Raw genomic sequence first — 144179 nt, forward strand, 5'->3', positions numbered from 1 at the left:
ATATTACTTAAATAAGACAGAAAAAGCGAATACCTGATTGTTCATCGGAAAAGATTTATGAATTTTATTATGTTAATAATATTTAACCTCAGCATAAAAAGGTATCTTAGACAAAGATAAAAGGTGACCTCTGCACATACAATCAGCCACAAATTAGTATCAAAATTTACATGTAACATTCAGCAATTCCACAAGTAAAAAAAAAACCAAGGTGGAAATTGGCAAAGTATATGTATGGGTAGTTCAAAGAAGAAGAAATATAAATGGCTAATAAGCATATGAAAAAATATTCAAACTCACTAGTAACAGGGAAATGAAGCTAAAAATAATGAAATATTATTTCATACTCATTAGCTGGCCAAAATTTAAAACCAAGCATTGGGTGGGGGTTGTAGAGGAATGAGAACTCAGGGAGCATGGAGAATCAAAACAACCACTTTGGGAAGCCATTTGTCAACAGCTAGCAAATCCCTAAATGCTGTGTTTAGGTGCCCTTGTAAAGCTCTTGTATTATGTACACATAGAGTGGCATACAAGTTCAGTGGATGTCCATTGCAGCATTTGGTAATAGTGAAAAGCTGGAAACAACCTAATATTCATCATCATCAGGGCAATAAACAAACATTAAATGTGAAGATCCATGTGGCAGAGGTGTTTGTCTCAAGCCCTTTCCTGAGGCTCAGCACCTAGAACAATGCCTGGTTCTTAGTAGACGCCTGAAACGTACCTGCTACGTATAATGACTCAATGAATGTTCACATCATGTTATATCATACAGCAGATAAAATAATCTACATGCATTGACACTGATCAACCTCAAAGAAAAATGACCCGCAAAAGAATTTGTGGAGTATAAATTTGTATGTGTGCATATTTTCAAAGCACACAAAACAATGTCATGTATTACTGATGGAGATGTAGGCACTTTACAGAAATTCAAAATCCACCTGGAATTCACGCAGTGCTACCCACGTCCACGCTAACTAGCAGGGCCAAACTATCACCAGCCCTGCGCTGAATTATTATTGCTTCACCCTCTTAACTGGTCTCCCTGCTCTGCCCACGTCCTGCCTGGAATCTATTCTCCAAACAATAGCCAGAATGGTTCTGTTAAACATTTGTCTGCTCAAAACCCTCAAATAGCTCCTATCTCAAAAATTCCTTACGATGGACTGCAAGTGTTCACCTCGTCCCCAGCTCTTGGCCCCTGACCTTGCTTGTTCCTCCAGAGCTGCCCCAGCCTGCTCCTTGAACCTAGGCTCCCTTGGCCTAGAATGTCTATGATCCTCATGTCTGTGTGCTTTGCTTCTCTTCTTTCTTCAGATCTTCCTAAAATGTTACCCTGTCACTTGAGTGGTTCCCTGGCAACCTTATCCAAAATTGAACAGCCCCCCACCCCTCCCTGTTTTCTTTTCCTGCTTTATTTTTTTCTTAGCACACCTTCTCATCTAATACACTATTTATTTTACTTACTTTTTGCTCACTGTCTATCCCTACACTCTTTCAAATGTCAGCCCCAGGAGTGCAGGGACATTTGTCTATTTGATTTGCTGCCAAATCTCCAGGAACTAGAACATTTCCTGGTGCAGAGTAGGCTCAGAATGAAACATAAAAACATAGTGGTCAGGATGCAGACTTCTTTCAGAATAGTGATCGCCTTTGGGGACCAAGAAATGTGGGTAGAATGGGGGGATGGTTCCAAATATATTGTATTGTCTTATATTCTAATCAACAAAAAATGAAGCAAGTATGGCAAATGTTAGCATCAAAAGAATCTAAGTAATATATATTGTTGTGTATTATATTATTTTTCATACTTTTAAATTGATGAATAATATCTATATAACAAAGTACACTAATCTGAAGTGTATAACTTTTTTTAAAGATTTTATTTATTTATTCGTCAGAGAGAGAGCACGAGCAGGGGGAGGGGCAGAGGCAGAAGCAGGCTTCCCACTGAGCAAGGAGCCTAATGTGGGGCTCAATCCCAGGACACCGGGATCATGACCTGAGCCGAAAGCAGAGCCTTCACCGACTGAGCCACTCAGGCATCCCTTAAGTATATAACTTAAAAATTTGTTTTTATTCTTTTAGAGAGAGAGAGAGAGAGAATATGTGAATGGGGGAAGGGGCAGGGGGAAAAGAGAATCCCAAGCAGGCTCCATGCTCAGTGCAGAGCCAGACGTGGGGCTCAATCTCACCACCATGAGATCATGACCTGAGCTGAAACCAAGAGTCTGAGGCCTGACTGACTGAGCCACCCAGGTGCCCCAAGTGTACAACTTTTTATGTATGTGTACACCCATGTGACCACCAGCTAAATTAAAATCCAGAAAATGTTTAGCATTCTATAAATGTTGCTTGTGCTCCTTCCCAGTTTACACCACTCCTGCCCCAGATAATCACTATTCTGACTTCAATTCTTAGTTATATTTGCCTGTTCTTGAAATTCATACAAATGGATTTATACAAATATACTCTTCTGTGTCTGGCTTCTTTTACTCAATATAATGTCATTGAGATTTATCCATGTTGTTGTATGAACCAGTAGATCACTTTTTAAAACTTATAGTATTCCACTATATGAATATACACAATTATTTATCTAGTTTCCCATTGTGGGCATTTGATTTTTTTCTCAGGTTTTGGCCCTTATGCATAAAGCATCTATAAATTTCTCAAACATATTTGTTTATAAACATATGCCCTCGTTTCTCTTGTTTGTATTCTAGAACCGGACTATCTGACTCTTAGGTTGGGTATATGCTTAGATTTAGTAAAAATTGCCAAATAGTTTTCTAAAGTGGTTGCTAGGACCAGCAATGTCTGAAATGCAGTTGCTCCCATCCTCGTCAACACTTGTTATTAACAGTCTTTTTAATTTGTAGCCATTCTGGCGGGTGTGTGGCGGTATCTCATTTCAGATTTTAATTTGCATTTTCCTTATGAGCAATAATGTAAAACTCCTTTATTCACTTGTTGGCCATTTGGATATCCTCTTTTGTGAGGTGCCCACTTTAAAACTTAAGTTGTTTGTCTTTGCTTATCTTTTGTAAAAATTCACCTGTTCTGGAGAAGTTTTCTTCAGATACACCTATTGTGAATCTATGGCTTGCTTTCGTTTCCTTAATGAAGTTTTTTGATTAGGAGAAATGTAAAAGCTTCATGAGATCCACCTTCATGCTTTTTGATATTTAAAATACTGTGTAATTAAAAATTTTTGGTTAAAAAAAGAGAAAGAGAGAAGACGGTCTTTCCCCTTCCCTCGTGGTTAGAACATTATATGGTCGGAAGGATCCTTTCTTTTTTCTTCTTTCCTTCTCTCCTTCCTTTTCCTCCTTTCCTTTTTTTTTCTTTCTTTATTCTTTTCTTTCTCTTTCTTTCCTTTTTGCTGTATATTGTATTAACTTACCTAACACTAAGGTCAACGTGGGGGTTAATTTTTAAACAGACAGGACCTGCTCCCTAGCCCCTCCAGTTCTCTTCCTCCCACCGGCTGTGCCCTGTCCGGTGCACACCTTCCCCGCAGCGCCACCCTGCGGCCAAAGGCGGCCTTCCCGCCCCTGTGGCTGGCGACCGGTGGCGCGCAGGCGTGAAGGGGCGCGGGGTGAAGGGCCTGGCCGCCGCGGGGGAAGGTAGAAGGGAAGGGGAGCCTCGCCGGCGCAGCCAGGTGGCAGGTGCTGCTGGAGCAGAACAGTGAGCTGCACGGAGCAGGCGGCAAAGATTTGTGGGGCTCCTGCTTCATCAGGTTTCTGGAAAATACACCTGGCCAGTGCTGTGATAAACGTGCTGTAGCGGCAGGGCGGGCCCAGACTCACTCACGTTCTAGGATAAATAGTTCAGATTCCGCTTGAGACTAATTAAGTCAACTCTGCTTCATCAGCTTCAGGAAGAACGAAGGAGTGAAATGAGATTCTCCTGTTTGATCAGTGTCCTGAGAAGCCTGCCGCTCACACAGAAGGAATAGGGCGGAAATGAGCCTTTCGGTGCATGAATTTCATGGGCTTCGCGTTCGGCCAGACAACACTCAGGAGCTAGAGATTGCACTCGTATTTCATGAATGCAGGGAAAACGTCTTCTAAGATGAAAACAACATCTCCAGCCCCTTGGAATAGCCACCACTGGGTAGACCGCTAAGCTGCGGCATTTCAATTTGGGATCGGAACCCTTCCTTATTCCACGCTGAGCCTTCATTCCGTGCTTTCTTCCAGCTCCCTATGTTTGCTCAGGATTGTCTGGGCACACATCTGTCTCTGTCACCGGACAGGAGTTTCCTTAGGGTCAGGGCTGTGTTTTATGCCCTCTCTCACATAGTATGTTGCTTTTGTAAACAATAATAATAAATACTTTTTAACTGACTAAACTTCTGGTCATCTAGGCAGACAAAGTCTGTTCCTAAATATCGTGTATACAAAGAAACCTTCTTACTATTTTTTTGATGCACCCCCTTTTTAAATTCATTTATTTATTTATTTTAAAATTTTGATTCCAGTGTAGTTAACATACAGTGTTATATTAGTTTCAGGTGTGCAGTACAGTGATTCAGCGATTCTGTACATGACTCAGTGCTCCTCATGATTAAGTGTGCTCTTAGTCCCCTTCGCTTATTTCCCCCTTCCACCCCCACCTCCCCTCTGGTCACCATCAGTTTGTTCTCTGTGGTTAACAGTGTGTTTTTTTGTTTCTTTTCTCTCTCTTTTTGTTTTTGTTTTTGTTTTTGTTGTTGTTGCTTCTTAACCACTTTAAAAACAAGGACTGATTCTTTCTGGAAAACGTTCCTTGTTCCAGGGATAGCATATGACATTGCAGAGTAAATGTGCTAGGATAGGAGGAAAACAAAATAGATCTCTAACTTCAGAACTTTTTGAAGCGTGAGTCTGTTAAAACTCCTATTGTGGATGCCACCACAGCACTGGTCTCTTTGTAGTTTCCAGAAGGAAAGTTTCTTTGAGAATTTTTCTGCATCTCAGACACAAACTTCAACAACTGACAAGTAGCAATGTCTGCTTTGGAAAGCTAGTCACAAAGAATTCTGGATTCTCTGGCCTCCAACAGAAGGTTTCTATTTTACTTCTTAAGGTAACTCAAAGGGGCTGGTTTTAATCTACAAAACTCTATTGTCTAGATCTCCTTAGAGATCGCTGCTTTGCCTTGCACACTTTTCATGGTAATTAAGATGCTGGGCTGTGTTACTGCTTATGATGCAAAGCTACAGATTTCAGAGAACCTAAAATTTGGTCTTGGAGAAGATAGCATTCTCTTAATAATTCTCTTATTAATTCACATTGAATTAGGCAAGTACAATTCTGAATAATGTGGAATCTGTCTTTTGTGGATGATGGAAAATAAAAGTAGGTAGGATGGTGAAATTTTCACATGAAATTGAGGAACATCATAAAAAGTCAATAGATTCAGAGAGTAATGCTCAAGAATTTATAGAGGAAAAAACAGAGATAACATTACAAAATAAGGCAGAGCTTAGAAAAGAGAATACGTGCTAATCCACCCATTGACAGAGTAACAAAATCAAGGCGATAACAGATAATTCCTAACAGAAATTAGTCATATATTTACTCAACCACTCTTTCTTGGCCATGAGATGCTAGGAATGGCTGCCAACTTATACAAGGCATTGAGCCAGTCCCTAAAGGAGCCCTAAGGGCAGGATTGGCCCTAAGCCAAATTAAGAAATCTACAACATAACATGTATCTTCAGTTTTTCTACCCTTCTTTTTGCAAACTTCTCCCTGCCCCTTTCCCTTCCTGTGGTTAATTTCCTAATTCTAGGCACCAGAATTAAAAACATTCTAGGAAATATATGTAGTTAGTATAATTATGGCTTACTAGGAATTGAGGTTAATGTCTCCTCTCAACAGTGGAATTCGTATTTTATTTATTTTTTTATTTATTATTTTTTTTGGAATTCATATTTTAAAGCTTATCTATTTCAATAGAAATGCTTGACTGGCTCCAGTAAAGCAAATCAGAAGAAGGGGGATCCAAATTCCTCAGCAGAGGATGACAATAAAGAGCCCTTTCTGTTACCCCACAGGTAAAGCCATCCCACGTTTTATTATTGTGAGAAACTAAAGGTTAGCTTGTTTAACTGTAAACTTGAAATAACTTTAGTTATAGTCATAAAGAAAATCTTGAGTTGGGTCAAATGCTTCAGGGATTTACATCATGGAACAGTAAAGGAATATTCTCTCCGCAATCTGCTTTTCCAAAGACTATAGTTGGACTGCTCAGAGCAATATCTGTTAACAGAAATAAGTTGATATAGCTGAGAGGGTCCAGAGCAAGGCACCAAAATGATCAAAGGAGTGACTTGTACATTAAGATCAAAAGACCTGGCGGTGTGTAGATTGGCCAAGTAACGGTGGAGAGAGGGTACCTGGGTACTCGATAAGCGTCTACAAATATTTAAAAGGTGTTAACACTAAAGAAGGCAAGTCCTTATTTTGCCTGCTTGGAGGTGAAACAGTAAAGGTAAAACTAAAGAAAGAACAATGTACCTACAATATCAGGAAGTACTTCCAACAAATAACAGTTGAGGTGTTTGCAAAATTAGACCATGTGAAGCATTAGGTCCGCTATGTCCATAGCAGAAACTAAGCCTGAACAACTTTCTTTGTGAATCATTATATCTCACTGTGTTTCTTGCCTCTGTAACCCATTACTTAATACTTACTTATCTTCTTCTGCCTGTTGCCCAAATTCTTTCACAGCCTTATAGGTCCTACCGGTAACACTGTACCTACTTTTTGGCAGAATATGATCTATGTAGCCAAGCCATATTGACATATACAAATAGGAAAGCCTTTGAATGGTTGCGGTATGTGTTCTATATGCAGCATCTTTGTTAACCAAGGAATGCCTAGTTTAGAATGACAGAATTTTAAGAGCCAGAAGCAAGCTTGAGGTAACCATTGTCATCAGAGAGGCTGAGTGACTTCTTCAAAATGTACAAGCCTGATGACCAAACAGGGGCTAAAACCAGGTCTTCACCACAGTGGGACCTGATTCCCACCATATGGCAGTTCCTTTACCTTAAAATTTAAAAAAAAAAAAATGCAATGCTTTCTGACTCCATGTGATCATCGCAATTTAGTTTTTCTTAAATATATGATTACCAAATTTCAGGAATGTTTTTTCCTCTGCCTGATTTCCAAATTCTCACATTTTTATTATTGCTTAGAAGAGATTCATTTAAAACTGCAAACCAGGTTCATAAACAGCACAGCTCTTATCCTAATGGGAAAATGATGCCGGGGCAAAGCCTCACTGAAGGTCAACCCACCCATTGCCTTTGACACAGTGAGATGCTTGAGCTGAGAAGGGAGGCCTTCTTCCTCACACACAAAATGGACAGTCCTGCTCACTGCAACTTCTCTACCTAGATCAAGCTTCACACTTCACACTCAAGTCTGAGATAAGAAGACCTCAAGCAGTGAAGATCCATGATAGCCTTCTCACCACAGTCTGGGACAATCTTTCCAAGTGAAAGTGAGGACCGTATCATTATCATTTCTTTTTACCTAAAAACTTCAATAGTGTTAAAGAGATTGTGGGGAATGAGCTGCATCATACGGTAATGAATGATGTGTTGCCCCCCTGACCTCACTCTTCACTGATGGCCCATTTGGTTCTCAGCTAGACTCGAGGGATAGAAGAATGAGTATGACGTGAATCCTGCCTTCAAAGAGCTCAGGGTCTGATGTGCAGAGTGGAAACAGAAACCACTTTGGAAGACTGTGGGAACTGGTATGGTAGAAACAGCAATGGGTTATTCAAGAGGGAGAGACAAGGGGCACCCATTCCCACTGACGTTAGGGAAAACTTCCTGAAGGAGCAGTCTATCTTGGTTTATTAAGCATTCTTCCTGTTCTGTTTCTCTCTACAGATACACAAATATAGAATATTCATATGGAAAGATTTTAATGGGTTTATATCATAGACTGTTATGCAACTTGCTTTAAAAAAATCTCAACAAATACCATAGATGTCCTTCCATATATGTCCACGTCATTTTTTCAAATAGTTAGAGAGTATGTATTTCCCTCATTTATTTAACCATCTCTCTGTTTTGGACGGTTGGATTGTTTCTAATTTTCACTAACTACTAATGTAATCTGGATGACAGCATCCCCTCATTTTGGTCCCACAGAAGGTGTCTGTCTGCCCGCTGGGCTCAGAATGGACCAGGGAGGGTATTCTTTAGCTCCAGGAGTTGGGGTCCTCTGCTGGCTGTCATCCCCCCCCCCTCCGCCCTCACCCAGTGCACCACAGCAAGATGATTCATGCTCTTCAGAAGGCTGTAGATGAGGGGCTGCACATTTTCGAAATGTCAATACAATCTCACATCTTTTTCAGATCCAATACACATTGGCTTCCAAGGGCCCTGTAAGTAACACTTCCCTGGCAAGAATAAGTGAGCTAAATATCCTAAGATATTTCAGCTTTGTGGGCAGGATGGGAGGATGTTGAGGTCAACAGTTGCTCAACAACCAGACCTTCTGTTGTTCCAGCCAAGATGGGCAATGTGCCTCTGTTTTCATTCTTGAGAGGACATTCCAAGTGGATATTCCCTGATTCCCTGGGCTTTTCTCACCTCCCAGGCCTCCTGAGTTCTGACATTAAGTCCTCCGTCCACGGCCCCCACCCCTGGCTCAGGAAATTGGCCCCCACTGGAGGGTAACAGAGGAAGCCTCAGCCAAACTTCAATGGAGCCTCTCTCTGTTAGGCTTTCATAGCTAGACATGGACAGAGAATGGACAGAAATGGGCATCTCTTGGTGTCTCCCCACCAATGAAGCTGAAACTGATTAGCCTGAAGTACCTGAAGAGAACATAATTTATCACGAATCTATGTGAGGAATTTTTGATCAAACCTATTTCTCTTATTACCTTGACTCTGACCCTATTCCTTACAAGATAACGACCTTTGCTGAACTATGTCAAAGATGCATCAACCTCTCTCCTGGCCTGATTACTAATTCTTTTTTTTTTAAGATTTTATTTATTTGTTTGTTTGTTTATTTAGAGTGAGCAGGAGGGGCAGAGGGAGAGGGAGAGAGAATCTCAAGCAGACTCCACACTGAGCACAACACAAGGCTTGATCCCATGACCTATAGAGATCATGACCTGAGCTGAAATCAAGAGTCCAAAGCTTAACTGAGCCACCCAGGTGCCCCTGGCCAGATTACTATTTCTAATGCCTCCATATTAACCAAGAATGCCCCTACATGAGCCATCCAGGCAAATGGCACCGTGAGCAATAATTTTTTCTGGTCTCCAAGATTCTCCACTGAGAGCTGGGGTAAAACTATCATTTCACCTGCTGTACAAATAATACAGGGATGCATACCCTTGTCAGTGATCTTTGCACACACATGGGTCCATTCCCAGTATGAGAATGGATCAGTACAGCCATACTGCCAAGTACAAATTACAATCCTTCCATCAGGGCACTATGGTAAATATCCCTTTCCCTATGCATCGCCAGCTCTTTGTAGGTGAAGGAGGAATTGTAAGGATGAGACGGAATTAGGCAGGGAGGGGAGTAAGGGCGGGAGGAGCACAGGAGGTGCTGTTAGACAAAAGAGCACCACCGAGAAGACAGAGGAAGTGGGAGTTCATGCTGATGAGAACTGAATTCATTCATCCAAGCACTCAATGATTTATTCATTCAATGAGTGTTCTTTAAGTGCCTACTATGTGCAACTTTGGGTATTCAGTGTGCTGGGCATATGCTAGGCATTGGGTATGCATTGCTAAACAAAACAGGATTTATGCTGCTGGAACTGAAAGTTCAGAGTTTCAGAGAAATCATGTTGGAAGCTCATAGAAGTTCAGATGACACACTGTCTTATAAGAAAGTTTGTCTCTATCCTACGGGCAAAAGGGAAATGACATGATGCTACGGCCTGAATGTATGTGTCCCCCCCCCACACACCCTCTTCATATGTTAAAACCCTAATCCCCAGTGTGATGGTATTTGGAGGTGGACCTTTGGGAGGTAATTAAGTCATGAGGGTGGAGCCCTCAAAATGGGATTTGTGTCCTTATAAGAAAAGACAAGAGAAGGCTTGCTTCTCTCTCTGTCTCTCTGGGCACACCCACCATGTAAGGACAGAGTGAGAAGGCAGCCCATCAGTAGCACCCTGATCTTGGACTTCTAGCCTCCAGAACTGTGAGAGAAGTAAATGTTTGTTGTTAAACCATCCAGTCCATGGTACTTTGTTACACAGCTTGGTTGACGAAGCCGCATGATCATAAAGGAGGTTTTAGACCACCCAAACTGACCACAACAGGAAAATAGATTCAAGGAAGCCTAGACTTTAGGCCATGGTGAAGAGAAATGCTTGTCTTTCCTCCCTTGGGAAAGGTGAGGAGCTAGCACATTTCTGAATTGAAACTGGAGAATGTATCCCAATGTATAAATTTATGCTTCACTGTTACATGTAAAGAAATATGCCTTAAAACAGTTATCCTAAAAATATTAACATTCTAAGACATGCAAACACTGAAAACCCTTTAGTGCATAAGCTAAGTATTCTGAAGGTGACTTGAGGGCTTGATATTGCTGTTAAAAACAAGAATACTCTATGGGCCCCTGGGTGGCTCAGTCAGTTAAGCGTCAGACTCTTGATTTTGGCTCAGTTCATGATCTCGGGGTCATGATCTCAGGGTCCTGAGATGGAGCCACAAGTCCAGCTCTCCGCTGGGTGGAGCCTGCTTAAGATGCTCTCTCTGCCCTTCTACCACAACCCCATGCACGTGCATGTGCACTCTCTCTCTCAAAAACAAACAAACAAATAAAAATGATACTCTAATTCGGAGAAGATAGCCTTTCCTAATCATAACACAAAGTCCAGAAATCAGGAAAAAAAGAAAATACTGAATTGTTTCTTTGTACATTGATGCACAATGGTGCATACTGGGGAAGGATAGAGAATGAAATTAGAAATGAGGATATGGGGTGCCTGGGTGGCTCAGTCAATCGAGCTTCTGACTTTGGTTTGGGTTGTGATCTTGGGGGTCCTGGAATGGAGCCCCATGTCAGGCTCCCTGCTCAGTGGGGAGCCTGTTTCTCCCTCTCCTTCTGCCCCTCCCCTCTTGTTCACACACACTCTGTCTGTCTCTCAAATAAATGAATAAACTCTTTAAAAAAAAAAAAGAAATGAGGATAGAAGGGAAAACATGCAAAATAAAATGAAGTAAAATATAATTCAATAAAACAAAATAGAGTAAAATAAAATAATAAATTGGAAGTCTCTACACAGATAATAGTATGACACAAGCTAAGAATAACTTACTTAATTGATTGTGTTATATGCATACACAAACACAAACAAGTCTAAAATACAAGTAGCAGGTTTGGCGACAATATTTGCAACATAGATAATAGATACATTATTATTTATAATATAAAAATCATTTCAAATAAATCAGAACATATTAAATAATAGAAAAAGATAGCAAAACACAATACTGGAAATACAAATGGCCAATAAATCTGTGAAAAACTGCCTAACTTCACTTGTACTGTAATAAGGAATAAAAATTAGAACAGTGAGGTAATATTTTTCACCTATCTAACAGATCATAAAAAAGGAAAATCCTGATAAAATCCAATGTGAAGCAAAGTGAAAGTTGGAAAAAATAGTTCATTTTCATATACTGTTGACAATAATGTTAATTGGTACAACCTTTTTGAGAGTAACGTGGCAATCCCATAAAACTGTAAATGCATACCATTTGACCTAACGCCCTTCTAAAAAGATTTTCCTAAAGGAATATAAGCACATGCCGGCAAAGACATTAACTACGGTATCATTTACGATAACAAGATGTTTGGAAATAACCTAAAATCCACTCATAAGGGAATATCATGCTAGTGCTCGGATATATTTACTGTACAAAAGTAAGTTTTAAAACAACACAGCAGGATACAGCATGACCCCCTTTTTGTTTAAAAAAATCTGTGTGGGCACCTGGGCAGCTCAGTTGGTTAAGTGACTGACTCTTGGTTTTCAGCTTAGGTCGTGATCTCATGGGTCATGATATGGGTCGCCATGGCAGGCTCCATGTTCAGTGGGGAGTCTGCTTGAGAGTCTCCCTCTCTCTCCCCCCTGCACCTCCCCCTATTCAAGCATATGTGCTCTCTCTCTCTCTCTAACATAAATAATCTTTTGAAAAAATGTGTGTGTATGTGGTGTGTGTGCACGGTGTGGGGTGTGGAGTTTGTGTGTGTGTGTGTGTGTATGACAGGTATAGTGTGTGCGGTATATGACATATATGCAGGGTGCAGAGTGTGTATGCGTGGTGTATGAGCGGTGTATTGTGTTGTGTTTGTGTCTGGTATAGCATGTGGAGTTTGGGGGGGTGGTGTATGTGTTGTGTGTATGGTGTGTGTGCATGGTGTGACATGTGTGTGTACGTGAGGCATAGATGGTATGTGTGCATGGTGTGATATGTGGAGGGGGGTGCGGTGTATGGGCAGTGTGTATGGTATGAGTGCATGGTGTGTGTGGCCCCTGGGTAATGGGATTGGATTGGCAGTAAGGAGGGAAGCGGTTCATTTCTACTGTACACATCTCAGCGTCCTTTGAGCTGTTACTATAGACTCCTGCACTGATGTTCTAATCTCTGAGTCATGTTTCTCTTTTCATGCTAGACCTTTACAGAGGAAATGGTGCAATTTCTATTCAAATTCCATTACAAGCGACCTTTCTCTTAAGAACCTCATCTGAGGACAGAGTCTTATTTTACAATCTCTCCCCCAGTGTCGGAGACATTCCCAATAAAGGGACTGATTGTCGGAGACATTTGTTTCATAACACTTTGCATGGAGATACAATTGTGAGATAAAGCAGCAGCAACGCATTTCCTGTATTAAATACCACACTGAAGCAGTGCTTAAGATACCAACCAGAAGGTTAAATAAATAGGAGAGAAGAACACGCTTGGCAGAAACCAGCGTGTTAGCTACCTTCTCTGTTTGGTATTTGCCCGTAATGAAAAAGGCAGCCACACTAGAGGCAGCAATGGGAGTGGCCTCAAATCAAAAGAATATCTGTCTAGAAGTATGTTCAACGAGCTGTTGACAGGGGTTACTTCTGGGGGCAGGATGAGGCTTTTGCTTCTTACTTTAATTATTTAAAACTATGTAATTTTTTTTAAAAAAAGAATAAACCAGAATTATGGGTGACATGAGTGGATTTTTTTACTTTGTCTTTCTTTAATTACCCTGTTTTTTATAATAAATATATGCTGTTTTTGTAATCAGAAAAAAAAATCCCAATACTTGAAATTTAACATTTTTCAGAGGTGGACATGTAAGCCTCCTACTGGGGATTCCTGCAGCCCAAGAAGCCTAGATTTTTGCAGAGGCTATTAACACTTAAGTTGGCAGGGCTCCCTACGTGTGAAAACAAAAACAGCATTTTAGAAAGATATTTAATTAACAGAAAACAATAGGGAAATAGTGTGATCTTGTAAAAGAGCACAGTTTAGAGTCATACACTCTTGAGGTTGATTTTAGGCATGGGATCTTGGAAAGTGACATCGCTCTTCTCACCCTAGTCTCCTGACCTTTGAACTAGGAGATTTGGTATGAATCTAGGAGAGTGCCAGCCTGAAAGGAGATAGTTAACCAGGAACTGTTGTTATCAACTCTGCAGAATGCATATGAAAACAGAGTTCTACCATGTTCCCAACCTCTCAAACCCCAAACCAGCTGTCAGATCGTCATCGAGACAGTGGAGAGAGGGTTGGACAATTTGTTGCCTCTGATTATAAAGCCTTTCCTGCCAGGTCCCATGGGCATGCCGTCCCAGAGTACCTCACTTCTGGTCACTCTCCTGACTTTTTACCGGTTGGATACCTCCACCTTTTATTGGCCAAGGTCTTCACTATTCACCCATATCTTGTGCATTCCCGCAAGACGACACCTTTAATTTTAGCACAAGAATTCTTGTTCCTTTCCCAGAGGTTTCTGCCCCTCTCTTTAGGAAGCCCACACCAGGGGAGCAGAATCACAAAATACTGCCCCCTCCCCAACCCCTGATACACAGAGACCACCTCTATTGTGTTCCCAATTATTCCTCCCTGTCTCCATGGAGACTCCCACTCTCCACCATACCCTCCACTTGTGCACTTGTGAAGGACCAAATATCTTTCTCTGTTTTGGGACACTCTATCCTTGGGGTGGTGGAAGACTCACTCACTGTCTCACTGTACCTGTATATGAAAGTCCTACCAATCACTGAAGTTTATACACACTTCATTTATTGTTTTGAGAGAATCTTATTTATAATCTTATACATTCATCTAAAGAATGGTGCATTCTTAACCGTGAATTCTAACGTGAACAGGAATGAAATACCCCCCTTTATAAATACACTGAACTTTGTGGTTGTGTAATACTGAGATGTCACAGTAGCAATTTCTAAAAATCAAAGTTGTCCACTTTCAAATACTATAAAACATATTTCTTGCCAAAATGCAAAATATCTTTTGGCTTCAAAATGAGAAATGCTTTTTAAAAGGGGAATACAGAATGCCTTTCTCTTCCAAAGAGAAACAACTTTTTCTCACCTGTTACAGTCAGAAATAACATGTCTTTTTTTTCTAAGCAATGCTTTAAATAGTTGAGAGCTAACATGTGTTCCACACTTAGCACATGCCGGGACTATTTTAATGTTGACAAGAACTAAGGAGTAGGCACTCTTATTTTCCTCATTTTAGAGATAAGGGATCTGAAGTTTAAAGTGACTTATTCACCCTCAGAAATTTACGTCGAAGTACTGGACTTCAAGCCAAGGCAACCTCATGCAAGAGACCATTCACCTAAGTTGTATGGTTCTAACTAGGACATTAAAAGGTAGAACTTTGACAAGAACAATTTCCTTTTCCAAACTCTTTACATTTACTTCCGATGAATATGTATCTCTTACTTGCTTTCAATAATCTATGAAACTGAAAGATTAAAAAAAACCTAAACTTTGAGATTCATACAATCCATAGGTTTTGACCTTGAATAATGTCAGAAAAGTTCCATAATGTAGTCATTTTCTACAAATTATAGATAGCAATAGTGCCATGGCATATGCTTTATAGAAAGGTAGTTTTATATCTAAGGAAGAAATAATAACAGTTTTACACAAACTCTCCTAGAAAAGAAGAGATGAAGTAACTCATTCCCAGCTCATTTTATGAGGCCAGCATTACCCTATACCCAAACCAAACAAAGACATTACAAGAAAAGAAAACTAGAGATCACTATCCATCATGAACATACATGCAAAAATTCAACAAATTGAACCCAGAAATATTTTTAAAAGTTCATGTATCATAACCAAATCTCAAGAATGCAAGACTAACCCAACATTCAAAAATCAATCAGTATAATTCACTATATAAACAAACTGAAGAAAACCATATAATCACATCAATAGGTGCAGAAAAAGCATATCCTACAAATCACCATCCTTTTACAATAAAAATTCTCAGAAAATTAGGATTAGAGAGGGCTTTCCTCTATTTGATAAAGATCATCTACAAAAAAAAAAACCCTATAGCTACCATTATACCCAGTCGTGAAAACTCTATGCTTTTTCTTTGAGATCAGGACAAAGGCAAGGGTGTCTTCTCTATTTACTTGGATTCAAAGCCTAATGGAAGTCCTAGTTAATGCAATAAGGCAAGAAAAAAATAGAAGGCAAACAGATTGGAGAAATAATAAAACAATCTCAATTTGCAGATAGGATTATTTGTGTAGAACATCCCAAAAAGATTTTTAAAAATTCTAGAACCAGTAAGTTAATCCAGCATGGTAATGGGATAAAAGGCCCATATGCAAAAATCAATTGTATTTCTCTAGATTAGTAATGAAAAATTGAAATTCAATGTTAAGAAATCAACATAATTTACAACACCAAAAAATTAAATACCTAGGTGTAAGTTTAGCAAAATATGTGAAGAATATTTATAGCAATAGATATAAAACACTGATCAAAGAAAACTGAGAGAGATCACATTCATGGATTCACAAGTTTTATCCCTACAATGTCAGTTCTCTCAAATAAGACCCACAAATTCAACACAATATCAAATAAAATCCCAAGGAGCTTTCTAAAATAGACTTCAGTAAGCTTATTCTAAAATTTGTATGAAAAGTCAAAAGAACTAGAATGGTCAAAACAATTCCGGAAAGAAAAAAAATTGGCGGATTTACACTATCTGATTTCAAGACATTATAAATCTACAATAATCAATACAGTGTGGTATTGGCAAAATAATAGAGACATGGATCAACAGAAGAGAATAGAGCCCAGAAATAGATTCACACAAAATATAATCAACTGTTTTATTGGTGGGGATTTTTGTTTTGTTGGTTTGGTTTTGTTTACAAAGTTACAAAGGCAATTCAATGCAGAAAAGATAGTCTTCAACATATTGTGCTGAAATAACTGATGGTCATAAGCAAAAAAAAAATTTAACTTCAATCTATACCTTATACCTTATATGATATTTAACTCCAAACTGGTCACAGATTTAAATGTAAAGTGTAGAACTATAAAATACTAGAAAAAAAATAAGAGACAATCTTTGTGGCCTTAGGTTGGTCAAAGAGTTTTAAAATAGGACATCAAAAGTATGCTCCATTTTAAAAAATCACTGCATTGGTCCTTTTTAAATTTAAAATGTTTCCTCTGGAAAAGGCGCTGATAAAAGAATGAAATGATAAGCCACAGACTGGGTGAAAATATCTTCAAATAATATTTCTGACCAAGAACTCTAAAAACTCAACAATAAGAAAACAAAAGATGATATGGAATGAATAAGTCACGAGGGTGAAAGGTACAGCATAGGGAATATTATCACTGTTATTGTAACACTACCATGTGGTGACAGATGGGAGCTACACACGTGCTGAGCCTAGCACAACATATAGACTCAATGAATCACTAGGGAGTTCACCTGAAACTGATGCAGCATTGTGTATCAGCTGTACTTCAATAGAAAAATAAATAATAAAATAAAATAAAATAAAATACATAGTCTGCAAAAAAAAATGTTTAACCTTAAAAAAGAAAATTAAAAAATACCAGTTTTAAAAATGGCAAAAGATCTGAACAGACACTTCACCAAAAAATGTATACATATGAGTAGCAAATAAACATATGAAAAGATTCTCAGCATCATTAGCCATTAAGGAATTGCAAGTTAAAACCACAAGATACTACTTCATACTATTAGAATAGCTAAAATGTGTAAATGGCAATCCCAAATGCAAGTGAGAGCATGGACCAACTAGAACTCTAATGCATTATTGGAAGGAATACAAAATGGTACAAGCATTTCAGACAACTGCTTGGAAATTTCTTGTAAAACTAAACATGCCTGTCACATGACTCAGAAATCCCACACCTAACTATTTACTCAAGAGAAATGAAAATTTTTGTTCGGACAAGAACTTACACATGTTTATATTTAGCAGCTTCATTCACAATTACCAAAATTTGAAATAACCTAGATGTCCTTCAACTTGTGAGTGGATAATCAAGCTGCGATATATCTATTTAGTGGAATACTATTCAGCAATAACAAGGAACAATTGTTGATCCACACGACAACATAAATACATTTTAAATGCATTTTGCTAGGTGAAACAGACCACACGCCCAAGATAGCATTTGCATAATTCCATTTATGTGATACTATACAAAGGCAAAAAAAAAAAAAAGTGAGGGGAAAACATTAGTGGTTTCCAGGGGTTGGTGAGTACAGGGGAAGAGTAGAATATAAAGGAACAATACAAGGATATTTAGAGGTGATAAAACTATTCTATATGGAGCTGAGGTGCTGGATACATGACTCTACATTGATCAGAAACCTGTATGCTATAGAGCAGATGTCTTGAATAAATTCTGTTGTTTAGTTGATAGGATTGTATCAAGATTAATATACTAATTTTGAGATGAAGAAGCTGGCTTTGGGATAAATGGGAACTCTCTGTACAACTTTTGCAATTCTGTGAATCTAAAATTATCCCCAAATAAAAAGTTTTTCAAAGGTAATCTTATATTAGCCTGGGCATGCTATGCTGAATAGAATCTCTCATACAATTAAACTCTCCTTGATTTTCTACTGAACATATCAGAAAAAAATAATCTGGACTTAGAAATTTTGTTTTACAAATGTAGTACAAACTATGTTCCCAAACATGCTCTTAACATATTTCTACTGTCTGAAAGTGAATGAGTCACCATCAACTCTACCACTTTGCTTTGCAATTCTATTTAGCAGGACAACTCTATTCTACTTTTTCCGCCCAAATTTTGTCTTTTTCTGATTTTATCAAGAATTATAACTGCTGGGCGCCTAGGTGGCTCAGTTGGTTGAGCGACTGCCTTCGGCTCAGGTCATGATCCTGGAGTCCCCTGATCGAGTCCCGCATCGGGCTCCCTGCTCGGCAGGGAGTCTGCTTCTCCCTCTGACCCTCCCCCTCTCATGTTCTCTCTATCTCATTCTCTCAAATAAATAAATAAATAAATCTAAAAAAAAAAAGAATTATAACTGCTCTGTGTGTTTTATGCCCCCAATTGTGTGGTAGATGCTCTTATAATTTCACAAATGGTTGCATCATTAAATATTTTGACTTTAGATCAGCATTTCTTAAAGTTCACCTTAGGGCAAGCCTGTGTTTATCTAACATTGTACTTTCTGATGAAGCCAAAATATCCCCCTCTGTCCCTCTCTCTCTCTCTTCTGTGGTGTTATTCTGAAGAAATTTCTTAGGGTGTCTTTCCCCATTTTCTCACCATTCCATTCGCATTTTTGTTAGTATTGTCAAAATCCTGGGTACCAAGACTCATAATTAGTCTGGTGTATTAATGAGCATAAATTCTGAACAGACAGAAAATGAAATGGAAATCATTTAATTAATTTAAAATCAGGTTTGATAGCTGATCTAAAAGCTAGCCTGAGCTCACAGAAGTATATGGAGGATAAGAATGGTGGATAAGAATGATATTATTTATAATCTCTTAAACACTCAATCTCTTAAATTGAAGAACAGAAGGTAGCAAGGCTGCAGTTGGGTGATCTGAGGCAACTTCATTGTGAATAAAGTACCCTTTTGATCACTGACGGTGTGTGTGTCTGTATGTATCTGCTGAATTTATTTGTTGATTTATCAGAATCAGAACCACTGCATTATAGATAGTTTTATCAGATTCACTGTTGCTGGGTCGCTACTTTGGAGCATCTTGAATTTTTTTTTTTAAGATTATTTATTTATTTATTTGAGAGAGAGAATGAGATAGAGAGAGAGAGCATGAGAAGGGAGAGGGTCAGAGGGAGAAGCAGACTCCCTGCTGAGCAGGGAGCCCATGGAGCATCTTGAATTTGACAGATTATTTAAATCACTAGCTCTTCTGTTGTCTTGTAGTTACGGATAAATATTTCTAATTTCCAATTATATATGTGGGACATTTAAGAATTAAAACCAACAATGCTACAGCACCCAATGTAAAACAAATGTAAGACTATGAAAATTAAGTACTAATATAAATGAAATTAACTTCATTGCTCTGATAATAGAATGCACCTCTTTAATTAGACCCATGGCACAATGATTAAGGTCACAAAGAAAATCATAAGAAACTAATAAAAATGGAAACAACATAATTCATAGTATCTAATCATACATTTTCAACATAAAGAGAATCAAAATAAGTATTAACTACTTGGAAATGATGAAATTCTTTTTTAAACCACCAATGGGTTCAAAGAAAAAACTCAAAACCAAAATTATGGACTTTTTTTTAAGTAAGCTCTACACCTATTGTGGGGCTTGAACTTATGACCCCAAGATCAAGAGCCACATGCTCTACCGAATGAATCAGCCAGGGACCCAGAATATTTAGATAATAATGATTACTATTAAACATTATAGAATTCAAAGGACTTCTGATTTTAGCTCCTACATGTAAAGAGATTAGAAATCATGACTCCTATCCTTATAACAAGAAAAAATTGAAAATCAGTGACTTTTCTAGATCCATCGGGGAACTGAGGTCACAGGACAAATCTGGAGAGATGGGGAAATATAGAGAAATAAAACAGAGATCTGCTTACCAGAAGCAGAAGCCACAGGAGCCAGTTACTATCAGGAACACTTAAATAGTAATTTTGACAAATTCTTGGAAACTGAGTAGACTTTTAAGAAATTCTGGGCGGGGAGGGTAGCCCAATCTTTGTGGAGCCACCACGCTTTCTTAAATATTACCTCCAGAAACTCCATCATGTTCTTACAGTGATGATCAGAGAAAAAACCCTTGTGTTTTGGTCAGGGGGAGGGGGAAATTAACCATTTACAAAATGCGCAGATCATTCTCCACAACAAAAGCCTGCCCTCCAGAGGAAACTACTTTACCAGAGGCTTATCTGATGTGGGGGAAGAGCAACAAGTCAGCTCCAACCCCTGCCTTATATAAAATAATTTTTTTTAAAGGCTAAGAAATATTTCTGTAGTTCATAACTCAGGGACTCAAGCCCACTGAAAAACTGAGAGTTAATCATAGAAGCATAGAAAGCTTTTCCTCCCCAACACTTTGCCACCACATCAAAAGGGCTTTAGTAAAATGATAATGGATTACATTGAGAGAACTACAAGGCAAAGACTCTATTTAAGAAGAAATTCTTAGGGACCTTAGGGAAAGAAACGGGGGAGAAAAACAAAACAAGGAAACTAGAGGAAACCAAAACGTCTGGCACCTACAGCTACAGCAAAAGATAAACCCAGCCTATACCCAAGCCAGCTTTACATAACTCTAACCGCACATAAGAGATTAACCTTATACAAAAAGTAGCTTATTATCTCTTATGTCACGTTCAGGTCTCAACAAAAAATGACAGGCATGCTAAAAGGCAAGACACAACCCAGTCTGAAGAGACAAAGCAAGCATCATAACCAGATTCATATGTGATACAAATTTTACAATGATCACACAGAGAATTTAAAGGAACTATGATTAACATATTAAGGAGTCTGATGAAAAAAAGTAGACTACATGCAAGAACAGATGGGTAATGTAAGCAGAAAAAAGCAAATTCTAAGAAAGAATAAAAAAGAAATGCTGGAAATCAAAAACATTGTAACATAAATGAAGAATGCCTTTGATGGTCCCTCTGGTAGACTAGACACAGTGAGGTAATGAATTGTGAATTTGGAAAAAATATCAATAGAAACTTCCCAAGCTAAAATACAAAGTGGAAAAGAGAATTTTAAAAAATTTGTGGGACAATTACTAAAGGTGCAACATACAAGTAATGGGAATGACAGTAGAAGAAGAAAGAAAGAATGCAAGAACTATTTAAAATAATAATAGCCGAGAATTTTCCGAAATTAATGACAAACACCAAACTATAGACCCAGGAGACTTAGAGAACACCAACCAGGATAAACATTCAAAATTCTACAGGGAGGCACATCATATTTAAACTATAGAAAAGCAAAGGCAAAGAGAAAATCTCAAAAGAAGTCTGAAGGTAAATAAATAAGTACATACATACATAAATAATAAAAGCATTTTACCTATTTAAAAGTAAGGATAAGAATTATATCAGACTTCTCATAAGAAAGCATGAAAACAAAAAGAGAGTGGAATGAAATATTCAAAACGTGGAAAGAAATAAAAACCCTCACCAACCTAGAATTCTGTATCTGGCAAAATTATCCTTCAAAGGGATATAAGAAATCAATTTTTGAAGAAGAAATAAATGCTCTCAGACAAAACAAAAACAAAAACAAAAAACAAAAAACAACTCAAGGAATTTGTTGCCTTACACGAAATGTTAAAAGAAGCTCTTCACAGAAAAGAAAAATTACATAGGTCAAAAACTTAGATCTACAGAAAGGAAGAGTGAATAAATGAAGGTATAATAAAATCTTTTCTTTTTCATCGATCTAATAAATAACTGTTCTGAGCAATAATAGCAACAACGTGTTGGGTGATTGTGGCCTATGGATAAATGAAATGAATGACAATGTTATAAGAGATGGGAAAGAGGAATTGGGAATGCTCAGTTATAAGGTGCCTTTTACTACCCATGAAACATTATAGTAGTATATAAAAGTGGATTTAGATTTGTTCTTAGTGGTTGCCCTAGCATTTGCGATATACTTTTACAAATAATAAACAGATTGAGAAGAAAGAAATTAAATTTTCTTTGCTCACAGATCCCCAAGGAACTGACCAAAAAAATTCTAAAACTAATAAGTGATAACAGCAAGGTTGCAGGATATAGGGTTAATATACAAAGGTCAATTGCTTTCCTATATATGAGCATTGACAACTGAAATTTGAAATTATAAATGCAATATCATTTATATTAACACCTACACCCCTTCCCCAGAAAACTCTAAAATATTTAGGTATAAATCTTAAAGTATATAAGATCTATATGATGAAAACTACAAAATTCTGATGAAAGAAACCAAAGAAGATCTAAATAAGTGGAGAGCTCTTCCATGTTCTTGGATAAGAAGACTCGCTATTGCTAAGATATCAGTTTTTCCCACTATGATCTGTAGATTCAACGCAATCTCAATTAAAATTCCACCAAGTTATTTTGGGAATATCAGCAAACCGATTCTAAAGTTCATATGGAAAGGCAAAAGACTGAGAATTGCCAACATGATACTGAAGAACAACAAAGTCAAAGGACTGTTATTATCTGACCTCAATATATCCTATAAAGCTACAATAATCAAGACAATGCAATATTAAGAAAAAACAAGATGAATAGGTCAATGGAACAGACAAAAGAGCCCAGAAATAAACCTACACATATATAGTCAGTTGATCTTTGACAAAGGAACAAAGATAATTCAGTGGAGAAAGGAATTTCCAACAAATGGTGCTAGAACAACTGAACATTCATGTGCAAAACCATGAATCCAGACACAGACTTTACACCTTTCACAGAAATGAACTCAAAATGGGTCACAGACCTAAATGTAAAACACAAAACTACAAAATTTCCAGAAGGCAAGATAAGAAGTGACCTTGGGTTTGGTGATGAGTTTTGGATACAATACTAAAAGCACAATTCATTAAAGAAAAATTTGATAATGTGAACTTTATTTAAACTAAAAATGTCTGCTCTGCGAAAATATTGTTAAGAGAATAAAAAGGTAAGCCACAGACTGGGAGACAGTATTCACAAAGCACATATCTGATATAGGATTTGTACTCAAAGTATACAAAGAACTCTTAAAACTCAACAATAAGGGGCGCCTGGGTGGCTCAGATGGTTGAGCGTCTGCCTTCGGCTTGGGTCATGATCCCAGGGTCCTGGGATCGAGTCCCGCATCGGGCTCCCTGCTCAGCGGGGAGCCTGCTTCTCCCTCTGCTTCTCTCTCTCTCTCATAAATAAATAAAATCTTTAAAAAAAAAAACTCAACAATACGAAAAAATACTCCCCAGTTTAAAATGTATAACAGATGTGAAGAGGCACCTCACCAGAGAAGATATACAGATAGGAAGCAAACATATGAAAAGATATTTAACGTCATATGTCATTAGGTATTGCAAACTAGAACAATAAGATATTGCTACACACAATGGCTAAAATCCAGAAAAACACAATACCTTGACAAGGATGCATAGCAACTTAAACTCTTACTCATTGTCGGTAAGATTGTAAAATGATGCAGCAGCCACACTCCTAGGCACTTATTTATCCAAGTGAGTTGAAAACTTACATCCACACAAATACTTGCACAAAGATGTATAGCAACGTTTTTCACAATTGCCAAAACTTAGAAGATACCAAGGTATTCTTCCATATGTAAATAGATAAACTATGGCACATCCATACAATGGAATATTATTCAGCAATGAAAAGAAATGAGCAATAGGGAGGAACTTTAAATGCATATTACCAAGTGAAAGAAGCCAATATGAAAGGCTACATACTATATGATTTCTATTAATGACAGTCTGGGAAAGGAAAAACTATGGAGACATTAAACAGATCGGTGGTTGCCAAGAGTTCAGGGCAGGAGGGATGAACAGGCGGAGCACAGAGGCTTTTTAGGGCAGTGAAACTATCCTGTATGATACTGTACTGATATATACATGACACTATGCATTCGTTAAAATCTATAGAACAGCACAACACAAAGAATGTACTTTAGTGTAAACTGAGGACTTCGGATAATGATAATGGATCAATTAATGGATTCATTAATTACAAATATGCCATACTAATGCAAGATGTGAATAATAGTGGAAACTGTGTAGGAAGCATAGGGGTTAAATGGGAAATCTCTGTACTATTTAATTTTTCTGTCAGTCTAAAACTATTCCATAAAATGAAGTCTATAAATATAAAAAAGTTAAGTGCTGGCATCAGCAAATTGCAAATTAACACCCTCATGAGGCACCACTGGACTCCATTTGAATGGCTAAAATTATAAAGACTGACAATATCAAGTGTAGTCAAGGATGTAGAGAAAATGGGAATCTCATACATTGCTGACGGGAATATAAAATGATACATCCATTTGGGAAAACAATTTGGCGGTTTCTTTAATGTTAAATACATGCCATATAACCCAGAATTTCTACTTTTAGGTATTTCCCTAAAAGAAATAAAAATATATATCTACTCAAAGACTTGTGTACAAATGCTCAGAACAGCTTTATATGTAATAGCCAAAATGTGTGCTTTAATTCCTCTCTTTAATTACTTTCAGCAATCTTCTGCTTCACTCAATAGTACCCCCGAACTGACATTTTGGAGAAGAGAGAAACTTTTTTCCCACAGGGGAGGAAGCAGTCCAGCCAGAACAGGGGGTGTCCACGAGAGCTGAGAGGGATTTTTAGGAAGCGGGTTTGGAGGCTTTCTGATGTGAATATAAGCCTTTTGAAATTTTGGGTGGGCTCTGTATTAGTTTCCTAGGGCTACTGTAACAAAGTACCTATTATAGACTAGGGAGCTTAAACAACGGAAATTGACTGTCACAGCTTTGGAGGCAAGAAGTCTGAAATCAAGATGTTGGCAGGGTTGGTCCCTTCTGAAGGCTGTGAGGGAGAATCTGTTCCAGGCCTCTCTCCTTAGCTTGTAGATGATCATCTCTCTGGGTCTATTCACTTCATCTTCCATCTGTGTGTCTCTGTGACTAAATTGCAGCCTTTTATGAAGAAACCAGTCGTACTGGGTCACAGCCCACACTAATGATCTCATTTTAAGTTGATTACCTCTATAAAGACCCTACCTCCAAGTGAGGTCACATTCTGAGGTACTGAGGGTTAGGATTCCAACATATGAATTTGGGGGCTACAGTTCAACCCATTATAGGCTTGAAGCATTTCTTTTTAAGGTCATGCAGAGCGTAACCAGATAATATAAGCATGTTTCCCAGCCTCTGAATACTTGAGGACATCTGGGTTACCTCGGACTCAGATTAACTGGACCCAGTACCTGTGTGATGTTTTGCCCTGCCCCTTTGGAATATTGAGCCCAACTCAAATTTGAGTTGGATCTCCCAATAAGTGTTGGTGTTTCATTATTGTTCTTTAATTCTCACCGAGAGAGAAAATGAAACTTGGCTTTTCTGTTGAGAGTTTTTTCTGCTTGATTCTCAATTTTTCTCCATCTTAAAAATTTGGTAGAATACACATGACATTAAATTTACTATCTTAACCATTTTTAAGTATGCACTTCAGTAGTACTAGATACATTTATACTTTTGGGCGAGCAGCCCCACCATTCATCTCCAGATCTCTTTTCATCTTGCGGTGCTGAATATTTGTCCCCGTTAAACAATAACTTCTAATGACTCCCTCCCCCAAGCCCCTGGTAACCACTATTCTTTATTTCAATCTCCCCTTTTCCCGCCACACCCCAGCCTCTGGTAACCACCATTCTACTCTCTGTTACTATGAGTTCAGTGGGGCTTTTTGTTTTTGTCTTTGTTTTGTTTTAAGATTCCATGCATAAGTGAGATCATGCAATATCTGTCTTTCTGTGTATGGCTTACTTCACTTATAGTATATCCTCCAGGTTCATCCACACTGTCAAAAATGTTAGTGTTTCCTTCTTTTTTAAGGCTGAATAATACTCCATTTTGTGGATATATAGATAGATATATAGATATATGTTCCACACTATATACATACCACATTTTCTTTATCCACTTACCTGTGGATAGACATTTAGCTTATTTCCCTATCTTGGCTAAAGTGAATAATGCTGCAGTGAACACGGAAGCATGGAGCTGTTCATTCTTTGATTTCATTTCCTCTAGGTACATACTCCAGTGGAATTGCTTGACCTGCTTTGCATAATCTCGTCTCAACAACACTGAGAATATAGATGCTGTCATCTTCTTGCAGTACAGGAAAATGAAGCTTTGTATCTTGCCCAAATTGTTCAAGCTGTTATTAAGTTACAGAAAAAAAAAAAGAGATTAAACCCAGACCCTTCTGACTCCAGTGCCCATGCTCTTCCCATAGCACTGAGCTACTTCACACAGGCATCAAGACTATGTAAAATGGAACAAGTTCTAAAGTTACTCCTCCCCGTTTATGTACATACAGCTATGTTAGCCAATATAAGCCAGGATGTAACTAAACAAAAAGTTGAGAAAAGAGGGCATTAGAAAAGAGTTCCAGGTAACTCCAAGAACTTTGAAACTTAATGGGAAAAAATTTGTGTTACCTGAACCCATATTTCACAACTGTAGGGATGGCTGCAATTCGCCCGTCACGGTAGAGAAACAAAGGAAGCATGTTGAAGCTGTTGGAAAGAGGATAGCACTCAGTGGCAATGGCGGGGTACATGAGGCGCCCCTCAAGAATCTCAGGAAGCCCCGCCATTCTTTGGTATGACAAATGGAAACCTCCTGAGGTTAAGTGCAATGAAATGTGGCATCAAGCTCCTCAATGGGGATCAGATTGCTGTCCCAGCGCCATTACACAGCTCGGTGGCTAAAACGCAATTTGGCAAAGAGAGTAAAATTAGCCATTTGTAAGTGATGTGGCACAAGGAGTCATCGATAAGATGTTGTAACCTGGTGTTATTGAAACAGATAATTAAGTAGAGTGTAGTGACATATTTCTCATCACCATGGCATCGGACTTCATTTCACTAATCTAAGTCTCTTGGAGGGAAAGAGAAAAGCTTTGCAGTAGCTCCCCTTCATGGTGCCCTTCAGCAATAACAATGGTCCAGGTCACATCTCCACAATGAAGGCAGCTCCGTGGGCTGAAGCACAGCACTAATGAGCCCTGGGTCAAGAGGTCACTCCTCATTCTAGAAGGGCCTTAACCACACTCTGCTCCTGGGGACAGATGGGGGCCTAAGCTCATTCCCCTTTTCATCTCACACGTGCGGTGAGGGGGAGGGTTTTGGCCACAAGAGGCTCAATTCATAGTAATTTTCAGTGACTTGGTGAATAAACTCTTCCATTGGAGATGATATTGCATTTCTAGACAAATTTTGAACAACACATCTTCCTTGGTGAGATTTGTATAAATCAAAGATCACTTGACTGATTTTTATGTGAGTCCCTGCTTTCAAACACCTCCTGTAAGTTTCCAGTGAAGCTGCAAGAATCCTAATTCAGTCCCTCACCTATTTCTGTTGGTGTTGAACTCTATCAAGATACTAGGACTACTTGGTCTGGTGCAAAGAACCTTACCGAGCACTGAGTTGTTGTGCCTTTATCCGTCAGCATATCGGGAGACCCTATTCCTGAGTGAGTGTGATGGAATATGGATTTCATGGTGGTCGCAGGGCTGGACGACCTCCAGGAAGAAATGGGCACATGCCTCCTTAGAAATATTTTTGTACATTTAAATATTTTCATTGTATTCAAAGGAGCTCTGGAAACATTATGTGGAGTCCAGGTATCACAGGATTTTTCCTGCTCTACTTTCCAAAAGCCATAAAGAATCACACGTGCACTTCAAACACTATCTGAGCTCTGTGTCTCTTTGAGAAATGATGGATGAGGTAGAAAAATTATGAGATGTTGAGAAATAAACGTGACTATTTACACGTTATATATACTGAGCTTATTAACTATTCAAGCCAGTATTTTGCTATTAAAATTTGTTCGAGATTCAGAGAGCACATTATAAACACTTTTGGGAAAAATTAGACAAAACTAATTAGGGAGGGAAGTTATATAAAGAAAGATGAAATTCTACTGTCTTCTCAGTTTTGCAAATGTTTTTAACTGCCCTTCCAAAAGTTGGCAAATTTCCATTATAAAATAGAAAATTTCCCTTCATGTCATGAAAGAGTGGCCTGGGATTCAGAAATGCACTAAATCCTGGGTTGTAATGAAGGTGAAATTTCTGATTATCTTCTATTTTGGTAAGTACTAAAAATAAAATAATCTTATTGTATTGAATCTGCCAATGCGAAGGACCAAGTAGGAAAATTCTAAATGCTGTGCAACAGGCTTGATTTTTAAATTATGGAGAACTAGACTAATGGGGTGATGTTTTATGAGTTAAGAGAGCAAACTACGGATTTAGGAGAAATAGTACTAAAGGCACACATAGCTTTGGGGCTACCAAAGTGCCTTCCTCTACCTAATTCTTTTCTTCTATGAATTTAAAAATGTTCAACAGGTGTTACTGAATTATACCTATCTAAGAACTACACATTGTTTTAAAATCTAATTTTCAGAATCCCTGATGAACACCAAGAATAAAAGTAAGCGTCTGCCCAAAGGCTTAAGTGAAAGGGTGGCAGATATCAGCCACTGATTAATTGTTGGTTATCCGCTGAATAATTACCTTAATTGAAACACTGCTGTTTAACTGACAGTCAACTTCTAATAATGTAAGTTTCAAGGAAAAGACAGCTTACTTAAAATCCATAAAGATGTGTCACATTTAAAACAAAGACACATTTTCCAAATATTACCCTCTCTGTGTGTCAGAGCCCCTGGGTGTTTTCTGGAAAGGTCTTATAGCGATATTTAACTACTCTGAATATTTGACACCCAGTATTTGTGAAAAATTGTGATTCTTATCAACGAAGAGGCAATTTGATGCTGTCATTTGGAACCCAGATGGATCAGAGATCTCACCACAGTCAAGCAATCCCTGTCCTTTCCAACTGGGAAACAGATAACAGAAACTGTACTGCGTGAGGCACAATAGCCTAACGTGATTAGAAATCAGGCCGACTCTGGCTTCTCTGGAGCTCTACTCCCCCACAGGCTGAATTATAGCTCTCCTACCAGTCCCACGGCGCTGAATGATGTCATGGGATCTGCAGTTCAGTGAGATGAAAGGGATAAAGCAGAACCCGCGGGCACCAGGCAAAGCTTCCAACACACAATCCACAACACAGCTTGGGAACGGAGCACGCTACAGATCCAGCCACTCAGCCCAAGCTTGGGAGAGCCACCGGTATTGCCCGGTTGCAAAAGGGAAGAGAAAGAAAAAAAAAAAAAAAAAAAAAAAAAGAGGAAAACAACGTGATCCGTGTTAAACAAAAGAATTTGTGGACTAGGAGGCGGGAGGGTGACTACCTGCTGAAAGGGAACTTTCTTGATATCCATGCATATATGTAAACTTAGCTCTGCCTTTGATGTTCTGCAACTGATCACCGATCAGATTACGGGCATTTCATCTCCCTGCTCCTCTGCCTTTGATCTGCATGGTTAATTTTATTTTCCTGGATTTGAAGTTTCGTCTGGGCTTGTGCTGACATACATTTTTGGGAAGGTAGAAGCATTTGGCATAGAAGCGCTGCCAAGGAGAAACTAAGTTGCCGAGAAGGGTGAGTACTGGAAAGAGTTCAGCACATTGCAGGTACAGCGTTTTATGTTTTGTGTAGCTTTCACTTCACTTTTCCTGCGTGTTCTAAGAAAAAGATGGCTTTAATCAATTAAAAGCAGGCATTTCTCTACTCGACAGCTACATTATGTTACATGAATGTGTCAGAGGAAATATGATTCTCAATGCCATTTGAATAGTTCATATAAAAGGGTTTGCAATCTGTCATGCAAATTTTAGTTGGAAATGAGTTGTTCAAACAGGAGAAAGTGGAGTGCTAACTTTAGCGTACAACCCGCCTTCAGAGCCTGAGATCTGTAAGCTATAATTGCTCTAAGTATTTACAGGTTACTTTATTTAGTAAACAGGCAGTGGGACTTTACTGGCTGCCAATGCTTTCCTTGTTTTCTTATATAAAAGAGTGTAGTGCATCGCTGGAATACTGTTCCTTTAGTTTATTTATTCTCTCACCTCCAAGATGTAAACCTATCAAATACATTTCCTTATGCAGTTTTCATCCTCAAGGGAAATCACTGAAAAAGCATTCAAGTATGATTAAAGCCCTTTATGTGTAAAACTGAAGAATTTTAAAACAGGGACGGTAAAGTTGTGCCAAGTTTGGTTAGCAAAAATTCTCTAGTGATTTTCTGTAACCTTTGGAAATGGGACAAGCCTTATTTACAGAAACATTCCCGACGTTAGTATTCCTAAATTAACATTAAATTTATAGTGACAGCTGATGTAAGTTAGAATTTGCCAACTGTTTATGAAAACTATCTGAGTAATCAATAGTTACTATGCTACATAGAGTTTTTATCACATTTTCACTTTAGTTTATATTCAACTTGGCAAAACCAAAATATATATCAGGGTGGGGAATTTGAAAGTTCACTGTTGGTTTTTTTAGTCAATTCGGTGATCACACACACACACACACACACACACACACACACACTCCCTCTCTCTCACACAGAAATCTTTACCGTGAGATGCAAGAATTTAATACAGTGCAAAAGTAAGAGCTCCGTGTTCACATTAGTTCACTGTAATGTTCTAGTCTTAAGTTTATTTGGGTAGGATAATTACCATCACAATGGTCTATTTTATGCTAACTGAACCACAAAGAAATTATAAGTGATAAGACTAGTTATCCTTTAGTCTGGAATTCTGATGAAACAGGAAAGGTCTAATGAGCCTCATTTCGAATGTAATTAATTTTTCAGAGCCAATTAATTTAATTACTTTCTAAACTTTCTTCCAGATATTAGAAGGAGGGTAATTAGCACTGTTTGCTTAATTTTAAAATTTTGATAGCTGTTAAGTGGAGATTATTTAAAACCGTTCTAAGCTGACTCTATTTTAGAAATGTGTCCCTAATAATTTAATCTAAAAGATTTAACTGTTGTTTTTGTCATGCCAGGAGAGGCTTTTAATTTTTTGTTCTACTGACAATGTAACAAAGCACATTTAAAATATCCTGGGGTATCAGTTTAGGTTGATTCTTTCATTTGTTGGCTTAAAAAAATCCTCTTTAAATCACAAAAGCAGTATTAATGTTCACATTCCAATAAAGAAAATTAAGCTTTTAAAGTAATGAGTGGAGAAAATGCCTGAAGAAATAACATGCTTAGGAATTGGATCATTTAGTTTAGATTTGGGACTTATAAAAATTGTAAATGATTGTTTATTCTGCTACTAGGTTCATTTTAACAGCTACAGACTCTCCTCAGCACAAAACAAAAGGGAGAATTAGCAATTATCTGATTAATTTAGGCTTTGTAGAAAACTAGCTTGGGCAAGTCAAGTCCTTGAAAATCCACTTCAGTGTCTGAATTAATTCAGTTAATTGTTTACTTCTTGTGTCTTGGTTGAGAAATGAAAAGATTGTATTTGATTTTAAAAGAAAGATAGCTGTTACCGAATGCCCAGGTACAGTCTCAAAAGGCATTTCTTAATTAATTGCCACATGATGATCTTGATTGTGACTTAAGTACTCCATGATACTTCTATGAAGGAAACCCTTATGTCACACTTTTCAAAGCACTCTCCTATCCATTGCTTCAATGGCAGCTTTGTTACTGTAGAAGGTCCAAGTCTTCAAAAGGCTTTTATTTCTAGTCCTGATTCTGTCACGGAGTCGCTATGTGACCTTAAGAGAGTCGCTTCAGTACTCACTTTTCTCATGTGTGCAATGAGGGAGTTGACTCTATCATTATGAAAGAAGCTGGGTGGAATTTTTAGAGCCATTTTACAGATGAGAAAACTGAGATTAGAGAAAAGTTAACTTGACTACCCTAACCAAGGTCACATGGCTGTTTTTTTTAAGTCCTAATCCAAAGTTCTTTCTAGTTCATCACGCATAGTCTATTTTCTAACAACTGCACAAAGAAGCAGATGCCCTGTGTAGCTGAACAGAGAACAATGTCAGTTCAAAAGATAAAGATGGCCACTTCCTCTTGGAGGATATATGTATTTTTTGTTTCCACGATAGGTATGTCAGTTAACTGGATTATTCTGGTTATCTTCCAACTGTTCCTTTTGCTTCTGTATTTCTAAGCAGTCTGAACATAGTTACTGTTACACATACTGTACCAGACATTTAAAAGGTTTTTTTTTACCAAAAATTAATGTATCAACGCAACATGGAATTACATACATTTCTGTGTGTCTGCCTGGGTATACGTGTATATACAAATTTGGCATTATAGGGTGCCTGGGTGGCTCAGTTGGTGAAGCGACTGCCTTCGGCTCAGGTCACGATCCTGGAGTCCCGGGATCGAGTCCCACATCGGGCTCCCTGCTCAGCGGGGAGTCTGCTTCTCCCTCTGACCCTCTTCCCTCTCGTGCTCTCTATCTCTCATTCTCTCTCTCTCAAATAAATAAATAAAATCTTAAAAAAAAACAAATTTGGCATTATATAAGCACATCTTTGTGTATTTTCAAGGAATACATATTTTCTTAGAAGATGTCAGTGGGGTCCCAGAGAAGTTTAATAGTTAATGAAAAGTTGTTATTCATCGAGGGAGATTCCCAGTGGGAGTTTTGTGAGATTTCACTTCACAAATTTAATATGGTTCTTACATGATATGTGTTCCATACTACATTTGACATTGTTAAGAATCCTTGAATATATTTCCATTAGCTCTTTTTGTTTCTTTTTTCCCGGGGTGGGGGAGGATTTCTTGTGAATAAATTTAATTTATTTATGGACTATAAATTTTGAACAGAGACACTGCCCTTGAAGCCAAATAGCTGTCCCTCATGTCTTATCATCCTCATAAAAGGTTTCATCTGAAGCTTTACAGATTACTGTTCAGTAACATTCACTAATATTTATTAATTCACTAATTATTAATTAATTCATTAATGCTTATTGAGTACTTGTGTGTCAGGCACTCCCACAATGTTTATTAAAACATGCTCTCATTTAAATTTATAACCACTGTTTGTCATCCCCATTATACAGATGAGGAAAGTGAGTCTCAGAGAGGTTAAATAACAGATCACAGAGGTTAAATGCAAGATCACAAGGCTAATTAAGTGGCAGCACTAGACTACATCTGATTTCAAATCTTGGGTTCTTTTGTTCTAGGGCTGGGTAGTTAATTCTTTCCATTACAAGAATTTTATAGAGCCCAACTCGACTGTTAGCAAACATTAGAACCAAAGTTTTGGTCAAAAAGAAGGTTCTGTATTTTTTTCTTTCTTTTGATATATTTTATGAGAGCTATTAGAAATTTTTGATAGAGTTTTCCATCAGTTAGCCTAGAATCTATAGCTATAAGGACCTCAAGACATAAACCATTCTTCTTCTGCTTCACAACTACACAGAACTCAAGTATTGGCCATTGGCTTGGTCAGACTCTCGGTGATGGCAGAGCCAGGCCAAGGTACCCTGGAAAAATTAATAATTTGGTGCCCCTTGAAAGAATGATTCTTTATAATTTTGTCAGCCCAATCTACAAAAATGGGCAATGAAAAGGAGGGCAGAAGGAGGCGCCTTGGTGGCTGTGCTTAATTTCCCCTCTACCGTCGTAAGCCATTTCAGCTTTGGCTCTGGAGTTGTTCCTCAAACCCACCCACTTGCTGGAATGACCACTCAGAAGTTACCAAGTCTCCCATCCTTAGATTGAGAGGTGGTTTAACACCATCCATGGTGAGTTCAGTTTGCTCTCTGATGAAAAGGGGAAGGGAGAGGTGAGGTGGGTAGGTGGGGCTTTCCATTGGCTTTATCAAACCGTTCCTTCCAAAATAAACCACTCTCTGCGAGAGGAGTTCTGACAAGTACAGCTTTCTCCATCCTGCTAAATGTCCCCAGTACTTGGGCAGTCTTAGCCTAGCATCAGGGGCTGCTGCCCAGCTGGCCTGTTCCTTCATTAAGGCACACGCGGATGAGTCTGCCGTATTTATTGGAAACAGAGGAGAGTCAAGGGTCCATTTCTTCTCTCATTAGAAACATGAAAAGTCTAGCCAATGGGGGTCTCATAAGTTCAGGAAGATCAGTGCAAGTGCTATAACTTATAATAATTTTGCTCTATAAATGTCATAAGTTTGACATTACATAAACTAAATAAATAATCCCTTTGGCCTTTTCATGTATATTGGTTCATGCACTAGTGGTATGGTGGAGCTTATATTAAGATTCAGGGAGCCTGGGTTTTAATTCCAGATTTGTTATTAACTTAGTGTGTGACCTTGAGCAACTCATTCAATGTCTGGCCCCAACCCTACACTGATAGTCCAGAATTGGCAGCAATGGGTATCAGGATATGCATCCTGATTATTTTTTCCCTTATTTTTTAAACTGTGTTTGACAAACCTGATTAATCTTTGAGATCTTCATTCCCATTTATTAATTCAACAAATTTTAATGATTACCTGCTCTGCGCCAGGTACTGTGAACTGACAGAATTCAATATTCTTTTTTTTTAAGATTTTATTTATTTATTTGAGAGAGAGAGAATGAGAGATAGAGAGCATGAGAGGGAAGAGGTTCAGAGGGAGAAGCAGACTCCCTGCTGAGCAGGGAGCCCGATGTGGGACTTGATCCCGGGACTCCAGGATCATGACCTGAGCCGAAGGCAGTCGCTTAACCAACTGAGCCACCCAGGCGCCCCAGAATTCAATATTCTTGCGTAGCTTGCATTCTGTTACGTTTTCCCAAGGAATAGCGATTTACACTAGAAATTATTAGAAAGTCAAACAATTTTCCTTGAACTTTGCTTCTAGTGAGCTGACTTATCACTGAAACTATTTTTGAAAGAAGTCAGTTACATAATTAGTTCAATTTGGGGGTGGGGGAGTTGAACATCCTAAACAAATACACTTTGCCTCAGCCTAGATAGTGCTAAAACTAGCTTCTAGAAACCAACGCTTAATATAATCTTAAAAACAACAGCTCTACGAAGATCCTCATGACAATTTGGCTTTTCCTGTAAAACCTTCAACCCATTCATGATATTCAGTGTTTTAAAGGGAGAAAAATGCTTGCAGCCCTAATTCTAAGCATCGGCCTCATTCTGAGTGGGCCTGGGAATCACATAATTCTTTTTGTAATTCCCACTGGCACTCAGTTGTGGGTCTGGGTTCTCGTTCAGACACTGGAAGAGAGTACCTGAATGAGTGTGGTAAAGTGGGGAGTATTTCTTTAACTTAACCGGCCTCTTCTTTAGAGAATAAGATGTGTACAATAGCCAGAGTACAGAGGTTCAATGCTCTTTGTCCCCACTGTCAAATGTCATTTCAATGATCATCTACTTACTGATGCTAAGCATTAGATGCCCTAGAGAAGCTGTCCTGCCGCTAATAATGGCTGACATTTAGTGAGCATTAACTATATGCCAGGCTTGGTGCTAAGTGCTTTAACTACCTTATTTTATTTAATAACCACCAAAGAAACAACACATTTTACAAGATGAAAAAATGGAAGTTGAAGGAGGTTAAGTTCCTTTTCCAAGGGTATGCAACTAGTGAATGGCAGATTGGCATCTGAGACCAGATAATCCAATGCCCAGTCCCATGTATGTTAAAAATAATGTCTCTCTTTGTAGTCAACCAATAGGCTAACCAGGCAGATCAATCAAATACACATGAAATGATGCAAGAACTAATGGACTAAATAATGTCTTACTGTGTCTAAGTACAAAAGGAGGCCAGGGAATAAAAGAGCGCTTGGCTGAAATCAAAGAAGTAGTTCCTGAGCTGGCAGATTAAATCCCACTGAGAAAACATTTATTGAACATTTGCTTGAATGTTTGATATTATCAGAGATGCAAGTTTGAACAAAATATACCCCTTCTCTGACAGCATTTTTAACTCCTTAAGGAAGAAAGCTAAGTCACAGACACTTAGGACACGAGGGAGATGTGGCAAGTGCTCTCATAGTAGTAAGAAGTCCACAAATCTTGGATAGACTCATGAGAGTTGTGACTTTTGAGCTGGTTCTGAAATAAGAGTAAGGTAAGGAAGGAAGGAGTCAGCGCAGTAAGGGAAATAGGTGAGTATGAAGAGTAAGTTCAGAAAGCAAAGGAAAGGGGAAGTTCAGGGCACATTTGAGGCCAGGCATGCAGACCAGTTTGGCCAGAATATAAAGTGTGTGGTCTAGAGGAGAGAAAGATAAGGCTGAAAATGTGGGTGGAGCCCCACCATGGCAGTCTTTGAATGCTAATTTAAAGAGTATGAAAGCCATTCTTTACAAGTAGGAGCCTCTTGTAAATCTTTTAATTGGACAGTGCCAGTGATGAAAAGGCCAGAGGAAGCAGGATTGCTGGACGGACCAGCAAGGAGAAAGACTGACCGGCTGTGGCAAGATTCAGGTGAAAGGAGTGGGGGTGCTGTACCACGGTAGGAGGTACTGGGACCAAGAGCAAAGAGAAAGAAAGAGTGAGCGTAGTGGGACCTTACAAAGGAAGAAGCAATAATTCAGCTTAACAAAGACACTGAGTGCTCTGTGTCCTAGACACTGAGATAGTAAGAAAATAAGATGTGCCTTCAGTGATTGAAGTCTAGGTAAGGAAAGGAGTTCAGAAAAACATAACTTCAGTTAAAATGACAAGCATGTTAGTGCAGGACATGTAGTAATACTAGGTAACAATACGGACAGGCTAGGGAAGCTCCTCTTTCCTGATAAATATGGCAGACTCGTCTGTGTGTGCCTTAATGAAGGAACAGGCCAGCTGGGCAACAGCCCCTGATGCTAGGCTAGGACTGCCCAAGTACTGGGGACATTTAGCAGGATGGAGAAAGCTGTACTTGTCAGAACTCCTCTCGCAGAGAGTGGTTTTTGCTGCAGGGAATGGTTTGATAAAGCCGATGGAAAGCCCCACCTACCCACCTCACCTCTCCCTTCCCCATTTCATCAGAGAGCAAACTGAACTCACCATGGATGGTGTTAAACCACCTCTCAACTAACGATGGGAGACTTGCCTCGAGGTTCAAATAAGATAGTGCATATTATTTGTAAATTGTTTACAAAGAAATTGTTACTGGGGTTTAATGTTCTGGCAGGGTTAGATTTGAAGTAGATATCCTTGAGGTGTGACACTTGGGAATGATCTTACTTTTTAACGTATGTTTCACAAGAACCTCGTCTAGCACTATGGCGTTCTCAAGATCACAAGACTGGCTGTCAGAAATTAACTAGAACTTATTAATTCAACTTATTCATTCAACAAATATTTATTGAGGGGCTGCTATGGGCTTTGAGGTATAGTAAGGAAACATAGGCTATCGTTCCATCAAAAGAGCGGTGCAGTTGTGTCAGGAAAACAAAACCAACACACGAAGAATGGATGCCTCTTTGTACCAGAGTTATGCACAGTATCTTACGTTTGAAGGAACTTTCGCCTTTTACTTACTCACTACACAGATGAAACAAAAATTGCTTACATTCCTACAGCATTCTACTGCTGAAAAAGTACTTTTTTACATACATGATTCTTTTACTCCTTCCAACAAATCTGCAAACTGGGCACCGGTAGCTCCGTTTCATAAATGCACAAACTAAATTCGTAAGTTTCAACACCTTACACAAAGCAATCATAGAGGTATGGAGCCTGGACTCTGTGCTCCCCCGCATGGCCAGCGGCTTTGAGTTTACTGAGCGACCCAATGGGTTGGACTGGGCCAGTGCTGGCATGGAGAAGGTGGACACAGGCGCATACAAGGATTCACCTTAACTGACCACTAGAGGTTTCTGTCTTGGGGGTTAGTATCTGCTGGATAAAAATGCATCAGTGAATGAATGAGATGGTTATTGATGAGCTAGGTCATCATGATTTTGATCAACCAGGGTAAACGTGCCACACCGTTTTCTGGGGGCCTTTCCTCCTACGCACAAGCAGGCGCTGGGTAGAATGTGACCAGGCAAAGGAAAGGCACAAAAGTCCTGGGGAAAATACGTCCAGGGTAGAAACGAAGGCTCTCTCCCTTCGCTGAAGACACTTCCCCTAACATGGCCAAGCGCTTGCTGGTCTTGGTGTCCCCGTTTCTCCCCCTCCCCCCGTACCCCCCGACTCTAGGGCCCAGGTCCGCCTGCCGGACGCATTCACCAGCACCCGCAGCCGCAGGGGGCGCGCCACCCGCGCCTGCGACCTCTGCGGGAAGAGCTGGGCTGAGCCAAGCCGTGGCGGCTCAGCGCCGGGGCGGGGCCAGGAGCGGGCGGGCCCCTGGGTGGGCGGAGCCCTAAGTGGGCGGGGCCCGAGAGGCGGCGGCCGTTGCCGGGCTACCGGAGAGCGCGGAGCCCGCGGCGCGGGGAAGCGCTAGGCGTGCGCTCAGTGAGGAGCCCCCGACCCAGCAGCCCTCCCGGTAAGCTGCACCCGGCCCTTTCCGCGCTCCCCTCTGGCTGCGAGTCCGGCCTGGACCTGCAAGGCAGGACGGGGAGAGGGGGCGGCGGAGCCTCCCAGGTGACGGCAGGTAGGCGTCCCGCTCCTCCGGGGGCTGCGCGGCGGTCCCTAGACCTCGGCCCGGGTGGATCCCCGAGGAATGGCAGCCCGGGAAGGGGCGGCTGCCGAACGGGAGGGTCGCTGGCGAGGACTGCTCCTGCGCAGAGGAGGGGGGCGGGCGGACCGAGCCGGGCCAAGGCGACCCCCGGGCAGGGGTGACAGCCAGGGCAGGAGGACTTGCCGGGGGAAGAGGCACCGGAGATGCTGGAACCTAGCAAGCTGCGGCGGGAGGGACGCGGGAGGGTGAACGCCTCTCTCCGGTCTCAGTCGGCAGTGTGAGTGACGGGACTTAGTCTTTCCAGGCAGGGATCTTGTAAATAGAAAACCTGCTTGTGAGGCAAACGTTTGTGAGTATGTAAATAAATCTGCATGAGGCTTAACCCGGGCCTTGAACGGTGGGGCTGCAGGGTCTGTCCTGGGCACCTCGCAGCCGCGCGGCGCCCCTGCGTGGACTCGCGCTGCTCGGGAGGAACCGTGCGCAGGCCTGGACTGCCTACCCACTGTAGCTGGGGAGGTGCAAAGAGAACACTCACAGCACTTACAAGTAGTCCATAAACATAGCATTCCGTGGAAAAAGAACGTTTCGCAAATACCAGCACTATCTATTAATACGGTGATGGGTAGAGCATGTAATAGATTAGAGAGAAACGTCAGTGCTCACAGTCCTTGCCTAGGTTCTGATGCCATTTCATGGAATAGAAATTTACTAATATACTCCTGAAGATGAAATTTGGAAGGATTAAAATTCAAGGATGATCTGTTTTGATGGTAGCCAACGATTCATCAAACAGACATTTAAGAAACCCATGTCACCTTTTGCATTTTCATAAAAGGACTCAATTTGCAAACAAAACCTTAAGTCTTGTTCAGTATTTCTTGAATTGAAACAACTTAACTGAAAATATTTATGAAGGTGTAATTTTTACCACATTGACAGTTTTCCTTTACTAGAAGACAATTTCTTCACATAAACAGGAAACAGTTATTGTTAAACATGACTTATGCAAACAGAATATTTTAATATGCTGTTATTTCATGATCAGATACTTCTCTTCAAAAGGATTATACTGCATTAGTTCAGGATTTACCTGATATGTTTTCTGTTGTGCAGTTTTACCTTAGGCATTTTTGCCAATGCTACTTTCATGTAGTTTACAAATATTTCAAGCACTGCTTATTTTCTAATTTAAAGATCAGTAGCTTAGAAGGGGTGAGAATTGAGGCCCACTGTGGAAGAAAGTGTTTGACATTAATTACTATTCACAGAGATGTGGGTAGTTAAAAAGAATTTATCTTTGGGTGATATTTATCAAGTCATCCTGAAAATAATACAAAACATAAAAATGCAATTTCATTGTGAAATATTACCTTGACATCAGTACATAGAACATTATCATGAGCTCTGTAAGTTCTTTATTTTTTAATCTATGAAAACGTCTTATAACATCTTCTTTATTACCGAGGCCACATGACTTTATTGACTTGAGAATTTTTTCCATAGTAAGTGTTAGTATTTTCTGGGATGTTGATGGAAGCTATCTGTCCCTGACTCTGAGCCCCAGGCTGCATCTTGGATTTGAAATTAAGGACATGTGAAGACTTCTTACGCACTTGAAATTGCAGTGTTAGAGTACCTTTCCTATCTAGAAACTTGAATAAGGAACACTGCTAGTATATAAGAGGCTTTTCAAAAGAACAGAAAATGAAATTTTTTACTTCAGATAATCATTAGCTTTAGTTTATACCTACCTACACACATATATGAATAGAAAATGAATGGAGACATGTAATTGTCACATGCTGTCCTTAATATGTTAGTTTAATTTACCAGTTACAGCTCTAGTACATGACTCTAGGGCATGTTGGGGACTTTTGAAACATAAGTGAGGAAGTCTGCTAACACTCATGAAGAGAATTAGATTCTCCTTTTTCACCTATTTAGATCTTTGAACTGAAGCTTAACCCAATCCCCTGTGACTAGTTCCATCATTCAGAAATTAACAGAACACACACGAAAAAACTGCAGGCATCTTGAATATATGGAGAAAAAGCAAGTCCTTTTAAATCTGATGAGCCAGTATTTAACGTCAAGCATTTAAAAGTCAGGAAAAGGCTAACATGCCCTATCTGTGTTGACTACAGGTTGAATTGAGAATACCCACCTTGAATAAATGTACACTCCAAATAAACAGACAGCTACTTATGTGATAAGAGAGCCAGGAACAGTTCGACAGTGAGGTACATTTGTCTCATGGCAGCTGATTATTAAACATTCATAGCCTTTTTAAAGTAACTTTCTAGCTGAAGAAAAAAGAACAATAAAGCAGTATGAACACAATTCCTTTTCATGATTTACAGGTTAAGCAGTGAGTTCATTCATTCTATTTTATCCGGCTAAAATGTTTACATTTAAAAGTAAGATGTTTAAACAGTATTGGGCTATCTTTTAGTCCACACATCACAGAATATGTACCTTTTACACTGAAGTTTTAAAACCTGGGTTTTAAAAAGAGAACAAGGACCCCTCAGCAATTAGATAAAACAAAGGAACTTGTATATCTAAAGATTAAATATTATGTAGCTACTCTTCAGTGGGCTTGGATAGGTCTAATATGAGGAGATCTAAAAGAATGGACACCACTTACACTGGAAAAGAGCACTTCAGATGTTTCAAAGAGAGGTTTTGGAATTGATCCAGACTTCTAAAATAAAAATTGAAACAGCTGTGTTTTAGAAATGGTTATGCACTGTGTAAGATATACTGTGTCAGCATTGGAGGTCCCCACAGTCCTTGATGCTACAGTTGTTCTACTTGTATTTTGAGATGGAGAAACATTTATGAATGGGGGGCATTTATGAATTGCCTGGGTTACAATATGCTACATTTTGAGAATACTGACAGTGATTTTCTGAAAGCAAGGATGATAGAGTCTACCACTCAGAGAAACAAAAAGAATTAGTCTCCAAAAACCCTATCCTAGGTTAAGTTCTGTTTAGGAAAAAAAAAAAAATATATTATAGAAGGCTGACAGTGAGTGACCCCTAATGTTTTTGAACTTTGGGAGAATTGAAGATATTGTGTTTGGCAACAGAACATTGTAAAGCTTGTTGAGTTTTTTAGTAGAAAATATTTCATGATTTGAAAAAGGGAAATCTTTCTCATTCCCCAGCCAACAACAATATGTATGTGCTTATTACTGCATGCCTTTGAGAGCTTCCTAGGCTACAAAAGAGGCTGCCAACTCTATGATGTAGGAAGAATGATTTTCAGAACATAATGAAATTGAAGGCTAAGATAGAGGAAGGCTAGAAGCCAGGGGTTATTGTCCTGTTTGGAAATAGCAGTACCCTAAATTTCTAACTGATTTTTTATTCTCTCAGTGTATGGGACTGACATTATTTCTAAGCCATTTATGATTATGTTCCACCATTAAAATGTAAAAGGCTGTATGTATAGCATTGGCTTTATTTCAATGCTGATTTTATAAATTGTAAGCCTGCCAGTTTGCTTTAATGTTGATTTTTAAAAAAATATTTCAGTTTATTGCATACTGGAAAAATGTATGAGTTGAGTGTAGCTTTATTACATAATGGTGATACAGTTTTATGAGATGAAAACTGTTACCTATTGCACGCATTATATGTTAGATGATAAATCAAATAACTTTAGAAGTATGAAAAAATAAAGAAATTCATTTATTCTGGAAAAAATACCCAGATTATTTGAATTATTCTGAAATTCATCTATTTTGGTCATTTGTAAGATAAAAAATAAAGATCATTCTCAGAAAGGTTACTGAATTAGGGGGTGCCTGGGTGACTCAGTCGGTTAAGCATCCAACTCTTGATTGCAGCTCAGGTCTTGGTCTCAGGGTTGTGAGTTCAAGCACTTTAAAAAAAAAAAAAGTTTACTGAATTGTTAAAATTAGAAAAATAAATACCAGATTCTTCTTTAGTGATCTTTGTTAATATTATAGCACTCTATTCAAGAAGTGGGATCCTGAACTGAATTGTGTTCTACTAATTTATATCTCAATCTCAAGTTATAGTTGCACATATTTTTCACATGTATTGCTTTAGCCCTTATAACAATCCTAAGAACTAAAATGTCATCCCTAGTTAGTGAATTTCTTCATTCATTCTGCGTGTATTGAGCACATGTTGTGGGTGAGCTACAGTTCTAGAGCAAAATCACAGTTCCTGCCATTAAGTCCTCAAACCATATTTGGTTTGGTTGGTGCTGGAGTGAAGGGAAGGAGCTCAGTGTGACAATAGGGAATGGTGAAGACTGGGGCACTAGAAAGTACCTGTTCTTCTGTATAAGGGACAACTGATGCTCAGCTCTAGCTCATGTTGCCTTGATGTGGGACCAGATTTTCTAATTTTTCAGAAAAATTATTTTTCTATTGAAAACTTATTTTGAAAAATAAGTGCTGCAGTGACTGAAGAAAATAATGCCTCTGGCCAGATGCTACACATGGCCTGCAAAGAGAGTGAAGTAACTAGGTAATTATGCTGTGAGGTAGAGATGAGCCCAGGGTGCAGTGGAAACACAAAGGAGAAGTGCCATTCGAGATTTAGGAAGATCCCAGAAGAACGCTGACAGATTGTGGGGCAGGTATGGTAGATACAGTCACAGTACATATAGGAAGGTTCCAAGGCAAAAGAAGGGGCAGCAGTTGGGCACGCTGTAGGTTGAAACAGCCACTATGGTTTGGGATCCAGGGGTCTGCCCAGCCAAAAAGAAATGGAGCCTAGAGCTGCTCCTCCCTAGCGGGCTCCTGTGAAGGGCTGCCTGAAACCCTGCCTCTTTGCCTATTGACACACCAGCACAGGGTTTCATGATTAGGACAAGGAAGTAGAAGGGGTGTGCATTCAGCACCTGTTGGATTTATCCCCTTTAGAGATTGGCCAATTGGGACACCTCATATTAGTTACTCATTCATTCAAATGAGCCAGCTGAGCAGCTTGATTTGATAAGCAGCCACTTTCTGTGCAGCTGAACAGAATGTTTGCCAGCTCGATGCTTCCTGCTCCTATGTCTTCTTAGTTGCTTGCCCGTTGTTCCCGAGACTGCCACTCTGTCTGATACTGTGGAATGACAGTCAGTGAGGCAGAAGTTCCAAACTCCCTGAAGACAGTGAATCAGGCATCAGTAGTCTTTTCCTTACTGCTTAGCTAGAGCCCGTTTCTCTGCACGCATGTTGCAAAAATGGTTGCTAGATTGTTAGTAGATGATATCTAGTCTGGATTTTTTGGGCAAACTGTGAAAACCCATAATCCCAATAATTCATATGTCTCATGGTTGATAAGTCATCTCCAAATAAACAGAATGCTGAAGCATATAAAACCATTTTTCTATCTGGGCCAGACCCTGATTGCTCAGAAGTTAAAAGCAAGTTCAATAAATACCTTTTTATTGCCTTATTTTTATTTTAAATATTATTGCTTACACGCTTGTTATTTCATTAAATTTTCCTTCTTTTTATGAACACCAAAGCATTTCACAAGGTTATTTCCTTTTCTTCCAGGAAATGCAAGGTCACACTTAAAACACTCCACCAGCTAAATTGTTTGTCTCTAAATACTTCTTTGCCAGGCTATATTCAAAGGTGTTGAGGAGATGCCACCAACCCTGCTAAGCTGTGAGGTCCCTCAAAGTACATCTTTGTAGTGCCCTGCCCCACTTGATACTGCCTCCTTTCAAGCACCTAATAACTGTTTAATCAAAGTGTGTTGAATAAATGGATAAATCACTAAATGTATTATTTTGTTATGTAGTTTTGTTTTTGTTGATCATTTTTGTTCCCGTCGTCCTCCTGTGACGTGGGCCATTGGATGCTACAGCCTAGGATGATACAACCCTAAGTCAACCTTGCAGAATGCCTGAGCGCCCCATTTTGGGGTTACTAGGCATGGATTTGATTTGGTTTTCACCGTTTCTATTACGTGTCCTTTGACCCCCCAGTTTTCTCTCGCGTTGGATGGAAATAAATATCTACTTTAGAGTGTGGTAGTAAGGGAAAAATTATACTTTTTATAAAGCCTTCACACAGTACTCAACATATAAATGCTTAGTTCAGGCTTTGAATTGTGATTCTTTGTCTTTGAATGTTTTCTGCACAGATGTAGGTCCAGAGGTCTAAAACGTTACCGGCCACTGGATTGTGACTGTGTGAGTAATGTTTCCCGTTGGACTAACAAGTTACAGTCTTCAAGGACCATCACATACATTGAATTATTTTGATTTTCAATGCCAATGTCATTAACTACAATAATAATCATTGCCAACACTTATGTAGCCCTGATTATGTACCAGAAACAGATTGAATCAATTCACCCTCTTAGCAGTGCTTTATAAGTGCTGTTAAATTCACTTATTCCTTACAGCAATTTCCAGAGGCAAGTATTATCACTATGCCCAATGTAGAGATGAGGAACCTGAGGCTCCAGTTAAGTAACTTGGCCAAGGTCACACTTCAGTAGGTGGCATTCTCAATAGCAACTGCCACAGTAACCACATTGGCCCCTGTAGTCCGTTAAGTGTTCTAGGCCCTGGGCTAAGTACTTGATTTGCATTATCTCAGGTAATCCTCACAACAGCCCCGTGAGATAGGTTCTGTCGTTATCTCGACAGATGTGTAGTTTCAAAGCGACATTGCTAAGAAATGGGGCTGAAAACCTAGGTGTTGTAGTTGAGATTTTCCCCTGACAGTTTCCCCAAAGAGCCAGGCTCTTTTTACCCATATTGGGTTTACAGGCAGAAAAGTATTTGAACTTGGACTTTAGATCATCCCATCTGCTGTCAGGACAATCTACCCAGGCTAAATTATTTCCTAGCCTCTTGGTATAAAAAAGCCAGGCAAAGAGAGAGAAGTCACAGAAAAGAGAAGTGACATATTCCAATGGTGCATTTTTTATCTCTAGCTCCCAGGATAAGAAATCTTTTGTAAAAATCTCACATTTTTATTTTTATTTTTTTTAAAGATTTTATTTCTTTTTGACAGAGAAAGAGACAGCCAGAGAGGGAACACAAGCAGGGGAGAGCAGGAGAAGGAGAAGCAGACTTCCCGCTGAGCAGGGAGCCCGATACAGGGCTCGATCCCATGACCCTGGGAACATGACCCGAGCCAAAGGCAGACACTTAACCGTCTGAGCCACCCAGGCGCCCCAAAACTCACATTTTGAAAAAGTGAATTAAGATTTTTAAAAAATACATCTCCATATCATTCAATCTTGTCTTCTAGTCCAAAGCATTTAATGCCTTGTAGATAATAATGACATGGTAATAAGATATATCTGAGATAGAATGTTTATTCTTATTCACTACAGAAGAACTAAGTCAGTTATGTGCAACCAAATCTCACTTGCTTTCCATAATATATCCTTCATTGTTTTGTGTTTCTTTATTCACTTAATTAATTCAGCAAACATTTATGTGCCTATATGAGCCAGGTACTATGCTAGACCCTGGGAATATAAAGAGTAATAAGGTGCGGTCCCTATTTTAAAGGAACATACAGTCTGGTGAGTAAAACTGGTATACCAATAAGCATAATTGCTATGCCATATGATTGATGCCGTGCGTGAATGTAGAAAGGCCTATCGGGCCATAGGGAGCAAACCTTTTTAGTGTACTTGGTCGTAGACAGCATCCCAGCAGAGTGAAAGTTGAGCAGGTTCTCGGAGGGATTTAGCAAGAAAGGCTCTCGAGACCAAGGTTACAGTCTGTGCAAGAGGGCAAGACCATGGGTGTTTAGGAGAATTATGGGCATCAGGCTATGGCAGAGCTGGATGGGCGTGAGAGCAGTGACCAGGGATGACACTGGGGTGGGGGTGGGGTGCTAGCAGGTGAGGTTATAAAGGGCACAGGTTCCAGGCTAAGGAGTTTAAAGGGTAATTTGCAAAGAGAAACCCACTCAAACTATTCAATTTATCATGTGTGTTGAGAGAATAAGACAAGTCAGCACATAGGATATAGTTCCATTCAGTTTTTTTCTGCCCTATCATCTAAAAAAGATCTCCTTCTGATGCAAAAATCATAGTACTTTATTTTTCTTTTTTCTTTAATAGTGTTTATGTGGTTTTTATCTCATCACCTCTTTTAATTTATAGACTTTATTTTTATTTATTCATTTGAGAGAGAGAGAGAGAGAGCACAAGCAGGGGGAGAGGCGGAGGGAGAGGGAGAAGCAGACTCCCTGCTGAGCTGGGAGCCTTCCATGGGGCTCCATCCTAGGACCTGGAGATCATGACCTGAGCCAAAGGCAGAGGCTTAACCATCTGAGCCACCCAGGTGCCCCATAATTTATAGACTTTTCAAGGAGGACTACGTAATTTACCTTTTTGCCTCAAGAACATTACACATGTATTTTTTTTTTCATTATAAATGAAATACATTAGAAAGAACTTTTAGGAAAAAGAGGGGAAAAAAGTTACCCAGGATGCCCCAATATGAACCTAACCACTGATAGTACTCTGAATTATTTATTTTTGTACATAAAACAGGTGTATCTTCTGAAGTCAAAATCATATTGCCACGACTTCTAACTTGATGTGCATGGTAGTGATTGCCTCTACAAGAAGATGCTACAGTATTTGTGCGCCTTCTGCAGTAATTAGTACAGAATCCCAGTGTAGTGGTCTGTCCGAACTAGTTGCTTGATAGTGGTATGCCCTGCTCTATCAATCTCTTTTTCTTATATATAAGAAATATATATATATCTTATATATTCTTATAAATGCTCTGGTATTTATACCCTCTTTTCCCTATTAGCTTAATCCAACAGATTTTATGTTTTATTTTAAAAATCAGCACATTTTTAAAAATTAAGACCATGTCGATAAAGAGATAACCCCAAGCATACCTTTCAGGAAATGTGATTTTATCTACTCATCCCAATCCTGTGTCTGCACAAGCAGGAAGCTGCATGGTTGGGTAATGGCTGGGTCATTTTGAGATAGGCAAGGAGGAAAAAGAAGCTATGACCAAGAAGCTGGAAAAGTAAAACAAAAAACAACAACAACAAAAAACCCTTTGAATTCAGTCAAAATGGGTCATGCATTCAACAAACATAAAAATGATTTTTCCTTGCGCTGCTAATTGGAGCTACTCAGGCACCTGGAATAACCTTCCGGGTTGTCTGTCTCCAGGCTGTGTTCAGGCTCACCCCCGCCTGCCCTGCTTCCTTTGTTGTTAATTGCTATTGTTTTTCTTAAGGTCTTTGGCCCACAGTTCTGGTTCTCTGCTCTGGTTTCTTTCTAAGTAGTCACATTGTCCGGTCTGGGTCTCTGTTAGTTTTGGAAGATTCAACTTTGAAGAGAAACTGATCCCTTGTTTCTCTACCTAATAGATGGAGCCACCAGCTGAGTCTCCCCCCCGACCCCTTTTTTTTCTTTCTCTTTTTTTCTCTTTTTAAAATTAATCTCTTCTCAGGACATTGTGTGGATCTGAAAAAAAAAAAAGGCAACCATGTTTGTTTCTACATTTTAGGTCATTCTTGTAAAGATAAGGAGGTTTGGCTTACCTTTTATGGAAAAGTGAGTGCCTCCAATTTCATCATTTGTGAATGATTTTTAGATGTTTTAAAATAAATGCTCATTTTTCTGCTCATAGATTATTTTCACTGTACTGGTTGGAGGAAGAACTCATGAATGCCAAACATTAGCCATATCTGCTTCTTAGTGGGGCTGTAGCCCCAAGACCCAAGTGTAAGGTCTTTATAAAACAGAGCAGATTGTGTTGCAGGGTATATGCGACTCGGGGTAACTGGAGCCAACCCACCTGGGTGTGCATCCTTCCCTGTCTTTTACTAGTGTGATCTTGAGTAAGGGACTCAGCCCTCTCTGAGCCTGTTTCCCCATCTCTAAAATGGAGATAATGATAGTATCTATCTTCTAGAGTACTTGTGAAGGTAAATGAGTCAATACGCTGGAGATAGTGCCTGGAACATAGTACGTAGCTCATGTTCATTGCTATTTTGTTACCATTATTGACCTCTTGGCACTGACTAAACCCACCTATATGGAAGGTTTATATAGTCACTGTTTGACTATAACTCTCTACTGGATGGAGTGGTCCGACATTCTGGAGACTTGGGTAGAAAATAAAGGCATGTGTAGGGGCGCCTGGCTGGTTCAGTCGGGAGAGCATGCCACTCTTGATCTCCGGGTTGTGAGTTTGAACCCCACGTTGGGTGTAGAGATTACTTTAAAAAGTAAGATCTTTAGAAAAAAAAAAAGAAGAAAATAAAGTTATGTATAGCCTAGGAATTCAGAGCCAGTGGGAGTTTTGCATATAATGTGTAGGGAGACAGAGCTTCCAGTCTCCTCACCTAAACTATGAAAGGCTTACCTATTATTTGTCCATGTATCTTTTACAAAGCGATTTCCTTTAAAGCATAAATAGTATGACAGTATAAACATTAATGGTAAACATTCTAGAGTAAATACAGAATACAGTGACCGATGTCATCCTGGCTAACTTGATCTTCTTGTCTTTTAGAAAACTCTACAACAATAAATACACGTAATAAGAGCCATGGCTTTAAAAGTGCTCCTGGAACAAGAGAAAGCATTTTGCACCATTGTAGTTTTACTGGCCTATTTGGTAAGTCAAGTCTGCACTTTCATAAGAACATGGTGGAAGGAGTCATCTAAGTAGCGCTGAAACTATCTTCTATTTCTAATCCCATCTTTTAAATTTTTCTTTCAAATTGCATTTTATCAATGTTGCATTTCATTAAAAAGCAAAGATTGCTGCTGAGTCTTGACATTTGTAGCAATTGTTGAAATTATTTTATTTACATTTGATAAGTAATAAAATCACAGCGTTACTCAGAGCCACACGACAATGGTGCTCCCTTGGGCGTATAGGCATATGTCTCTATGATACACCCTAGGCCCTAACGAGACCAGCTTCTCTTTGGAGCCCATGACTTACATGGTTTGTGAAGAAATTAGAATCGATTTTTAAAAGAGCTATTCTTCTTATATGGTTATTTATATCCTTTTTGGTTCCAAAAAGCATTAAAGACAGATGGAGAATTTTAATGTTTGAAAGCTTGACACAAAAAGATCTAGGAAGGTGTTCAAAAGAATTGAAATTTATTTAATCTGGAGATAGGATCGTCATCTGCAAATGTAAAATGAATTATTTATCCTAGAGACAGTACCTGAAGTCTTCTTGAAAGACAGGGTAAGAGGAGATGGGGTCACATTGGAGTCTGAGATTCAGGTAGAGGAGAGAAAATGTCCTTTCTTTCAACTGAGGCTGTGACACATTCAAATGAATGGTCTAGGAGGGAGGTAGTGGAATTTCTTTCTCAAAGAGATTACAGTCTCTTCCTGGCTGAATGGAATGTCCTACCTACCTCTCTTAAGAGGGGTAGTCAAGGGGAGTTAAGAGAGGCAGGAAGAGATTATTAGGCCTTTAGCCCCAGATCTTTTTCTAGTCCTGAACCCCACCCTGAATTCTTCCCCATGCCTGCTGGAGATGTTCAGACTTTGATTTTATTTAGTTTGTTTGCAGGACTTGATTACAGACACTCCTGCTTCAAGGTGGAGGTAGTTTGTATTGAATAATACATTGAATACTCATCATTACAACCATTAAAAACAGTTTCCTGTGCCTCTGGTGTAATAGCCACTCTACAGAGTAATAGCTTGCTCACCCAGTGCTTCTTACTAGAAAAGAGATCAGATCCTAAGTAATTTTCTACCTTGGGCACTCAGAAAAGTATCAGAGCAAGATAGCCATGAATTCAAAAAAAAAAGGAGACCTCATTCAGGGAATGCAGAGGAGAATCAGGCTTATTGATTTATTTGCTCGACTGACTTATTCAGAAAGTCATTTTTCTTCCTAAAATGAACATTAAATTGGTCTCACTCTGAATTAACATTTACATTCAGTGATTGAGTGAATACTGATGATGATGTTCCTTTCTTGCAAAAAAAAAAATGTAATTAACTTACTTTAAAAATAACGTTTTGCAAAACTCTTTTTTCAGGCATGTAAAGTGATTTGTGAAACAGGAGACTGTCGACAACAAGAATTCAGGGATCGGTCTGGAAATTGTGTTCTCTGCAAGCAATGTGGGCCAGGCATGGAGTTGTCTAAGGTAGATATCTGATGCCTGGTGAAGTTGTAGATCTCTGGTTTGTTTGTTTGCTTGTTTTAAGATTTTATTTATTTATTTGAGAGAGAGTGCGCACACAAGTGGGGAAGAGGGGCAGAGGGAGAGGGAGAAGCAGGCTCCCCACTGAGCAGGGAGCCCTATGCGGGACTCGATCCCAGGACCCCGGGATCCTGACCTGAGCGAAAGGCAGATACTTAACCGACTGAGCCACCCAGGTGCCCTAGATTTGTGTTTTTAAAATACATTCTTTTTAGCTAAGTTCTTTTAGCTCATTGCTAGTGGAGATTTGGACACCATGACAGAATTCTTGGCTCATATGTCTCACTGAGCTAAAAGGAGTAGGTTCTAATAATTAGAATTTAATAAATGTCATTTTGTGTAATTCGTGTTTGTTGTATTTCATTGAAAGAATTGAATTATTAAGGTGTATTTGGATGAATTAAAAAGAATCAATGCTCTACTAAAGATTTAAAAATAAAGGAGTGATAAGAGAAAATGCTAATGCTTCCTTCTTCTACTGGGCCTTCCTTCTCTTAAAATGAATATTACCGTGGCTAGTCAAGAAGTAGTCCCTCCAAGTAAGCACGCTCCATGGTGGCAGTTCCTTTCCAAACCAGGGTTCTGCACATTCTTTTGACAATGCAAGCACTATTATTAGTCTCCATGTAGGACGTATGGTATTCCTGGGAGCATTTTAAATATATTCATCCTACCCACTATTTGTTAAGAAGTAGTGTGATTCAGGAGGGCATATTTCAGAGTCTTGGATATTCTCAGACCTTTCATTTTTGTGAACGTGTTCAGAGCTATGCATCCATTTGCTTTATTCTCTGACCTTTTGAAGATGTTACTCTCGTTGTGGATAATGGGTATATCATTTTGTTCTAAATAAAGCATCAAAGACTGCCTGTTAGAAAAGGAACAAAAGATTTTTCTTTTGACTTAAAGTGACTTTTAAAAGAGAAGTCCTTTTCTCCTAGAGATGGCCATTATTTAAAGTTAAGTCTTGTCATTCATAGATTTTTGATCAATGATCTACAAACAGCAGGAAACAAAGCATTCTGCATTCTGCAAGTAATTCCTGGTGGATGGCTTTTCTCTGCTGGTTGTGTTCAGTAAGTGGGGCCATTTAGCATCCTGAGCTTTACATTTGGATTGAAACTGGCAGACCTTCGAACCCTGGGTTACGTTGAATGTTGAGTTAACTGTAGCGTCTCAACCGGTGGTTTTCAGTCCCTGTTGATTGTAGTAAGGTGCATTTTCAGACGTAGGTTTCGTGGTGTTGGGTGTAAAAGGATTCTTTAGAGCGGACTTGTAAATCTAGGATCAGTGAACAGAGTAGTGAAAAATACGACAGTGCCCAAGAGGAAAATAGACGATGAAGTTGCTACCCCACTCTTAAAAGTTCTTCTTTTCCCAAATCTCGGTGAAAATCTGAATGAAATGTCACAGATTCTGAGAGATGAGTAAATCATTTTCAAGAAGTTCCTCCTTCTCCTCCATCCTTTGAGTCTAGAGACTATAACTTCAAGAATAATTTCTGGAGAATCAGACCAGAAGATGAAGTTCCTATGAGCTCTAGTGTCTTTTTTTTTTAAGTTAGTATGCTCATCTAAGCTTGTTTTATTAAACACTTTTATTTAAAAAATCTAACTTTTTTATTTAAAAAATAGGATGAAGGTTCTGTCACCGCTAAATATTTTTTTTATTTTAAAAACCTACCAGCTAAGATTATCTAATAATAGTTTTTCTATTTCATAATTTTGCATGGATTTCCAGAATTATTATTTTTCTCTAGGTAGTAATTTTCCCCAACTTCTGAAACAGGTGTTTACCCCTATGACACTGGAAGCAACCAAGGGGAAGCAATCTCAATAATTCTGCCTCTATTACTTATTTTATATGTTAATATTTCTGTTTCAATATTTATTATCATTTTCTTCATTAAAAAGAAGATCAGGCCAAATTGAGTGAGGGAGAATAAAAGTAAAGGTAATGATGTCACTGAAAAATTAGGGTAAGACCCACTCGGATGCACAAATGTTACAAATATAAATACCATGTTCCTGCATACCCTGATACCCCGAGGTGTCCACCTTGAGGTGGACATGGTACAGCCACAGAATACATCTTTGCTAAAGGAATGAACAAATCAATCAACCTCAGAGAGTGTTTAGAGCAAAAGAAATGCCACTTTTAATCTTGTCACATAAAAGGTAATGAATTTCTGTGTGTATGTATATATGTTATAAATTAAATATTTTGCCAAGTCTTTTATCTTGGTTTTCGCTCCTAGTAAATAACAGTAGTAACTTAGCCTTGCTCATACCCTAAAGAGAGCAAAGGAATCAAACATATCAATGGAATATATATATATTTGTTTCCTAGTTAACTAATCAAGGCAAAAGAGCTTGAGTTTTTAATAAATGATAGCTTTGGGGCTAAAAATTTCTAAACTGTCCATTCATGATTTTACAGTTTCTTCTTTCCAGGCTGCCTTGATTAAGTCTTTAGCAAGAACATATATCTTTCAGAGGACAAAAAAAATAAATAAAACAAAACAAACCCAACAAAAAATACCTGAGTTCTGAGTATATTAAAATCAGATAAATCACTTAAATTATCAAATTTATTCAACTAGTTAATTATGACATCCACATTTTACAAATCAAGGGAAAGTTTACTTTTTGGCTAAGACTAAGCTTTTTTAAAAAACATGGATATTTATAAATAATTGAATTGCTTTTTACTTGTTATACTAAACCTAAAATTTGGAGGGGGGATGCCTGTTAATTTGTAATGAAATGACTGAATGCAGTAGTCCTTACCTTTATAATTGAGGCTTAAAATTTCGGTTACCTGTGGTGCTTGAAATTTTGAATGTACAATAAAGAGTAAATATTTAAAATGACTTATTAAAAAGTAGAAAAGCTGAATCAAATTATTGGTAACCACAACTAAAGTTTTCTTTATATTCAGGGTGAAAAAAAAAGTGCATTTTCACCAGACGTGAGAGCTTTCAAATAACCTCTATCCTAACATTATTAGGTTACTTGTTTTGATGTAGTAAACATAACTTAAGACTTATGTCCATTTTCTAATATGTCTCTCAACTCAAAATAACAAATGCTGGGTCATGAGTTTCTTTGCTTTACAAACGTGTTATCTGTGTCTTAAAACGAAAGCCTGGAAATGCTTTGGGTAAGCAGGTAGAGTTAAAATTTCCATCTGTGGTTTTATTACTCCTAATGATTATTTTCTTTGGAAGGCATTCAATTCTGTTTTTTTCTAAAGGTGTCTGGGCTTACTTTCCCATTGTTAGGTCTCTGCCTTTTCAAACACGTAGTCGGGTTTGGGGGAGGTTCCCGGAAGAGCATTCCTGGACACAGTGCACACTTTGGCACACCTGTCCTGTGTGGTCAGTGGTTCCTCTGACCTCTTTTCACTTCCTTTCAATTGTTAGATAGTAAGAAGTCTGCACAGAAGCTCCAGGCTCCATAATAACCATTGTTGCTTGTTTAGATTGAGACCCTTACCATCAGTGGCTACTTTTTAAATGATTACTTATTTTAACCTTTCACCCTAGATACTTTGGGTTATGTGTGTCTGAAAGATGTCTCCTAACAAAGATGCACTACCTCTCAAATATGTCTTCAGGTGTTATTTTGTAATGTATATCATGCAACCAAAATAGATATTAGCTAAGGTTTGTTGTAATGAGCCAGGTTCTATGTGACATTTGTATATTAAATAGTGGAGTTCTTTTAACCTATGTCTTAAGTAGGGGGTATAACTCCTCCTGTTTTATAGATGGGGAAACAGACACAGAGACAGTTAGGTGATCTGTCCATTGTCACCCTTAGTGAGTGCTGGGAGAAGGTGGTGGGGCCGCATGGAGGTAGTGATTTTTTTTCTCATTTTGCATAGTGCTCGTGTACAGTGCTGTCCAGTAGAACTTTCTGTGATGATGGAATGGTCTATATCTGTGCTGGCCAAGATGGGAGTTACTAGCCACTGGAAATGTGTTACTGAATACTTGAAAGGTGGCTTGTGTCACTAAAGCACTAGATTTTACATTTTAATGAATTAAATTTAAGTTTTGCCGCATGAAGTTGTGGCTGTTGCATTGGACGGTGCAGCTCTAGAAGGATGAACTTCCCTCCAGAAATTCTGGCAGGACCAACTTCTAACACAAAGAGATATCTAAATCCTGTTGACCTGATGCTTGTGCATTCCAGGAGCAGCCTTCCCGGTCATCTTTCTTCCTCTCCTTCCTTGGCTGAGCCACCCTGAGCCTGGCCCCTGGTTTCCAAACATCCATCTGCTTCTGTTCCTCCACCACTCCTGTTTGGCCCAGCCACGTGGGAGCCATTGCTGTGGCTCCTCTCACACCGGGTGGCATCCTCTGGGTCCCCTCCTGTGCCATTTGAGCTGTCTCATGGCATTGGTGATTTTGGTTTCCAGTCGTTTCCCTGAAAGCCCCAAGCATCCTCTCTCCTCAGTCAGGTTCTCTTTGGTCATTCAGGGTCATAGGTAGTCTTCCCGTATCCTTGGGAAAATATAGGACAGACCACTGAGCCACCTGGGCTCTGTTTTGAGGACTTTCTCCCACTGAGCCATAGCTAGTCTCTTTCTCTTCCACTACAGGCTTTAGGTTTTGAAAGTTTATGAGAAAGATAATTGATCATGTCTTTTTCCTGGGGCAAAAAATACGAAGTGTTGTTTACATAGCTCCGCGAGTGGTACGTGCTGGGCATTTGGAGCCACAGTTGTGCACAGGAGTGTCACACAGACGGCCCTTCGGCTCACGAAAATAAACAGCATTGTGATACATGGGAGAGGATGACTTTTGTTTTCCCGAAGTGACCACATTAGCCTTTTAATTCTTACCGTCTAGAATCTGCCCCAGCCACAGCCCCTCCTCCTCACCGAGTATTAATGCCAACAATGTGCTTTTAACATGATCACCTCTCAGCAGTAAACCAGGAAACTAGTTTTTGCATGAACCACTTGAAACAGTCTTCAAGTCTCTGGCATGGTTTTCAAAGTAAGCTTTTCTAACCAATTATTGGGATGACTTTAGTTAATGTGAAGAAATTAATTCTTGTAAACAACAACACACTTTCCTCCACAAGGATGCATGTCTGGCTTCCCATTTTTAAAGATGTCTACTTTTTGGAAAGCTGTTTTCATCCCTATAAAGAAAGTCACACATGCACACACAAAATTAATATAATTTGCAAGCATGAAAAAGATTCATTTATGCCATTTAATTACAGTGCTGCTCACTTTATTTATGTTTAATTATACCTAATCGAGCCCAGTGATGTTTGGCAGATATTAGCAAGCTCTAGCTTGTAATTTTTCTTTAAAAAACTCAATTACAGATTTTCATAAACTGGAAGTTGGTGGGGGGGGATTATGTCTTTGGTGTTGTTTTATTAAAGGAAATTAAAAAGCTGATTTCTAAACACCAGCTACATAAATCTAATTTGTCATTTCCATTTGCGTGCGCTCGATTTTCTCCACAAATAACTTCTTCTCTGTCCAAATTTGAGCTTTTAAAGTTCAAAGAACCAAAGTTAATAACTTATTGGCTGTACAAATAAATAGTGCTTTAGACCCAAGGCCCCCAAATGTGTTTCCTGGACAATTGACGGTCTGTGAGGATGTCCCCTGTGGTCTGGGGAACGGCTCCTAGAACATGTAGGTGGGATCCGCTTGTGTTTTTGCTAAGTGCTGAATTTGCAGAGGGAGAAAAGAGAGAAGGGGATTTGAGGACTGTTTACTTTGAGTCATTTCGCCATTGGAAAGCCACCAAATGTGGCTTAAAAATATTGGGCAGAGTGTCAGAGCTACTGCTGCGGCCAGCTTGGGTGGAAATGGCCCAGCTGGATGCAGCCCTCTCTTGCCTTGGAACCAAGAGAAGGAAGGCCGCTCACAGCTTCTACCCTCACGCCACAGCGACCCCCCCCCCCACAATCTCCTGCCCCCTTCCCACCTCCACCGCCCCAGAGAGTTAACCGGCCTTACCGATCGGGACACTGCTGTGACCTTTATTAGCTTTTTTGTTCCCTGGGATAAAGTAATAATGATACCAATAATAAAACAACACCAACTTCAGGAAATACTGCCTTCAGTGCTATTTGTTCACCCATTTGTTTAGCCAGCAAACGTGTATGTGTTACTCACCAGCCTGGTATGTATTGTTAAAGAAAAAAATATCCAGTGGCACTTGTTAATAAGGATGGCAAGGCAGGCTTTATTCACTAGGTAGGGAGGGGGACCCCCCACAATGAGATTTTATAGTGGGGGAAACCCCTGGGCTCCCTCCCAGTACAGCATGGGCTCATGGGAATTTATAGCCAGGAAGCATGGGTCGGTGGGCGGAAAATTACTGAGGGGACGCATCAGGGCTAGGAGGGGCCCTGGCTGAAGCCAACCTAACATTTCTTTGCTGAAGACAAGCCAGGGTGATTGGACAGCAAGGCTCCAGGAGACTTTCAGAGGAGTATGAGGAACCCAAGCAGATGCTGAGGGTGGGGAGTTCTGGCTGAGCTGACGCAGCAGAGCGCTTGCTAAAGCTGGGTTTTATAAGGAAGTGCACGGGTGGGTCTGGAAGAAGGTTAAGGAGCCTGGCTAAAGTTTGGTCAAGCAAAGAATCTTTTAAGAACCGAGTGCCCTGGTAGGCTTTGGGAAAAGAGTGGCGGAGGGAGGCATTAGATATCGGGGATTGTTCGCTTGTTGTAGGATTTTGGGAAATCACTAGGAATCCTATGGCAATGCTTTAAAAAAAATTGGGTTGTTATTTTATCCATGTGTATATGTTCACACCTTGAAGCTTATTAATAAAAAGGCTTCTTCGGGGATTCAGCGAAGTGGTAAGTATTTCTTTTAAGGTTTTAAGGTACCAGGTCATAATTTCAAAAACAAAGACTCTAGGATTATTATAAAGCCTAAATGCCTCTCTACCGTTGATATCAATGGCAGACCCCACTCCATAAAAATAACACACATATCTAATTCTGACGCCCCGGCCAGTGACTAACGCCCCCACTCCGGCCCCGGTCTCCCCCCACGTATCGTCCCTCACCAAACACAGCATACAGTCCTTCCACCGAAGTGATGAGAGGGAGAGCTGTAGTGTGTGTAACCTGGAAAGCGTCAGAGAACCAGAGTAGAACAGAGGTGAAAGCAGTGAGAACGGATTTCACTCAGGGACTGTTGCCATGGGGGAAGAGAGGCCTCAGTATAGAACTGGGCTCAGTTCCAAATACAACATGGACAAGTGGGGATTTTAGCCAAGGAGCAGGGTGGGGGGCAGTGGATGGAAAATTCCTAAGAGGAAACTGGGGGGCGGGGGGCGGGGGGTGGGGATTCTGGCTAAAGCAGACCTAACAGGATTCTTGCTGAAGGCAGGCCAAGTGGGTCAGAGGATAGAGGGGCAGGAGGCAATTTGATCAGGGATCGAGGGTGAGCAGGTAGGAGGGTGGGGGATTCTGACTTAACCGACTGTACGGGATTCTTGGACAACTGGGCTCTTGAGGACAAGGCCCAGGGCGGGGGCCCAACTGAGGAAGTAGTTCACAGGAGCCTGTGAAGTTTGGTCAAAAATGAGGTAAACCTAACCAGAGTCAGCATGTCTAGCTGACTCTCTTCTTTAAGTACTCTTTGTTTTATCTCACCAAAAATCCATTCCTACCGTTTATCTTATTCCCAACGGTAGTATACTAGTCTGCTGTGGGAAACCATTTGCCTAGGGAAATTGCCTCCTTTATATTCAAAAGTAATAAGGGGAAGACCCAAAAGGTTCGATACTGTTTTCATTAGACACATGATTAGACCACGTGATCAATGCCAACCTACTTCAGCAGACATCCGTGGTTGCCCCCTCCGTCCTGCACTTGGGATGCAGCAATGACCAGACTCCAGTAGAATGAATTCAGCTGTAGCCATACAATGGCATGCTCTGTGTATGCTGATAGGGAGCACTCTCCAAGATGCACTGAGTGGGGAAAACTGAAAAAGGATGTGCAAAACAGTGTGTACACACACACACACACACACACACACACTCTCACACACACACAGGATATTAGGATATTTCTGGGAGGTTTTCCCAAAACCTGGGAACAGTGTTTGCCTGTGTGGAGGGAACAGGAAGTGAAGAGACCAGGGATAGGAAGGAAGGTGTACTGTTTGACTTGTTTATAAAAATCTTGTGTCTAGTAGTAGTTCTTCAGTATAAAAAGTGATAAAAAGAGAAGGGACCAGAAGTCGTCGCTGGCCATAGGGGAGTGGACACAAGTTTATAGAGACACAATTTCAGCGCATGCTCAGCAGTGCTACCCTGGCCAGGAGGCTGTCGATCTGTTCAGCCTTTTCTCTTTTGCTTTTGGTAGTTATTTATTGAACTTAATGGGGAAAGTGTCAAGGCATTTTAACCACCTCGTTTTACTGAATGGAATAAAAACATCAAAGTAGACATTTATATTGGGGATAATTTAATGTTTACATGCTGTTTACTTTATAGCCTGTATTTCAAATAATTGCAGCATCTCTGTTTATGGTGCTCTAGAAATATGACAGTCCGCTCATAGGCGTTGTTGCTACGCATCCACTGTGCTGTTACATAATTCCTTGGAAATAACTTCCCTGACTTTCTAGTTAAGTCAAGGCTTCGAGTTAATTTAACGTTGAGAACGATCGCTTCATAAATTTCTTAGACTATCATGAACTGCAAGCATTTTTTAAAAGCTTAAAAATAGTATTAGCTTGGTATTTTGATATTATCTTTTTAAAAAATGACAAGTACTTTAGAGAAAATGTATTTTAAACTAAATTCCCCCAAATAATCAGTCTCTATAAAAGTTCCCAGGAGACTGTCTGGTTCACAGTACCTGTTTAATATGCTTAGGTATTATTTTGTGATCGTAATGGACACACAACCTTATCTCAACCTCTCATATAAATCTACTCTGAAATTACTGTTGTTGTCACTAAGACATATAAACTCTAAGCAGAAATAGTAAGTTAATATATATGATGCATTTTGAGCCTGGCTTTGTTGTTTTTTCTTTCTTTTTTTTTTTTTTAGATTTCTATTTATTTGAGAGAGAGCACGAGCAAGCATGTGTGCACGAGAATTGGGGGAGGAGCAGAGCAAGAGGGAGAAGCAGAGAGCCTGACGTGGGGCTCGGTCCCAGGACTCTGAGACCGTGGCCTGAGCCTAAGTCAGATGCTTAGCCGACTGAGCCACCCCCACGCCCCTGTTGTTTTTTTCTAGACATGATTTGGTCCAATATAGAATGGACCAAAAAAAAAAAAAAAAAGTTTCATGAAATCCTCAGTCTATGAAGTACAGTGACATGTAAATGACACACGATGATATGCGGCAAAAACACCATGGTCAAATTTGTCCTCATGTATGTGCAACACAAACCCTAAAATACAGTCAGGAATCAAAAAATAAGCACAGATCTTCCCAACACTTACATGCCCCTTATTTTTCAAAAGAGACCAAGAGTCTGTCAATTCTTTCAAGTCCATGTCCGCTCGGATAGGCACCTAGTTTCTCAGGAATGGAGAGAGGAAGTGAGTTGTCGGATACAATGAAGGAATGAGAGTTGACTGCCTGGCAGGGCCATTAAAACAACAAAGCTGCCTATATAGACACCGGGGCTTCCCAGTTTCTTATATTACAACACAATGCCGTAGTTGATTCAAGTAGGTATGGTTAAATGATATTTTATGTACCATTTTCATTGTAGACATATTTTTATTCTATAAAAATAATTTAGATGTAAATTGATGTTTCAAGCAACTCAGAAAAAATTGGAGTCTAAAGATCCTCTTGTTCCCCAGTGAGGCTTTATTATACTTGAATCAGGAAAGTTGGTTTGTTGGGTTGTAGAGAATCTAAAAAGGTATCATTTATTTGGTGAATGACTACTCTGTGCTTGATTTATAGATTCCAAACTTTATATGTTTTTTTTCCTGTTTATTCCTCAAAACAACCCTGTGGGGCAGATGTGTACTATCGCCATCTCAGAGATGAAGAGACTGAGGGTCAGAGAGTTCCCGAAATAGCTTATTGGACAAGTGGCAGAACTGGCGTTCCAAGTCATGTGTCTTTGGCTCCACTGAAGGAAGATAATATACTTTTTCTCCTATGTCAGCCTCGCTTGAAAAACAGAATTTCAGACATTCATTCCCAGTTAATACACCTTCTTCTCATTCTCATTTCTCTTTCCATTTGTTTTCCCTTCTGCTCTCCTCCTTTTTCCTTCCTTTCTTTGTTGAGTTGTAACTTGCACATGACCTCCTTACAATCCAAGCTGCCCAGATCAAAGTGTGATTTTGGAACTTTGCTCTTGCATGAACCTTTGACATGGAGATACTGAGCCTGTGGACAACGAGGTCCCCATCCCCCTTCCGAATGTCACATGCACCACACTTTGGTCCTGGAAGATTGTGAGAGGGCGGCTCATGCCACACTGAAGGAGAGTCTTTGGATGCACTCGGCTCTCTCAGCAACTACTTAGCAAGAACACACTTCTGCCCCAGTGCAGAACCGCATTGCCCATAAACAAAGCACCCAAAATGGTAGGGACCTCCCCGCAAAGACCTAGTCCACGCCCCCAGGAAATTCTTTTTGAATACATATCTTCAGTGTTTTCCTGATTGCCAGAGTAATAGATGCTATTTGGCAAAAATTAAATGATCGCAGAATTATAAAAATTCAAAACACCTCATGATTTCACTCAACGCCCCCCCCCCCAAGATAATCCCTGCTAACAATTTTAAAGAAATTCTAATTGTGAATTAGTTCTTCAAATTTTTTTTTGCTTCCGCTGTCCGGGCCTTGGTTTAGAACATTGTCTAGTTGGAGCACTCAGGATTCAGAAGGTTGGTGACCTTCTGCTTTTTTTTCCTTCCCCGCTCTTTGTTGTGCATGTTCAGGGTACACATTTGAAAGGTTGGTTGAGTGACTGAAAAGAGAAAGGAGGGTATCACTCCTCCAAGATGTGCACGGGTTAACTAGTAAAACTGAACTGAAGTGTTATTAGAATCTTTTATTCAGTAGTTTGTTGAGTACAGGGAATACTCTAGGGAATACTATCCTTTGTGTTGGTTTTGATTTAATTTTTGACCAGTAAGTACTGCTTAATTGACTGTGCATTTAAATACAGATAAAGGGCTTTAAGTGTATAAATTTGATAGGCCAGTGGGAATTTTGAACTAGCGGGGATTTGCATTCTGCATCCAAAGTTTACAGGTGAGGAAACTAAGAGATTCTGTTGGAGTCCTTCCTCCCTCTGCTGCACTGAGCTATGTTTGTGGGCTTGTTCAGCATGCTCTCCATGTGGAGAGTTAAAGTACCAGATGGATCCTACAGTGTTGGGGTATAGAATCTGACTCCAGAATTAAATGGTGTAGGTTCAAATCCTGGTTCTAACATGAGCTATGTCACCTTGGTTAAGGTACGTACCTTCTGGGAAGCTCCATACCCCCATTCATGAAATGGGAATAATGATCGTGCTTCCCTCATTTGGAAGATGTATGAATTAAGGAAGTTCCCAGCATGGAGTAAGCACCCAATAAATGTTAGTAGTAATTATTAATATTTTTGTAAGAGATGGGATCATACTTCTAATTCTGTATTATAACTTTTGTAAGCTACCACGAACACATCTCTACATCATTCTACTTGTGGTTGCATTGTATTTACATTATATGATAGGCTATGATTTATTTGGTTCTGGACCTTGTGGAAACGATCCTATGGTGCATCAAAGAACCATCTGTTTTGCCCATCCTTGGAAAGCAGTACTGTGTTCTGATGTTCAAATCTAGAGAAGCTTGAGACCATTTGTATCACACAGTTTAATTCACTCAAGAATTTAGTGTGCTTTTAAGAAATATGTCAGAATCTTCCTGCTATCACACGACAGACAATACACAGCTAACATGTGACGATGCTCTCTACTGGTTAGATTTCTAGGTTTGTCAGTTTAGGAAATTTCTTACACAGTTAGCCCCGTTTCTAAAATGTCAGTGTTGATATCAAAGTACTTATTTTCTGCCTCGATAAGTGAGTAAGTGTCTGGATATTTCCCTGACTTTAGTTTCTGAACATGCCCATGACTGGCTTAATTAGAAAAGAAGAAAGTGCCATAATTCTGCCATAAGCTAGCAATAATGCAGCAGTGGGGGTCCTGGAGAACCTTTATTATTCAAATGCTCGTGGCTTCTTGAATAAAGTGGATGACTAAGTATACTTACGGTAGTAAGAGAGATTATTAGCAGTGGGAGACACATTTGAACTTGCTGAAAGGGCCGCCTTTGTATCCAGGAAGGCCGGCACTCGGTAATTATAAGACCAGGTCTTCCTTTTATCCCAGCCGTCTTTTTCACGCTTGCCACGTCTGAATAGCGTTCTGTTGCCTGTTAATCCCTACAGGAATGCGGCTTTGGCTACGGGGAGGATGCCCAGTGCATGACATGCCGGCCGCACCGGTTCAAGGAGGACTGGGGCTTTCAGAAATGCAAGCCGTGCCTGGAGTGCGCCGTGGTGAACCGCTTCCAGAAGGCCAACTGTTCCGTCACCAGCGATGCCGTCTGTGGGGACTGCCTGCCGGGGTACGTCGGGCGATTTCTTTCCCTCATAATTATGGGATTATTTTTAAACAGGCATTTCCCTTGTTCCCTCCCAAAGGTGAACACACACCAACAGGAACCTGAACGCCTCTGTCGGGTGGTCGTGACTTCCTCTGTGCCCACCGTGGGCTGTGCGCTGTGACGGGCGCCGGTTATAAATAAAATGAATAAGCGCACTAACAAAGGATTAGTGTCACGAGAATCTAAAGAGTTTCCTATAAATCGATGAAAAAGAAAACGTGGACAAATGGACAAAAGAGGGGACGGGCAGTTCACAAAAGAGGAAACACGTGCGGCCTGTGATCATACGGCCATGTTCATCCTCGTTAGTGATCAGAGAAATGCAAATCACAGCCATTCGCTCATTTCCACGGGTATTTGTGAAGCAGCTAGGAGGCATTGCTTAAGCAGAAGCTAGGCGTTGCTGAGGTAGAGGCCAAGAACCCTACCCACGTGTAGATTATATCCTAATAAGGATTTTAGAAAGATCTAAACGGTAAATAATAAAGACGTAAATTCTGCAGAAGGGTAGCAGAGGATGATTTGTGTGGAAGAAGGAGACCCTAGAGCACATAAGGCGGATTAGGCATGCGCAGCAATGGGTAGGCAAAGGGCAGTGTTTGGGTGGGTGACCAGGGTACAGGAGCTCCGAACAAGACTCGGAGGAGTTGAGGCAGTTTGCTGAGTAAGTGTGTGGGGGAAGAACGCTGCGGACACAGAGACCGCAGAGACAGGCCCTAATGTGGATGTGACCCTGGAGTTCAGGGACTCTAAGAGTCTAACACGGGAATCCGGGCTCCCAGTCACTGCAGAGGCAGGGCTCTAACTAGACTTAGCCAGAACACGCCCACAGATCAGAGTAGTTCTGGCCAAATGGCACAGTGGGGCTCTGGGGCTCTTGCTGAGGGGCAGAAGATAAGACAAACCTCGGCCTGAAGGGCAGAAACAGGGTGAGAAACGGCCTGATGGGCCAACTGCGACCCTATGCAATATTATGCAATGGTGCAGCACCTGAACAGGTATGAAATGTGGTGGTCGAACACCAAAAGCACAAGGATTAAAAGAAAAAATAGCCCTTGTACTTCACCAAAATTAAAATCTTTTGTGTTTCAAAGGATATCATCAAGAAAATGAAAAGACAACCCACAGAATTAGAGGAACAATTTATAAAGCATATATGGGATAAGGAACTGTCTTATCTAGAATATATAAAGAACTCCTATAACTCAATAATGAAAAGACCAATAACCCAATTAAAATATGGGCAATGGATTCAAACAGACCTTTCTTCAAAGAAGATACACAGCCAATAATCACATGAAAAGATGCTCAATGCCATTAGCCATCAGGGAAATGCAAATTAAAACCACATACTTAAAGCCAACTGGATGGCTGTGACCAAAAAGACAATGACAAGGGTTAGTGAGGATGGGGAGAAATTGGAAACATTGTCCACCATTGGTGGGAATGGAAAATGGTACCGCTGCTTTGGAGAACAGTCTGGCGGTTCCTCAAAAAGTTAAAATAGAGTTACAATGGGACCGAGCAATTCTGCTTTTAGGAATGGAACCAAGACAATTGGAAACCTGTCCACACAAAAATGGGTACACAAATGTTCATAGCAGCATTATGCATAATGGTCAAAAAGTGGGAAGAACCCAGATACCCATCCACTGATAAATGGGTTAACAAAATGGAGTATATTCAAACAAGGGAATATTATTTGGTGATGGAAAGGGGATGAATCACTCACACATGCAACAAAATGGATGAACCTAGGAAACATTATGCTAAGTGAAAGAAGCCAATCACAAAAGATGTATTGTATGATTCCATTTATATGCAATGTCCAGAATGGGCAAATCTACAAAGAAAAGGTAAATGAGTGGTTACCTGGGGCTGGTGGTTGGTGGGGGCCGGGGGTTGGGAAGAGTGAGGGGTGACTGCTTAAGGGTACAGAGTTTCTTTTTTGGTGTGATAAAAATGTCTAAAACTGTTCTGATGGTTGCACAGCTCTGTGAGTACACTAAAGGCCATTTAATTGTACGCTTTAAATGGGTGGATTTAATATGTGTGAATTAGATCTCAGGTAATCTGCTACTTAAAAAAAAGGAACGGTCTATAACCTCAGGTGATGCTGATACCTGAGAATATCAGTACCCAGAGTTTTGACCCTAGGCAAACATAATTGAGGAACACGAACCAAACATCCGCCTCATCTCTGCTGTTCTTAACTACAATTCTGCTAAAAGCGTGTCAGTCTCCATCTGCTCTCTTCCTCTGTGGGGCAGGGAGAAGAGGAGGTCCACAGGAGGTTCAGGGCAGAGAGAGTAGGGAAAAGCACAGGACCAAGGGATCCGGTTTTCACAAAGAGGGAACCCACAGGGGTATGCGGCTAGAGTGTGAGAGAGGGTGTGTTCTCCCCACGACCTCCCACCAGAAGTGCTTCCTCATGCTTAACCTCATTCATTGTCATCTGAGCCCATGGCTCTAGCTTCTACAATGTTTGCTTATTCTTTAAGTAAATGCTTAGTTGTGGGAAAGTCATATATAAGTGAGTAGACATTTGAATGATGTTTCATAGTTTATTTATATGATTAGTTTAAAATTACATCCTTTCTAAGCCAGCATGAATGTACAAGGCAGGCAATAATTATATAGTGACTTTTACCCAGGCCTTCCAGAGTGTTTTAAAGTGCTCACCCAGCTTCACTATATTTGTGTGAAGAAGGTAAATAAGTTGAAACCCATTTTATAGACAGGAAAATTGAGGCAGAAAGAAAATAAACAAATTGCATATTGCTCCCAGAAAAGTGATGCCCAAGGCAGGCAGAGGGTGGACATTTTCATTTCTGATGTTACTCCTGCCTTCTGAAGCCTCAGCCTCACCCAGATAAGTCTTCTGCTGCCCAGAGGCTCAGCCCCAGCAGGACAGTAGTGGCCTTTTTCCCAGTAGTGGTACCGTGTGGGAATACTCTGTCCTCTGTGCCCTCAATTTGAGTAATTGGAGATGGCCAGTCCCCTTGTTCCCAAATATGTTCAATGACTTTAGGCCAATTCCTTAGTTTCTCTGACACCCATTCTTCTCACCTACAAATGATCATCTAATAATACCAACCCACAGAATTAGTGGAATGATTGAGACTATAATGCGTGCAAAGTGCCAAGCAGAGTGCCTAATCCACAGTGAGCATGAAATACATATTTGACCTCCTCACCAATTAATGTTCCTGGGAGCCAGTGAAAGCTTTACATGACTGTTTTTTGTTTGTTTGTTTTTTGTTTTTTTTTGCACTGGGCCTCCGGCCTCCTCCTCTGCCTCCTGTGTTCCCATCCTTTCTCTGCTAAGGGGACCTGGGGCCCAGCCTGAAAGAATAACCCAGCCCCTGCCAGTTCTCTGCTGCTTCTAGTAATGATGATAGCTAACCTTTTTCCAAGATTTTATTTATTTATTTATTTGTCAGAGAGAGAGAGAGAGCACAGCAGAGGGAGTGACCTACAGAGGGAGAAGCAGGCTTCCCACGGAGCAGGGAGCCCGATGCGGGGCTCGATCCCAGAACCCTGGGATCATGACCTGAGTCTCAATCCCAGGACCCCTGGGATCATGACCTGAGCCGAAGGCAGACGCTTAATGACTGAGCCACTCAGGTGGCCCTACGATCAGGCTTTCTTAAAAGAGCACTCTTCAGACATGGTGTTCATTAGGCAAACTGTGTCATTTGGATTCAGTTCAATTAAAAATTCCTCTCCAAATTCAGTGTTGGAGAAAATTTGGGGTCTAAAAGATGTATTTACGTGCTGCCTCTCATCAAACCATGATGAGGTAGAATCCAATGTGATTTCCTTTTGTTTTTTTGCATTAGCTATCTGAATGCCCAGAGTAAAATTTGAAGTTCAACTATAGAAGCCAGTTTAACCAGACACCTGTAAATATCCCTGATCCCTTTTATTTTATTTTATTTTTTAAAACTTGTGTCCTTCCTCATTTGGTCAGAAAGCAGAGTTACAAATGTTTCTGTGTCCCCAAAACCATGGCAGTCTAAGCAAGAAAAAGTAAAAGAATTTTTCAAGATTGATACATTTATTTATGCACTTAATATTTTCAATTACATGTTGAAACTCTAATTTCTGTACCTTCATCTTCAAATTGGCAGATAATTTTGAGACAACTCTCCTAAAAATTAAAAACACAATGTCTATGATGGTTAGTATATCATTTACAATTTAGTAAATATTCTGTGTTTTAGGGTTCTATTTAATCTCACTTTGTACAAGACAGGAAAAAAGGAGAGTCAGTTGATGGTTTTGAAAATTTTGTTAAAAATTATTTTTCATTAAAAAATTTAATTAATTAAATTAAATTTTAAAATTAAATTTAAGAATTAAGTTAAAAAATCTTAGATTCTGCCATGAAGCCATTGGCATAAAGAAACTGGCAGAGCAGATTCCGAGTGCGTTTGTATAATCTCTGTGCGGCTGCTGTTAGCAGCTCTCAGAGTAACGTCCAAGCATCATCTCTCCTTGTGAGCAGTGGTTATACACACGGGAGCCTTGCAACTCCGTGTGCCCACTCAACCTCATTTCCAGGTAGGATTTCAAGCTATTTCTACTTCGTATTTAATGATCATTCAAAACCTGATGTAATTTCTAGCCTCATTTCCATGATGGCTCAAACCCATATTTTAATCAATAAATTTTTGGCTATTTTATTCAGTTGTCAGGGAAAGCTCAGACCTCAAGACTGTTCTGTCACTAGATTTATTTTAAAAATGTTAAATGTCTATGTTTGTTTTCCAAGAAGTTTTAAAATATGTATTTCTATATCAAAGATTGATATAGAAATTGTATGTATATCAATAGTTGATATAGAGAATGTTTAAAGTATGTATTTCCATATCAATAGTTGATATAGAAAATGTATGTATTTCCATATCAAAAGTTGATATACGAAACATTGGATATTACATTTTTTATTTCACTTTTTGTCCTGATTATATTTATATAAAATGAGTGTTTATGTATAAAACTATTTTAGACTGTGTCAGTGTTCAGTTACTTATAATTTGGCAAATTTTCTGGCTGAAAGGATAAATAATATTAGTTTGTATATATTACAGGGTTTAGTAAGAAATACATCTTTAATAAGGAAGCTCTCTTACATTGGCCTATGGTTTTTACCTTATTTTAAATTTTTTATGCATTTTTGTTGTAAAAAACACATAACATAAAATTTACCATCTTAACCATTTTTAAATGTACAGTTCGGTAATGTTCAGTACATTCACATTGTTGTGAGCGGATCTCCAGAACATTTTCATCTTCCCAAACTGAGATTCTGTACCCATTGAACAATAACTCCCCTTTTCCTCCTCCCCTCAGCTCCTGGTAACCAGTGGCTACGTTCTGTTTATATGAATTTGATTACATACCTACTCTGAGTGGAATCATGTAATATTTGTCTTTTGTGACTGGTTTGTTTCACTTAACATGTCCTCAAGGTTCATCCATGCTGTAGGATGTGAAAGTACATTTCTCCTCGGACCTTTGGGCTGCATTCACCTTTTGGCTATTGTGAATAGTGCTGCTAGGACCATGGATGTGCAGATATCTCTTCCACACTCTGCCTTCAGTTCTTTGGATACAGCCCAGGAGTGGAATTGCTGAATCATCTGGTAGTTGTATTTTTAAATTTTTGAGGATTCCCGCCATACTGTTCTCCACAGCAGTTACACCATTTTCCATTCCCATGAACAGTGCACAGTGGTTCCAGTTTCTCTCCATATCCTCCCCAACACTTGTTATTTTCTGATTGTTTTGTTTTGGTGTGGTTTTTAGTAGCCATCCTAATGGGTATAAGGTGATACTTCATTGTGGTTTTGATTTGTATTTTGCTAATGATGAGTGACATTTGCTGTTGGCCATCTTTTCGTGTGCCTATTGGCCATTTGTTTATCATCTTTGGAAAAATATCTATTCAAGTCCTTTGCCCATTTTCTTAATCGGGTTATTTGATTTTTGTTGTTGAATTGTGTTCTTTATATATTCAAATATTAACTCCTTATCAGATACATGATTTGCAAATATTTTCTCCTCTAATGTGGGTTCATTTTTCACTCTGTTGATTGTATCCTTTTTTTAATACTGAAAAAAGTATTATTTTATTATCAGTTAATACTTTTTTGATGTGACTTAACTTTTTTTAACCACTTTATTGAGGTATAATTGACATGTAAAAAGCTGTACATATTTAATGTATACAAATTGATGAGTTTGGGGATAACTATACATTGTATCTTTTGATGCATAACAGTTTTCCGTTTCATGTAGTCCAATGTATCTTTCCTTTTGTTGTCTGTTTCACATATGCCTTTCGATTGTCTTTTGATGTCATATCCAAGAAATCATTGCCAAATTCAACGTCATCAAGTTTTTCCTGTTTTCTTTTAGGAGTTTTATAGTTTTGGGCCTTATGTTTAGGTCTTTAATTCATTTTGAATTAGTTTTTGTATGTGGTGTCAGATAAAGTTCCAACTTCATTCTTTTGCATGTGGATATTCAGCTTTCCCAGCACTTTTTTTTTTATTTTTAAAGATTTTATTTATTTATTTGACAGAGACACAGCGAGAGAGGGAACACAAGCAGGGGGAGTGGGAGAGGGAGAAGCAGGCTTCCCGCTGAGCAGGGAGCCCGCTGTGGGTCTCGATCCCAGGACTCTGGGATCATGACTGAGCCGAAGGCAGATGCTTAACAACTGAGCCACCCAGGTGCCCCTTCCCAGCGCCATTTGTTAAAGAGACTATCCCATCCCCTTTTAATGGTCTTGGTACTCTTGTTGAAGATCATTTGACCATATATGTGAAAGTTTATTTCCGGGCTCTCTGTTTTATTCTCTTGGTCTACATGTCTGTCTTTATGCCAATATTGATTATTATAGCTATAACTGTTTATTATACTGTATTGTGTATTGTACACTGTATTGTATATTGCACACTACATTGATTATTATAGCTTTGTGATATGTTTCAGTATCAGGAAGTATGAAAAAGGAAGGCTAAGCAAATACTGAATGTATCTGGGCATTTGAGGTAATTTACCTAGTTTTAAATGCAGATTTTTCTTCAACCATAAATCATACATATTTGCTACTACAATACCCAATTTCACAAAATAATTACATCTATCTTGCCCTCTATAGACTTGGTCTGCAAATTTATTCTCCATATCACTATTTCATCATAGAAAAATAGATTTTGAAATATATTTAGAAATAATCACTGTTAATATTTGGTATATAATATCTTTCCAATTTTTTTCAATGCAAATATATATGTGTAAATTATTTTAGCTGCTTTGGTAAAAAATCTGAAAGGAGCTATATACCAAAGTATGTGTCTGTACAATATATAATTATATTACTCACCTTTCCTATTTTTTTTACTTACTGCTATTTCATGAGTTAAAAAAAATACATATAGGAGATCTACATCATTGTTTCTTAAAGGACATTTTGTATTCCATTGCCTTGGGACTACCATGGTTAGTCATATCTCCTGTTACATTATTGAAATTGTGCCTAACTGGGTTTTTCCCTTTCATAACAATACTGTGATTGCATTGTTATACATACAGCTTCACCCGCTTGATTGTTTCTTTAGGATAAACCTCGAAAAAATGAAATTACTGGTTAAAGGATATACAAACAATTTTATTGCGTTCTGATGACATAGTGCTATGCTGCTCTCCTACAAGTAGCAATTTATAATGCCACTGGTGAAACCAACACTTTCCCAGTTTTCTAAGTAAAACTGGGATCTTTTCATTGCAACTTGCCTTTACTCGATTAGTTTAATGAGGTTAAACATTTCCATGTTAAATTTTTAAGAATTTAATTGCATCATGCTCTTTCGAGTTTCAACTATGCAGTTTTAAAATTATGAAATGTTCTTCTTTGGGGAATTAATGTCCTTTGCCTGTTTTTCAATTGCAGTGTTCACCTTTACCACTGTGATTTTTAAGGTTTCTACTACAGACTGAAGTTATAGAGGATACTATGATTAGAACTATTTTTCAGTTTTCTTTTGCCCATTAACTGTGTTGCTAATGCTTTATTTATTTTTGCTCTTCAGATGTCTTTAATATTGTATGTATGTGTGCATCTGTGTGTATGCGTGTGTTTATGTATGGGTGTGCATGTGTGTGCAGGTGTGTGCGGGTATATGTGTCTGCATCTATGTGTATGCATGTGTGCATGTGTGTGTATGTGTGGGTGTGTGTGCATTTGTATGTATGTGTGTGTGCATGTGTGGGTGTGTGCACGTGTCTGTGTGTATGCATGTGTGTGTGTATGGCTGTGCATGTGTGTGCGGGTGTGTGTGCGTCTGTGTGTATGTGTGTGTGTGTGCATGGGGGTGTGTATTGTGTGTGGGGAGGGTGTGCATGTGTGTGTGGGTGTGTGTGCGTCTGTGTGTATGTGTGTGCAGGTGTGTGTGCGTGCAGATGTGTATTATGTGTGTGGGGAGGGTGTGCAGGTGTGTGTGTGTGTGTGTGCATCTGTGTGTATGCGTGTGTGTATGTATGGGTGTGCATGTGTGTGCGTGTGGGTGTGTGTGGGTCTTTGTGGGGGGGGTGAGGGGTGTGGTGAAAACTGTTGATTTCCATTCTGGCTGCTGTGCTTCTTATCATGCCTAGATCCTTCTAGATCCCCTTATGAAGACTGTATAAGCATCTCCCTAAATTTTTCCATTACTTTTATAGTTTGCTTGGTTTTTTTTGGTCTCTGAATTTCAAGTGTTTAAAAACTGGCACTTGATTTAGGAGGGGTTTTGTCGTTTAAATGACAATAGAAATGCCAAAGACCACTGATTTCCTATTCCCTCACCAGCACCACCACCTCAGTAGAGTGGGGCTGAGTAGAATTTACAAAGTTATGTTTAGTAAAATTGATATTTCTTAAATGGTCACTGCATCTAATGATGTGTCTGTCTAAGATACTGTTGTATTTAAGCCTTTGAGTTGCTATTTTTTTTTTTAATAAAACCGGTAATGGAGAGGACTGATAATTTATCATGAATCTGTTTGTTGCAACTTTGAGCTTAGTAGAAAGAGCTAACGAGGATTCTTTTCTTTTCTCTTCTAGATTTTATAGGAAGACAAAACTTGTTGGTTTTCAAGACATGGAGTGCGTACCTTGCGGAGACCCTCCTCCTCCTTACGAGCCACACTGTGAGTGAACTCCATACAAACACAACAGAAGGGCTCTCAGCCTTTTTTTAGAAACCTTTCTACAGTTAGCAAATGGAGCAAAATCTCTCTCCACGGTGGGGCTTATAGCATGCCTTCTTTTATCAAGCTTCTAGCAGGATATAAAGCCCTTTTGTTATGTGCCTCAGTAAGCCAACTATGACCCTTGATTTGAATCTCAGAGTGAAATACAGATATGTTGCTGCTGCTTGTTTCATTCAAACTTTTATCTCTCACTCTAGATATATTACTCAGGCAACTCCAGTTAACTAGGTGATCCAAATCCTAAGGCATAATGTCTTTGCCTCAGCCCCATGAATTCCTGTGTTTTCCCTTCTTACTCCCTGTACTATCACATGGTGGCTTCCCTGCATTTCCAGAGACATTCCTCTCCATGAATCACCTGCCCTAATTAATGTATTTAAATTAAATATTGGCTCATTTCCTTCACTCCTTCATTTTTCTCATTTAACAAGTAAACAGGAAGAGAAAACCCGCTGCATGGTGGGAATACAACTGTAAATGAGAAAATTTTGCCTTTTCTTCTTTGTATTTAACAATAATCTTTTTGATCGTATTTTTTCCTTCTATATAAAAGGTATCTGTTACAAGTTACCAATTTGCATTGATGTTGAATAGGAAGGAGAGTAGCTCCTCACTTTTCTTAATCCTAACTACAGATCTGGCCAGTGGAAACTCACAGGTGATGGGTGGGGAAAGAAATCTGCAGGTGGGCTCCCCCAGTGTGCTCGGGGCTTGTCTTTGCTAAGCAGAGCTCTAGTGAGTTGTGCTTCTAGTACACAGGCACCAGAGGAAGTCCAGCAGGGAGGGTGAGGGAAGCTGCTTGATCCTGTGAATAGGTTGCTCATGCCTTTCTGGGGAGCATTTGGTAATATGGATGTATATATTTAGGGTTGCTTTGATGTCCCCTTGCTTCTTTCTGACAAAAGCCCCCTCTGAACTAACTGGAAGTTATTGCATTATTGATAAGGCCACACAGTACTTACGTTTCCAAGAATGTCATGGAATTTGCAGTCCATATTATTATGTCCTTTACTAAAGTGCATTACTTTCTATTCTTCATTTGATGTAGTAGAAAGGCAAAAAAAAAAAAAAAGGATTCTTTCTAAGTTTCACAAAAATGTGTGGTGACCCTCTTCTTTATAATATGCAAGCAATTTGCCAAATAAGTCATTGCATTTAACAAACGGAGTATCAAATGTTATGTATCAGTCATAATAGGCAAACTGTTGTTTTACTTAATTTTCTCACTGTCCCATCATCAGCCTACATTTGTCAATGAGGACACCAGGTCCAGAAAGGTTATGAACTTTCCCCTGTTGGGTGGGAAATAGTGGAGACACAATTCAGACCCAGGTCTGTCTAACGCCAAACATTGTGCTTTTGTCACCACACATTGTCTCCCTAAGAAAAACTAAGCTGTCTAATCTGTCTTCTGTTGGCTGATGTAATCTACTACATGTTGACTTTTTGTTTGCTTTAATATTCTTTTTTTTTAAGAAAGAAATGTATCTTTTTTTAAAAAAGATTTTATTTATTTATTTGAGAGAGAGAGAGCACGAGCAGGGGGAGCAGGCAGAGGGAGAGGGAGAAGCAAACTCCCAGCTGAGCTGGGAGCCTGACGTGGGACTCGATCTCAGGACCCTGAGATCATGACCTAAGCTTAACTGACTGAGCCACCCAGGTGCCCTGTTTGTTTTAATATTCATAATTTAAATAAAAACTCTAAAAATCAAACATAGAGGAGATCTTTTATGCTACGCAGTCTGTAAAAGGACATGTCTTCTTGCCAACCAAAATGGGGCGGTGACCTGGGCTTGCCTGTGGGTCTGCTCAGCCATCATTTCATCCAGAAGGCAAATTAAGATCATGCACTTCATCCCAAACTACCATTAAAAGATTTAGTAAAGTAACTGCTATTGCCCAGTGTAGAGTTGGAAAGTACTAGGATTATTTTTTTTTCTCTTTAATTTACTCGGTTTAAATTTAATATGATCTGGTCATAAGTCTGAGGCATTGGAATTTTTGCCTTTAGGGATCTGGCTAAGCTCGGACGTCATAAATTAGACTTTAAACATAGTTTTCACATTTAACTTCCAATGTCTCGTAAAACCCTGAGTAAGTTACAGTTTGAAAAGAAAATTAACTAGTTTAATTTATATGTATACATCTATTTCTTCATATATGAAACTCTTTAGAAAGCAAAGAAAAACAAATTATTTTTGTAAGTCCCAAATGCAATGCACAAGATAATAGCCTTTCAAATCAGGAAACAACAGTCAGGGGTCTTTAGTAAGTGTTAATCCTTATCTCTGTAAAGGAAAGTTTGCTGCCTTTGGCACAGGTCTTGGGAATAATTCCAGGGCACAACTAATCTCCTCAAAAGAGATCTTGAAGTCTTTTGGGGGAGTTATGTAAGGCACCTAGGTTTTCATTTCTTCTACTTTGAGTATTTCAACTCATCCACAAAGAACTACTTCTCCAGTAATTTTCCCTGCTGAGGAGTTCCTGTTTTATTTAGACTCAGCTGTAAGAAAGTGACACCACTTAAGCTGCCTCAAGTAATGGGGTCTGGGGCACCTGGGTGGCTCAGTTGTCTGCCTCAGGTCATGATCTCAGGGTCCTGGGATCGAGTCTCACGGTGGGCTCCCTGCTCAGCAGGGAGTCTGCTTCTCCCTCTCCCTCTGCCCCTCTCCCTGCTTGTGCTCTCTCTGTCTCTCTCAAATAAATAAATAAAATCTTAAAAAAAAAAAAGTAATGGAGTTTGTTTCAAGGATATATGGAGTAGTGAGAGGCTAGGACTTCCCTGAACTTGGGGGCAGCTCTTATTTGGGACCTGGGGCAGCCCTGGAGTCTGGGGGCTATAGCCCCCTGCCGCAGGAGGCTCTGAGTTCTGCCCTGGGCTTTGGTCAGCACCACCGATGCTTTCTTAGCCAGCAGGACTCTGTTTACATCTCCTCCTTTACCCTCATTCTTCCAAGGGGCTGGTCGGTATTTCCCAGGCATGCTTCTGAAGGAGAGAATCTGATTGGCCAAGTAAAATACCATCGTCCTATGAGACAGAGCCTTTTTCATTTAACTTTTGAACAAATATTTGAGTGCCTGGTGGGGGCCAGGCACACAATGATGGACAAATAGACCCCAATTCTTTTCTTCTTGGAGCTTATGGCATTGTGGGGGAGTTGTCAAATACCTACTCCAAATTAAACAGTATTCAGATGCTACCCACATAGATGCAAAAGCGTGATTGGCCAGTCCTGTGCCTGGAGGGATCTGCGGTGCCCTAAGAATGTGTAATGGATAATGATGTAGGAACATTAGGGAAGACTTTCCAGAACCATGACTTTCAAGCTGTGATCTAATGGATCAGTTAGAGGAGGATGAGCCAGAAAAGGAGACCAACCGAGGGCCAGGGAAATTGGATGGAGTAAAGAGAGTATGAGAGCATCCTCTCCTGTGCAAGTCAGGTCAGTTGACCCTGGAAATTTCCTTTGCACTTAACACCCTGGACATCTATGGTGACATTGACAAGCACAATCTTAGTGAGTAATGGAAATGAAGCCAGATTATAATGAAATGACAAGCTAACATAAGGGGAGGAATAGAGATGATCACGGACAACTGTCCAAAAGTTTGCCTGTGAAGGTGACTTGGGAATATGCAGGCAATGGAGGGGTTTAGTTTTATTTGATTTCTGAGGTGAGAGAGACATTTGCTTGTTTGCAGGTTGAAGGAAAGGGTCCAGTTGAGAGAGGTTGACTATATGAGAGAACAGTAGAATTATCAGTCCTATAAGGTTTTCTGGAAAAGGATCCTGAAGCACACTTGTTGGGTTGGCCTTCTCTGGAAGGAGGGAGTGCTCCCTGCTCCAACCAGTGAAAGAGGGGAGTGGGGCAATGAACATGGACTTCTGCATTCAGTGGCAGGGGGTGAGGGGCTCATAGACTTGGCTTGTATGTGTGTAGAGTAGGAGGCATTGTGTTCTGCCAAGTCAGGCAGGAGCCAAGGAAGTCAGAGGCTGGAAAAGCACAGGTCTTTGAGTTTCTCATTACAGAGTGTGGGAGGGAAGTTGATTTGAGAAAATAGTGGGTTTCCTGGTAGCACCAAGAGTCCAAATGAAGTTCGTGGTCATGGCAAAGCATTGTTTGCTTCTCATATGACGTCTGTAGGTACTTCTGCTGCAGGGATGACTCAGGCCACCTCTGAAGCTGCCCCAAAACATACGTAAATTGTGCTCTAAATGTGCAGCTTATAGCACGCTACAAACAAGTCTTGAAAATATTGTCTGTATTGAAAACACAAGAATAATTTTAAATAAATGTAAATACGTTTTCTTATATTTATATAATACCCGAAGTAAACCAAAGTAATGACTTATAAGAAACACAAAAATTGAAAACTTCCCATATTTTGTTAACTCTCCAAGGGACCCGTATCACATTTTCTGTATCCATTCATCCATTGATGGATGCTTAAGTTGTTCCATGTCTTGGCTATTCTAAATAATGCTGCAGTGAACATGGGGTGCATACATCTTTTTGAGTTAATGTTTTCTTTTTCTTCAGGTAAATACCCAGAGGTGGAATTGCTGAGCTGTATGATAGTCCTATTTTTATTTTTTTGAGAAAACTCCATACTGTTTTCCACAGTAGCTGCACCAATTTACATTCCCACCAACAGTGCACAAGTGTTCCCTTTTCTCCACATCCTCGCCAACATTTGTTATTTCTTGTCTTTTTGATCATAGCCATTCTAACAGGTGTGAGGTGACAGCTCATTGTGGCTTTGATTTGCATTTCCCTGATGATAAGTGATATTGAGCATCTTTTAATTTACCTGTTGGCCATCTGTATGTCTTTGGAAAAATGTCTCTTCAGACCTTCTGCCCATTTTTAAATCAGATTTCTTTTTGCTATTGAGTAGTAGGAGTTCTTTATATATTTTGGATATTAACCCCTTATCAGATGTATGATTTGTAAATATCTTCTCCCATTTAGTAGGTTGCTTTTTCATTTTGTTGATTGTTTACTTTGCTGTGCAGAAGCTTTTTAGTTCAATGTAGTCCTACTTGTTTATTTTTGCTTTTGTTGACATTGCTTTTGGTGTCAGATCCAAAAAATCATCACCAAGAACCAATGTCAAAGAGTTTACTGACGATTTTTTTCTAGGAGTTTTATGGTTTCAGGTCTTACATTAAAGCCTTTAATCCATTTTGAGTTGACTTTTGTGTGTGGTGTAAGAAAGTGGTCCCGTTTCATTCTTCTGCATGTAGCTCTCCAGTTTTCCCAACACTATTTATTCAAGAGTGTCCTTTCCTTATTGTTTATTTTTGGCTCCTTTGTCATAAATTAATTGACCTTCTATATATGGGTTTATTTCTGGGCTCACTATCCTGTTCCATTGATCTACGTGTCTGTTTTTATGTCAATACCATACTGTTTTGATTATGATAGCTTTATAATATAGTTTGAAATTAGGAAGCATGTTACCTCCAGCTTTTTTTTTTTAAAGATTTTTTATTTATTTATTTATTTGAGACAGAGAGAATGAGAGAGACAGAGAGAGCACATGAGAGGGGGGAGGGTCAGAGGGAGAAGCAGACTCTCCGCCGAGCAGGGAGCCCGATGTGGGACTTGATCCAGGGACTCCTGGATCATGACCTGAGCCGAAGGCAGTCGCTTAACCAACTGAGCCACCCAGGCGCCCATGTTACCTCCAGCTTTGTTCTTTTGTTCTCAGGATTGCTTTGTCCATGGAATTTGTGGTTCCATACAAATTTTAGGAAGTTTTGTCCTATTTCTGTGAAAAAAAAATACTATTAGAATTTTGGTAGGGACTGCATTAAATCTGTGCATTGCTTTGGGTAGTATGGGCATTTTAATAATGTTAATTCTTCCAATCCATGAGCAGGGAGTATTATCTCATGCAGATTTTGAATAGAACTAAATGAACTTCTATCCAGAAACATACCGGCCTCAGAGTGAGCTCGGTAATGATTACCTACCTACCGGCCTGCTTTCTTCTAAATGGTGACTACTTCTGCCCTGAGTCTCCTACAGTCCCATTGCAAGCCAGGTGTGCTCTTTGGAGGGTGTGGAAGTTGGGACCTGTCCCACATGGGAAGGATCTCATTAGGCAGCTGGCTTTGATTTTGTCTTGCTGTCCTTCACCCCCACTGCAGGTGAGCAATGAAGGATACTTAGAAAGGGGCTGCAGTGGATTTTTGTGTTTGATTACTTGAAATGCTAGAGTACCAGGCTGAAGAAACCCTACTTAGGCTGGTCTCTTTCCTCCCTGTCCCACCGCCTAAGGCCTCAGTCCGCATGCCCAACCAACATGAGCTCGAAGCTTCCCTCCCCTCAAAATAATGATGGATGTGTGACTGTAATTGATTATCCACTCATAACCTCTTGGTCAGGTCACCAATAACATTAATTCGTGAGAATGACTGGTTGGGCATGGAGCACAGAGCTGATTAGTGACATCACTGTAAACTGCAGATCAATAAAAGGCACCCTTTACATAAAAATCCCTGCTCAAGGCTCTGTTCCTCATCACTTTATCTTCACTTCCTAAAAATGTAGAGTGTTAAGGGGAAATCGAGAAAAACACACAAGAAGTTTTAGAAGAACTATATCCTGCCCTGGGCCTAAAAAGAAATGCAGATTTTGTATGATTTCTTTTAGCAATGTTTACTTAATTTGGAACAAATACCGTGGTTGGAACAAATGGTTTTGAAAAAATTCAAAGCGGTTTTTCATCGAGTACAGCTTTATTTAAGTGTGTTTAACCTAGATGTTTGCTTTGTTCTTGGGGGCTTTGTAAAAACAAGCCACGTGATTCTGAACAGATAAGTGACCAGATAAGTCGCTGTGGGGGAGCAGGGTCGGGGTGGAGGGGGTGGGGGGAGGGAAGCAGGCGCTCTGTTGGCCTGGAACTATTTAGGAATTCTACATGGCTTACTGGCCTCAAAGAACAGCAGATCTCTGTACCAATAAGTAATAAATGACATTAAAAAAAGGATCCTTTTCCAAAGGAAACTAAAACTACCTTCTAAGTAACAGATAAAAGGTAACATCAAAATAAGCTTTTAAAAGAAATATTTGCTCATTAAAGATAATTTTTAGTTTCGTAGAAAAAAGAAGGGAGACTACCATAAGCAAAGCATTTCCCGCATTAGAGCTTACAAAACAAAAACCAGCGTCTTAGTTTTCTTCCATCCTTTTTTGTCTATGTCACTGATTTTTGAAAAATGGTTGTAATTATGCTGCACATGCTACTTTGTATCCTTTTCCCACTTGTGGTATAATTTTTTTCATCCACTATGTAAGTATTATTTTAATGATCTTATTGATGAAAGTACCATGTAGGTATTTGGGCTCCAGTTGGATTTTAAGTCTGCTCTGTTAGACACGTTGTTGCTGTTCACATATCTGTGCAGGAGGGAGCCTTCCCTGTCTCTGCACTGTGGATGGGTGCCCATAGTTTTGTGTCCAAATGGATTAACATTTGAGGTGCAACTATTACAAGGTTATTTTAAGGTAAGGGTGCCTGGTAAACACCTCTTTTAAAGAAAATACAACACATTTAAAAGGAAATACATTGGGAGCGCTTTGAAATCAGTACCAACCTTCAGGTTTTCTCTAAAAGCAGAGGAGGAGGAGGCTGAGGAAGAGACCTTGCCTTTGGTGAATTACAGGCAGACTTCAGCTGTTGCCTGAATATTTTAGGCAATAGACTGGTGAGGGTAAACACCCAGTTCCTGGCATTCTCGGCAGCACCCAGTACCTGGGGCACTTACACACTTAATGAATCTGATCAGAAGAAATGGCCATGTGAGGGGATGTGGAAGAGATACATATAATCCAGGAGCGTTTGGCATTTGCTTTAGAAACATGATGTGATTTCTATGCCATCTGTGGGTGTTTATCGTTTCTGCAGCAGAGTTCTTGTGATGAGTGCACCAATACTTAGTGGTCTGACTTCCCAGGGTACTCACTGGATCCTCTGCAGGATGGGGCCACAAGGCCACGATGTGCTAATGAAGGGTTCCCTTTACTGAGGGTTTTTAAGTCGTCCTTGGTCCTCAGGCCAAGACTCTAAGTGTCCGGCCAGGGGACAGCTGCCACCACGAGTTGCGTGGATGGAACGTGGCGGTGGGGATTGTTGCAGAAACACAGGTGCCACCGGGCATTCTGAGCAAGTCGTGAATGCAACAGAGAAGGGGAGCTTCTCCAAGAGAAGTCTTAGAAGTTTAGCTCTTACCTGTTAAACAGAACTTTCAGGGTAGGGGGTAGGAAGACAATGAGATCAAAGAGAACTCAGCACAGACAAAACAGCCCCTGGCTTATGGCGGAGGGTTTACAGAGCCAGCCCTCCCCTCTGATGTGGGAATGGGAGCTTGCCTCTGCTATATACTTACTGATCTGTTGGTCCCTTAAGGACTATCCCTCTTCTCTTGCACTCTCTACAGTTCTCTGCTTTTCCCTATGGTCTGCCTTCCTTCTTGTCAGTAGGATGCAATTCCATTATCATATTGGAAAACGATCTAAAATAGCAGTGGTTAAAAGTTGCTTATGTGGAAACTGAAGAAACAGGTATCCGCCAGTCTCCCCATAGAACCCCGGAGAGCTCCCTGCCAAGGGAAACAGCTTTTCAGCTCTCCCACAGAATCCATTTATTTTTTGTCATAAGCACTGTCATGCCAATCAAAGGAGCCACAGTGGAGGGCAGAAGGGAGGGAAGGAGCTAGCAGAGGCAAAGATGGAGATGGCAAGAAGCAGAAGGGCAGCCTGTGGTCCAGCGGGCAGGAGTCCCAAACACTCACAAAGCAGCCACGGAAGCTCCAAACCTGCCGTGAGATTTGGTGCCATTTAGTGTAGCCCAAACAGACCTATGCATCCCAGTGACTGACCCCTGAGGGTTTGTCCCTAATACCACTGGGTCCAGTAGTCCTAGTTCTCACTCTTTCTGGACCCCACAAAAGAGGTGGGGAAAAAGGGGTGGAGAGGCAATCAAATTATATTTGTTGAAATACTTTTTCCTTTTAATTTGTATTTATTTATGTATTTTTGAGAGAGAGAGTGAGTGCGCACACAGAAGCAGGGGGAGTGGGAGAGGGAGAAGCAGGCTTCCGGCGGAGCAGGGAGCCCGATGCGGGGTTCGATCCCAGGACCCGATGCGGGGCTCGATCCCAGGACCCTGGGACCATGACCCGAGCTGAAGGCAGACGCTTAACGACTGAGCCACCCAGGCCCCCCTGTTGAAATCTTTTTAAGAAAGCAGAAAACCATTATAATTGTTTTAGACTGATTTCTATAGAAAATGATTAATCCTTCTTTCAGCTTATCTGCTTACCAAGAGGTGAACAATGGTCATCTACAAAGAGGTTAAAAATGTGTTATGGCAGACTCCTCCTTTCCCAAGGATGTGGGAAAAATAGCTAGACAGTTTAACTGTGTTGACTTCTTTAGAGGAAAAGTGTGCTATAAATGCTACCGCTTTGTATGATGATGTCACTATTTCAAATATTTATCTTAGCCCTAGTTTCATTCCAGTTCTAGAAGTCAAAACTTAACAAAATGTTTAACTCAACATTCGTCCTTTTGCTCCAATATGAAAGTGCTAAATATTTGTAAGCTACTAACTGTTCCAAGTGGGAAAAAAAAAAAAAAGGAAAGGAATGTTTAAATGCCTTGACTTCATCAGGTGACAGTGTCCCTTGAACTTGGAGATGCTCTGGAGAAGGGCTTGTGTGCCTGTGACGTCAGGGAGGCAGGAGTATGCTGAGCTGGAGGCTCAGTGGTCGCCCAAGGGCTTTGATCCCGCCCCCAAAACGGTAGCTGTTGATTATTACCCCGTCAGCTATAAATCTGACTTCTCTGCCCTTTATCTTCAGTCTCTTTGAAATGTTTAAAGCCAGTGAGTGAGCTGGTTTAAATATTTACTCCTGAAGAAACAAGTTGTGGTTTGTTAAAGGCCATCACTAAATTAAATGTATGTTAGATTAAATACAGCTTATTTAAAAAATATAAAATCCAACAGGCCTGTTTCACTATTACGGACTTTTGCAAATGGAACCGTGATTTCTGGTTGTGCCCATTAAATGCTTAACATATAAATAAACGTGGAGAAAGCATTCTAACAGCTTATGCCAAACCTATAGTGGAAATACTCAGCATTTAAGCTTAGAATGCCTTCCCCTTCCTCCAGCAGGACATTTATTCTCGTGAGGTAGTATATAAGGCCTCACATTGTTTCAGGAGACCAGAGTTTGGTCCCCTGTGGGCTCACATTCTAGAAGGGACTGGAATATGTCGCCTTCACCAATGGATTGAGATCTTTTTGTTTTTAAACAAGAGTGAATGCCTGACCACTTCCTACAGCAACTACTTAAGGAAGGGGATTTAATTTAAGGCACATCATTTTGAGGAGGAAGAAGAGAAGCACCAGCAGAGTTTAAAACAGCGAATCTTGAATTCTGAAGGGGACCAGACATTTTATCTGCATTTCTCAGCCTGAGCTTTGCAGTAATTAGTATTTTCTGAACATGTTTCATTTTCTGTCATGAGACCCAAGAGTTGTGAAATGAAATGTTGAATTTTGTCTTTAAGTGAGCAAAATCTTCAGTATCAAATAAAAAATGTCATTGGAAACTCATCACTTCTGCAAAGCTCTCCAGTGACTATAAGAGGCATGCTTTTCTTTAAAATGAGAAAAATCACTTTTTGGTGTTAGGCTGTTTAAGTCAGGAAGCATGTCAGGGAGCACTTTTTGAGTGCCTAATGGCTAGTCTAGATACAGTGGAATCAGCATAAAGACATCTCTGCAGTGTTGTGTTTTACCTGTGGATCAGTCTGTCCACACGTTCATTGACAAATACATTGAATGCCTTCTCTGAACACTGATGTGGGCACTGGGGACCCTGCAGTAAAAAACACAGATGAAATTCTCAGTGCTCAAGGAATTGGCATTCTAATGCTCCAGAGAAAGGATGTTTTTTAAAATAAGGTAGTCACAGAAGGCCTAGATAAAGTGATCCTAGGGCAGGGCCCTGCAGGAAAGGAGGAGGGAGAAAGCTGAGCACCGCGTGTTGGGGCAGAGCCAGCAACACACTTAGCAGAGCTGGAGCCCAGTGAGTGGGGCAGATGGACTCGGGGAGAGGGCATAGACCGAGCGGAGCTGGTAGGCCATTGTAAGGACCCCCGTCTCGCTACAGAAATGACACTGCCTGATTTCACTTTTACGAAGTCCGTCTAGCTGCTGTTCAGGATAGACTTCAGGGGAGCAAGGGCGGAAGCAAGGAGACTAGTTAAACACAGTATTTTTAGCTGATACAATAAATGTATGCACTTAGAGAAATAGGCTTTCCACCCTTTTCTCTAAGATTTAATTATTAATTTATTTAATTTAATCATTTAACTAAATTTAATTTAAATACATTTAATTTAATGATTTGTTTATTAATAATATAACATTTTTATATTTTGCTTGCTCTGTGTGATGCCGAAGAAAATCACAGAGGAATAGCATTTGATTGATTTTTTTTTTCCCCCTAAACTCGGGGGAAGCCACAAATTTGGAAGAGGCTAACTGAAGATTTTACATCAGTGCCAAAAGATTTTAGTTCATCACAACTGTTTTCTATTACTTTAGGGCTTAGGGACACAGATGAAGATCTGAACAATAAAATTGGGGGAGTTTCTCTCTAACTTCCAATACTAATTAGCACTAAAAGGACACTCACGTAACTACCCACTTTGATCATCCCAGGACGAATGGAGACCAGTATCCACTGGATGTTTCTCATGTGTTAGCTCATGTAACCTTCTCTGTGAAGAGGACGTAATTTTGAGTCCTGGCCCTAGCACTCATTCTCAAACCAGTTATTTAACTTTTCTGGGACCCAGTTTTTTCATGTACTGAATGAAGATTCTAATAATTTTAAAAGAGGAAATAAGGCATTGGTTGAATTCCTTAACCTGTTTCATGTTCCAAGCCTCCAGAAAAGTGGGCTCTTTCCAACTTCACCCAGAGTTTCGTTCTTTACAATCAGTTATATCAACTGTAAAATTATAAATGAATTAGTGGCAGTATCCATTCTGCTGGACTAGGAGACAGCAAGAAACCTGATCTAAATCCAGATTTCCTTTTCAGCATAGACCCAGCCATATGAGGCTGTGCAAAAACATATATGCCTTTTTTTCCTAGTTGGAAGGTAATGGGCAGAAATAATTTTAAGTTTCATCATCTTAGAATAATTTCACAGGAGATTACTTCTTTAAATATTGTAGTGAGATAAATAAAAATTATCCACTTTACTAATAACAGGGAACCTGACAATTATAGGATGCAGAGTCCTTGGGTGAAAGCGTGCCTATCTTGACACTGCCTTCTCCACTTGGAGGCGGAACAAACAAGGTCATACTTTTACAAGGACATGGCGTCCAGGCGCCTAAATGGAACCTAGCACTCAAAGGGTTAAGCAGTCCGCCTGCGGAAGAGGGAGGGCAAGGGCCCAATTTCGTATCTTTGTTCTAGTTCCCAGATGGCAACCCTGTCTGTTAGTCCCAGTTGAAGCAAAACTATTTTTGAGCTTGTGTATCCTTCAGCACAGATGTTCAAGGCCATAATAATGTGTTTCTTTTATGGTGTCCTTTCTGTTTCTTGGTGCAGAAGTTTCAAAGCTTCATTGTTTCATCGGTCAAATAAACACAAGACCTTACAGGACTATCGGATAATAAAAAGAAGAAGAACATCCTTGAAAGCAGGAAAAAATTGTTTCACTTTATTGTATATGCAGAGAAATACTATAGACAATCTGCTGCCATTTTGTGGCTTATAATTTTTTCAGTGTTAATTATGGTGTTTATCATAATTAAAGTACCAAATAGTTATGCTTATAATCTACCCAGCACTGAAGAGAAATTTAAAGTAATGAGCTCGCTCTTGGCATAACAGAGTTTCTCAGAACAGCACAGCGCCCTGTAAAAGTCTTGAGTCAACCCTGTGGATCAAAATGTGGTCAGTGAAGGCCTGCTCACCTCCCTGACCAGCCACCAGCTCTCCCGTGGTAACTGCCTTTTCTGTTCCTCTTCCTTCTTTCTTTCCCCCTCAAAGACATGCATGATAATATTTGTCCTATACAGTCCTGGTGGGAAACAGAACTCCAGGCCAAGTGATCTGGAAACAGGATTAAGAACAGAAATGGAGTCTAGTGAAGTAATTTACTCAGTCTCAGCTACTGTGACGTCAGCCTCCGGTCACAGGCTCGCTACCTGGGATTTTCTCCCTTCCAGGGATGCTTCTTCATGTCATGATGGAGCCTCAGCATCCCCTCTGGCCTCCAGCCCTTCTGATAACTCGCTTCCTGCCTCCTAGGCCTTCACAGATGTCTGTCTGTCTGTTGCCAGCCTGAATCCCTCACCCACCACCCCCAGCCCCCCTCTTGGCAACACTCCTGACCCCTTGGTCTGCTTAACCCCACATCACACTTGCTCTAGTCCTATCATTGTGCTGCTGAGCACCCCTATAGCCCAGGTCCCTTTAACTTCATCGTTGCATTTCTGATAGTGCATTCCATGACATACACATCTTAAAGAGTAGAAACTTGGTCTTCTTCATCTGTAATTCTCTTTTGTCCGGTTGAGAAGAAATACAGCTATTCGGTTCAATGCCTTATAAATCCAGTTAATTTTCATTTTCCGGGTAGAAACATTCACATTTTGGACTAATAAATAAAATCCAAAGCCAAGGGGTGCCTGGGTGGCTCAGTCATTTAAGCAGTTAAGCAGTCGGCTCAGGTCATGACCCCAGGGCCCTGGGATCGAGTCCCACATCGGGCAACTTGCTCAGCGGGGAGTCTGCTTCCCCTTTTCCCTCTGCCCTCCCCCTGCTTGTACTGTCTCTCTCTCTCTCTGTCTCTCAAATAAATAAATAAATAAATAAATAAATAAAATTAAAAAAAAAAATCCAAAGCCGAATTTAAAGAAATTTAAAAATAATCGCTGCCACTCACTGTTGGTAACACAGTCAATGGTGATGGAGTAAAAGCACTCCGCCACATCCGCACCCTGGGTTGATCTGTCGTCCCCTTCCCCTGCTGTCTCCCCTCCAGTGCTGGGGAGCAAACCACGGAAGATGATGGCTCTGAGTCCACACGTCGTCTTCATTGCTTCGGCACCTCCCCGGCCAACACTGTGTGGTCCAAGCAAAACAGGCTCCTGTGGCCGCCCAGTGGTCCGCAAGGCCCGGCCTGGCAGGACGCAGGCCAGTTAGGAGGCCATGGTGTGCAGCTGAGGAGGAGGTGATAAGTGAGAACCAAGGTAGTGGCTGAAGGGAAGAAGAGGAAAAAGATCCCAGCATTTGGAAAGACAATTTTCAAAGCAGTATATGGTGCTGATGTGAAAGAATAGTCTCAAGTCACTCTTTATTTTTCTAGCAATTTAAATACAAAGTACTTATTAGAGCAGTCAGAATGAATGATGACACTGTGGGTTTTTGGTTTAGGAACAAAACAAAACTATATTGGCACGATTGGCTTTATATTTGAGTTGTTAAGTACCATCAACTTCCTTTGCAGTGTGAGTAGGCGTTTATGCTGGTCTAATCCATTGGCGTGGTGATGCCTGGAGCAGGGGAGAGGATCTGGGTGGTGCTGCCAGAAAGGAAAAAGGAGCTTGACTGCCCCCAGAGACTGGTAAAACATGCTGTCGGAGGCCGTGTATTTAGTTGGAAGAGGTTTGCAATGGAAAATAATGGTCTCAGTTGAAAGGGGAACCAAGCCCAAGTCTACACACACCAAGTACAGACTTGGTACCTTCTGCCTTATTTTTTAAAATCAGTTTTTATAAACACACAGGTTAGCAGTTCAGGTCAGAAAATGCACCAGGCTGTGTTGATGAGAATTCGAAACTGCCACATCTCTACTTAATTTCGTACCGCATCCACTTATTGCCACGTAAATGCTGCTGCAGACTTCCTTGACGACCACAATGCACCCAACTTGGAGGGGGAGTTTGACTCTTCAGGTAAAAATAGAAAGGTAATTGGAGGAGAGAGAAGAGGCATAGGATACAATAGTGCCAACACAGGATAGAACTTTCCGTTGGTCAGTGTATGTGTTTGCTTGCGAATGCTCTGCTGGGCCAGATGACCTTCCTGGCGTCTTTCTCTTTACCATCTCTTTTTCTTTACTCCTCTCAAGTGAGAGTACTTCTCTTCCAATGCTGGCAATCCCAGATGTCCAGCGTGTCCATCTGAGTGCCACCAGCCCACCTTCAGGAAGAAATAGAGTCAAATTCCCTTGTCCAAGCCACTGCTCTTTTTTTCTGCCATACTTTTGCAGTAGGGGAAGACCATTTAAATATTGGCAGGAGAACCAGACAAATGTACGTATACATGAGAAAACAGAGATTTCTCCTCTGTGCCTTCCTTTCAGATACCATTTCTATTCATGGCTTTTCCTTCAGTACCCCTTTTTTGCATGTAATTTAAATATGTAACATTGTTTTTGCCTAGTGCTTGTTTTGTCTGTCGCTATGTAGTTAATAAGTCCAAATCATGGTCTTAGTGCTCAAGGAGCTAGGAAGAAAGAAAAATCACATTGTTTTAGTTCATCCTCTCCAAATATCTATACCAGTCATACTTAATGTAAGCCTTTGAAAAAATTTGGAAATCTTGTACAAAAATTGGGCTCATTGTGGAACTATCAGCATCCATCTCATCCATGCAGAATTCTCTACAGATGTGTTTAAGGAAGAGGAAGTGCAGGTCCTGGACCTTGTCTTCCATGTTCCTCCAGTGAGAACATGAACCACGGGGTGGCTTTAAACTCTTGCCCGGTGTGTCTGAGCTCTGTATCACCAGAGCTATCACTGAAACTGATAGATAATTAAATTTTTTCTTTTGCTTATCAAAGGATTTTCTTAGTAATGGTTTTACCATTTCAGTCACAATATTCCTTGAGGTTTAGGTATTTTGTTAATTGTTGCTTATTGTTATATGACATTGCTTAATGTTACCAGTTAGATTACGTTGGTAAGATTCTTTGAGATGCTTACATAAAATGCATCTAAATGTGAGAAATGCATCTAAAGTTCTGGAGGGAACTATTTTGGTTTGTTTTTATTGTTAATTTTCCTTCTGAACATTCCAGTGCTTAGGGATGTGTTACGAGGACACATGCATGCAAACGCAGTTACAAGTAGCTCATTCTGTCGATTTAGTCAATGGCCTACCTACTACATAGGTCGTTTCAACTCGGTTAAAAGACAGTCCAGATTCTGACATAATAATAATTACAATACAGTGTCTGATTCTGAATAATAATGGGGAAAAGCATGGTTAACACTTACAGAAATTTTACTGTGTATGAGGTACTATGCCAACCCTTTAAGCGCATTACTTCATCTAGTTCTCACAAAAATCCTGTTAGGTTGATATCGTTATATCCTGATTTTTACCAATAAGGAAACTGAGGCAAACAGCTGTCATTGCTGGTTGTAGGGCTGCTGGTAAATGGCGAAGTGGGGATTTGAACCCAGACTGTTCACTACCCAGCTCTTAAAACATTACAATGTGCAGTGCTTTACAGTAAGTTTTAAAGCCCGAAAAAGACGGACAGAAGAAAGGATGAAGACGTGCTGGTATAAATGTATGACATATGGACCAGCGGAGGGAGGTTTCTGTCTCAGTCCTTTTTAAAGATTTAATCTATGATCCTTCAGAAGCGAAGTGCCTACACTGGTCAACAAGCAATGCTTCCAGCTCTAGTAGTACCTGCGAGCAGAGTCCCAGTAAAAGCAGCAGGTCAGACCTGTAGAGTATGTGTCTTTGCTATTTTAGTTCTCACTTAGTAAATTCGGGTTCATATAGACACAACTTGAATATGCTCTTGAATATTTGAGCAGTCTATTGCTAGAATCTGCTCATTCAGTTTATTATGTATATTAATTTATCTGGATGGTCATTGGTACCATTTTCTACTTCATCAGTGGGTCTAATTAAAAGCAACTGTTCTACATAACTAAAATAGCGATGCTGCATTCTTGTCTTTAACCCTTTGATTCATAACAGTGTTCTGTCAGTACGAAATTATTAACCATCGATTGCCTTATTTTACTCTCCTAGAGATGGTTTAAAACCACTGACTTTAGTGAAGATTTCCGATGAACAGAGATAAAGTTGCAAATAAGAACTGATAACTAATCGACCTGTTTTTTAAAGAACTTTATACTTTTCTAATTACACACCTGTACTAAGAAACTTGGTGCAGTGTTTTGGTGAAAGCTTTCCAGAAGGCAGTAAAAGGCTTCAATATTCATATAACTCATGTTTTAGTTGCAGTATTTGGGCCTTTCCTTCTATAATTCAAAAGGTAATAATGGAATAACTGGAATCATTTTAGAATATTGACTATAACCTTATATATTTTTTCTTTTTTCATTATATTAATCACCATACATTGAATCATTAGTTTTTGATGTACTGTTCCATGATTCATTGTTTGCGTATAACACCCAGCGCTCCATGCAGAACGTGCCCTCCTTAATACCCATCACCAGGCTAACCCATCCCCCCACCCCCCTCCCCTCTAGAACCCTCACTTTGTTTCTCAGAGTCCATAGTCTCTCATGGTTCATCTCCCCCTCCGATTTTCCCCCCTTCATTCTTCCCTTCCTGCTATCTTCTTCTTCTTCTTTTTTTTTTAACATATAATGTGTTATTTGTTTCAGAAGTACAGATCTGTGATTCTTCAGTCTTACACAATTCACAGCTCTCACCATAGCACATACCCTCCCCAGTGTCTATCACCCAGCTCCCCCATCCCTCCCACCCCCCACTACTCCCGCAACACTCAGTTCGTTTCTTAAGATTAAGAATTCCTCATATCAGTGAGGTCATATGATACATGTCTTTCTCTGATTGACTTATATTTTTAAGTGTCTTGTAACAGAGAGTAATGTTTGTTGATAATCTAAGGGAAATTACTGTTTAAATGACTTCTTACAAGAATATGACATTAAACGTAAACATGAAGGACACTCCTTAGTGCTTTGAATTTAAGAATGGATATATTTTCCCCCTCCCTCCCTGCTCCTCCAAGAAGGGCATTTCACATTTTCTTCATGGTTTCCTCCCAACAAACATGGTAACAGGCTGTTGATGGCAATAAAACAGTGATGGGCAGGCAGCCCAGAGGAAGACAGAAATTGATTCAGTCAGAGCTGGCCGATGAAGAGACGGCTCAGAGATCCTTCACAGAAGCTCTCAGGGTCACCTGCTCTGCACTGCTCTCAATAACAGAATAGCCTCCATCCCATAACGCCACAATTAGAGCGCCTGTCAGTGCCATTACAGTATACTAGATTTCATACAGATAGATTTTTTTTTTTTGGTTCCAGGGATATCTTTTCGGCTGTCACAATCCACTTTCTTTACATTCGGTGGCCCTTAGATACAACTTGGCCAGGTGGGAAATAAAGATATAAAAGCTTACTTCTTAGGACTGCGTCCTGTTTATAATACAGCCATATTTGTGAATCATCTGTATTAGTATTAAAAGAAAGCAGGCTTGAGGCCACTTTGGGACTCTGCCTTCATTCACTTGCATTTAAATTACAAAAAAACTGGTAATTAGTGTGGTGCCTTGAAGGGAAGTTACGAGAAGGAATCAGGCTCAAAAGTTCTGTATTTATTAATAGATGTTAGTTACAACATGGCTCAACAAAGGAAAGGGGCTTGCAAAGCTGTGCTATTTTTGATGTGCTCTTAGTTCAAAAAAGAAAATCACTAAAAACATTTAGGGCACTACCTTGGAAACTCAGCACTCGGAGCATGTTTGAAACTGGCCTGACATGATGAACTTTTGGTTCTATGTGCACACAATCGACTGTCCTAGATACAGGTGCGGGATGATACTCTGTCCAGTGTTCACTAGTCTCAGATCCTGGTAAGCAGATGCCAAGCTAAAAATATAGATATTTGGGTGATACTTCACAAGTAAAGTCAGAACAATTCCTCAGGGAAAAGATGCAGATCCTGGTCTGATCCTTCTATCATTCATTTGAAAAATGATACTTTTTAAATTTAAATAATCTTGCATAAGTAATGGGATCTTGCTTAAGTCGTGATTGCTATTTATTAGATTATGCTAAGTCAAATAAGTCAAGTAGAGAAAGTCAATTATCATATGGTTTCACTTATTTGTGGAACATAAGGAATAGTATGGAGAGGACCTTAGGAGAAGGAAGGGAAAAATGAAGGGGGGGAATTTGGAGGGAGAGATGAATGAGAGACTATGGACTCTGAGAAACAAACTGAGGGTTTTAGAAGGGACAAGAGTGGGGGATGGGTATCCCGGTGATGGATATTGAGGAGGGCACATACTGCGTGGAGCACTGGGCGTCATGTGCAAACAATGAATCGTGGATCACCACATCAAAAACTAATGATGTATGGTGATTAACATAACATAATAAAATAAAATTTAAAAAAGAAAAAAAAACTTCCACTGAGCTTTGCTCCTATAATTTTACTTTGTGACATCATATTTTTAAATCACATTTTGGTTTCATCTTAATTCAAAAATTCATCCAACTATAAATTTTTTCAGTGGCTACAATGGGCAAGGTCACTAATTTTTTTTTTAAAATCACAAACCTATTTAACTTTCTGCCAGGGCGCCTGGGTGGCTCAGTCGTTAAGCGTCTGCCTTCAGCTCAGGTCATGGTCCCAAGGTACTGGGGTCGAGTCCCACATCGGGCTCCCTGCTCCACAGAGAGCCTGCTTCTCCCTCTCTCACTCCCCCTGCTTGTGTTCCCTCTCTCACTGTGTCTCTCTCTGTCAAATAAATAAATAAATCTTTAAAAAAAATAACTTTCTGCCAGAATATTAAAATTTGCTTTCTATAATTAGTCCCTAAAATAAAATATCATGATGTAGCCTAGTTATTTAAGAATCAGAATTCATCCCATTAAACTTTGGTTTACTGCTTCCTTCTTGAAATGCATCTTTTCCAGGCTACCTTGACACCATTCCTGCTCATTTTCTTCTGATCTCACAGGCTAGCTCCTCCTCTTCCATCAGATTTCCTAATTTCAGAGTGTATCTGGCTTCTTTGCTAAGTCCTTGATTTTTATTGACATTATACACTGAGGGGCTCTTAACAGTCCTTTGGCTTTGGGTATTATCTGTGCACTCGTGATTTTCAAATTTGTATCTCCAGTTACTATCTCTCTTCTGCCTTGCTTGTATAGCCACCTGCCAACTCAACAGCTCCACATGGATAGATAATAGGTATCTCAAACTTAACATTTCAAAACAGAATTTTTTATTCCTTACCTCCCCACCCCCCCAGCCATCCCTCAAGTTTTCACTCTCCCAAAAAATAATAAATGGCACCATAATTTGTCCTGTGGTTTACAGAAACCTAGGCATCATTCTTGATTCCTTCTTGCCTTGAATCTAACTCACTTTCAGTATATCCAGTTGCTCTTACAACAAGTATTTCTCAAATATAGACAGTCGACAACATCTTCCTGGTTATAACTTAACTCGAGCCATCATTATCATCATCTGAACCACTGCAGTCCTTCCCACCAGATGTCCTTCTCTCTTTCCCTCTGCAGGCGGTCATCTTTCTAAAGTGTGAGTTAGATCTTGTCACCTTCCACACCAAAAACCCTCCAATCATTTCTTGTTCTTCTTTCCTTATGGTGATAAAACTTGCCATTTGTAAATGCACAGTTCAGTGGCATTAACTACAATCCACAATGTCGTGCAACCCTCACCACCATCTACTTCCATAACTCTTCATCACTCCAAACAGAAACTCTGCCAATCAAGCGATATCTCCCTGTTCTCCTCCTATCTCCGCCCTTTGTAATGTCTGATCTGCTTTCTGACTCCATCAACTTACCTATTCTAGATATTTCATGTAAGAGGAATTATATCAATATTTGCCCTTTTGTGTCTGGCTTATTTCACTTAGCATAATGTTTTCAAGATTTGTTTATGCCATAGCATGTATCAAATTTTCATTTCATATCTTCATTTCATTCCATTTTGTGTGTATACCACATGTGTGTTATCCAATCATCTGTTGATAGATGATTGGGTTGTTTCCATCTTTCAGCCATTGTGAATAATACTGCTATGGACATTGGCATAGACATATCTGTTTGAGTCCCTGTTTTCTATTCTTTTGAGTATGGACCTAGGAGTACAAGTGCTGGGTTGTACAGTAATTCAGTGTTTAACTTTTGGAGGAAATGCCAGACTCTATCCTCCAGTAGCTGTATCACTTACATTCCCACTAGCAATGCACATCTTTACTAATACTTATTTCTGTTTATCATCATCTTCATCATCATCATCCTAGTAGGTGTGAAGTTGTAACTCATTGTGGTTTTTATTTGCATTCCCTGATGACCAGTGATGTTGAGTATGTTTTCTCGTGCTTATTGGCCATTTGTATACCTTCTTTGGAGAAATGTCTGTTTAAGTACTTTGCCCATTTTGCATTGCTTGCCTTTTTGTTGTTGGGTTGTAGGAGTTCTTTACACATTACGAATATTTATGAATTCTTTATATATTATGAATATTAAACATTTCTCAGATATATAGCTTGCAAATATTTTCTCACATTTCATGGGTTGTCAATGTCCTTTGAAGCACAAAAGTTTTTGATTTTGAAGAAGCCCAATTTATCTATTTTTTCTTTTGTCACCTGTGTTTTTGCTATATATTTAAGGAACCATTGCCAAATCCAAGGTCATGAAGATTTTCCCCTGTTTTCTTCTAAGAATTTTATAGCTTTCACTCTTAAATTTAGGTCTTTGATTCATTTATTAATCTTTTAATATGATATGAGATAGTATCTAACTTCATTCTTTACATGTGGATATCCAGTTTTCCCACCACCATTTGTTGAAAAGACTGTTCTTTCCCCTATTGAAAGGTCTTGGTACCCTTGTCAAAAATCAGTTGACCATAGTTGTATGGGTTTATTTCTGAATCCACATAATCATACCCCATTGGTCTGTATGTCTATCCCTGTGTCAGTACCATACTTTTCTGATTACTATAGAATTTATAGCAAGTTTGGTATTTGGGAAGTGTGAGTCCTCCAACTTTGTTCTTTTTCAAGATTGTTTTGGCTATTTAGGGTTCCTTGAAGTTTAATATGAATTTTAGGATTTTTTTCATTCCTTAAAAAAAAAAAGCCATTGGTATTTTACAGAGATTGCATTGAGTTATGCTATCACTTTGTTATTTTTTTTAATGGATTTTTTTGTTTAAATCTGGACTTTTTTTTTTTTAAGTAAGCTCTGTGCCCAATGTGGGGCTTGAACTCACAACCCCGAGATCAAGAGTTGCTTTCTCTACTGACTGAGCCAGCCAGGCACCTTATGTGTGTCACTTTGGGTTATATTGTTATCTTAACAATATTAAGTACTCTAATCTATGAACATGGGCTATCTTTCCATTTATTTTGGTCTTCTGTCTTTCAACAATGTTTTGCAATTTCCAGTGTACAAGGTAAAAACCTCCTTAGTTAGATTTATTCTTAAGTATTTTAATCTTTTTGGTATTATAAATGGGATTATTTTCTTAATTTCTTTTTTGGATTTTAGTTCTAATAGTTCTTTTGTGGAATCTTTAGGGATTTCTATGCATAAGATCAAATCATCTGTGAACAAGGAAAGTTTTGTTTCTTCCTTTTAAATTTGGATGCCTTTTATTTCTTTTCCTTGCCTAACTACTCTGGCAAGGACTTCTACTACTATGTTGAATAGAAGTGGTAAAAGCAGATATCGTTGTGTTCTTCCTGATGTGAGGGGAAAAGTGTTCAGTCTTTTACCATTGAATATGATGTTGGCTGTGGGTTTTTCATATATGACCTTTATCATGTTGAGGAAGTTCCTTTGTCTTCCTAATTTATTCAGTATTTTTATCATGAAAGGGTGTTGGATTTTGTCAAGTGCTTTTTCAGTGTAAAATTTAGATGATCATGTGTATTTTTCTCCCTTTCATTCATTACTATGTATTATATTGATTGATTTTTGTATGATTAATCATCAGTGCCTTCCTGGGATAAATCCCACCTGGTCATGGTATGTAACCCTTTAACATGCTACTGAATTTGATTTGCTACTATTTTGTTGAGGGTTTCATGTCTATCTTTATAAGGGCGCTTGATCTGTAGTTTTCTTTCTTTGGAGTGCCTTTATCTAGCTAAATAGTATCAGGGTAATGCTGGCCTCCTAGAAAGGTTGGAGGTGTTCTCTCTTCATTGTTTTTGGAAGAGTTTGAGAAGGAGTGATGTGAATTCTTCTTTAAATATTGGTAGAATTTGGGGCACCTAGGTGGCTCAGTCGGTTAAGCGTCTGCGTTCGGCTCAGGTCATGATCCCAGGGTCCTGGGGTCGAGCCCCACGTCTGATTCTCTGTTCAGTGGGGAGCCTGCTTCTCCCTCTCTCTCTGCCCCTCCATATATATATATATATATATATATATATATATATATATATATTCGTAAAATTCAGTGGGGCCATCAGGTCCTGGGCTTTTCTTTGCTGGGAGGTTTTTGATGACTGAGTCTGTCTCCTTACTTCTAATAGGTCTTTTCTGATTTTCTATTTCTTCTGTTTTGTTTTTGTTGGTTTGTATATTTCTAAGAATTGTCCATTTCATTCTGGTTTATCCAGTGTGTTGGTGTACAGATGTTCATGGTATTCTCTTATAATCCTTTTTATTTCTGTAAAGTCAGTAGCAATGTACTCTCTTTCATTTCTGATTTTAATAATTTATATCTTTCTCCTTTTTTTAGTCGGTCTGAGGTTTTGTCAATTTTGTTGATCTTTTCAAAGAATCAACTCTTGGTCTTGTTGATTCTATTATTTTTTCTATTCTCTATTTCGTTTATCTCTGCTCTAATGCTTATTATTTCCTTCCATCTAGCTTTTGGTTTAATTTACTCTTCTTTTTCTAATGTCTTTGAAAGCTGAAGTTTAAGTTATTCACTTTAGATCTTCTTTTTCAATGTAGACATTTACTGCTATAAATTTTCCTCTAAGCATCACTTTTGCTGCATCCTGTAGGTTTTGTTATGTTGTGGTTTTGTTTTCATTCATCTCAAAGGATTTTCTAATTTCCTTTGCAATTTCTTCCTTGACCCATTGATTATTTAAGAGTATATTGTTGAATTTCTTCATATTTGTGAATTTCCCAGTTTTTTTTTCTGTTACTGATTTCTAGTTTCATTCCATTGTGATTAGAAAAGGTATTTTGCATGATTTCAATTTTTAAAAATTTATTGAAACTTGTTTTGTGACATCACATATGGTCTATTGTGGATAATATTCCATGTGCCCTTGAGAATGTGTATTCTGCTATTGTTGACTATATCCTATTATTCTTAGAATAGAATCCAAACTCCTCACTACAGTTTCTAAATCCCTACATGAACTGACCCTGACCAGCTTCTCCAACATCATCTTCCTCCACTCTCCTCTTAGTTCTTGCTCGGGAAATACTTTCATTTCCTGAATTATTAATTAACTTCATGTTTTAGTATAATAATAATGTGTCTTTTGATAGCATGTGAAACAATATATCTTTGTGAAAAGTTTTAGAATATATGGGAAAAGCTTATATGTGAATCCTCATAGCAGCATTATTCACAATAGCCAAAAAGTGGAGACACACCAAATGTCCATCAGCTGAAGAATGGATAAACAAAAGTGGTATATCCAAACCATGGAATGTTATTCAGCCATAGAAGGAATGCAGTTCCTATACATGCTACAAAATGGTTGAGCCTTGAAAACATGCTAAGTGATAGAAGCCAGACACAAAAGGCCACATAATATTGTGTGATTCCATTTATATGAAATATGCAGAACAGACAAATCCACAGAAAGCAGATTAGTGCTTGCCAGGAAGTGGAGAGAAAGGAGAATGGTGATTGATTGCTTAATGGGTATAGAGTTTCCTTTTGAGGTGATGAAAATGTTCTAGAATTAGTGGTGATGGTTGCACAACATCATGAATATACTCAATGTCACTAGTGGTAAATGTTATGTTATGTTATATATATTTTACCACAATAAAAAAATCAGTCCAGTTTAAATATATATGGGAACACACAGAAAAAGCTCATTTTGGAATAATATTTCTATCAGCTACTAAAAAACAAACCACATAGTTCTAAGACCAAAGTCTAAAATGAAAAAAAAATAAATGATGAAGTTTCACTCTTTACATTTATCCAGTGTCAGAATGCTTGGTATAAAGTGGATTAAAAAAAAATCCAATTATTTTGTTTGGTGACAGACTGTTTTGTGGTACATCTGGAATTCATATGTTGAGTGTTAAGATAGATATTTTTGTTTAGCCAGTTTAGATTAACAAGATAAAGCTTACACTCCAGAACTGTATCCTTGCCCTCAGTTAACATTGCAAAGAGCTCTTTGTTAATATTTTTTTTATTAAAGAGCATTACTAGAAATAGATTCATTGGGTTTTATTTTGTTAAACCTTTATTTGACATGGGATTTTTATTGGTGGTGGTGGAAGAGCACAGAAAGGAATGGATCAAATTATAGTTTACTTGAAACAAGTGAAAAAGTCAAAGATAAAATATTTCAGTGAAAATTATTAGGAAATGTCTAAATTGTATGTTTATATTTCAGAACTAGTTGTTAATTGAATTGCATGTGCCAGAACATGGTCATCAGTGCTCACACTTCCCATTCTGTTGGAGTGACATGTCATAGGGCCGGAAACCTGATGTATTATTTGCATATGCTAAACTCTCTGATGAAAACACAAGTCATCATTGAAATCTTAAAAACGGAAGCTTAGAAAGCATAGTTCGCTTACAACTTGTTCTTCCCTACTGTATTTATTTGATACTCATTTAATTATATCATAGAGACCTTAAAAATAATGTTTAAAAAGGCCATACATTATTTTTCCCTGCAAAAGAATACAATAGCCTCTTTAATCTTGGGGATAAGACAGTTTGAATTTGTGAAGCTAGATTTGTGTTTTTAAATTAGGTCATGTTAGGGGCGCCTGGGGCGCTCAGTGGGTTAAGCGTCTGCCTTAGGCTCAGGTCATGATTTCAGGGTCCTGGGATTGAGCCCCTCATCGCATCAGGCTCCCTGCTCAGCGGGGAGCCTGCTTCTCCCTCTCCCCCGCCCCCCTGCTCATGTGCTCTCTCACTATCTCTCTCCCTCTCAAATAAATAGATAAAATCTTAAAAAAATATTAGGTCAAGTTATATTGGATATGTTAGCTGATTACTTAGAATTTACTGGTCTGTGCAAAATTTCAGCCAAGAATCCTTCACACTATAGTAAATTTTTTGCTCTACATGGTTGGAAAAAGCATAATGTAATTTACAAAAAAAAAAAAAAAACCCACAAAAAACAAACAAACAAAAGAACCATAAGTTTTAGAGTCAGACAAACCGGGCTCAAATCTAGATCCAACCACCCAATATTTGTTTGAAATGAAAAAAATATGTATGTATGTACAGCCTTCTTCATGGACAAAACCCTCACTGTAAAGGACTGTTATGACATTTCAAAAGTGAGTAAGTAAGGGGCTGGCCCTCTGTAGGTGTTGGCATAGGCATATGGAAACTGTGATGGTGTGATGGTGTGATAGTGTAGGTAACTGTCTCCAAAAAATAATTATGGGTTCCTGTCATTAACAGTTCTCTAGATGCTCATGGCATTTTCCCCATACTTCTACATAGTTTTAGGGGGAGATGCTCAATAAAAATGTAAGATTAGTATGCCTGGTTTGATAAAATGATAGGAATGCTTAATCATCACCTTTATCCAATTTAGCTAGTAACCAGTTTCCAAAATTGACTCGAAAGCGGCTTTCGCTGAAAGATGCGCTTGGCCTCCCGAAGGTCCTCCCCTTTTCTAACCTCTTTGGTCATTCACTATAAATTAGTCATCACAATGTCTGCATTATTAAGTAAGATTACATTTGGCATATAATAAATAAAATAAGATCCCTTTGTGGTGAGTCCATGGAGTGCTAATTAAAATTGGCTAGAGAAGGTGAAGTTTTTGTTTCATATTCATTCTGTGGTTATATATAATCCTCAAGGTTTGTGTATTGATAAATCCGAGCAACCCTTGCTCTTCCACCTGTGGTCACATTAACATCACATAAAGAGCATGCCAGTGGAACTATTATTTGCCACCAGCTGTTTCCATCTGCACTGTCACCAACTATGTAGCCAAGGGTGGAAGCATATGAGGCAAACATTGTTGGCAGAATCTCACCTTATTAATTAGAGAGGTCCCCGTTAAATAAACCTTTGGATACTTCAAGTTTTCCATTTTCTTTCACATTCATTCATCCCATCATTGATCAAATACGTATGGGCACCAACTATGTGCCAAGAACACTTGTAGGTGTTGTCACTCTGGTAGTCGACAAAACTGACAACAATCCCTGCCCTTATGGAAGCTGAAGCTGAGGTGAAATTGATTAGGGTAAATGCTAAGTTGCTGTTACAAGAAGACCCCAAAATATGGCCACTTAAGTAAGACAGATGTTCCTCTCTGCATTCTGCAGGCCAACATGGCGGAGCGGGTCCCCACTGCAGAATATCATTCAGACGCCAGCAGCTTGCTCCAGGGCACTTTGCCAGTCTTTGGATATCTTCCTCATCTATAGGATCAGGACTGGCCATAATCCAGCCATAACCTGCTTGCAGCCCACAGTGAAGGGGAGGGCTGAGCCAAGCAATTTGTCCCTAAATTGAAGATGACAGATACTGTACACGTCACTTCCGTCATCCCTCCCATTCCCTGTTGAGTCTGATTTCGACATATCACCATGCCTAGCTGCAAAGGAGGCTGGAAAATATGGCCTCTGGCTGGGCTCAGCTTAAACACAAGCCCAGCGGGTTGCGTTCTTTTGCCCCCACCAGAGGGGAGAATGACAATGAACCAAACAAGTTAAACACATAAAGTGCAGGATGGCAGGAAGGAAAAGCCAGCAGGGAAGGGGGTAGGAAGCCCTGGTGAGATACTGTAGTTTTAAAAGAGTTTGGTGGAGAAGCCTCGCTAAGAGGATGATATTTGCAGAAGGGCAGCTGAAGGAACAATCTGCAGCCTGGGATGAGCCTTGCCGACAGACAGTGATGGGCAGGAGAGGTCTGTGGGGAGGGAGGGATTGCGGAAAGAAGCGAGGAGGTCGGGGTTGTCAGAGGTTGTAAGAGGTCATCTTTTGGACTCATTTTTTTTTAAGATTTTATTTATTTATTTGAGAGAGAGAGAGAATGAGAGATAGAGAGCACGAGAGGAAAGAGGGTCAGAGGGAGAAGCAGACTCCCCGCTGAGCAGGGAGCCCGATGCAGGACTCGATCCCGGGACTCCAGGATCATGACCTGAGCCGAAGGCAGTCGCTTAACCAACTGAGCCACCCAGGCGCCCCCCTTTTTGGACTCATTTTTGAGTTTAAGATGCATATCCCCATCCAAGTGGAGATGTTCAATAGGCTGTTGGATAGATGAATCTAGAGTTCAGGGAAACAGCTCAGACTGGAAATAAAAATTTCTACTTATTCTTTAATGTGAAGGTCATGGTCATTTCTCTAGGAAGAAATCAGCCAGGCTACAGATAGATCACGAGACTTTCTTAATAACCAACGTGTCCCAGTGTGCCTGGCAGCTAGCTCCGTAGGAGCTCATCTGGCCCAATAGACACTTTCCCTGAGCCCTCAGCCTCACCGTTGGTGGCTCTTGGTGTCTGCATGATGAGCCACTACTTAATCTTGTCTATGAGGAAGCCAAGCTTCAGAGAGGGGGAAAGTCTTGTCCGTGACCAGGGTGGAAAGTAGTGAGAGCTAGAATTGGGAGATCAGTTTCCTTCCTCCCAAGCCAACCCTCCCTTTGTCAGGAGGATATGCTGGCAAGAAGGATCTTCTGTTTAGCGGGTTTTTAAACAGCCTGCTAGGAAGTTGACATGGATAAACACGTAGGGAGATCAGTAGGAAGCAGAGCCATGGAATTACCAATGAAACCTCGCAGAGCACACGTGGGAGCGTGATGCTTCCCATCCGTCCCAGGCTCAGTCGCCTTCGTAAACATGCCTCTCCTCGCCGCCTCAGTGACGCTCAGGCATTGCTCCATGTGCCCGCCGCCAGGTGCTACACCAACATCCACGCTGAGGCCGAGGGGCCCTGAAGTACTCTCCCAGGGCAGGTGCCCTTGTGCGGAACTGGCTTCATGAACGCCCGGATGGTCTGCTGTACAGAAAGTCCCCGGATCTCTCCGTGGTCTGGCTGGTTTCTCCCTGCAGAAATGAGCATGGCCTGCACGTAGACACGGACCACATTTTGTTCATCTTCCCCTGGCAGAAAGTTTTACTCACTTACAAGCTACGTGCACCCACGGGCCAGTGCAGTCCACTGGTTTCAGGTCTCGAGCACTCTCACTTTGCTGTATAGACTTTGAGCAAACTACCCAAAGTCTTGGTTTCCCTGTTTATACAATGAGGGCCATCAGCGCATTCTCACAGCTCTGACGGCTTGTAAAGGGAGTGAGATCCCTGGAGGTATGTGAGCAGTGTCCAGGCGTCTAGTGAAGCCCATTTCGGTCAAGGTCAAGCCTGCGCATTGAGTTCCTAATTTGCAGCTTCTCCGGGGTCCCTCTTCTAAAGACTTTTCCATGACTCGTCAGAGTCCAGTAACACAGGTCTCTCCGCTATATGCGTCTCTCCAGCTACATTCTGAAGCTGCTTAGGGGGTGAGATATAAAGAGAGTATCTCTGCAATTAGGATATTTTGCACCTTGGTCACATTCCAAGGAGGGTAAAAGTGAACTTGTATAAAAAAACACTTGCCAGACTTCGTTGGCCACCTCTCTTTTCTCTTCTTTGTCTATTCAGATTCTCATTCGACTTACTTAATGCCTCGTAGGATGTCTTATTCACAGTAGATCCTCAGTATGTGATTGTTCCGCTGAGCTGAACTCCTAAGGAAATGTATAATATAACATTGCACTTATCTAATGTAATATGAAATTTAAGCTAAGAAAACAGTTCTCCCTCTGAAGTAACTATGCCAGAGGGTAGTGCTAAGATTATAGTGGAATTTAATAACTTAGTTAGGGTAAGAGATGCCTTTGTATTCCAGAAAAGTTAAAACTTTCCGAAGACTGTGGACATTCCTGTTCCCAGTTCTTCAGAAGTCCTATCAGAATCCTAATAAGGTATGAGTAAAATTCCTTGCAGGCATTCAATATACTTGGTCAGCAATGGACAGGGAATTCAGTTGAGGCATGTGGGTGGAAAGAATCTTTAATCTCAGTATCATTGCAGCGGTCACAGGTCAGCAAAACAAGACTTTTTAGTTTGTACTAGATAAATCTTTTTCTGAGAAATTCTCAGCAACACCTCAATTAACCAGAACTTAACAGAGTAGAAGCCACTTCATATAATTGGCACCAACCTCCTCCTTCCCCCGCCGTGCTTTTTTTACTACTCAAATCAAAAAGATTTGATCAAAATCAGAAAGGAAACAGGCTTTTAGCAGAAACTTACGTGAATGAGTTTCTAGGGTTGTTCTTAAATCCAAAGATAGGCAGCCCTATCTCTCATAGCGTACGTCCACGTAAATGTCTGCATTGTTGTATGTGATGACCTAAAAATGATGAGCCCGTTTCCTATAAAATAGATTGTTTGCTGTAACTGTTGTCATAAACTTGTACATATAAACAAAAAATCCAGAATGTGGTTTCCAGAGCCCTGCTTCCCATGGAGACCTCTCTGAGAGGGTGTCTGAGTTAAAAAGACACCTTTTCTTATGCAGGTGTCAAACGTTGAGAGGTGAAACTACTGTATTTTTCTTGTTCATCTTCAGATGCTACTTCCACGGAAATGTATAGAGAAGGGGCTTACTGAGTTGCACTTTTTAAAAAAAAATCGATGTTATTATGGCAACTCGATATCATTGAGATTACAATATTAGTACCCTACCATGGAAAGGTATTTATTCCTATGATTCCTATACTTCTACGATTAGTTTGGGGAAAATAAATGCTGAATCACAAACCACCAGACTCAAAATCCTCATCGGGTGCATTTTAGCATGTTTATAAAGCAGGAACATTTCCTTTCATATGAAGGTAAGTAAGATGACTAATATACTTTCAAAGAAGTTCAAGAAGAACTTAAAGGATTCTAATTGTGACTCTACTTTAACCCGAAGTCCCAATTCTTAGTAGGGTTTTCCTGAATATCCAATACTATGTGAATTGATGAGCTTAACTTGATAGTTACAATAGCGTTAAGAACTTTGAGGTCTTCAGCTCAAATCATGTACTTTGTTTCATTCTGACGACAGCTCTTGCTAAAGCCGAGCATTGTGTGGAGCTGGGTTACTTGATGAAGAGTTTTCAGCTGATCTTGCTCTGAAGTCAACCACCTTTCTCACAAACATAAGCGAGGTGGCAGTTTTCCACAGCTGCACCATTTGGTCCAAAGAAATAAGAGTTACATCTCCCAGATCCCTTACCCTGCGGTGTAGTCAACTATTTCCCTTGCACAGGATATAAATTCCTCTTCGGTTATTGATTTGTCAGTGTTTGTACAGCTGGGCCTGTGTTCATACATCCTCTTGTGAATTTGTCCACTGATAGAGGCTGTTTCAGATTTGGATTTAATCTCTATTAGGTCAGGGATGCAATTTGTTTAACTTGCTGTATGATGAACTTCAGCATGTGCTGCTTGATGATTATAGGATGTCTACATAGCTATAAGTGGTAACTATTTTTTATGAATATTAAACATGTTTATGAACAAATATCCTTTAAAATGTATGATTGGATTATGATTCCTAATCATCCAAGCCCAAGGCATATAGCTTAGGTGCCTTCTGGGTGGCAGTTAGAAACTTTTATCAGTGTGGCCCCAGAATCACTGAGCCTAGAAGTACCAAGACTTGATGTTCCCAGATGATCACTCCTGCTATCATATTTTTGTGATTCAATATTACTAACCCAGAAGTTTTTCTCTGGTTCTAGCCTCAAGTATCTTACAGTGGAAATCAATCTTACAGGGTTGGGGGGATATGTAGCCAGGGACAAGAAGAAGGGTACCAGCTGATTAGTTGGCTTGTGTTTAGGACTCACACTGCACAAATATAGATACAAACATTTAACGTCTCGAGTTGTTATGTCCGTATGATAGCCATGAGCCACATGTGGCTAACAGGCACCTGAAATGTGCTTAGTCCAAAAGGAGATGGTGCCGTCAATGTGAAATCACATTGGACTTTGAAATTTTTGTACAAAATAGAGGATGTCAAATATGTCATTAATAATTTTCATATTGAATACATGAATACATAATATATTTTGAGATCTGTTAGGTTAGGTAAAATAGATTAATTTTTCCTCTTTATTTTTCTTTTTTTAACATGGCTTCTAGACAACTTAAAATTACATGAGGGGCACATGTTACGCTTCTCTCAGGCCACAGTGGTCTGGAGTAACCCTCAGCCTTGGGGTGGGGGGAGCTCCCACTGAGTGGCGCTCAGGATCTGAGAGCATCCGAGGGGGAGGATGAGGGCCCACCTCGCCTGGGGGGGGAGGGGGGGCAGGTACCCAGAAGAAGAGAAAGCTTAACTGCCCCTCTCTTTAGGTTCAAGCTCTCTCAAATCCTTTTCAGGTTAGTTAGTATGTTCTGAAGTGACTGCCCTGAATATAGTTTCTGACCTAAATGAGTTCATTCTTCCCAGTACCCTAAAAAAGTTAAGTGCTAATTATTATCATCATGAATAGTAATAGCAACCAATAGCTAATGATTCTAGAGCACTGAGCAAGGGGCTGTTCTACATGCTCTATCTGATAAAACATGATTTCATTTTTTTTTTAACAGCCAGGTGAGACCGGCCCTCTCCCTACCTCCGTAGAACAGAGGTGCGTGTGAGACTCCAAGAGATTAATTGCTCAGGGTTACACATCCAGAGATTAACCCAGGCAGTGAGATTCCAGACTCTTAGCCCTCAACAATGACACACTACCTCCCTCTAGAAGAGAATGTCTTTCTTGACACTTGAACACGTTACTGGGCTGCCCTGTAACAGAATAGCAACACTATTCGGTTTTTTCTCTAGAACTTAGACCGTTGTTCAGTCATTCAGCAGCCAGGCATTAAAAAATGCTTACTGTCTCAGAAACTGGGAGTTACCATTAGGTTGTGAATGATCCCACGCCATATTTTTCCCTAAAGTTGCCCCCAGAAGCATCCCTTAATTCAGTGTGCTTGAAATGTACGTAGTCTAATTCCCATTAAATTGCAAATATTACATACCTACGATGCGCCAAATGCTGTGTCAAGCACTGGGAGACAGAGAACGAGGAATTCCATCTTGCCAACAGCTCTGCTCTAGCCGGCCTAAAAGCACATCCTGGCAACGCCGTGTGTTGAGAGTTGCGTGCCCACAGTGCTGTGGGAGAGGAGGAGGGGCACATCCACACACCTTGGGGTATTAAAGAAATATTCTAAGAGGAGGGAGCACTGAGCCTTCTTGAAGAAGGCTCCTCTTGTCTCCTGGGGTCTTTCTTCCATCACATGAAGGCCATCAATAAAGGCGGCCACCAAGATGGGGGTAAGCGTCCGAGTCTCCTGGGTTGTTGAGAGCCTGCTGACTCCATTCCTGCGTTTTGCAGGTACCAGCAAGGTCAACCTCGTGAAGATCCCGTCCACGGCCTCCAGCCCACGGGACACAGCCCTGGCGGCCGTAATTTGCAGCGCCCTGGCCACCGTCCTGTTGGCCCTGCTCATCCTCTGTGTCATCTACTGTAAGAGGCAGTTTATGGAGAAAAAACCCAGCTGTGAGTGTTGAGCTCTTTCTGTTTCTTAGCATTTGGGTGAAGCGTGTTTATTATCATTGTCACCGAAGGTTCCACGAGGCCTTGACTGAGACCACAGTCAGGAGCTATTAAAGGGACAGAGCACACCTGGAAACGCAGCTCACAGTCCCCTGGTCCCCCAGAGGCACTGCTTTATAAGGATATTGAAAAGGCAGCAGTGTCCCGTGCCACTAGGCAAAAGTGAAAATCCTTCCAAGTTCTGGCAACTGAAGTACTCTATAGTTTGAGCTTTAACAAATTCATTCCTAGTTGTTTCTCCACGTAAGAAGACATATTTTTAAATGTGAATGATAGCCATCTTTTTCTTCAGAAATATTAAGAGCTAGAAGGGTACCTGTCTGTGTTATGGTGGTCATGGGCTCTTTTATAGAGGCAATGGTCTTCACTGACAGAATTCTCGCCCCTTGTAGGGTCTCTGAGAGCACAAGACATTCAGTACAACGGTTCTGAACTGTCATGTTTTGACAGACCTCAGCTCAATGAATCTGCTCCCAGAGCATGTTGTCAGTGCCATCAGGACTCAGCCCAGACCTGCGGTAAGTGCAGCCCGGCAAGGGGCCATTAGGGGAATCCCAGGGACACAGACACTGCAAAGAATTGTCCCTGTTGGCCCCACAGCTCGGTTGCTCCGCTTGGTTTTCCAGTTAAAGCTGATCTTGTTACATGATTCTCTGTCCCCTGATGGTTTGGGTGTTTTGAGCCTCTTAAGTATTAAAAAGAAAAGAAGGATCTCATTAAAATTCTAGGATTGTCAGCAACTTTTTAAAGCAAGTTTGCCTTTATTGTTTTGGGTCCACTGATTGAAAACAAGATCATCCTTTTGTAGAGTAGGAGCGTGTTTCCTGTCTTGTCCGGTGGATTCAGGCTGAACTTTGATGGGTCTTCTTAATGTCTTTTTGGGTTTCTTAAAGAAGAGCAGGAGGGAGAACTATGGCAGGGGTTTCCACCAACTTCAACTGCCTGGGGGACTACTCACAGAAAAGGAAGTTTAGGGAAGTCATGCAAATGGAAATTGGTTTCTCACCAGGGCAAAAAACGGGCAAAGATAATACTACTTTCTCTGCCACTTATTTATATTCCTCAACACAAGGCTCCCACACTTATACTTCCCTCTCGGCCCCCACTCTGCAGAGCAAAACTGGATGGCAGTGCCCTTTCTAGACAGCCCCTGCCCGCCTGGCTTCGCGTTCTCAGAGCACCTTTGAAGCAATGCTCACAGCACCATTTTGTCTCTTTGGAGCCACTCTTTAAGCTGAGTGTTTCCCACTTAGATTGACTGACATTCCTGGAACGGTGCAGTCTTTCCTACTAAGAAATTACAGGATTTCGTTTTCTGATCTGACGTTCCATATGTGGAGTAAGAAGTTTTCAGCAGACTGATTTTGCTACTGCTCGTTACTGTCTTCTGTTTTAGGAATGGGTCGGGAACAAAATATAAGACCTTCTGTGGTGTGTGCGGATCTATTTTTGCCTTTGCCTACGTAGGGAATAGACTTCTAGACAGTATGGACAATAACTGAGTGATCCTCAAAACACCCCCAGCACTGGGGTTCCCAGACCCTGAACTGGTACACTAGGCTCAGAGGGAGCAGGAATCATTTCCTGAGACATGAACTCGGATGTGGTAAAATGCAGCATTGGGCAAAATCTGCCTCTTCTTAACTTCTGTCTGAAAAGAAGGCTTAAATGGGCAGATGGCCTTGGTGCATGTCCCCTTAACAGAACAGCACGCTGAGCCTGGAAAGAATTCGCCTGCTACTGCCCAGGTTCCGTATAGCTTACCACTTATGTGGTTTCCTACTTCATGGCAGTGCCTTTGTTCTTCGAACTTTTTACTTTGACATCATTTAAGACTTACAAAAATGTTGACAGAATAGCACAAAGAATTCTCACACCCTCTTCACCCAGATCCCCCCCAATTAACATTTTATCTCATTTCCACATCTGCTTTATCATTTTTCTAAGTACGGTAGAGATATGTGTATTCATACACGTTTTTTCATGTCCACTTAAAAATCAGTTGCAGAGATGATATCTCTTTACCCCTTAATACTACGGTGTTTGTTTCCTAAGAACAAGAACATCCTCTTACAGAACAGCACAGTTATTAAAATCAGAAAATCAGCATTAAATCAAAGCTTATTGTGTAATCTACAGAGCACATTCAGGTTTTCTGAATTGTCCCAAAATTTATAGTGAAAGAAAATCCCGGATAACACTGTTGCATTTAGTTGTCAAATCTCTACCTTATTTTTATCTGGCACAGGTCCTTAATCTTTCTTTGTGTTTCGTGACATTATTATTGTTGACAGGCACAGGCCGGTAATTTTGTAGAGTGACCCTCAGTTTGGGTTTGTCTGATGTTTCTGTATGACTAGAAACAGAAATCCTGCAGGGGTGATGCTGTGTCCTTCCCAGTGTCCCACATGAGGAGGCACAGCGTGTACAGCTGTCCCTTTCCTGGTCAGGTCAATTTGGGTCCTTTCGTTAAGGTGGCACCTGCCAGGTTTCTCTGCTGTAACATGATTGTTGTTCTCTTTGTAATTAATAAATATTTTTCAGGAGACTCTTTGAGACTGTGTAAATATCCTGTTACTCTCCAGACTTTCACCCAAGAGTTTCGTATCCTCTGAATTAGTCATTACTACGATGGTTACAAATGCTTGTTTTGTAATTCCATCATTTTCTCCACATTTATTAGTTGGCTTCCTGCAGTAAGAAAGAACTTCTTCCCCATTTATTTATTTACTTGAATTAGTGCAGACTCATGGACCCTTTTCCACAGCCTCTACTCCTTTGCCATCATCATTTATCTTGGTGCTCATGTTTTTCTAGGTTGGGCCAGTTCAGGTCCCTTCACGTTGGCTCATGTGTCATTTTGAAATGTCCTGATTATTCCTTAGCACTTTCTTCATCTCTGGCACACAAAAAAAGTTCCAGGCTCATCTTGCACTTTGGCTGCTTGAGCCCTAGAACCAGCCATTTCTAAAAGGAAGGGCAGTGTCTTTTGCTTTGAAATAATTTTGAAACATCTTGCGGTGAGCATGACATGGGCTTGCCGAGTTGAATGGCCGTGGATCCGGGTGAGTTCCCCGAGCTCACGGCAGCGTATATTCACACAGCGAGCACCACGTGGGCCCTGTGCTGAGAGAGATCTGGGCGAAGGTGTGCGGGTATCTGTCCTGGTTGGCAATTGCATGTCAATGTTTAACACTCATTTTTAAAAAGGAAAATTTCACCATATTTTTTCCTTTTATAAGAGTGAGGAGATCATTTCTCGTGCAAACTTTGGATACACAAACATACATGTATATGTAAATATACAATTTTTTCACATCTTTTTCTCTCTCTAGATGTGTGTCTTTATCTTTGTATGCTTTAGTGTGTGTATGTGTAGAATCAGAATTATATATGTATGTATGTAGAGAGTTCACCAAATGTTGACAGCGTTCATTTCCAGTTTATACGGTTGGGTAATATTTATTTTTAAATTTCTTATCTTAATCCCTCTCTTTTAAAATTTTTTTTCTTCAGTACCCTTGTGTTATTTTTGTAACCAAAAATTGATACTGCCTCAATGAACACAATGGATTGTAAATATGTGTGCACACCTCTAGTTATTCCTTATGTTCCATTCCTGGCAGGAAAACAGTAGTAACTCTGTGTGTGTATGGTATGTGTGGTGTGTGTGTGGTGTGTGTGGTGTGTGTGTGGTGTGTGTACATGTGTGTGTGGGGGTGGGATGTGTGTGAGGTGTGGGGGGGTGTGTGGGATGTGTGTGTGGGGGGTGTGGGGGTGTGTGTATGTGTGGTGTGTGTATGTGTGGTGTGTGTGGTGTGTGTACGTGAGGTGTGTGGTGTGTGTGTGGGGTGTGTGGTGTGTGTGGGGGTGTGTGTACGTGAGGTGTGTGGGGTATGTGGGGTGTGTGTGTGTGGTGTGTGTGAGGTGTCTGTGTGGTGTGGTGTGTGTGTGTGGTGTGTGTACATGAGGTGTGTGGTGTGTGTGTGAGGTGTGTGTGAGGTGTGTGTGTGGTGTGTGTACGTGAGGTGTGTGGTGTGTGTGTGTGTGTGTGAGGTGTGTGTGGGGTGTGGGAGTGTGTGTGTGGTGTGTGTACGTGAGGTGTGTGGTGTGTGGGGGGTGTGAGGTATGTGTGTGGTGTGTGGGGGTGTGTAAGGTGTGTGGGGGGGGTGTGAAGTGTGTGTGGGTGTGTGTGTGGTGTGTGTGTGTGTGTGGAGTTAAAGGGTCGAACGTGTGTCTGTTCCTGTTCTGTACCAATAGCCCATGCGGCTGGATGGCGCTCCTATTTCTACCATCCCCTCACGGGACAGGGGAGTCTGATTTCACACTCTCTCACACTCTCTCACACACTGTCTCACACTCTCACACTCACACACACAATACTCAAACACATACTCTCACACTCACTCTCACACTTACACACAAACACACTCACAGTCTCACACTCACACCCTCACACTCACACTCACTCTCTCACACACACAATACTCACACAGTCACACACACTCTCACACTCACACAGTCTCTCACACTCACTCTCTCACTCTCACACACTCACACACTCACACACTCTCACACTCACTCACTCTCACACACTCACACAATACTCAAACACACTCTCTTACACACTCACTCTCTCACACTCACTCTCAAACACACACTCACACAGTCTCACACCCTCTCACACACTCTCTCACACTCTCACACACTCAATACTCAAACACTCTCATACACAATCTCATACTGTCGCTCACACACTCACACACTCAGTCTCTCACACACACACAAAATACTCAAACACACTCACACACACTCTCACACTGTCACACACTCTCACACTCACACACAGTCTCACACTCACTCTCACACACTCTTACACTGTCACACAGTCTCTCACACTCTTACACACTCTCACTCTCTCACACACTCACACACTGTCACACTCACACAGTCTCACACTCTCACACTCGCTTTCACACACTCACTCACACACACAGTACTCAAACACACACTCACACACTCTCACACTGTCACACACTCTCACACTCACACAGTCTCTCACACTCACACACTCTCAAACACACACTCTCACACACACTCTCTCACACTCACTCTCACACACTGTCACTCACACACACTCTCAAACACACACACTCTCACACACTCTCAGGCTGTGCTGTTACCTTTCATTATGATTTCTATTGTGGTAAAATATACACAACATAAAATTTGTCATTTTAACACTGCTTCGGTGTGCAGTTCAGTGGCACTGAGCCCGTTCATACCGGTGTGCCGCCGTCACCCGCCCCCCATCTGCAGAACACTTCATCTTCCTAAACGGAGACTCCGTCCCCAGTAAAGAGCGCCGCCACCCCCCCACAACCCACGTTAGCCCCTGGCACCCACCATTCTGCTTTCAGTCTCTATGGGTTTGACTACTCTAAGTACTTCAGATAGGCAGTGCATCATCATTGTAAGTTAACAAAAAAGAGAGAGAATTAAACCTCATGTTTCCTTTCCCCCAAAAGTCACCCAAAGGGGAATAGCTGAATTTTCTCCAGCACTGTTGAGACAGTATTGAAGAGAAAGTTCCCAGGAGACAGCCTTGTGCTTCACACCTCTGCTGGCTTCCCTAGGGCCTGTTCACTTGATTCCATCTCTGTGCTGTGACGAGGCCTGCAGTGTGGACCGGGCGACTCTTGGCTGTAGGGTGCATTCCAAGGCGACACTTCAGGAGAGGTAACGTGGGATTTTTAATCCATAAAATGTCATATTCCCTTGTGCAAATATGCATTCTACTGGTTTACCAATTTTCATGTCAAACTATGAGACATCATTTAAAAAATATTACTGATGACATTCCGGACATCGGAGGGGGACAAATCCTTGGCAAGAGGTACATGAGTCTCTCGGGGTTATTGATATCCAGTGTGACATTCTTTATACTTTACACTCTATTAATTTTGTTTTTGTCTCATATTCATGATTTGTGACACTTCTGTCATGCGTCGGTAATTTGTAACATGTCATTTACTTCTAGAATTTTACAATAGCCATCAAGAAACTCAGTTAAGACCCAGGAAACTGCCTGTTTTAGACATTGGGTTAAGTATAACTATACTGGTTAGAAGTATGTACACAAATTCAGTTTGAAAGTAAGTGGAATAATTAAACTTACTGTATGGAAGCAAGTTTCTAACAAAGGAAGCACTAGAATTCTAATATAATCAATTTGCTCTTTCATCTAGAAAACTTAAAAGCAGAGCTGGGTGTTGCTTTGTAGTGGTGTTTTTCCTCCCCGTAGATGACTTGAACAGCTTTTGAATGTGTGTTCAGACACACAGGTCCAGTGGGGGAGATGGTGCCCACGTTCTTCGGGTCCCTTCCGAGGTCCATCTGTGGTGAGTTTTCAGACGCCTGGCCTCTGATGCAAAATCCCATGTGTGGTGACGACATCTCTCTTTGTGACTCTTATCCCGAACTCTCTGGAGGAGATACGCATTCTCTCAACCCAGAAAACGAAAGCTCGTCCTCCTTGGATTCAAACAGTAGTCAGGATTTGGTTGGTGGAGCTGTTCCGATTCATTCTGAGAACTTTACAGAAACTACTGATCCCTCTAGATGTAACCACTCGCTGACAGAGCCAGTGCTGACTCAGGATATGCTGACGACCAGAAGCCAGCTGCGTCAGGAGAGTGGCAACATCGTCAGCCTGACCACACAGACGTCCCTTCAGGTAAGGCAGTGACTAGCCTTGAGAAGGACACGGCATTGACTCATGCCAGACCCAGGGGATGGGAACTCGGCTCACCATAGAATGTGGGGAGACCTGATGAGAAGGCTTTTCCATCTTTCATAACTTCTTGCTCTTATATGTATGGAGAATATATTTTAAATTAATCAAGAGTCTTTTGTTGTTGTTGTTGTTGTTGTTAACTAACGGGTACTCTGTAAGGTCATAATGAGCAGCTGCATTCTTTTACTCCTTGCAAATCCAAGTACTTAGCACAGCACCCCCAGCTCCGTTCCTGATTGAGAGAGTCAAGGGAGCATCTTGTAAACAGTTCCTCACCTTCATTTACCCTGTGATGTTTTCTGCCCAATACTTAAATGCACTTCATTCACCATCAAGTTAATGGCAATTTAGATCTCTCCTGTTTTTTCGAGATTGCTCTGCTTTGACTGATCGGTTTGGCTAGAAATTGATTGTCGGTTGTGATCCAGGTCCAAATACTGCAGAAGAACTTTCTAGAAAGAAGGTTTAAAATCAGGTTTGCAAGGAGATGGTGACTACAGGGAGCTGGGGTTTTCAGGCAGGCTGCAAGGCTAGAGGCAGAGAAGCGTCAGGGAAACCTGCGCACCATCCCTGCTTTCCCCTTCTGGCGAGGATGTGGCCGTTCCTGAATTTGACTTAATGTCTACAAGCATTTCCCTAATATAACCACATATACTGTTGGAATACATTCTCTTGGGGAAAAAAATGATGCCAGCCTTTAGTATAAAAGGGCCAAGTCACAGCAAGAGTAAGGCTCCCAGGCGCCCATGAGGTCCTGCCTGCACACCCCCCTTGCTCTCACTGCTCATGGGCAGCCAGCTCAGGGGCCCCGGGTCCTGGGGAAGCACTCTGGCACATTCTGTGTCTGCTCTCGAGAGGGGCCTCCATTTCCACGAAGTCCTGTATCCTGGTCTCATGATGTTAGACACAGTCGGAAGTCAGAGTGTGAAAGGAGATGTGTTCCTTTCAAGAATAGCGCATAGGTGTTGATCTAAATCTGCAATACTTTTTCTCTGAACTACAAATTCCATAGAGAATTTATAGGGAGTTCTATGCAGAAAGCATTTGTTGGCTTTGGAGAAAAATAATTTTGTTTTTCTCAAAATAAAGGAAATGAAGAAGAGCTAAGGGAAGAAAAGCAAACAAATTAGGCATTTAAAATGTAAAATACTGGGGCGCCTGGTTGGCTCAGTTGGTTAATCGACTGCCTTCGGCTCAGGTCATGATCCTGGAGTCCCAGGATCAAGTCCCGCATCGGGCTCCCTGCTCAGCAGGGGGTCTCCTTCTCCCTCTGACCCTCCCCCCTCTCATGTGCTCTCTCTCTCTCTCAAATAAATAAATAAAATCTTTTTTAAAAATGTAAAATACTGGTGCACCTGGGTGGCTCATTTGGTTAAGTGTCTGCCTTCTGCTCAGGTCATGATCTCAGGGTCCTGGAATCCAGCCCCAAGTCAAGTTGGGCTCCCTGCTCAGCGGGGAGTCTGCTTCTCCCTCTGCCTCTGCCCCCTCCCCCCCCCCGCTCGTGTTCCCTCTCTCGAGCTCTCTCTCTCAAATAAGTAAATAAATAAAATCTTTTAAAAAATAAAATAAAATAAAATGTAAAATACATACCTCTGTAGTGGAGGAGAAAGAGTCTTTACTGACCTCGTTCTTCTGAGCCATCCCATAATTTGTATAACTTCCATGATAACAGTAAGAAAAGGCAAGAGTTAGCGGAATTGCGAGTAGTCCTAAGAACAGAGTGTGGCCCACAAGCCGTGGGGGTTGAGCACGTGTGCCGCCCTGAGGAGGAGGTGACAGGCCCTGAGAGTGGGGGAGAGAGGCAGAGAGATCCTGCCCCTTCAGGAGCTAAGCCCACCACCCCAGTCAGTTGTCTTGCCAAGTACTCTAAAATACAAGTCTTGGGAGACTCTTAAAATTAAATCTGAGACACAATTTCATTACAAGATGCTGAAGTTTCTTTGATATCAAGTCAATTGGTTTTGATCATAAACTTACTTTACCTTCACAAATGTTGTTAGGGGCAAGTCTGAGTAGCTAGAATTGTGTTCCCAGTGACTATCTACAGTTTTTCAGAGTACTGTCAGCAAATAAAATCACCACTCATCTTAATTGTGTAGCGCGTCCCCAGTTTCGTGATGTAAATTCTACGACTAAGGAGTGAAACATCTCGATTTCAAGTCATAGCAAAACCAACTCATTCTCTACCTTTTTCTGTTTGTGTTGTTGGTGAGGTGGGGGTAGGAGTAAGCATTATTATTACAGCCATATGAATGTAAAATCATTTAGGGTAGAAGATTGGTGTATATAATGGCATTAACTTCTTTTCAAAGACAATTGTCAAGGTAATCATGATCTACATAAAGATACTTTTAACTCAGATTATTATGACAAGAAAGTTATAGTTACATGTAAAATGAATGAGAAAATGTTACCTTCAAGATACACAATATAATTTGTTAGCGAAAGGTTTATTAGCCTTCTAAGATGTGTTGTCTTATAATTGTTAGATACTTTGGTAAATATAAATGAGGCATTCTGAATTCAGGAAAGGAATTTTTAAAAAGTGAATCGTTTCAGTTTTCCCCCTATAATTAAAAACAACAAATAGTATTTTGAACCCATTTTAAGAGATAATCTTATCCAGGTTCTGAAAAACCCTTTGTCTTTGGTTGCATTTACTGAGCGTGTGATATTTAGTGAGTGAACCTTAATCTTCGAAGGCAAATAGGAAAGACACAACTGTACATCTTTGGGAGATTGACCCTCTTCTTTGTTCCAAGAGCCGGCCAAGTATTTAGCTCAACAGTTCTATTTTATTTTCAATCCATTAGATTCCAAAAGGCAATTCAGACTTCCTCTTAACATGCTGATTCTACAAGGTAGGGAACATACTTCTCATAAAGAATTTCCTTTCAGCAGCTTGGTATTAGGAACCAATGGACTTTCAGTTCCTTGAGTTTGTGTTTAGTTAGCTTGGTCCATGGGCTCATTCATAATTCAGGAAAGCACAGAATTTCTGTTTGAGAAATGCATAAGGGCAGCTAGAGCCATTATAGTGCCCACCCCCCTCCCCGTTTTAGTGATTACTTTTTGTTTATTTTCAATGGAACTTGAAATTCCTACCTAGGCATTCACTCATGTTTTCAGGTTTTTTAACCTCAATTCCCTCCTCTTATCCAGCTTTATTGAGATATAATTGACATTTGCCATTGTGTGAGCTAAGGTGTGCAATGTGATGATTTGATACGCATCTGTATTGCAAAATGCACAATGGCACTTTTGTCTTACAGGGTCAGATTGCTAATGCATGATGCATTTGTTTCTAAAAACTGTATTTTTACACAGCAGTTTTCTTGTGGGTGGTTTAAGACCACCCAGAATCTGATGATGATAGTTCTGGTGCAGGATAAAGCAAATAGGTGGGAGAACCTCCTTTAGTCTGAATGACTCAGTTCTAATCATATTTTCCCTATACACACCTCCCCAGAAAGGAACAGAACAAAGATATTTGGGACATCATTTCCTAAAGTACTTGGGAGAATGGGACCAGCCTGTTTACTTACAGGAAAAGCTCTTTTTGGTGATGTTTTTAGCCATCATTGGAAATGTCAACATGAAATAATAGAAGGAATGGTAGAAAAGGTATGAGATGATCTGGATTCTAGTTGCTCAGTCTTTGAAAATATCTCTTTCTTTTTCCATGTTGGCAAAATGAGTATCATTTGTCTCCCACAGCAGCGTTAATGAGGTTATTACGGTCATACCAATTGATCAACATACTTGATGAAACTATCTCAGATTATTGAGAGTTCTTTCAGAATCTTCTATTTCTAGATTCTCTCCTTTGACCTAGGGAAAAAAAAAAAACTTTTCCTGTAAACTTACCTGATATGTCACCAATGAATGAAAGCTTACTGCATAAAATGAAGGTTCTATTTACTTGCAGTAACGTGCCTTTGGCCGATGCCTCCAGATGTCAGGTTGCTGCCCTTCTATGATAAGGGACAGATCTACACCACTTTGCTGAGGATATTTGCCCTAGGAAGAATGTGAGCCTTCCAGGAAGATCATTAAAAGAGAAATTATTTCCAAACCACCTCTAAACTTTCTCCAGTGGGTTAGCAGAAGTTTTAAATGCAAAGAATGAGAGTGTCACTATTTATTAATCGTCTTTGTTCTTTCAAAGAAGAGACTAAAAGGATCCTAACATCTTTACCTACAAATGCTTCAAAAGAGTGCAACATAGAAACAAGCTTTAAATGTTTGGGGTAAAAAATGAGCAAAAGAATTGTTTGTTAATACATTTTGTTTCCTGTGGGTCACATTATCGTCTCTACAGTGTTATTTGGAAATGCTGAGTGACGGTGAGTTGTTATAAAATCTTTATTTTATTCTCAGAGTACATATGTACCTGGATATTCAAACACCATTAATGAGCTGCTGGTCCATATGTTATTGAAGTCATGTGTACTACTAGTAAAAGTTATTAACAATAATTTTTAACAGTGATAGCTCAGCAGCTTTCATTTGTAAGGTATTGTTTTTCAAGCTTTCCTTTCTGTTGCTGTTTTAGGAAGCTTAAAGGACTTGCTTCTTTCTGCAGTAGAAGAATATAGATGGAACCCAGCGGGCACTCACCCCTCCGCTTGGGCTTATGGACTGAGCACGGTCTGGACCCTGTGTGGCTTCTGGAGGAAAAAAAAATAAATCTGAACCAAACTGATGGCATTTTAAGCCTTTCAACCAGTTGCTTCTGAGCCAGACCAGCTGTAAGCTGAAACCTCAAGGCAAAACAAAAAAAGACTCCAGGCACTCGTGATACTCTGCATCTTTCCTAAACAAGAAGCTTCCATGCCACAAGCATAACTTCAAAGGCTGATGGCTCGAGTTCGCAGCCTATGAGATTATGAGCATATAACAAGAAACAGAAATGCATTCGTGCTTATTTTCGTGGCGAGTGTGGTTTTACCAGACTGAAGACCCAGAGTATAAGTTTTCATTTACACTTTGTTTCCAGAAATAATTTCGTATAGCTGATTATCCTACTAAAAGTCAGTGTCAGATTAGTTACCTTAGTTTTTAGGTAGAGTGGTTCAAAAATGACTGTTTCTATTTGATGAAGCTCACTTTTTCATCATCTAATTAGCTTAGGAGGTTAGAATAGACTTCATACTGCCTGTCTAAATCAGGGGTTTGTTAGATGAAGTTAACTAGCCTAACTAGGAATCAGAAGAGAGCAAGTCTTTTCCAGAATCGACACTTGTAGCCTTCGCCACTGAACCCCTGCTGGAGCTAGCGGGGGAGGGGCCTGAGTGGGGGAAGTGGTGGGGAAAGAGTGCCCACCGCCCTGCATGAAAAACCACTTAGCACACGTATCCTAGAGACTTGTATACGATGATTAACATATTTCTGTGAAAATCAGTTGATATGGAAGCATTTGTTACTTCTGTCCCTGTGATTGAGCTTAGAAGATCCAGAATTCCTCTCTTATAGAAGAGTGATAATTTATAAAGATAATGGTTTCTTTTCCTCCACCCTGCCCCCACCTCCTGCCTCTTGACAACCACCAACCTGTTCTCTCTACCTGTGAGTTTGTTTTTGTTTTTGCTTTTTTGCATTGTATCTTATACTAAGGGCTTTAGAAATTACCGCCTATCTCGTTCCCCTACTACTGAAATGTAACACCACGTATGTCATCTTAGGAGACTACACTACATACTAGAAGGAGAAGAAAAAGCCCAATTTGTAAGCGGCCTACAGGTGAACAGTTCCTCAGGGTCCTCATGGAGTCTGACCAAGTAGCCCTCTGACCGTGCACATTTTGTTAGCACAGTAATCTCCTACCTTAGCCAGTGATGCTGGCTTTAAGTGTGGTGTCAGGCGCCCCATCCCTGGTATTTACACACTAGAATTTTCTCTATGGCTAAGACAGAAATGAACCCAGTTCAGTCACAAACCGGGGGATGGTTCATTTGCTCTTAATCTTTATGCCCTGGAGAGGAATTACTTGAGCAGGATTTATCTGTTTCCTCCTTGAACCTACATGATCAGCTCTGGCCTTTGTCTTTTAACTGATTACTATTAGCTGAGTCACATTTGCACTTAAAGAAGTCAAACATGACTGTGGTTGAGTGCACTAAAATACTTGGTTTCACAGTCAACCCCCCCGCCCCGCCCTGATCAGTGTCTTTTACCTAATATTAAACTGAACGTGCAAAAACTCTGTCTTTCTTAGGACATTTTTTTTTCTTCTCACTTGCTAGACCATGCTTTTCTCTCTCTGTAAGACATGAGGAAAATCTAATGAGCCCTCTTCCTCGTGGCTGAGCCAGTTTCTCTCCCCGTAGTCTTAGGCTCTAATATGTATGAATTAGCTTGCCTGGGCTCTGTTCTTCTCGGGACCTCAGTTCATTGAACCAAAATAAGAAATTAGAGTAGTCTCAGGGTGACCCACAATCTTTTATGTCTGTCTAGTGCCCTCTTTTCTTTTCCTTTCTTAACATTAACCAATGGTTTTTAAACTTTGATAACTCGCCAGCTCTTATGAGAGTTGCCTTTAGGAAAGTCATGTAAAATATTTAGGATTTGACCACAAGATGTCTATGAAAATGCACGCTAGAGTTTCCTCGAGTGGCTTCACTGTAATTCACATATGTATGCCATTGTTTGCAATCTGATCGTTTTGTTTTGACAGAGGGATGATCAAAGTCGGCCAGGGTTGTGTTCCTTCTGGTGACCTGAATATATTTTCCACATGTAGAAACCCTCCTCGACTTCAAAGACAAATACTTGCTGGAGAAAGCTAGATGGATGGGCATGAGACTGTGGCCCCAAACCCTGAATCATCACTTTGGAGCAGTAAGGAAATGCTTAGGTTGAAAGTCGATTTCATTTGATACTGCATCTGAAAAATCCTGGGGCTGTTTTACCAAGATGAAGACATTTTACCACCTCCCGCTGCAGAAACATACAATAATTTTAGATTCTATACTCTGTGTAAACACTTGAGAGGGAAAGCCCAGTCTGCATTTCCCACAGTTGGAATACCCTACAGCACTTGCAGGAACTCGGCCGCTAGGGTACGGGTACCAGGAAATCATCATCAGGTCTGGGAGTGAGAATCGGGGTGACTTTGAATGTTGCAGAAACCCACCAACAAGAATGAGACAAGGATATGGGGAACGACCATGTAAAGGCATGGGTTTTCTCATTTTGTGTATACGGAATATGTTTTTCAAATATAGAGTTTTCTACTTTAGATAAAACATTAAGTTGCTATTACCTAGTTAAGCTCTATTGTCTATGCTAGGGGTAAAAAAAATGTTGAAAAGAAAATGAAAAAAGTCCATCATTGCTTGAAGGTCGCCAGCTTGAATCGATTTAGATGTCATCGTTACTATTTTGCATACTGGAATTTATAAATTTGTAAATTTTCATTTTCTTATACAAATAGTTTTGTAATGCCCTTTTTTATATGTGAATAAAATTGTTACCTGGTATTCGTATTGACATATCCAGTACGAAAGTGATTGATGATGAGAAAACGGATTTGCTTTCCTCTCTTCCTCTCCATATGGGGGCCTTGCTAAGTTCTGATCCTTCCAGTTTAACCCTTCTGTTCCTTCAAATGTTATGGGGGGGATTTGAAATCCTTCCCGGTGAGCTGGTTGTATTTCTCAGACGTCAAGCTACTGAAGAATGCTGTGAGTTATTTGGGAAGCTTTGGCATCAAGATTTTATTATGATCTCTTCTTTTTCCTCCTTCATTTTATGACATAAAGAGGGAGAGAACGAAAGGAAGGGGAGGTTTGATATTCATTCTTTCCGGAGGTCAGTAGGGGGTTCTGCAGAGGAGAGGACTAACTCCCACAGAATAGCACTGGTCACTGAACGAGTTTCTTCTTTCCTTCCCAGCTTCTGACCTGCCTTCCCTTCAGTAAAGCTTTTAATGCTATTATTAGATTTTGAGAGAGGACTTTAAACTTCCTGGGGAAAAAAATTGGGTTATTTTAAAGTGACACCATATTCTCTCAGCTGGTTCGTCTGTGGTGTTAAATGACACTATGGCTTCCCTGAAGGGGAGGACATTAGCTTCTTTGCCCCTTCCACACTCTGCCCACACCCCAGCTCCTTGGCTCAAGTACCCTTTTCCCGTGTGCGTGCAGTCTGGTTGGGCTTGTGGGTACCATCCACTCTGAGAAAAGTAACTCAAAGCTCGTGAGGTTCTAACAGGAGGGCTACAGTACTCTATAGTCACATAAACAACTTATTTTCATTATTACCACTATCATGAAGGTCTCTTTGCAGTTGGCTTCTTGTCATTCTCAATTTGTCTACTTGTCCCATTTTACCTTGAGGAGGTTTTGTCTGATTTTCTTAAGAGCTATTTGACACCCTATAAGCTATGTACACGCAGCTTAAATTTATCAGTCATCTTGAAACTGAACAACAGGCTGAGAATTTCCAAAATCTTCTATAATATCTAAGAAATTTCAGTATGACCTGGTATGTGATTCTAGTCACGTAATTAGAATCAAGTCAACAGCTCACAGTAATGGTGGTAATGTCACATTTCCGCCAGAGGAAGGTCACGGGGTCTCTCCTGTAGAGATCAAGCAGATCAGGGTCCGGTCTACCCATAAACCAGCAGGGGCATTTGAATTAGTGTGATTAATGGCTGCTTTCAAATTAGCCTCTCCAGAAGACATGAATTTTAAAAACCACTTTCTCTGCAACTATGCGTGGTCTTGTGAAGCAGGTTTCAATTATTAGTCCATAAAGACAGGATTTTGTCTTTTTGTCTTAATTTCTAATGGCATTAACTAGTCCTACTGAAGACAGAACTAGCTGTGTTCTGTCAGTTTTGTTTGGTGTTGAGTTGAGCCAGCAGAACTCTGCAGAGGGATTTTTCTTACCTGGGTTGACTGTTTACAGTCAACAGAAGATCTACAGAACAGTCTGTAGGCAATCCTTTAATAGCAGGTTAGGGAGGCCGGCTCCTCTCAGCCAGGCGCATATCACCGCTCGGTGTATCAGATACGAATTGTTTCCCTTGAAGTTCTAAACACAAATTTAGTTCCTCTTGGAAGCCTCGTTCTGAGAAGATCATGTTTCCTATGTCCTTCTTTCCTCCCTTCCTTCCTTCCCCCCTTCCTTCCTTCCCTCCTCCATCCATCCATCCATCCATTCATTCATTCATTCACTCAGTATACACATATATACAGTAGTTGCATAAAGTATGTACTTGGTTGCAAATGCAATGCCAGAGCTAAAGCAAACAAGGAAATATCAGGGAGAGAAACCTTTTAAATTTTTATAGAATAGATCTTTGTTGTAAAGACCTAAGTGCAAATTCTTCTGAGGCAGGGGGAGCAGTGACATCCCAGGGAAGGTCCGAGCAGCCCGGTAGCTGGGGGAGGTTCCAGGTAACCCAGGAAGGAGACTGTGCCCCCACCCCACAGGGCGGGTGGAAGGAGCTAGCATGTGGAGAAACCCTGCTTGCTCTGGGAACACCGAGAAGTGCTGTGTGGTGGGAGGGTGAGGAGCAAGGGAAAGTTGCTGAGGCCTGAGTGCCAGTTTGACAGGTATCTAGTGTTCTCTGCCCTGGGCCTTCTTGAACTTGACCCTGTAGGGAATTTACTTCCCTTCCCATAAGTGAGTGACATGACATAAAAACTCGAAAATCTCTGGTCTTTCAGAAGCTTGGAAGTCATCAAACTAGGCAAGGTAGACCTCTTTCCAGACTCAGAATAACCCCAGTCATTGAGAGGACATGGCCACAGGGCTGGGGCGCCGGAGGGGTGGACCGGCAGTCCCTGGTTAGGAAATACTGAGCCTGAGATCTTTCTCCTGTCATCGAGGTCACCTTGGTCCTTCTGATTTTGAGGGGGATAGTGCTGAACATGAGATCTATGTTTAGGACTTGGCTGAACCCCCTGCTAACATCAAATCAACGCTCCGGCCAAGTCCCTGAGAAAACGTAAATCAGCAATGACGAATCCTCCCCACGGCGCCGCACCCCCCCCCCCCCCCCGCGCCCCGGCTCGTGCAGCCATGCCCTCCCAGAGCCCGAGGAGAGTCACCCACCAACCATGGCCTTTCTGTCCTGAGCCTGTGGCTCAGACTCCTGGTCCTGCTTGACCCTGAGCTCCAGGCACCCCTGTCATCACATCTGAGTGAACTACTAGGGTGAAAGGTGTTTGTCCCATCATTTCTCAGTCTTAGCCAGGCACCTTCACCCAGGAGCTAACATCTTGCCTGATCATTTTTTTCTTAGCTCCTTGCCACTGTCTTAGAAATGCTGCTGCTTTGCCCTTTGTTCCTTGCGTGGCCAAGCAGCCGCTCCCAGGAAATCCAGAAGGAGGCTGGCCTCTGGTTTTGCGTGGCAGCAACTCTTGGAGGCCTGTGCCTGTCACTTTTCCTGCTTCTTCGCCTTCTGTCGCTTCCACAAGGTGCCACGGTGTCCATGGCTGCGCCCATCTGCTCCCCAGCACTGGGCACGCCTGCTGGGACACAAAGCTGCAGGCCACATCTCTTCAGATACTTGAACCTCAGATAAGTCCACTGAGAGGTAAACAAACGGGCCAGCTCAAGATGGAGCCCCAGCATACAGTTGAGAGAGGAACCATGCAGAGAACCCCAGATCCTCCCCGAATCCTGTTCTCACCCTTAAGGGAGTTCACCCATGTGTTCTTTGGGGGCCCAGATCGAACAGGCAGCGGCTGTTGCAATCATGTGATGAAGGGTTGGCATCATTCCGTAGAACGAGGTGATCATGCTAATGTTGCTAAAGCCTAGCCTTGGATCTCAAGAGAGAGTAGGAGGTACAGTGTTTTTTCAAATGTAAGATTTAGGCTAATGTGGGGAGGGCAGATTAGGATTAGCACTGATAAAAAGAAAGTTTCTCCTCCTTCAGTCATTGCTTTCTTCTTTCCCTCATGTCCCTCACCACCAGACCTAAAATCTTGGCCTCCAGCTTTCCAGCTAATGTGGAGGCTGCCTCCCCCGTTGTCTGACAGCCCCTGGCTGGATGCACAGAGCAGCCCACAAAATGAAACAAGGAGAGGCAGCCCAGGGCTGCGTTCAAGTCCTGTCCAACTGTAGAATGTCTTCCCTGGAGGAATCTCACATCTAGTAAATCTGCCAAGGGAATCCCTGAGGTTGGCAGTCAAACCTGATGACAAGGCACCTTTGCAGACGCCCTTTCTCGAATTTAAGTGTGATGAGGAAATTATGGAAGGACAGGTTCCAACTGATTGATGCCTCTTTGGAGAATCTAGATGTTGACAAGGCATTTATTTATTTTTTATTATTTTTTAAAGATTTTATTTATTTATTTGACAGAGAGAGACACAGTGAGAGAGGGAACAGAAGCAGGGGGAGTGGGAGAGGGAGAAGGAGGCTTCCCGCGGAGCAGGGAGTCCAATGCGGGGCTTGATCCCAGGACCCTGGGATCATGACCTGAGCTGAAGGCAGATGCTTAATGACTGAGCCACCCAGGTGCCCCTAGAAGGCAGTTTTTTATTTTTTATTTTTTTTTATTTTTTAAAGATTTTATTTATTTATTTGAGAGAGAGAGAATGAGAGATAGAGAGCACGAGAGGGAAGAGGGTCAGAGGGGGAAGCAGACTCCCTGCTGAGCAGGGAGCCCGATATGGGACTCGATCCCGGGACTCCAGGATCATGACCTGAGCCGAAGGCAGTCGCTTAACCAACTGAGCCACCCAGGCGCCCTAGAAGGCAGTTTTTTAAATAAGATTGAAATCAGTAGGCTTTGAGTAGATGAGATTATTCTCCATAATGTGGTGGGCCTCATCCAATCAGTTGAAGGCATTAAGATACTAGACTGAGGTTCTCGAAGGAAGAGGAAATTCTGCCTCCTTTCTGCCTTCAGATTCAAGCTGCAACATCAGCTCTCTGCTGGGTCTCCAGCCTGCTGCCCTGCCCTGCAGACTTGTCAGCCCCCACAATCTCCTGAGATTTGAAAATCTCTTTACACACACACACACACACACACACACACACACACACACACATACACACACACCCTATTGGTTCTGTTTCTCTGGAAAACCCTGACTAATACAAGGACTAACTAATCACTCAACCCCCCTACCCCCCACCCAAGCTAAATAGATACCAGTGACCAAACCAGTGAAGTGTCAATGTAAGTGAGGTGTTCTCTCTCAGGCAGACCAGTAGAATCTCATGGGGCTCAAGGCTTTCTTTCTTTTCTTTTTATTTATTTATTTATTTATTCCAAGAGAGAGAGCGAGGGGAGGGGGAAGGGCAGAAGGAGAGGGAGAGAGAGAATCTCAAGCAGACTCCACTCGGAGTGTGGAGCCCGATGTGGGGCTCGATCCCACAACCCCAAGATCATGACCTGAGCCAAAATCAAGAGTTGGGCGCTTAACTGACTGAGCCACCCAGGTGTCCCATCATGGGGCTCAAGGCTTTCTTAAAAGCCCAAGTCACCTAATCTAGAAGTCCTTGGTCTGTCAGACAGGAACTACTGTGACTTCTCATCTTTCTCTTCAGGCACCATTCCCTTTGTGCTGCTTCTCCTTCTCTTTCCTCCCATCAGTAGCTTGGATTGAGGTCTCCATCCTCCACTCTCCATTCTTCTTTACCCTGCGGACTCGGCCTCTTGCCACAGCAGACATCCCACATTAAGGGAAAGGCCTGGCTCTAGGTGGCTTTGCTATGATGACTAGCTACTAGTTCAGGGAGAATAAGAGAAAAAAAAAAAAAGCCATGGTTCTATTCTAGAAGAATGGCCAAAATGATTCTATCTGACGGTAGCCTTTGCATTAAAACTCATGAGTGTCATTCGTTATGAGACATGCAAAGTAGCCTGTAATATGATTTCACCCAGCTGAGAACTACAGAGTCCTTTTTAATTAGTCTGTCTCTTCAGCAGTCCAGGAAGTAGACTTTACAACAATTACTTTGTTGTAAAGAGTGTGATGCACAGAAAGAGCCTGAGGTCTTCAGTGACTCAGAGACAGGGTCAGAGCAAGAGCCTCTGTCTTCGACACTTCTCCAGTGTCATTTTCATGAATCCAGTAGAAACTTGTTCCCCAAGACCCAAAGCAAAGTCCCTGCAAGCAAAACTTCTCCGGTCCCCAAAAGCCAACCCCACCTACATAATCTGATAAATCGCTCCAGGGAGAACTCTCTGTTTTCATTGTAGACACAGGTTCTGCATCGCTCTCTAGCTTTGGGATTTGGGGTCCCAGGAATGGCATCTCCAGGACGTTTCTTTCATTGGTCTAAAGGTGCAAACAAATTCAGTTGCCAATTTCCTGTGCTTCTTTAAACAAATGATTGATTTTGTGAGTGTAGAGCAGGAGGCTCAATTTTAGAAAAATCATACATTAAAAAGTACAGTGGAATCTGCCACACAAGAAAACATACTCAGGGCATACAAAATATTCCTCATTTTTAAACACATTTTATCTAGCTTGACCTGCTCCTATATTCACAATCTGTAGCTCTCTGGGTATAAATATGGGTTTTTCACCAAAATTCAATCCAATAAATAAAGAGTTACCATCACCAAGGATATACCAACTTTGGAGACAGCTTCAAAAGATACATTTCAAAGAAGTCTTAAGTAATAGTAACATTATCAGAATAACAAATTGCCCAACCAAGGGACATCTTTGAAGTTAATGGATATTCAATGCTGGTTTGTTTTTTTAAAAATCCCAATACATGACAGCTAGACCTTGTACACTGAACATTTCTGTCAGAAGTGATGAATAAACTCAAAAGCAGATTCTTTGCTTGGGGATCCACTGATGATAATATGTAACATTTGAAAACAACTCCTCTCTTCCTGAGCACTTTTATACCATCATTTCATCAGATTCTCACATCTGTCCTATGAGTGGTGTTATTAGCTTCATCTTACAGATGAGATGAAAATTCGAGGAGACGAAATAACCAGCCCTAAAGTCAGTAAGTGGTAGAAAGTGGTAGAAAGCATGTTTAAAAAAGAGTTTCCAGCCAGTCAGTGACAGAGCTGGTACTTGAACCCTGAATTTCTGTCCCGAAGCCATGATCTTTTGGCTGTGCGATGCAGTTCAGAACTGACTTTTCCTATTGAAGGGAAATAAGAAAAGATTGCACACTTGATGACCACATTTGTACAGAATGAAGGCGTAGGATTGTAAAACAGAGCAAAGCCTCCTTTCTTCCCCTTACAACCCTGACAGAGAGTTAGAAAGAACCTTAGCAACTGTCCAGTCTAGCAGTTTGGCACGGCGATCATGGATCCTCCGTGTTCTCAGGAGGCTGTACAGGGAGTGAGAGAGACGCCCAGCTGGGGAACATGGTGCTACTCTAAACACAGGACTAGTCACCTCTTCATTTGGAAAATGGAGATACAGGGACCTAGAGAATCTCAGCTTCATCCTTGGTCTCTTGGTTCCAAATCCACTGATCTTCCTCCTACTCCAGGCTGAATTCCATCCTAAATTTCTATCTTTTCAGTTAGTAGATGGAATGTGCATGCCACACCACTACGGCCCATGGCCTTTCTAATGACTGATATGATTCCATCCCTCCTTCCCCAACCCTCCGTGCCTCTCTAGTCCTGACTCCTCAGCAGACAGTCAAGGCTCTTCACGACCTGGACCCAGATCACCAGCTTAGCTTCATGTCCCTCAGTCTCCGGTTCCATCTCAATCTCTCACCCCACCCCATGCCCGAGTCTGAGCTCTGGGCTCACCGAGGTGGCTGGGCTCCTAACGCACTGACTCTGCTCTCAGGCCTTCACACTGTGCCCCACACCTACTCGTCTCCCTGGGGAATTCAAACTTCAGTCTCAAATCATCAGTGAATACCTGCATAAGGTTGTCCCTAAATTCTTTGCACAGTTTAAAATATTTTTCCCCTAAGGATTCCATTGTTCTGCCTTTATTTTAGCAATTGTTATTTCATTTCATGATCATTTGTATGCATGTCTGTCTTCTCTCTAAGCTATAAGCAAGGCATTTTGTCTTTCCAGTTTTATATTTCTAGTCTGGAATAGTGTTTGGCACATAATGGGTATTTATTTACCCATGAACCATTATTGTACATAAACATTTATTTGTAATTATTATGCATCAATTTAAATAGCTCATTATTAGTAAAATTATAAATACCAACATCAACTGTTATTAATAGACACTAATAATTAAAACCTAATTATTTGTTAATTGTGAAGTTAAGTATAAATATTAATTGATTAAATAAAACATTAACATTTTATAAATATGCATTTATTGTATATGAATATAAATAAATACATTGACTGCATAAACGAATGACTCTCAGTTGCCTGGAAGCCCTGTGGTTCTTAGACCAAGTTACAAACCCTTTACCTTGGACTTCATCCTGCTTCAATCCCTGCCCACCCTTCAGTCGTCTCATGCTGCTCTCCCGTTGGCCCCCTTCTTTTCTACACCTGGGCATTTGCACTTGCTTTTCCCTTGAACTTTGATGGCTGATTCAACTTATCCAAGGACTTCACCTCAGGTGCACCCCCGCTTCTGACAAGAACCTTTCCCTCATCACTCTTATCTAAAATGCACACATCCCCATTACACCCCCCCACACCTAATTTACTTCCCTCCTGACGCTCATCATTTCTTAATGTACAGCACTTACTAATTTGTTCATCACTTGCTTTCCAATATACTGGTCACAACCCCAAAAGAGAACTTTGTCTTTCTTATTCATCATTAAATCCAAAGAGTGGAGCATTACATGGCATATAGTAAATACTTAAATGTTTGTTGAACAAATGATTAAATGTGTGGTTGATGGGCTTGTTGGTTTCCTGTGACCTCCCCCTGACTCCTGACATACTTATTCCGACCTTCAGACTGTCCAGCATCAGACTAGACAACATGTCGTCTCTCACATTTGAGGATGAGGTAGTGACCTATCAGACTCATGGGGTTTTTCCCCCAGAAGAGGGGATGGATTTACACAAAGCTTGGGCTCTGAAAGGCAGAGACTGAAGTGAACCCTAGCCCTGCACTTGACAGCTAGGGGGCCCTGTCGGTGTTACACAGTCCCTGAGCACCTGGTTCCTCCTCCATCACCAAAAAGAGACAATAATTGTCCCTACCTCACAGTAGAGCTGTGAGAAGTAAATACGAACTTAATGTACCAAAGCCCCATAGTTCACACTCAACAATCTACTATTATTACTATCAGACATATTTTTCCAGGTCCCCGGAGACTACAGTCCAAATGCCCAAGAAGGGAGGACGGAAACGGACACTAAAAACCAAGAGACTAGATTCTAGTCCGAATTTTGCCACCAACCAGCTGAGTGACCCTGGGCACATCCCTTCTCTGGACCTCATTTTTCTTATTCTAAAAAGGAAGGGAATCCGATTTCATAAGCTCTCTTAAGCCCTTGGGTTCTGGGATCTGAGATCTCGGCTTACGGAAAAACTCTAATGTGCCGCATGCACGCAGGGAGAAAACCGTAGCGTCACTCAGCTGTCCCTGCCCTCCCCCACCAAGCTCATTCCCACACCCATGATGGACCCATGGTGGCAAGTTTCCAGTTCAAGCCCCAGGGTCCCATCCCCCTCTCACTGTCATCCCAGGGAAACAGCAGGGCCTGGCTGTGACCCTCTCCCCCAACCCCCCCATTATTTCTGGGTGCTGTTGGAGCAGAAACACTCCCCAGAAAAAGTGTGCAGATTACAGAATGCTAGAACTGTCACGGGCCCCTCGGAGGTCATCTAAGCCTTTTTCTCTCTCAAAAATATCTATCTTATCACATCAACAAATGAATGGATAAGCAAAATATGGCAAATACATTCAATGGAATATTAGTCATAAAAAGAAAGGAAATTCTGACACAGGCTAAATACAGATGAACCCTGAAGACATGATACTCAGTGAAATAGAGGGTAAATATTGTATGATTCCATTTATATGAGGTATACCTAGAATAGGCAAATCCATAGAAACAGAAGTAGAGTAGAGGTTACAGGGACTGCAACAGTCCCTACAGAGAAATGGGGAGTTAGTGTTTAATGGTTGCAGAGTGTCTGTTGGGGAAGATGGAAAAGTTTGGGGTATAGACGGTGGTGTCAGTTACACAACCTTGTGAATGTATTTAATGCCCCTGGATTGTACATTTATGAATGGACAAAATGGTCAATTTTATTTTATGTGTATTTTCCCACAACAATTTTTTAAAATGTAGTCTATTATCTAAATCAGGAGTCCCAGGGGTGCAGCCCAAACCCTCTGAGATTCTCGAGATGGACCCCAGAAGCTGCAGGTGCAACAAGCTTCCCAGGTGATTCTAATAAAACAGAAGTCCAGGGACTACTCATCCAACCCTGTCATTTTACAGACAGAAGTCTGAGGCCAGAGGCCTACCCCCTTCTCTTACAACCTCCCGGCTGGTAGGAGAGGGAGCACCCACTCAGGCATACTGTGCTGTCTCTGGAGGAGGACACTTGTCACCCATGCATGGCTCTGGGGACACGCTCCAATAAGGAGCAAGAACAGCGGGAAGGGCCTGTGGGACCACCAGGAGGTGGTGTGGAGCCTCGCTGAAGGGGGGCAGGTTAATGCCCAGGGGCGGCACCGCTTAGCAGGACACCGCCCCGAAAACTCCTGCGACCTCGACTGGCGGGAGCCACCATGCAGCTCTCCTACCACTTAAACTTCATCCCGGGACAGGGGAAGAACGGTCTCCACGCGGGAGGCCTCAGCTTTGCAAGGTGAGCGCAGGGCCCGAGGCGCCAGGAGGGCTGTAATGCGGCCGGCCGCCTAGGGCAGGGCCTGCACTGGCCACCAGGGGGCGGGAAAGAGCAGAGGGGCCTCTAGCTAACAGCCTCTCCGATTGCAAATCCCCTTGGTCTTTGGCCTACTTCTGGCTAGATTTCCCCCGGCCCAACCGTAAAGACAAAAACAGACAGCTTTTCTATTATGTTCATAGTCATCTTCTGTGCAGTCATTGCTTCATTTGTTTGACTCGTGTGCCAGGGTCTGCGCTGTGCTCTGAGGTAGAGAGGTGAGTGGAAGGCGAGTGGTAATATGACAGGCAAGGGACAGTCGGAGCTGTGGACAGGTGGCTACCAGGAAGGAGCCTGCTGTGGGGTCAGGCAGAGAGGAATTCAAGGGCAGGCTCAGCCCCTCGCCTGATGCAGGGACCTGAGCAAGTCATTGATCTCTCTGAGTCTTTTTTTTTTTTAATTGTGGCAAAATACACAGAACCTACAATTTACAATTTAAACTGTTTTGCCTGTACCATTCGGTGCCATTAGGCGCGTTCACATTGTTGTGCGACCGTCACCACCATCCATCCATCCACAGATTTTTTTGCTCTTTCCAAACTGCAGCTCCCCCCATTAAACAACAAAGCCCTGCTCCCCCATTTTTCCAGACCTGGGCAACCACCATTCTTTCTGTCTCTATGAATGTGACTAATCTAGATACCTCATATAAATGGAATCATACAGTATTAGTCCTTCCATGACTAGTTTATTTCACTGAGCATAATATCCTTGAGGTTCATCCATGTTGTAGCCCATGTTAGAATTTCATCTTGGGCCTTTTTTTAAATCACTCCTGTGTGAAATGGTGAAGCTTGATAACTCTCCAGAAAGAATACAGTAAGAATCAGAGATAAAATATGTAATGCTCTATCACAGAGCAGCTGCTCAGGAAGCGAAAGATATTATTATTATTATTTCTACTTCTATTGTCAGTATGATAAGGTGTGCAAAGAGTCTGCAAGCAAAATGGCAAGAGTCGAATCTGCCTGTGCATCTGGGGCTGTGAGGTTTGGGGAGGACCTTCAGAGCCACTCATAGTCATATGGAGGTGAGGGGAGTACTGCGGAAATAGGAGGAAGAGCAGAGTGAGGTGGCGGTTTGGGAGCCTGGCCACATTCTCTCCGAGAGGAGTGTGTAGGGGTGGAGTCCTGGTGGAAGGGAAGCAGGGGGTGCCTCATCCCCTAGTCTATGATGGTTTCCCAAAGCAGCTTCGAGACACTCCTCTGGGCCAGGTGGGGATGAAAGGCCTCTCTGGGGCTGAATGCAGAAATGCAGAGTGTGAAAGTGAAGACGCAGTGGGAGAGCCTGTGGGAGGAAGTGGGCGGAGCTTCCCAGGGGAACCTCCCAGTACCTGGCATCCAGAAGGCAGGTCCCAGCAACAGAAGGCCACTGCCTTTGGGTGTGCTGCAGGCGCCAGGTCAGCAGGTGGGGAGGAAGCAGCTAGAGTCTAGAGTCGTAGGCAGAGGCAGCAGAGGTGACAGCAGAAACAGGTATCAGCGTGTGGCCCAGGGTGTTTGCCACGATCCAGATGCTCTGTGGGAACTGGGATTCTACCATTCACTGTTCGGTAAAGCCAGTTCCCTATCCTCCCTCAGGGAATGAAGACTGGCTTGGGGAAAACCAGTTACCAGGAAATGCCAGGAATGGGGGTGGCACCCGCCTCACCCCAAGCTGAGGCTCTGCCCATGCCAAAATCTACACCAGTCTGTTTGCAGGGACAGAGGAGCCTCTGAAGAAAGAGCCAAGGGGACAAGGGACGAGACAAACACAAAGCCCCCCTGCCCTGTCTGCCACCAAAGTATCTCACAAGAGGAAACCAGCCACCATGAGCAAGAACCAGCAGACATGACAGAGGGCAAAACTACATGGCGCAGAACTCGCTGCCGTCGAGCCACAATCTAGAATAAGTTCTGTTACATGATTAAAAATACCAAAGAAGAAAATAGAATTGTGCGAAAGAAAAATAAGCAGATTTGGAAAATAAATACAACTTCTAAAAATGAAAAATGTAATAATTGAAATTTAAAACTCAATAGATGCTTAAAAAGCAGAAGAAAAACAACTGAAAAGAAAATGAGTGGACTGGAAACAGGATCTGGGGAAATGGACGAGATATGTGATAGAATGCATGAAAAATAAAATGAGAAAGTCTCATATATATCTAATAGGAGTTCCAGAAAGAAAGAACGTAGAAGATGAAGGAGAGAAAATATTCAGAGACCGTTCTCCAATACCAAGTGCACATGTCTGTGGTACCACCCTTCGACCCAGGCGAGCAGGGGCCCTGCCGTGCGTCCTGCACCTCAGGAAGCCATGTGCTTTGGAGTGCCTTCCTTGCAGTATTCTATATTCCCCTCCAAAGGCAAGGACTGGGCAGAGATGGCAGTGTTTAGGCAGGTTGCCCAGAGCCTGGAACAAGGTCCCTGTGAACCATGGTCCTATCTCTACCCTACAAGGCACTATCTGAATCTCTGTCTGGTTTAGGGGGTCAACCAGATGTTCTCACAGACCTCGGGTCTTGCCTCTAGGGGATGTCTTGGATCCTAGACCCAGGGTGGCAGCCCCGTGAGTGGGCTCCCTCCCATTTGTCAAAGCAGAACATCTTTCTTGGGATCACATGTGACTGAGCTGCCAAAATGATGCTAGCATGCTGATTTTGTTGACACAAATGATTTATATGCACAAGGACACACAAAAAGTATTTGCTCAGGGCCCCACACATCTTACCATTTATCAGCAATAACAAATACCCGTGAGCCTACATACCATAAAAGACAGGGAACATCTTTAAAGCCATCGAGAGGAAAAACAGCTGTCCACAAAGGCATGGCAGCAGTGTGAGCCCGGGGGCTCTACAACAATAGAGGCCATGTGGCTTTGGAACAGTATTTTCGAAATGCTGAAAACCCTCAACCTAAGATACTGTATCCAGATTGAAATCTCGTTTAAACGCAAGGGTCAAATAAAGAAATCTTAAGACAAAAGCAGAGAATTTGCCACTACTGGAGCCTCGCTGAGAAACCGAAGATTTTTATTCAAGAAGAAAGAAGGGGCGCCTGGCTGGCTCAGTTGGTAAAGCATGCACCTCTTAATCTCAGGGTCGTGAGTTTGAGCCCCACGTTGGGTACAGAGCTTACTTTAGGAGAAAAAAAAAAAAAAGAAAGACATGAACCTGGATGGAAAGAGTAAAGTAAAAGAAACAATGGTGGGCAAATAAAAAATAATAAAAATAAATATCTGGGCAAATGAATGATAAGATCACAATGATAACTACGGCTGGGAGAGGGGTTGAAAACAAAATGGGTGTTTATTCTCTCGAGTTTGGGGAGTGTGTAAATGTGTTAAAATATATCAAATGTTACACTTTAAATATGTCATTATTATTCTTGTCAATTATATTTCAATAAAGCTTTTGAATAAAGAGAAGTCAACCTGAAATCCGTAACGGTAATAACATGAAGGATGGGAGAAGGAATTCAGGGTCGCGGCTGCTAAGATCTCCATGTTATTCAGAAGGAGGTTAAAAATATTCACACTAGACTCTAAGGCAAGTATGTAAGTTTTAAAATTTAAGTGTAACTCACTTAAAAAAAAAAAAGAACAGATTACGTAACTTCTAAACCACTGGGGGGGGGCGGATAGGAATAAAGAAGACCGCAAAATCTTTTTCTTTTGAAAAACCCAAGAGAAAGCAGGAAGGAGAGAAAAAAGATGGTAAATAGGAAGCACAGAATTGCATTATTAATGTCTCAGTGACCACAATTAGTATAAATTGTTTAAACTCAACAATAAAATGCAAAGACTAGCAAATTGAATAACAAACAAAATCCAGCTACGGGTTTTTTTCATTTAAAAGAAACATACATAGGGGCACCTGAGTGGCTTAGTCAGTGAAGCATCCAACTCTTGATCTCAGCTCAGGCCTTAATCTCAGGGTCGTGATTTCGAGCCCCACACTGAGCTCCATGCTGAGCATGGAGCTTACTTAAAAAAAAAAAAAGAAAGAAAAAAGAAAAAACATACATATAACAGAAGAATGAAGAAGAAGCAGATAAGCAGACAGAAAAAATTATCCAGGTAAATACTGTTCTAAATATAGTGATATCAATACAAGATCAAATGAACTTTAAGGCAAAAAATAAATTTATTAGAGTTATAAAAGAGGACCATTGTATAATCAGAAAAAAACAGGAAACATAGCTATGTATGAACCTAATGGCATAGACTGAAATATATAATGGGACAAATAATATATGGACACGATATAAAATATGGACTGAATTACACAGTGAAATTGTTTAACTGACCTTTGCAGTGGGGAGCTTTTAACACATTTCTCACTATAAATTCAGTGAAGTGCCAATCAAAACACTGATAGTTTTTTAATTGAACTTGATCGTGCTGATTTTAAACTTTTTCTGGAACAGCAAAGGGTCAAGAATAGCCAAGACATTTCTGAAGTTGAATACAGTGAAAATACTCTGAAGAGAAGGTAATTATGCCAGTGCAGTGAGCCGCAGAAACCAGGCAATCGTACATGGGAATGTGATACATGACAGGTGACACTGCAGGCCGCAGGGAGTCAGGACGGCTGGCTATCTGTAGGAAAATTTTAAATAAAGTTGAAGATCTAGCTCATGCCATGCAGAAAAATAAATCCCATTGTAAATCAAAGATCTGAATGTTCAAAGCAAAACTCTAAACGTTTAGGCTGAAATCCATTTTGGCCTTGGTTGGGGAAAGATGTCTTTAATAAGACATAAAAACACAAACCGTAAAGGAGAAGATGGACAAATTTGCTGCAATTGACCCTTAAACAATGCAGGGGCTCAGGGCACCCCCCACCAAGCCCTGAACAGTGAAAAATCCCTATATAAATTATGATCCTCCAAAACGTAACTACTGATAGCATACTGTTTACTGATTACATAAACAGTATGTTATATGTGTTATATACCGTATTCTTACAATTAAACGAGCTAAGGGAGAGAAAGTACATTTACATCCTCTACTTATAATTTGTTGAAAGAAACCTGTGTATAAGTAGATCCATGCAGTTCAAACCCATGTTGCTCAAGGGGCAATTGTACATTCAAATTTAAAATTATCCTATCACAAAAGTCATCAGACACAAATTGATAAGCCAAACCACAGACAGGGAGAAGGTACTTGCAAGGCCTATAACCAATCAAGGGTTGGTAAGGCTGATGTGAGAAAAAGAAAAAATAAAGCAGCTCTCCAGATGGTAGGTATATTTACCTCTCCAGAAAGAGGGAAAGAAAGGGTTGGGGTTGGTGGTGGGGAATGGTGAAACTGTAATTTGTTTAAGACCCTGGAAGCAACTACAGACAAAAGCCAATGTCTGTGTAATCTCAGGTGTGATTATATAGATGTATGTTTTTTTTTAAAGATTTTTTATTTATTCATTTGAGAGAGAGAGAGAGAGCAAGAGCACAAGCAGAGGGGAGGGTCAGAGGGAGAGGAAGTAGCAGACTCCCTGCTGAGAAAGCCGGACTTGGGGTTCAATCCCAGGACCCTGAGATCATGACCTGAGGTCATGGGAAAAGGCAGATGCTTAACTGACAGAGCCACCCAGGTGCCCCTATATGGATGTATGTTATATGGCTTTCTCTATGTTTCCTATACATTCAAGAGAGGTTATAGGAGGTACTTAGTAGGGAAAATGAGTAAGGAGTGGAAACTTTAGGGAACAAAGACAGAAATCAGTGTTTGGGCATCTTTCCTATTAAGCCGACCTTTTTTATAAGCTGACTGTCCACATACTACCCTTTTCAATCATAATTTAATGGTCAAAATGAATACCCAGGCCCAAAGGTGCACTTTTGAGTGCCTGTACACACAAACGTGTCATTGTGTGGTTTGAACCACATGTGGGGCCCAGGTGGGCAAGAATTGCCCTCCCCATCACCCTCGGTGTTCCCATCCTGTGGGGACGCAGACCCCTCTCCTAGCAGGAGGGTGTTGGGCCGTGGAGCACCTACTCAAACATAGTGAGCAAACCAGGTGTACCTTGGAAGTCACCCAAACTGCCCACAGGTGCCTTTCCCTAATGACCCATCACTTCCTCCAGGAAGGCCCGGGAGCCCTTTGGCCCCCTGGAAGCTATTAAACTCACCGTTGTACTGATTCTTTTCAGCAGGTCAGCTGGGATATTCAGCTGATACCAGTCATCTTGGCATGAGGTGGGGAGAGGAAGAATTTCTCCTTTGTTGTGGCCTCTCTGGGGGCCCGAGGCTCACATTCCTGGGAAGGCCCTCCGAGCTGCTGGCCGCGTGTGCCTCCTCACCCTCTCTCTCTCTGACTCTGCCGGCTGAAGTTCAGATTTCTACCTGCAGCTCATCCCATCTCAGACACTGCTGTACTTTCTCATCTGAACAAAGGCCCCTCGAAGGAGGTCAGTGTGCCCCCTGGAGCCTCCAAGGGGGAGGAGAAGGGAGGGAGCCGGCCACACACCTGTAACCAAGCCTCCCAGTGGGGAACTCTGTGTGCACAGGAGACAGCATCATCCAGAGTGAGCCTGGGCCTGTGTGTTGACAAACCTGCCTTGGCCTCTTCTGGGCCACACAGCTGTTCTGATGATGTCTTAGGACCGGGGCCGGCATCGAGGTTGGGCAAGCCAGGAGTCATCTAGGACCCTGTGTTCAGAAGGGCCCCCGTCTGGTTACATGCCCTGCTTGTGGTCACCCTCTTAAAACTGTCAGTCACTTTTTAACAAGGGACCCCATGTTCTCATGTTGAATTGGGACACCCCCACCCCCCCCAGCCAACCCCCCACCCCGCCATGCCCGGGTCAGGACTGCAGTGTTTTCATTTGAATGGCAAGGTTCGGGGCATTCAGAGGTGAAGTGAAGGGGGTGCTCTGCTGCGAGCTGAAACACTGCTTCCCCTTCTCAACTCCCCTTTCCCTGCATCGGCCCTGCCTGTGGCTCTCATTTCAAGATGCCCTTCATGCCAGTGAGGACCTGGGTCTGAAAGCCCTGCCCTGTGAGCTGAGTAAGCCCCTGCCCAGGCGGTAAGGGGTGGACACCCCTGCCTCTGGTTCACTGTGTTTGAAGCATCTCAAATCACTCTAACATGAAAATGAAGAGGAAACCTCCTTTGGAAATCCTGATATAACCCAATCAAAGAGAACCAAATCCTTCCTAAGTAGAGCAAAAGCATTCAAGGATGGCTTTCAATTAAGAATCGGGTGGCATTTGTGATGCTCTGGGGTCTGAGGTCCAGGTTGTCTTGAGAAAGCCCAACAGGTGACTCCCTCTCTCTGGTTGTGGATTTATAGTTATGTCCGCTTTTGGAGACGAGTTGGCTTGTCTTTACTTCCTGTGCTTTACAAAGGGGCTCCAATGATCCGTGCTGTAGGGAGCCGTGGTGGTAGGAGGAAGGTATGGAAATTGGGGGTTGGGGGGACCTCCAAACACTGGTCAAGAGAATCCTAGACTCTGAGTTCTTCCTCAGACCTTCTGATGTCTTAGTTCATTCTTCCTCCAACATTGTAGAGGCTGGAAAAGTCGCATTTCAGGGAAAGTATAGGAATTTGACAAATCCGCCCCATTCTATGAAAATCCACCCCATTCTATGAGCCTTGGTCTGGGCAGGGGTGGGTGCGATGTTCTGCCTCGCCAACTTAGGCCTGTAGAGTAACTGAGAGCTGAAAAGAACCTTCTATATAATGGAGTCCTGAATATAAATACACCGATATGGGAAAAGTGTGACTCAGAGAGGGAAAACCACTGACTCGGGATCATTTTTGTCATCACGTTATCATCCCCATAACCCACCCCCATATTCATCCCCCACTTAATCTGCTTTAAGCACTGCTTTCACCCCCTTACCTGCCACAACTGACGCAGGTAGCAGGCAACTGGGTGGCATCGTTAAGAAGGGTCAGCAGCGTAGGGACCCAGGTCACACTGCCCCACAGCCAAGCCCCTCCGGGAACCCTGACGGCCAAGATGGTCGATTCTGAAGCTGTCACTTCAACCTGGGGTACGAGATCCGAGCTGAGCAGATGGAAACCACTCTCAAAGTCTGAGATGAGATTCGTGGAGATCAAATGAGTTTATAGGATCAAGAATGCCTGTTGTAAACCTGCTCATTTGAGATTTATAGCGTGTTGCTAAACCAAAATAACCCTACAGATATGGAGATAAATGGTTAACACAGAGCAGAAGGAAAGACTATCATTGAGAACAGTGTCCAAAGGGCTGGAATCAAAGCCAGAAGATGTTGATAGAGTCTAAATGTATTAAGGATCCTATTTTACAAGGAGCCCTTCAGAGTGGAACAAACCCCGTTTTATTTTTAAAGATTATGCAAGAGGAGATTCTACCCCCCCAACTCCTGCCCCCAAGAACCCTTTCTTTGTACCCCCTCCACCCCATACCTCAGGATTAACTATTGCAAAGCTTTTCTCAAATCTAAATGCAATCCCTTATTCTAGTACGAACCCCATTTACATCACATAAAAGAAATAGAAAATAGAGCTAATCTCCATCCTTGATAGAATAATGCCTCCCCCCCCCAAGAATACTTAGGTCATTGGGTCTATTTCCCAGTTATTTCATGCTTTCATCACAGATCATATCTCTGAGTCTTTCCGTCAACTGCCATGATGGGCCCTGATTGGCCAGAGTCACCAAGTGACACTCTGTGAGGCAGGAGAAGACCAAATGACATCAGCTCCATGGTAAAGTGAATTCTCTTTGACGTTGCCTCCCTGGCAAGAAGACGGGGGGAGGTGGTTGCCCATTAACTGAAACGAAATAAGCCTCCCAGTCAGGGATGAGAATAGGATACCAATAGCAAGAGGCGATGATTAAGGGCAGCAAACAAAAGGCGGTCCAGTGTGGAAAAAATGCAAGCTCTTATCCTAAAAAGGACGAGAATCCCACACATAGTTATTAATGGCAAGGAGATAAAGTATTTGGAAAATACAAACATTGAAGGAGACCTCAGGGGAATGAAAAAGGCCAACAAATTATATGTGAGCCAGTAACGTGATATGGCCGAAACGACCACACGAAACACAAGTAATTCTGAGCTGCATAGTTGAGGTATCAGGTCATGGACCAAGGAAGGGAGAGACCACTCCCTGAGCCCTCAGAGACCACATCCAGGGCCCTCAGACAGGAGAGAAATTTCGGTGAGATGGAGGGAATTGGAAGGCGAGCAACTGCAAAGGGCAAGGAGTGGGAGGGATGGGTTTGGGAGGAGACTGACCCGAAGGTTTGCGTGGGGTGAGTGGGAGCCTGAGGGCCAGGCCCCCGGGGCGAGGCACGGTCCTGCGGAGGGTGGGGAAGGCCCACCACCCGAGGTGGCCGGAGGGGCCTGGGAGACATACAGCCCCGGAGACAGCCGGAGGCCATGGCCTGTTGGCCAGAATGGCTCTTCTGAGCACATGGAGGCCAAGTAGCAGCCCAAGTCATGATGGCGCCTGCACCTCAGTATGCCTCGGACCCCCAAGAGCCTTGGGTGTTCTCAGCGGGAGAGGCTCTGGGGATTTCCTACCAGTCTTTCCAGAGGACCAAAACCGTGACACCATCAAAGGGTAAGGTTCTTAAAGCCGAGCGAGGCTGCCCGTTCCACCGTCACTCCCCAAGCCCCCGACTTCTGTGAGCGGCTGCGTGCTAAAGACGAGTCCTCCCTGGGTGGGCCTCCTGCCAGGCCTGGTCTTTCTGTCCTTTCTCATGACCTATTTTCTGCCTCTGTTTTCACAAAAAGCCAAGAGAAGAGCTGAAGGCAGTGGAGGACAGGGGGGACAACAAACCGAAAGTGTGGCTGGGGCGCGGGGGGGGGGGGTGCCTGGGGCAGCTCGGGGCCTGGTACAGCACGGCAGCCTCAGCGGGGAGCCACACGGGAGGGTGGCCCTGGCGGCCTTGAGGGCCCCAGCAGCCATCCCCTGCAGCCTCGGTAGTCTTCCATGCTTCCGGCCTCAGGAAGGGTCACAGGCCCATCTCAGTGCAGCAAAAGTGAACAGCGGGAACCTCGGGGGGATGTGGCTGTGGGGAAAATGGAAGTCGAGTCGCTGATCACTGACAGGATGGGCGAAGCCACTGAAGGGCCCAGCCAGGCAGGAGGTACAAGGCATGAGGTAAGTATATAACGTGGCGAGGAATAGCACAGATGCCGATTCACTCTGTCTGGATTTGAAGCTGTGTGGCCTCTGGCAAGCGATTTAACTTCTCTGTGCCTCAGTTTCCCCATCCATAAAATGAAAAAGAGTACCTACCTCCCAGGGTTGTTCTGAGGATTAAACATGTGACTGTGTCCAGCACAGGAAGTACTTGGTAAATCTGAGTGTCTTTTCCATCATGGGTTTGGAGCACTTGGAGAAATTCCATACGTCGGAGTGGGACAGGGAGATAGCAAGCCAGGGGCAGAAGTGTTGGAAGGGGGTACGGGGCCTTTGAAGGCACCCCCAGGGAGGCACAAGCCTCCCAGGTCTTTCAGAGAATCAAAGGAGAAATAGCTTTCTACTTCTAATTTATAGATTTAAAAATATATTACATTTTTTCCATGATTTTTGAAGTCATGTTCCAATTACATGGCCTACAAAACTAAAATTAAAACACTTTGGTATTTTTCTATTGCATAACTCAAGAGCTGTAGGAAGCTATGGCTTAAACATGCATTTACTTGTGGCTAAAAGAACAAACAAACAAAAAAAATGTCAGAGTCTACTTACCTGGCTCAAAAAAATACATACTGCTGAGGCAGCTTAGGAGAAAAAAAAATGAGTTCCACAAAAGTAGGTTACCAAAAATCATAAAATTAGTAATCAAAATAAAAATAGTTGACATTTGAATGCGGACGGGGTCCTGCCCTTGAACGAAATGCTCCAGTGACCAGTCCCTCCCAGGCTCTCGGCCCGGAAATTTATGGTAAAAGGGCCCTGGGGGACCCTGAGAGCAGAATGACCCAATTCCTACACTCAGGGGAAATTTCAGTAGATCTTTTAGATGATGAAAAAGACACTGGTTTTTAAAATAATTTGTAATACCATCACCTGTGCTTCTTAAAAATATATACATCCCTTCCCCAAAAGCTACATTTCTGCAAGTGAGGGATCAAGCGGTCGCGCTGCTTGTCGGGGGGGGGGGGTGCACATGGCCCTCCCTCCTCCCAGCTCTTGCACGAAGGAGCAGGATAGCAGGTGGGGCCAGGTCTCCATCAGTCCGCATGTACTGGGAAGCAGGGTGTTGTCTGTTCAAAGCCCTTCACCTTCCTCCCAGGCCCTGTCCTGGGCGGTGACCCCCGGGTGGGCTGGGCCAGCTCCCTCTCCTCTGCTTTCCAGCAGGCATGGGTCCTCCTCTCTTCTGTTCATCTGGCTGGCTATGATTTGGAGTCAGGCTTGGAAAGAGGCAGCTCCATCAGGCCCTAGGCCTCAGCTGTGTGCTGTAGCCTGATTTCTGGAGTGTTTCGAAGCCTAGCAAGCAAGAACATGCTACTTTGGTTTACTTGGCCATCATAGTTTGGGTGGAGGCCTCCTTCCTGGAGTCCCTGGAGCCCAGAGAGGGCTGGGTCAAAGCCAGGCTCAGCATTCCAGGGGCCAGGACAGCCTCTTAAAACCATCAGAGTCATCAAGCTGAAGCACACCTAGGTCCCTGATCACAGCTGGACAGGCCAGCACTGGACAGGGTCCCTCCACCATCACCTAAGGGCAAATGATGGGGCCACGAGAGGGACACGGCAGATGCCTGGAGAACCAGACTCTACCAACCTCCAGGCATGCTCTCTCCCTCGTCCCATTCCACATCCTGGCTGCAAACCAAGTGCTTCCTGGACTGCCCCAGAAAACTTAGCCCTGCCTTTGGTCAACCTCCTGAAACTTGGAAGCCAAACCATGGGCACTTCATCATGGGCCACGGGGGTCATGAAGTTGAGTCCAGTGTTCTGAGCTCGAGAAGAGACAACAGACATTAACGAGGCCTGGGGAAGGACAATCCTCACCAGAGGCCCAGGGTGGCTTCTGCCCCAATCCTGCTGAGTTTCCAGGTGATCCACAAGTGAGAAGTGGCCCCAGGCTGATGAATGCCTACGTGACCTCTCGCACAAGGAACACGAGCTCCCTCACGCCTCTCCTGTACCGCTTTCCTCACGGGCTTCATAAAAATTATAAGCTACTTTATCAGGGGTTGCTTGGAAATTCTTGAGGCCTCTTAAAATGCTGAGGTTTGGAGAAGTGGCTCCAGAAGGGCAGGAGGTGTCTGACTGACTATCAAGTTGGCGACCTCCAGGCAAAATGCTGGATATCCTGACACCTCCAAGGGATGATGGCAACTGAGAAGGATCCCTCCTCTGACTGCGCAGCCGAAACGGAAAGAGTTAAGAAGAAAATGCTCAAAGGTCAGGAAATTCGATCCTGGATTTCCACAGCAGCCTTCCCTCTGCCCACACATTCCCACTAACCATCCAATGACTGGCTGAAATCCTGCCAGATGCCACTTGAAAGGGAGTGGTTTGCCCGGTGCTTGCTGGAACAGCAAGTCTGCACATTGAAAGCCTTTGATAAATATTTGACAACATGACTCCTGCTCAGCTATCTCTCCCCTCGCCCTGGATCCAGTGTAGGGGGCCTGGGTCTCCTGAGGGTGGTGGGGGCACCCTGGCCTCTACGCAGACCAGCTGCAACATGGCCAGAGCCCCCACCAATCTCTATTCCATGAGAGTCCAGAGGACCACAAGATACTCCTCAGCACACTCAAACAGCTCGTGTGCTGAGCAGCGCCCGTGCACCTAGCTCTGTGCCCGGCACTTCACGTCAGCTGGTCACCTGTCAGCAGCTCTTTGCTGAGGGCTTCTTATGCCCGATGCTCTTCTAAG

The 144179-nt window shown here is 41.3% G+C and overlaps 1 protein-coding gene across 1 annotated transcript; it reads left to right on the plus strand.

The window, feature by feature from the left end:
- Window positions 1-49303: 49303 nt before the first annotated feature.
- On the plus strand, window positions 49304-113502 carry TNFRSF19 (TNF receptor superfamily member 19). The gene is made up of 8 exons (XM_028107576.1): window positions 49304-49372; window positions 50772-50882; window positions 63364-63542; window positions 72697-72782; window positions 106533-106697; window positions 107147-107272; window positions 112391-112493; window positions 113091-113502. Exons 1-8 carry the CDS (start codon window positions 49304-49306, stop codon window positions 113500-113502), a joined length of 1251 nt encoding a protein of 416 aa, XP_027963377.1.
- The last annotated feature ends 30677 nt before the right edge of the window (window positions 113503-144179 follow it).

The sequence above is a fragment of the Eumetopias jubatus genome, unplaced genomic scaffold, assembly GCF_037043125.1.
Source record: "Eumetopias jubatus isolate StellerSeaLion01/CBP00866 unplaced genomic scaffold, mEumJub1_p1.0 scaffold_3, whole genome shotgun sequence".
NCBI classification, from domain to species: domain Eukaryota; kingdom Metazoa; phylum Chordata; class Mammalia; order Carnivora; family Otariidae; genus Eumetopias; species Eumetopias jubatus.

Bases quoted from the DNA above. Each gene is read 5' to 3' on its own strand.
- TNFRSF19 (XM_028107576.1), top strand. From the start codon at position 49,304: ATGGCTTTAAAAGTGCTCCTGGAACAAGAGAAAGCATTTTGCACCATT. The intron at 72,783-106,532 runs GTGAGTGAACTC...TGCGTTTTGCAG, and splicing joins TCCTCCTTACGAGCCACACT to GTACCAGCAAGGTCAACCTC. The intron at 112,494-113,090 runs GTAACGTGGGAT...ATGTGTGTTCAG, and splicing joins AAGGCGACACTTCAGGAGAG to ACACACAGGTCCAGTGGGGG.